General features: G+C 39.7%; 2 protein-coding genes across 6 annotated transcripts; both read left to right on the forward strand.

The window, feature by feature from the left end:
- The first annotated feature begins 2,627 nt into the window (after positions 1-2,627).
- NLRP14 (NLR family pyrin domain containing 14) lies at positions 2,628-78,901 on the forward strand. Of its 5 annotated transcripts, XM_042905998.1 has the most exons (12): positions 2,628-2,762; positions 10,159-10,474; positions 11,250-11,321; positions 21,013-22,606; positions 25,970-26,140; positions 28,568-28,735; positions 38,687-38,857; positions 39,251-39,421; positions 41,209-41,379; positions 43,279-43,449; positions 53,061-53,231; positions 54,398-54,759. In XM_042905998.1, the coding sequence occupies exons 2-12, from the start codon at positions 10,183-10,185 to the stop codon at positions 54,531-54,533; spliced, it is 3,288 nt and encodes a 1,095-aa protein (XP_042761932.1). In that variant the 5' UTR covers positions 2,628-2,762; positions 10,159-10,182; the 3' UTR covers positions 54,534-54,759. The 5 variants fall into 5 exon arrangements, with proteins under 5 accessions (XP_042761932.1, XP_042761934.1, XP_042761933.1 ...); XM_042906000.1 differs by lacking the exons at positions 38,687-38,857; positions 54,398-54,759 and adding an exon at positions 78,505-78,901; XM_042905999.1 differs by lacking the exon at positions 38,687-38,857.
- A 4,218-nt stretch (positions 78,902-83,119) lies between these two features.
- RBMXL2 (RBMX like 2) lies at positions 83,120-86,900 on the forward strand. The gene has a single exon (XM_042906005.1). The coding sequence runs from the start codon at positions 83,272-83,274 to the stop codon at positions 84,454-84,456; it is 1,185 nt and encodes a 394-aa protein (XP_042761939.1). The 5' UTR covers positions 83,120-83,271; the 3' UTR covers positions 84,457-86,900.
- Positions 86,901-144,179: the final 57,279 nt, after the last annotated feature.

The raw sequence follows: 144,179 nt of genomic DNA on the forward strand, positions 1-144,179 counted from the left end.
ATTTCTTATGACTCCCAAGATCACCTTTTGAAAATCACTGTGTGGACCCCCTCTGGCTTACCCATTCAGAGGTTACATGGCACAGAGCTTAAGAGCTTGGGTTTTGCTGTCTAAAAGAACTGACTTTAAACTCCATGGTTTTACCCATTAAGTGATGTTGGGCAAGTTATTTAATCTTTCACCCCCAGTTTTCTCCTGTGTAAGATGAAAATTTTAATAAGATTTTAGTTAAGATCCTGAATGCATAGACATTGACCAGTAAGAGTGAGCACTGAGGTGGGCTGCTCTCCCACACTGCTTCCAACTGGTAGAGTATTAGTCCTGATTGTTAAGGAATAGTGGGATAATCCATGCAATTTGCTTTTCAGCATTCCTGGCACATAAAAACATCAAATGTTAGCTGGCAATGTCACTCTTTATAGTCTCATTTTTAAAATGCACTTTTAGGGGCCCCTGGGTGGCTCAGTTGGTTAAGGGTTTGACTTTGGCTCAGGTCATGATTTCACAATTCGTGGGTTCAAGCCCTGTGTTGGGCTCTGTACTGACAGCTCAGAGCCTGGAGCCTGCTTCAGTTTCTGTATCTCCCTCTCTCCGCCCTTCCCCTGCTCACACTCTGTGTGTGTGTGTGTCTCTCTCAAAAATAAACATTAAACAATTGAAAAAACAAAAGGATTCAGAGTCTGTATCACTCAGGTCCCCTCCATCTGAAGAAACAGTTCAAGAAAGCACTCTAAACAAATAGCAAATAAAGATGGAAATAAATCAGAAAAATTATGGGAAAGGAAACAGAGGAATTCATGATGTAAAATAAATATGAACCTAAAGTAACATATAATGCAATATATTATCAACCCATGTGCTTAAGGTGAATGGACTGAATTTTCTTATATAAAGGGAGAGACAGACTGGGTCAAGCAACAAAATCCAGGCATATGCCGTTTACAATAAACACCTGTGAGGTTGGTCAAAAAGCTACCAGGCAAACAAAAAGCAGAAATTTCAGTATTACAGAAAACTAATTGAAAGTTCAGAATCAAAGAGATGGATCTTATACATTGATAAAAGGCACAATTTATGAGGAAGCATAATAGTATCAAACCTGCTAAATACATAAGGCAAAACTTTATAAATTCTGAGGACTTGATAAATACAATTCTGTGGGAAAATTCAGTACATTTGTGTCAGAATTAGATCTAGGAGAGAAAAGATAAGGTCCTACAGAAATTGAGTAGTATAATTAAAAATCTTGATTTAAGAGGCATATAGAAACTTCTTTCCCTAGTGTCCATAGAAAATTAACAAAAATGAATTATGAGCTTTGTCGTCCTCATCCATAGATGATGCATGTGCTTTTAATTGCCTTTATTATTTTCCCATCTTATTAGTGCAGTTTTACTAAGAATAGTGTCTCTCCTTCCAGCTGCAGGGGCATGAGGAGACATGTTAACATTTTTTCTAAGATGCTTTTTTGCTAGTAGTTATTAAGAAGTTTTGCATTTTCCATTTTATTATTGTGCACTTTAAGACAAAGAAGCCCCAAAAAATTAAACTGTAGCAAAATAGAGAAACAACAAAGCCCAATTGTCTTTAATGATAATGCAATAAAGGCAAGTGATGCTCTTCCTCACAAAGGTGGCTTTTCATGACAAGGCTAAACCAAAAGGGAAAAGAAACAAAAAGGGTTGCACTGAAATGTATGACACTGGGGTGCCTGTGTGGCTCAGTCGGTTAAGCATGGGACTCCTGATTTCACCTCGGGTCATGATCTCATGGTTTGTGAGTTCGAGCCCCAAATGGGTCTCTGCACTGACAGTGCAGAGCCTGCTTGGGATTCTTTCTTTCCCTCTCTCCATGCTCCACCCACCTCTCAAAATAAGTAAATTAACTTTAAAAAAAATCTTTAAAATGTATGTATATTATACTTAAGTGCTTATGTAAAATTAAATACATCAGGTATATGTAAATTAAATGAAAATGGGGGAAAAAAAGTCGAATTCACTTTTACTAAGGCACAGTTTGGGACCCTCAGCTTCTGAAACTTATTTTAACCATCTCAGTTTATTTTCCATGTATAAATGTGTTCTATTTAATGGTTTTATAAGCATGTTGGAAATGGTTTTGGAACCTAAACCTGTAACACTCCTAGCTTCTCCTAAGATGTATGTACTTGCGAACTTTGGATGTTTTATTCCCAGCTAGAAAAGGTCCAGAAAACTGCGAGGCACGAAGTAGGTGCTCAGTAATTATATGGTTTGCTGGATGGGTGAGTAAAGTGATGCTGCCTATTGGGGGTCATCCTGTCTGGGAAAGGTCGTCTGCAGCCAGGGTCCAACTCTCAGACCCACCTGGCGCACGTGTTCTTGGTTAACCGGAAAGGGAAGGAGTCACGCGCCCGCACGGCTGCTGCGCTCAGAGGACCCTAACCGCACACTATCCTCTGGGAGGAGCTGTGCCTGCCAGGCGAGTCTGAGGCTCCTGTGGGGCGTGGGCGCGTGGGCGCAGTGCCCCCTCCGCCAACCAATGGGAAAAGGGGCTCACCGGCCCGGCGAAGAAGTGTCCGCGCCTGGCGCAGCCCTCCACGTGTTTGCTCCAGCGCGCAGCTGCGTAGGGACCTCGCGCATAAAAAGTCCGAGTGAGCTCCCATTTCGCATCAAGCAGCAGGTACCTGTTGAGGCGTTTTTTTCACTTTTTGCCTTCCCTCTTTGGCTCCTGGCTTTCAGCACTGGGATTTAACCCGCTCTTGACCCCCTCTGTGACCCAAGGTATGGAATGACCCTCCTCTTCCCCGAAGGTGTATTGCCCGTTCTAAACTAGCATGTTAGGTCCTGTGAGGGCCTTTTCAGCGCCCATATTCTTAGGGAAGACAGGGAAGGGAATGGAGACCCCGACCCGTGGTCCAGAAGGAGGAACCATCAGACCCCTCGGGTAGAGAACGCGGTGGGCCTATGGACGCGGGCCGGACCACCGAGAGAGACCACTTGCCCCTTGCGAGGCCGCGGTCACCCCAACCCCAGTGGGTACGTGGGTAAGGAGTCCGCTTCGGGTGGGGACCTTGTGTGGTCCTTAACTCGCGTGCAGCACCTGTTTCTTAACAGGTCAGGTGGTAGGATTATGCTCACTTTCGTCATACCTGGTAAATAAAGGCACTCCTCTCACATCCCATCCCGGGAGCAGGTGTTTGGCCTTCAATCTGGAAATAATCTCTCCACCTGAGCTCTGCCGTTTTTCCTCTACTTTGTGCTCACTCTCAGCCCTTCATCCTACTGAAGGTGAAACAGCCAAAAACTTTACAGACCCTGTGCTCCACGCTACCGGTTTCTCTCTCTCCTCCTTACTAGCAAAATTCTAGAAAGAATAGTGCATGCTTGCTCCCTGTACCAGTCACATCTACCCATAGTAGTGAGATTTTAAATAACTCCCAACCCTTGTCCCCTAGCAGTGACTTAAAATTGCCCTCTCTACAGTGGTTACCAGTGAGCTCCCACCTGCCAAGTTCAAGTGCAGTCGATGGGCATTCATTTCTTCATCTCTTTGGGATTTGACAAATTGATGTTGCCTTCCTTTTACCTTTCGGTTTATTTAAGGAATGTATTCTGATTAAAATTGTCACAAATTGTCTTAAACCCAAAACGCAACCATGGTTAATATTTTGGCATATTTTCTTTGTTTTTATGCAGAGGTTTTGTTTGAATTACTTAGATCTAATACTGATTGCCTTACCATATGCTTTTAACCCAGCACGTGTTGCTTGTTGCTGCACAAAGAGGTCATTTTAAGGACTGAAAAATCAAGTGTGTGCCATATTTTTAACGCATTTGTTTCATTAATCATAATTTTAATTTGACAATTATTTACTTTTTTAAAAAATACCTTTATGCATAAAACTTTATTTCTATAATTGGGATTCTTTCCATTGGATAATTTCCCAGAGAGAGGTTACTGATTGAAAACTCATGCAGTGTTTTTAAAGTTCTTCCTAGTTGCGGACATGCAGCTTTCCAAGGGTATAGCTATTAACATACTGACAGATACAGCTGCAATTGATTCTCATCATCATGTTGTTTTGGTTTTTTAAAGTTAAATATTTTTGCCATTTTGATAATTGTGAAATGTCATTGGTATGTATTAGTTTTGATATCTGCTTAAGTTTGAACATTTTCTGAAATACTTGTTAGCTATTTACCTCTTTCCCCCCTGTATGAATAGCCCATTAGCAATAATTTGTTTTTAGTGCTTTTCCTATTTGTATTTGTATTATGTTTTAGTGCATAACCTATTTGTATTATGTCTTTCTGGTAATATTAACCTTTTTATGTAAAGTATTTCTTTTTTAAGTTTGTTTATTTATTTAGAGAAAGTGCACATGTACCTATGAAAGCAGGGTAGGGGCAGAGAGCGAGAATCCCACGCTGTCAGTGCGGAGCCCTATCTGGGGCTCAGACTCACAAACCTGGAGATCATGACCCGAGCGGAAATCAAGAGTCAGATGCTTAACCACCTGAGCTACCCAGGAACCCCTGAACCTTTTAAAAATAACCATATTTTAGTGTGAACTATAGTTCACATGGGAGACAGCATTAAACGTATGTGTGCAGCTTAGTGAGTCATCCATGTAGACCCATAGGAAGCCAAGGAAAAGAACTTACCAGAATCCAAACACCTCGAGGGCATGTCCCTGATCACCAACACCTCCCTAACTGAGGAGGTAGTGTTAGATCTACTTTTATAGGTAGTTACCTCCTTACCCCAGCCCATGTAAAAAGTATGGTTTTAACACCTATACGTGCAACCATAAACAGTACAGTTTTTTTTTTTTTAAGCTTTGATTTTCTATAAATGGAATTACATGGTACTTAATCTTTCTGGGACTGGCTTCATTCACTGATGATATTTGTGAGATTCATCCTAGTGACAGGGAGCTGCATATCATATGTGTTCATTGCTGTATAGGATTTCATGGTATGAATTTACCACAGTTTATTTATTGGTTCTATAGATGGGCTCCTGGATCTTTCTAGTACTTGGGAATTACAATCAATGCTGCTGTGGCTATTCTTAAATATCTCTTAGTGTTTGTGCACCCATGTTTCTGTTGGGTGTATTCTGAGAACAGTAATTATAGGCCATAGGGGATGCAGATCTCCAATTAAAAAAATATAACCATTTTATTTAGAAATAGTTTTAGATTTACAGAAAGAGTTCTTACATACTCCTCACCCAATTTCCCCTATTTTAATGTCTTGTGTTACTATTGTGTATTTGAAACCACTAAGGCAATCAATGAAGACTATCAACTAAGTCACACTGAATTCAGATTTCACTACTGTTTCACAGTACTTTTTCTGTTCTTGGGTCTTTTCCCGGATATTGTATTACATATGGTCATCTTGTCTCCTTTGGTCTGTGACAGTTTCTAAGTCTCCCCACCGCCCCCCCTCGTGCCCATTTTTTTTTTTTTTTTTTTTTTGATAACCTTGACAGTTTTGAGAACTACCGATCAGGTATTTTGTAACATGTCATTTTGGGTTTGTCCGATGTTTGCCTCATGTGTAGACTGGGATTTGGGGTTTAGGGGAGGAATATGACAGTGGTGATGTACCATTTTCTTCACATCATTATCAGTGGTACATACTATTAACAATGACCTATGACTGATTGTATTAACCTTGATCACCAGGCTGAGACAGTGTTTATCAGGTTTCCCCACTTAGCAAATCACTAAGCATAGTCCACACTCCTGGGTAGGAGGGGAACGGGGTTAAGATCTACTTCCAGGAGGAGGGAATATCTACATAAAATATTAAATTTTGAATTCTTTAAGAGATTTGTCTCTTTCCCTTCATTCATTCATTCATTCATTCATTCATGTATAGCCATATGGACTCCTGGATATTTGCTTTCTGCTTTGGGTTATAATAATATAGTATGTTATTTTGGCCAGTGGGAGCTCTTTCCAGTTGGCTTCTATGTCCTTTTGATCTACTCCATCCTTTTTTCCTTTCTGGCACTATGGGCTCTAGGCTTCTTTTATATATTCCCAGCCCGAACCCTAGAACCTGCAGTTTCTTCAAGGAGCCCTGATTCCTTTTATTGAAGAACAGTATTAGAACCAAGATCTGAGTCTGGGTGCATAGCTACAATTTTAATAGTTCATGTCAACAGTTCTGAAGTGGTTTTACTGATTTACACTCCAACTCTATTTGCTGAATTTCCTATAAGGTTTTTGCTGTTGGGGTGCCTGGGTGGTTCAATTGGTTAAGCACGGGACTGGATTTTGGCTCAGGGCATGATCTCACAATCATGAGACAGCCCCGTGTCTGGCTCTGCACTTGGCGTGAAGCCTGCTTGAGATTCTCTCTCTCCCTCTCTCTCTGCCCCTCTCCTGCTTGCACTCTCACTCTCTTTTTTGTTTTTTCATTTGCCATTTGTATTTGAATTCTTATGGACAAGAGGTTTTAACTTCAACATAGTTAACTATATCTCCTAATATTCATGCTGGTTCACAATCATTTCCCTTATTGTGCCCAAGCTGGTAAGTCCCCCTTCTCCTAAGCTATAATGAATATTCTCTATTTTTCCTCCTCTGGTCTGAAGTATTAATGGCTTACTGATTTACTCTAGATTAGTTCTGTGAGGATGCTAATTAATCGTTTCTGAATGGTTTACCAGTTGTCCTAATCTGCACTGGAATGCTTCCCTTTTCAATTATAGTATTCCTTCTATTGTACATTAAAATCTTTTGAGATTGTCTTTTCCTGAGTTATCTACTCTGCTTCTGATTTGTTTATTATGGTAGCATCCTAGAGAAGGACTGATTGAGTTACATACTCAGCAGTAGAGGGTAAGGCTTTGGAAATGGTTTCAGCTGGGGGCAGTTTGCTGCCCTGAGGACCTTTGGCAATGTCTGAAGACACTTTGTCACAACTATGGGAGATTGAAGGTTCTAATAACATCTAGAGTCCTGCAGTGCTGCTAAACATTATATAGTGCACCTAAGTGTCACTCAATGAAGAATTTTCTAGCCAACAATGTTAGTAGTGGTGAGATTGAGAAACTCCATTCCTTATGGCGATTCCATAAGGGCAACCAAGAAAGAAAATCAGGCCAGAGTATATGAAAAGGGTGGGAATATCCTGTTTTCTAGATGAAGTGTCACTTCCCCCAGACCTTCTCATCTCTACCCTTTCTAGAAAAGAATCCCTCCTTCCTTTGTGTTCTAGAGTCCTATTAGAGCTCAGAAGATTGCCATTGCATATTTAGAGGTTCCTCTTCCTGTAGCCCAGTGTTCAGCACAGGATCCAGTATCACAGAATATGGCCACACAGATTGCATTTAACCCTGAATCCCCCATGCCTAGAAAAATAGAGTGAAATTAAAAGGAAGGGGTACCTAGTAGAAGGAGAATGACCTTTGTAGTTTGATTGGCTACTTGTCAACTCTTTAACCTGGGAAAGTTTCTTAATTTCTGAATCCTTGATTCTATAAAATGTGGATAAAAACCAAACCTTCAGGACTATTTTTAAGACTAAAGAACATTTTCATAACCTATACACAATAGATCCTCAATAAATGTCATTGTTAACATGTGAGGAATGAATATTTTGAACAGGCTTTAATTATAAAGAGCAAAAATTTATATCAATAAATTTGCAAATTGAAATCCTCTTAGACCATGGATTCCCACTTTAGTTCAGAACATGTTGGAATTTATGAATGCCTTCACACAAGAGGAGCAACACCAGACAGCATCTGTTTTCCAAACAAAGGAAGACCACAAAACAAGGAAAAAGAACAATTCCTTCAAGAACAGCATAAAACCTTTGGGAAGGAGGCCAAAGTGTATGGTACTTTCTGTCAGAATTGCACATATCTTGTAGGAGTATAAATCCAATAAGATTCAGAACCATCTAGATCTTGGCTCACAGAGACACCTGGAAAGGCAAGAGGAAAAAAAAGTATCAGATTGTGAAAGTTAAGGGGAAAGAGAATACCAAGAAGGTTCTTATTATATGTATGGCACCCTGTAAGTTAGGTGCACGCAGTAACTTCTAATCTTTGCAGAGGTAGGTACTGTCATTTTTCTTCTAGATATGAAAGTTGAATCCAAAAATACCTGTTGGGTTTTGTAGCAAGATGGTAATTGGTAGGAGTTATCTCAGTGGAATTCTGGTGGCAAAAGTGAGATCACAGTGGATGGAGGAGGAATGATAGGTAAAGTATAGAAGACTCTGAAGAAGCTTGAGCGTGAAGATGAAGGGGATGTGGAGTAAAGGGAACATTTGTGTAAGGCTAGACTTGGGCATGTTTAAATGTTAGTGAGAAGAGCTGAGAGGTCAGGGAGACGTTAAGACAGGAGATCACTAATGAATTAAGTCCTTTAACAATTAGAAGCTGATGAGGTTCAGATCACCAGTGGAGCCAAGAGCTTTACAAAAGGAGAAAGAGCCCCTTTGTTACAAAAAGAAAAATATTGGCCCAGGCACAGTGAAATCTGGAAATTTCTAGGCAGGACCCTAGGGTGTGTTCTGTGCCTCATTTCCCCTCCCCTACCATAGCTTTTCTGTCTTGGAGAAATCTCATTTATCCTTTGAAGTTTCCTCAGATTTACTCCTTTTTTTTTTTTTTTTTTTTGCTTCTTTAAAAAAAATTGTTGGAAACTGTTTTGGTACCATCCTAATCTGTAAACTAGAATATTCTCTGCAGTGCAGACACACACACACACACACACAAAAGGCAAGATCCTAAAACAACTGATGGCTCCCTCGTTACTGTAGGATAAAGTCCTGATTTACTATGTAATTTTGAGGTAATTCAATTTTTGCTTAAGAAGTAAAATCCCCTTCTCCATTTTCCCCTATCCTTCTTTTCCAGGCCCATTAGCAAGAATAGGGGTAGGTATTATGGAAGACGGGAAAGATCTAGGTTTTCTGAATTTCTAGGCAATTCTGTCTGTACCACTTACTAGTTCTGACTCTCTAGCCAACTGCTGAAAAGGAGATAAGGCACTTGGAGACCTGGGTTAAGCGATTACCTGCAGGTGCCTGTGCTGAATAAAAAACTGAATAAGGCTCTTAAGTGGCTGATAAATAAGAGGAAAACCGGGCTCAGAAGAGGAGGATTTGATAGTTTTTGAAGAGCTGTCCTAGTGGGAGTGAAAGCATGAAATTGCTCAGTTACCTGGAAGGTATTAGGAGAGAGACTGGGTTATAGGAGCCTGCGGTTTAAGTGTGAGTAGTCTTTGCTGATAAATGCCAGAGTGGAATATGGTCATGGGAGTTGAGGTATGGGAAATGAGAGAGCACTGTTTTGGGTGGGCTTTAACTTGGAACACACCCAGAGTATGTGTGGTGTTGGGAAGTGGGTGGGAACAGACCCTCATTGGCTGTGTATGGATGTGTGACCAGAGATAACATGACCAGAAGAGGGAGGTGGTGGCATATCTCAACTGTATGAGCTTCAGGAATAATGATGCATTGCTGGGGTGCAATAACAGTGTTTCAGGGGCTGAGATCTATGTCGGGTGTTGGTGGGGGAGAGAAGGGATGAGGAGAGTTGCCAGTACTTAGTAGGAGCCTGTTCTGTGCCAGGTGATATATGAACTCTACCTCATTTAATCCATACCATGCTTCTCTGAGGGTGATTCTGATCTTCTCACTTTGCAGGAGAGTAAACTGAGGCTCAGAGAGATGAATTGCCTTTATTTTTTTAACATTTATTCATTTTTGAGAGACAGAGCACATAAGCAGGGGAGGGGCAGAGGGGGAGGGAGACACAGAATCGGAAGCAGGCTCCAGGCTCTGAGCTGTCAGCACAGAGCCCGACATGGGGCTCGAACTCATGAACTGAGTGAGAGATCATGACCTGAGCTGAAATCAGACGCTTAACTGACTGAGCCACCCAGGTGCCCCTATTTCTTAACAGCTCATAGGTGGTGGGACTGGGAGTAACTCTGGGAAGGTGGAAGAAACATACAGTTGTCTGTGTTAAAGGCATGTTTTTATGACAGCAAATGTGTTCCAAGAGGCACTATGTCAGTACTGAGCCTAATACACCGGGCTTCAACATATTTGTTGAATTTGTATTTTTATAGGCATTTTGTTTTTCTAATCTTTTCCATCAGTCCTGTTTATTCACATTCTTTTGTTTCCCCCACTGAAGCCTGAGTATTGATCTGTGGACAAGATGACAGATGGGTCATCGTCTTCCTTCTTTCCTGATTTTGGGCTGCTCTTGTATTTGGAGGAGCTAAACAAAGAGGAATTGAATAAATTCAAGTTACTTCTAAAGAATGAGACCATGGAATCCAGGTGCTGCCAGATACCCTGGGCTGAGGTGAAGAAGGCCAAGCGAGAGGACTTGGCTAATTTGATGAACAAATATTATCCGGGGGAACAAGCCTGGGATGTGGCTCTCAAAATCTTTGGCAAGATGAACCTGAAGGATCTGTATGAGAGAGCAAGAGCAGAGATCAACTGTGAGTGATGCTGGGGACCTATCTGGGGGTGGGAGAAGGATGTGCTTCCTGAGGCCCATTGGGATGATTCTATGAAAGGGACTTGGGGATTGAACCATTGTTGGCTCATTTGAGAAACACTGAAGAGGCAGGAGCATTTTGAGTATTGTTACTCAGCCTGGCTCCTTAATTGGGGGTAATTCATCCATCTTGTACCAATTATGATGATTAAAGGAACTGAGTGATAATAATTGTCCCATCTGGTGTTCCTGTGCCTGAACTGCTGCAGATAGTCAGTCCTAGGTTGCACTAAATTTTAAGTAATTTCAAATATGATTTAAGATCTTTGCTAACATAGGAGGAACGGGCAAAATTTTGTTAAGGGGCATAAGCCAAGCCAATATTTCTGGTCATTCCTAAGTATGAAATATTATAGACGTCAAAACTTCCTTACTCGTATGCTTTACAAGGCTTTACAGCTACAAAGTGTGTATTCATTATTTTCTAGGAACCTCACCATATCCCTGCGAGGTCAGTGTAGACCAGGCTTAGGCTAGACCACTTGCCCTAACTACAGGATGGAGGGCCTCGCAAGAGGTCTCTGCTACAGTGGTGCTGACACATCACTTCTCCCCTGGCTAAGCTGGTGGAGTCGAGGCTCTGTTGGCTCTGCTTTTCTTAAGCCCAGATGTCCTAGAATTGGACCACTGAGGGCCATTCTGGCCCCTGTTATGGCTGTCAGTAAAGCTTTCCTTGTTTTTGGTGAATCTCACAATCCTGTTGGAACCTGTTGCAGGGACAGCCCATTCCCTGGGACCAGAGGATGCCAGGACACAAGAGGAACAAGATGAGCAGGAGGCAGTGCAGGGTGAGCAGATGTTTGGGTTTTTGTTTTGTTGTCAGATTTGGGAGGAGGTTGAGTGTTTGAAATGTGATGGGGGGTTATGCCCCAGGAGACAGTTGTTCACCTCTTCTTAACTTCTAATATACTACCTGTTGATGGTTATTCAAAAAGAGTCAACAAAACTGGCTCTCTGGCTGAGGTCAGAATCTGGGCCGTGTTAATTCAGGTCCTCAGTGAGCATAGTATTTGGAAACGCCTAGTCAGAAGTTCACAGTCTGATGAAGAAAGGTATATTCGCGTCTCATTTACAAGTTAGAGAGTCCCTGAGTTTGGCAGGGACTATTCGGCTTATCACATCTACTTCCTTCCTTTAGAAACGATGCTGTAATTGAGTTCCAAGAGTGGTGACCAGCTAGTCCGTATAGCATGTAGTTTCTAGAACCAGGTCTTCTTAGTCTTCGTTCAATACCATTTCCATCCCTCCTGCTTAGCTTTAAATTCCATGTAGTTGAATTCTAGTTTCTGTAAATGGAATTACAGTAGAAAGAAACTTGATCAAGTAAGAAATCATTCTTAACCCAGCTATGCTGCTTTCTGATGGGCCACGTTATTATTCTTTTTTTTTTTTTTTAATGTTTATTTGAGAGAGAGCAAGCAGGGGGACTGCAGAGAGAGGCAAAGAGAGAATCCCAAGCAGTCTCGATGCTGCCCAATGTGGGGCGCAAACCCATGAACCATGAGATCATGACCTGAGCCGAAACCAAGAATTGGACGTTTAACCAACTGAGCCACCCAGGTGCTCCTGGGCCACATTACTTCACTCAAGAAGTAATTGATACCTGGGGGGTTCCAGAAGATGGCGGCGTAGGAGGACGCGGGGCTCACAGCGCGTCCTGCCGATCACTTAGATTCCACCTACACCTGCCTAAAGAACCCAGAAAACCGCCAGAGGATTAGCAGAAGGGAGTCTCCGGAGTCAAGCGCAGACTAGAGGCCCACGGAAGAGGGTAGGAAGGGCGGCGAGGCGGTGCGCGCTCCACGGACTGGCGGGAGGGAGCCGGGGCGGAGGGGCGGCTCGCCGGCCAAGCAGAGCCCCCGAGTCTGGCTGGCAAAAGCGGAGGGGCCGGACGGACTGTGTTCCGACAGCAAGCGCGACTTAGCGTCTGGGAGGTCAGAAGTTAACAGCTCTGCTCAGAAAGCGGGAAGGCTGGAGGACAAAGGGAGGGAGAGCTGCTGAGCCCCCGGACGGCAGAGCTCAGCTTGGCGGGGAACAAAGGCGCCAGCGCCATCTCCCCCGCCCATCCCCCAGCCAAAATCCCAAAGGGAACCAGTTCCTGCCAGAGAACTTGCTCGCTCCGCGCAAACACCCAACTCTGTGCTTCTGCGGAGCCAAACCTCCAGCAGCGGATCTGACTCCCTCCCGCTGCCACAGGGCTCCTCCTGAAGTGGATCACCTAAGGAGGAGCGAGCTAAGCCTGCCCCTCCAGCCCCCATGCACCTTGCCCACCCACCCCAGCTAATACGCCAGATCCCCAGCACCACAAGCCTGGCAGTGTGCAAGTAGCCCAGACGGGACACGCCACCCCACAGTGAATCCCGCCCCTAGGAGAGGGGAAGAGAAGGCACACACCAGTCTGACTGTGGCCCCAGCAGTGGGCTGGGGGCAGACATCGGGTCGGACTGCGGCCCCGCCCACCAACTCCAGTTATACACCACAGCACAGGGGAAGTGCACTGCAGGTCCTCACCACGCCAGGGAATCTCCAAAATGACCAAACGGAAGAATTCCCCTCAGAAGAATCTCCAGGAAATAACAACAGCTAATGAACTGATCAAAAAGGATTTAAATAATATAACAGAAAGTGAATTTAGAATAATAGTCATAAAATTAATCGCTGGGCTTGAAAACAGTATACAGGACAGCAGAGAATCTCTTGCCACAAAGATCGAGGGACTAAGGAACAGTCACGAGGAGTTGAAAAACGCTTTAAACGAATTGCAAAACAAAATGGAATCCACGATGGCTCGGCTTGAAGAGGCAGAGGAGAGAATAGGTGAACTAGAAGATAAAGTTATGGAGAAAGAGGAAGCTGAAAGAAAGAGAGATAAAAAAATCCAGGAGTATGAGGGGAAAATTAGAGAACTAAGTGATACACTAAAAAAAAATAGTATACGCATAATTGGTATCCCAGAGGAGGAAGAGAGAGGGAAGGGTGCTGAAGGGGTACTTGAACAAATTATAGCTGAGAACTTCCCTGAACTGGGGAAGGAAAAAGGCATTGAAATCCAAGAGGCACAGAGAACTCCCTTCAGACACAACTTGAATCGATCTTCTGCACGACATATCATAGTGAAACTGGCAAAATACAAGGATAAAGAGAAAATTCTGAAAGCAGCAAGGGATAAACGTGCCCTCACATATAAAGGGAGACCTATAAGACTCGTGACTGATCTCTCCTTTGAAACTTGGCAGGCCAGAAAGGCTTGGCACGATATCTACAGTGTGCTAAACAGAAAAAATATGCAGCCGAGAATCCTTTATCCAGCAAGTCTGTCATTTAGAATAGAAGGAGAGATAAAGGTCTTCCCAAACAAACAAAAACTGAAGGAATTTGTCACCACGAAACCAGCCCTACAAGAGATCCTAAGGGGGATCCTGTGAGACAAAGTACCAGAGACATCACTACAAGCATAAAACATACAGACATCACAATGACTCTAAACCCGTATCTTTCTATAATAACACTGACTGTAAATGGATTAAATGCACCAACCAAAAGACATAGGGTATCAGAATGGATAAAAAAACAAGACCCATGTATTTGTTGTCTACAAGAGACTCATCTTAGATCTGAGGACACCTTTAGATTGAGAGTGAGGGGATGGAGAACTATTTATCATGCTACTGGAAGCCAAAAGAAAGCTGGAGTAGCCATACTTATATCAGACAAACTAGACTTTAAATTAAAGGCTGTAACAAGAGATGAAGAAGGGCATCATATAATAATTACAGGGTCTATCCATCAGGAAGAGCTAACAGTTATAAATGTCTATGCGCCGAATACCGGAGCCCCAAAAATATATAAAACAATTACTCATAAACATAAGCAACCTTATTGATAAGAATGTGGTCATTGCAGGGGACTTTAACACTCCACTTACAGAAATGGATAGATCATTTAGACACACGGTCAATAAAGAAACAAGGGCCATGAATGATACATTGGATCAGATGGACTTGACAGATATATTTAGAACTCTGCATCCCAAAGCAACAGAATATACTTTCTTCTCGAGTGCACATGGAACATTCTCCAAGATAGATCATATACTGGGTCACAAAACAGCCCTTCATAAGTTTACAAGAATTGAAATTATACCATGCATACTTTCAGACCACAATGCTATGAAGCTTGAAATCAACCACAGGAAAAAGTCTGGAAAACCTCCAAAAGCATGGAGGTTAAAGAACACCCTACTAAAGAATGAGTGGGTCAACCAGGCAATTAGAGAAGAAATTAAAAAATATATGGAAACAAACGAAAATGAAAATACAACAATCCAGACGCTTTGGGACGCAGCGAAGGCAGTCCTGAGAGGAAAATACATCGCAATCCAGGCCTATCTCAAGAAACAAGAAAAATCCCAAATACAAAATCTAACAGCACACCTAAAGGAAATAGAAGCAGAACAGCAAAGGCAGCCTAAACCCAGCAGCAGAAGAGAAATAATAAAGATCAGAGCAGAAATAAACAATATAGAACCTAAAAAAACGGTAGAGCAGATCAACGAAACCAAGAGTTGGTTTTTTGAAAAAATAAACAAAATTGACAAACCTCTAGCCAGGCTTCTCAAAAAGAAAAGGGAGATGACCCAAATAGATAAAATCATGAATGAAAATGGAATGATTACAACCAATCCCTCAGAGATACAAACAATTATCAGGGAATACTATGAAAAATTATATGCCAACAAATTGGACAACCTGGAAGAAATGGACAAATTTCTAAACACCCACACTCTTCCAAAACTCAATCAGGAGGAAATAGAAAGCTTGAACAGACCCATAACCAGCGAAGAAATTGAATCGGTTATCAAAAATCTCCCAACAAATAAGAGTCCAGGACCAGATGGCTTCCCAGGGGAGTTCTACCAGACATTTAAAGCAGAGATAATACCTATCCTTCTCAAGCTATTCCAAGAAATAGAAAGGGAAGGAAAACTTCCAGACTCATTCTATGAAGCCAGTATTACTTTGATTCCTAAACCAGACAGAGACCCAGTAAAAAAAGAGAACTACAGGCCAATATCCCTGATGAATATGGATGCAAAAATTCTTAATAAGATACTAGCAAATCGAATTCAACAGCATATAAAAAGAATTATTCACCATGATCAAGTGGGATTCATTCCTGGGATGCAGGGCTGGTTCAACATTCGCAAATCGATCAACGTGATACATCACATTAACAAAAAAAAAGAGAAGAACCATATGATCCTGTCAATCGATGCAGAAAAGGCCTTTGACAAAATTCAGTACCCTTCCTTAATAAAAACCCTTGAGAAAGTCGGGATAGAAGGAACATACTTAAAGATCATAAAAGCTATTTATGAAAAGCCCACAGCTAACATCATCCTCAACGGGGAAAAACTGAGAGCTTTTTCCCTGAGATCAGGAACACGACAGGGATGCCCACTGTCACCGCTGCTGTTTAACATAGTGCTGGAAGTTCTAGCATCAGCAATCAGACAACAAAAGGAAATCAAAGGCATCAAAATTGGCAAAGATGAAGTCAAGCTTTCGCTTTTTGCAGATGACATGATATTATACATGGAAAATCCGATAGACTCCACCAAAAGTCTGCTAGAACTGATACATGAATTCAGCAAAGTTGCAGGATACAAAATCAACGTGCAGAAATCAGTTGCATTCTTATACACTAACAATGAAGCAACAGAAAGACAAATGAAAAAACTGATCCCATTCACAATTGCACCAAGAAGCATAAAATACCTAGGAATAAATCTAACCAAAGATGTAAAAGATCTGTATGCTGAAAACTATAGAAAGCTTATGCAGGTAATTGAAGAAGATATAAAGAAATGGAAAGACACTCCCTGCTCATGGATTGGAAGAATAAATATTGTCAAAATGTCAATACTACCCAAAGCTATCTACACATTCAATGCAATCCCAATCAAAATGGCACCAGCATTCTTCTCGAAACTAGAACAAGCAATCCTAAAATTCATATGGAACCACAAAAGGCCCCGAATAGCCAAAGTAATTTTGAAGAAGAAGACCAAAGCAGGAGGCATCACAATCCCAGACTTTAGCCTCTACTACAAAGCTGTCATCATCAAGACAGCATGGTATTGGCATAAAAACAGACACATAGACCAATGGAATAGAATAGAAACCCCAGAACTAGACCCACAAACGTATGGCCAACTCATCTTTGACAAAGCAGGAAAGAACATCCAATGGAAAAAAGACAGTCTCTTTAACAAATGGTGCTGGGAGAACTGGACAGCAACATGCAGAAGGTTGAAACTAGACCACTTTCTCACACCATTCACAAAAATAAACTCAAAATGGATAAAGGACCTGAATGTGAGACAGGAAACCATCAAAACCTTAGAGGAGAAAGCAGGAAAAGACCTCTCTGACCTCAGCCGTAGCAATCTCTTACTCGGCACATCCCCAAAGGCAAGGGAATTAGAAGCAAAAGTGAATTACTGGGACCTTATGAAGATAAAAAGCTTCTGCACAGCAAAGGAAACAACCAACAAAACTAAAAGGCAACCAACGGAATGGGAAAAGATATTTGCAAATGACACATCGGACAAAGGGCTAGTATCCAAAATCTATAAAGAGCTCATCAAACTCCACACCAGAAAAACAAATAACCCAGTGAAGAAATGGGCAGAAAACATGAATAGACACTTCTCTAAAGAAGACATCCGGATGGTCAACAGGCACATGAAAAGATGTTCAACGTCGCTCCTTATCAGGGAAATACAAATCAAAACCACACTCAGACATCACCTCACGCCAGTCAGAGTGGCCAAAATGAAGAAATCAGGAGACTATAGATGCTGGAGAGGGTGTGGAGAAACAGGAACCCTCTTGCACTGTTGGTGGGAATGCAAATTGGTGCAGCCGCTCTGGAAAGCAGTGTGGAGGTTCCTCAGAAAATTAAAAATAGACCTACCCTATGACCCAGCAATAGCACTGCTAGGAATTTATCCAAGGGATACAGGAGTACTGATGCATAGGGGCAATTATACCCCAATGTTTATAGCAGCACTCTCAACAATAGCCAAATTATGGAAAGAGCCTAAATGTCCATCAACTGATGAATGGATAAAGAAATTGTGGTTTATATACACAATGGAATACTATGTGGCAATGAGAAAAAATGAAATATGGCCTTTTGTAGCAACATGGATGGAACTGGAGAGTGTGATGCTAAGTGAAATAAGCCATACAGAGAAAGACAGATACCATATGGTTTCACTCTTATGTGGATCCTGAGAAACATAACAGAAACCCATGGGGGAGGGGAAGGAAAAAAAAAAAAAAAAAAAAAGAGGTTAGAGTGGGAGAGAGCCAAAGCATTAGAGACTGTTAAAAACTGAGAACAAACTGAGGGTTGATGGGGGGTGGGAGGGAGGGCAGGGTGGGTGATGGGTATTGAGGAGGGCACCTTTTGGGATGAGCACTGGGTGTTGTATGGAAACCAATTTGACAGTAAATTTCATATATTAAAAAAAAAAAAAAAAAAAAAAAAAAAAAAAAAAGAAGTAATTGATACCTGCTTTATTCCAAGCACTAATAAATAAAAAATGCTTCCTGTGTTAAGTGATCTTAAAGATAACTTTTTGCTTTGAGCTTAATTTCTGATTCAGTGTAAGGAAGTTTATTCTTATGGTATTTATTACTGACCATAAATTTAGGAAATTAGGATTTCTTCTCGTAGAAATTAACTGTTAGAAAATTTGGAAGATAGATAAAAGTACCATGAAGAAAGTAAGTCATCCTCATAGGTGCACCTGGATGGCCTAGTCAGTTCAGTGTCCAACTTTGGCTCAGGTCATGATCTCGTGGTTTGTGGGTTTGAGCCCCACATTGGGCTCGCTGCTATCAGCATAGAGCCCTCTTTGGATCCTCTGTCCCCCTCTCTCTCTGCCCATCCCCCACTCACACTTTGTCTCTCAAAAATAAATAAACATTAAAAATTAAGAACCAATCATCCTCATAATCCCAATTTTCTTTTAAGTGTTACTCTTTTTATGGTATAATATTTAGTAGAGTGTATCTGCCTTGCAATACCTACCTTCTTCTGGAGGAGATCTAAGCATAATCTCGTAGGACATGAATTGTGTTAGATGTTTGTACTGAATGCCCTGGTAGAATAAAGAAAAGAATTATTTACGTTTAAAAGTAATTGTAGATTGTGAGATGTACTGTGAATGAAAATATAGCATGTTTTGAGAAAAATGAAAGAGAACTATTCTAGCATTGGGGTTCAGAGACAGGTTCTCTGAACAGTGACATTTAAGATCTAAAGAAGGAATTGGACTTAACTAGGTAAGGGTGAAACTATGTTTTCACTTTGCTTGGACACTTCGGAATATATTTTTAATTTTAATTCCAGTATAGTTAACGCACAGTGTTATAGTAGTTTCAGGCATGCAATGTAGTAATTCAACAATTCTGTACATTACTCAAGTGCTCATCATGATAAGTGTACTCTTAATCCCCATCACTTATTTCACCCATCCCCCCACCCACCTCTCCTCTGGTAACCATCGGTTCTCTGTAGTTGAGAATCTAGTTTTTGGTTTGTCTCTTTGTTTTTTTTTTTCCTTTGTCCATTTATTTTGTTTCTTAAATTTCACATATGAGTGAGATCATGTGATGTTTGTCTTTCTCTGACTTATTCTGCTTAGCATTATACTCTCTAGCTCATCCATGTTGTTGCAGATGGCAAGATTTCATTCTTTTTTATGGCTGAGTAATATTCCATCATATGTATATACCACTTTTTATTTATCCATTCATCTATCAGTAAACACTTAGGCTGCTTCCATTTCTTAGCTCTTTTAAGTAATACTGCAATAAACATAGGGGTGGATATATCTTTTTGAATTGGTGTTTTCATATTCTTTGAGTTAATACCCAGTAGTGGGATTACTGGATTGTATAGTAGTTCTATTTTTAATTTTGTGAGGAATCTCCATACTGTTTTCCGTAATGGCTGTACCAGTTTGCATTCCCACCAACAGTGCACAAGGGTTCCTTTTTCTCCACATCTTCTCCAACACTTGTTGTTTCTATTGTTGTTGATTTTAGCCATTCTGACAGGTGTGAGGTGATATCTCATTATGGTTTTGATTTGTATTTCCCTGATGATGAGTGATGATGAAAATCTTGTGTCTGTTGGCCATCTGGGTGTTTTCTTTAGAGAAATGTCTATTCATGTCTTTTGCCCATTTTTAATTGGATTACTTGGGTTTTTTGGCATTGAGTTGTAGAAGTTCTTTAAAAAAATATTTATTGGGGTGCCTGGATGGCTCAGTCAGTTAAGCATCTAACTCTTGATCTTGGCTTAGGTCATGATCTCACGGTTTGTGAGTTTAAGCATCATGTCAGGCTCTGTGCTGATAGTTGGAGCCTGCTGAGGATTCTGTCTCACCTTCTCTCTGCCTATCCCCTGCTTGTGCACACACACACACTCTCTCTCTCTCTCTCTCTCTCTCTCTCAAAATAAATAAATAAACTTAAAAAATTTTTAAAAAGGAATCTCTGCACCCAACATGGGGGTTGAGCTTACAACCCCAAGACCAAGAGTCGCATGTTCTACCAACTGAGCCAGCCAAGCACCCCGGGTTGTAGAAGTTGTTTATATATTTTGAGTACTAACCCTTTATCAGATATATCATTTGCAAATATCTTCTCTCATTCGGTAGGTTGTCTTTTAGTTTTGTTGATTGTTTCCTTTGCTGTGCAGAATATTTTTATTTTGCTGTGCAGCAAACCTATTTTGCTGTTTGCTTTTGTTTCCTTTACCTAAGGAGACACATCTAGAAAAGGGAATATTTTTCTTTTCTTTAAATATTCTTCAGGCTATGTTTCAATGTTCATTATTCTTCATAGTTTACTAAAAGGCAGATTATTTCGATCTATAGATTCAGATATGTCTTCAGGTCTTCCCTGGCTATCACTGTTAATTGACCTGTGTTCTTTTTTCATCTGGATGATGACTGTGCTCTCCGCATAAGGCATCTTTTTTTTCCCTCTATAGAGGAAGAGTACAAGGAGAACATATTTCTCTTTTTTTGTTTTAAGTAGGCTCCATGCCCAATGTGTGGCTTGAATTCACAACCCCAGGATCCAGAGCTGGAAGCTCTACTGACTGAGGCAGCCAGATGCCCCAAAGAGAACACATTTTTAGAGCAAATCTAATTTTTACTTTCCACCATAAATTCATTCTTGTTTTGTCAGTTTCTTATGCATGTTTTAAATCTATAGGAACATGTTTTAGTTTTACTTATATTCTTACCTAAACCAGCTGCACTTTGATTTGAGTGCACATTATTGCTTGTTCTTGACTTCAAGTCCAGTGTTCTTGACACTGCAATTGACAGAATTCGCTTTGATCATGTGTATCTGTGTTTTTTTTTTTCCTGCTCCATTCTCACTAACTTAGGTGATGGAACAGAATACAGAACCCAAATAACAGAAAAATATTGTATCACGTGGGATAAGAAGTGTTTATTTGGAGAACCTGAAGATTTACATCCTGGAGTTGCTCAGAAAGATCAAGAACTGTTGGAACATCTGTTTGACGTGGATGTGAAAACCGGTGAGCAGCCACAGACAGTGGTGCTCCAGGGGCCTGCTGGAGTTGGGAAAACAACCTTGGTGAGAAAAGCAGTGGTAGATTGGGCCCAGGGAAATCTCTACCAGCAGAGGTTTAGCTATGTTTTTTATCTCAATGCAAGAGAAATCAACCAGTTGAGAGAACGAAGTTTTGTTCAAATGATATCAAAGGACTGGCCCAGCACAGAAGGCCCCATTGAAAGGATCATGTCCCAGCCCGGCAGTCTCCTTTTTATTATTGATAGTTTTGATGAGCTGAACTTCGCCTTTGAGGAACCTGAGTCTGTGCTGTGTGAGGACTGGACCCAGGTACACCCAGTGTCCTTCCTTCTCAGTAGTCTGCTGAGGAAAGTGATGCTCCCTGAGTCATCCTTATTGGTGACAACAAGACTCACAGCTTGTAAGAAACTGAAGCCTCTGTTGAAGAATCCGCATTCTGTAGAGTTGCTGGGTATGTCTAAGGGTGCAAGAGAGGAGTATATTTACCAATGTTTTGAAGACCGGAAGAGAGCTTTGCAAGTATTCAATTCACTAAGAAGCAATGAGATGGCTTTTAGCATGTGTAAAGTCCCCCTAGTGTGCTGGCTTCTTTGTACCTGTCTGGAGCAGCAAATAGAGAAGGGTGGTGACATCATGTTAACTTGCAAAACAACAACAGCGCTGTTTATCTGCTATATCTCTAGCTTGTTCCCACCAGTAGATGGAAACAGTGCTAGTCTACCCAGCCAAACCCAAATAAGCAGCCTGTGCCACTTGGCTGCCAAAGGAGTGTGGACCATGACATCTGTATTTTACAGGGAGAATCTCAGAAAGCATGGCTTATCTAAATCGGATGTGTCAATTTTCCTGGACCTCAATATTCTTCAAAAGGACATGGAGTATGAAAATTGCTACATGTTCACCCACCTGCACGTTCAGGAGTTTCTTGCAGCTATGTTCTATATGTTGCAAGACAGCTGGGGAACCAAGAACAGTTCCTTTCAGTCTTTCGAAGACTTGAAGCTGTTGCTTGAAAGCAACAGTTATAAAGACCCCCATCTGACACAGATGAAATGCTTTTTGTTTGGCCTTTTGAATGAAGATCGAGTAAAACAACTGGAGAAAACTTTTAGCTGTAAAATGTCACTAGAGATAAAATGGAAGATACTTCAGTGGCTGGAGATGATGGGAAACAGTGAAGATTTTCCAGCACAGGTGGAATTTCTGGAGTTGTTTTTCTATCTGTATGAGACTCAAGATGAAGCTTATATAAGCCAGGCAATGAGCTATTTCCAAAAGATTGTCATTAATATTTGTGGGAAAATCCATTTGCTTGTATCTTCATTCTGCCTTAAGCACTGCCAATGTTTACGGACCATGAAACTGTCGGTAACCATGGTATTTGAGAAGATGTTAAACTCAAGCCCCCTAGCTGAAATTTGGTAAGCATGGAAGTTCCCTGTCAGGGAGTGAGGGAAATAGATTTCATTGGTGAGAGGGGGGGAATTGTTGAGCTGAGGTGCCAGAGCCAGGATAACCCTTCAGGCTTGTCCTACCTTGAGGCAAGGAGGGGAAGCACTGAAACCCCTTATTGACCAGTAGTGGCTACTGGTGAGGAAAGGACAAAAATATGCCTGAAGTGGCTCTCTTGGCCTGAGGGCAGTATCAAGAAAGGGGCTTGGCTGAGAGCTATCACCTGTCAACACCCTTAACTAGAAATAATCTTCAGGTCACATCCTAGCACAAAGTTGCATCCAGTATGGTACACGTTTAACTTTTAAAAAGAATGCCCTCCAGAAGAACAAGGGAATGGGAATTTCTTGCTGAAGCTCGTTTATATAGGGTATCTATCTGTTCCTCTATAAGCTGCTGACCTAGCTCACCTTCCCTGTAGCCTAGACTTAGGTCAGTCTTTGCTTTGTAGTTCATGAAAGGTCTCAGCCCTTTAACACCTAACTGGAGAGAGTACGATGTGGATAAGAAATAGTAGGGGCTGAATGAGTATTTTGAAATAATGAGTCTTTAGAGTTTTATGCCTATTATTTTATCCTCTTCTCTTCCTTGAATTGCCTTTTCTGACTCCATCTATGCCTGGGGGAAGAATTCAACTATGGGATTAGCTCCAGATTTAACTGAACTTGAGGGCAATGTATGTGGTACATAGTTGTCTAGTGCATGGGAAATTTAATCTCTTACCCAGTTCAATGCTGGTCAAAAGCATATCTCAGTTTATTTTTCAGATTACAAAACTTTGATTCAGAGAAGTTTGCCTGGATAGTAAGTGCACAATTGTCGGTTCAACAAACATCAGGTAATAGCTAGCATCTGCTTGACCATATGCTGACAGTCTTCTAAGTCCCAGCTCATTTAGGCTCTCAACAATCCTAGTAAAAGCCTACTAGTAAAAACCCTGAGGTATCAAAAGATATTAATTTGACTGAGGTCCTACATAGGATTGTGAGTCCTTGGTTTTCCAGCTTAACCCACACTGCCTTGTTGCCATTAGGTACAATCACAGAACCATCTCCCTTGTAAGGACATACATTTCATTTCTCCTTAGCTGTGAGAAAATTCTAGGCTCGGATGCCATGACCTTTACTGTTCTCGGGGTGTTCTAAGTAATCTCATTCAGTCTGTCTTCTCAATTCTGACTTAGTGGTTCTGTTTAAAGATGTGATTGAACCCAGGGTGTTAGAATGTATTTTATGCCCAAGAGTAAACATTAAGAAGACATTCTGGCCATTATATTGCTAGTCCTCAGGCTACCTTCCCTTCATCTGTGTTCTAGTGTTATATAATACTAGAGTTGGCCTTGTTGCTAAAATAAGAGTCTGAGAAACCCAGTGTTCTAAGAGGCACATTATAGGTGGGTCAGTGTCTTCCACAACAAAACAGTGTTGTAAATTTAATAGCATCGCTATCTGTCTTGTTCACTGTTATATCCCATAACATTTCTTTTTTTTTTAATATATATATATATATTTTTTTTTTTTGGACACAGAGCATGCACATGAGTGGGGGAGGGGCAGAAAGAGAGAGGGAGAGAGAGAATCCCAAGCAGGCTCTGCACTGTCAGCACAGAACCTGAATCGGGGCCCAAACTCACAAACTGTGAGATTATGAACTGATCTGAAATCAAGTGTCCTACACTTAACCTACTAAGCCACCCACACACCCCTTCCACAGCATTTCTACGTAGTAGGCACTTAAATGTTTGAATGAATGATGTATTGCCTAGTTTTCTCAAATTTAAGACCTCAGGTGGTAACAGAGGCCAGCACTCTGCAATGTTATTCAATCCAATTTTTAAGTAAGGTATGGGGAAACCAGTATTTATTGGGTAGTGAAGGAGATCAGGATATGCCACCCCAAAATATGCCACTTTTCCATTAGAAGTATTCTGAGCTGAAAGCATTTGAGTTCCTGAAGCTCCTTACCTGCCTACAGGCAGAGCCTCTAAAAAGAACTCAACTGTCATGAATCCCCTCCCTGCAAGCAGTTTCTCTAATTTCTTCTTGGAGGCAAGTTGGCACCACACCCAGGTGGATGTTGTCACAAACTATCCTGTCTCTTCTCTGTTCTCTTAAGGGTCCATTTATCTTTCCAACAAGTCCTTTGTTTTTCCACAAGTGCCTTTTCTCCCTCTGCCTTTCCCCCACTAAATTAGCTATATAAACCCAAATAATGCCTACATCTCTGAGTTACTCATCACTGAATTCCTCCCATGTAGGTCTACAATGCATATGCTAATACAATTTGTATGCTTTTCTCTTGTTAATCTGTCTTTTGCCTGTCCAATTTAGAGGGCCCCGGGGAGAACCTAGGAGGCCACAGGGAAAAAGATGCTTTTTTTTTTCCCTCTCCTATAGCAACTATTTGTATAAGGCAACATGCTAGACTTTTATGTATTTTAATATAAATAAACAGCTATCGATTGTTAGCATTTACAATGGGAAACCTTTGTTAAGCATTTTGTATAGATTCTTACTGAATCTTCACAGTAATCCTAAGAAATAGATACTATTATCTTCATTGTTTAAGATGAAGAAACTGAGGCTCGCCTAGGCTAGTGATGTTGCCAGATCAGCCAGTTTAGTGAAAGGCAGAGTTGGGACTCAGGACTGTTTTGTTGTAGAGCTTTTGCTTATAATTATAAGGATGTCCTCTGCTTTATTCCTTACTAACCTTTGTTTATAATGAGTTTGTCAATAGTATGCCTATTAGTTAAATTATACAACAGTTACAAATTTACAGAGTGCCTTTGTGTATGTACTAAATTTGACTATTAAATCCTCACAGTCCTGTGAAGGGAGATAGAATTTCCATTTCATACATGAAGAGAGCTCAGAGCTCCTAGAACTGATGTGACTTACCTAAAGAGATGTAGCTAGTCAACGGGAGAACTGGAGCTCAAAACCCGGGCTTCTTAGTCTCCACCCTGTCCCCAGATGTCTCCCTATTACTCCTATTCTTACTCTTTGTAGTCTTATTTTTCTTCTTGATACTGGCTCTTTGGGTATTTGAAGACCTCCGGATTGTCCTTCCTAAGTCTCTTCCTCCAAAGTGAAGTCTCTAGTGTAGTTTTGTGTGTTGAAGAAATATGTTGAGGGGGTGAGAGAGTTACTTGGCAAACAAAGCCTTTGGGGTGCCAAGAGGAAGATTTTCGGGTGGACTGCGCCCACAACAGACCTGCACTGATGTACTCACCATTTTCGGGGTATACTTCCTTTCACCCAACACCATCTTCTGACAGGTGCCCTGGTTGAAACAGATAAATCCATCTTTTCTTTTTCTCAATTATCTAGGCGAAGGGATGGTGGTCATATTACTCATTGCTGGCAAGATCTCTGTTCAGTGCTTCATACAAATGAACACTTGAGAGAATTGGACCTGTGTCATAGCAACCTCAATGAATTAGCCATGAAGACTTTTTATCAGGAACTGAGGCATCCAAGCTGTAAACTACAGAAGCTATTGTAAGTTTGGCATCAGAAAATCTAATGGAGTTATTCCACCTTCTTTCCTTGTCCCATTGGCTACTACTTATTAGGGGATCCAATAGTAAACAAATATTTAAAATCCACGGTGTAAACTACTTTAAGAACACCACCAGTGGAAGCCTCTGGGGATGTGGAAGCATACCTAACTTGTTCTGGGAGTGTAGCAGCTATTGACATGTGTTTTTTGAGGCCCGATAAGGAATTTTGTACGTGAGGAAGGACACAGAGCTAAGGCATTCTAGGCAGCTCAACAGCATTTTCAAAGATAGGTTCTGGAGTACACTATTTTTCTTTTTAATTTCTTTCTATTGAGGAATAATTTACATTTAATAAAAGGCACAGATAGTAAGTGTCTAGTCAAGCTTGATGATTGCATATACCTATGTAACCAATACCCAAAACAAGCTAGAGAATAATTCCATCACCGCTGGAAGTTTCCTTCTACCCCCTTCTATTAGTTTTCTTACCCTATCCAGTCTCAAAGGCAACCACTTTCTAAATTTATAACTATAGATTAGCTTTGTCTGTTCTTGTAAATAGTTTTGATTGCTTCATGTAGTATGTACGTGTTGTGTCTGTATTCTTTTGCTCAACGAAATGTTTTAAAAATTTACCTATGTAGTTGTATGTTTTAGTAGCCTGTTTCTTTTTATTGCTGATGGGAGTATTCCATTGTTTGACCTACTGCAGCTCATTCATTCTCTTTTGAATAGACTCCTGTGTTGTTTCCAGTTTTTGGCTATAATGAGTAAGGCTGCTATGACTATTTTTGTACGAATTTTGCATGTGTGTGATATATGTTCTCATCTCTTGGGCTAATATTTAGGAATGGAACTGCCAGTTTACAGATGGATGTTTAACCTGTTAATAAATTGCCAGCCAGCTCTTTAGAGTGATTGTGCCATTTTGTAGTCCTACTGACAATGTATGAAAGTTCCGCCTGCTCCTCATCCTGGCCAACATTTGCTACTTGTCTTTATTATATCCTAATTTGATTCTACAGACCCTATCATTTTTTTACATTTGCTGGTTTACATGGCTTTCTCCCTTTTGTCTACTGGCTCTACTAAGAGCTGGAACTGATGCTATTTAGTACTGTATTCAATGCCCATCCATGTGCTCAAGGCCTAATTAGTGCTCAGTAATATGTATTGAATACTGAACAAACGATTAGCACTGGAGATTGATGTTCTTTTTTTAGGGGAGGGGGACAGGCTTCTCCCTAAATATTTCCCTTGGAATCTCCATGTTTTCAGTGAGATCTGACCTTAGATTTAAAGTACCATATTTGGTCTGGTTTTGCACCATAGATGGTGTAGTCAACTGCATAGATGTCATGATCAAGGGGTTCCTGGAAATCCTTTTCATTCACCCCCAGGCATCTCCCCTACATTTTCCTTTTACTGAAAGTCACCAATCTAAAGCCCTGAAATTGCTACTGCCTTCTCTGGGGTTAAATGGCTCCCTCTTTTACAGTGCAAGGGTCCCTTAGGGGGTGACACCATGAAAGTAGCTGTTAGTCTTTCTCACCTCAATGTGGTCTTACTTCAAGTCCTTTTTCCTTAACACATGAAATCGTACTTCCAATTTATATTTAGTGAGTGCATTAGGCACTTTTACTGGATGATGATGGTTAATGCTGTAAACAGGTAAAAGTTTTATTTTCCTGTGCTTGGCTAGAAGGGGAGTGAGGGTGAAGGTTAGGTGGTGGATGAAAGGGAGGAGAGGTGATGTTACACAGGGATGTTTTGAACAGTTAGTAGCAGTGTAAGCATATTAGGCATTTGGGACTACCAGAGGCACTTACAGAAGAATCAGATATAGCTAACAGTGACTGAATAGCAGATAATAGCTAGGAAGAAAAAGGGGCATACTTAACTTCCTCCCATATTTAGCTTTGGGCTGTCTCTGTACACTTAAAGTCCACAAGATGACAGCGTCTTTTGCAGTGATATGTTTTGTTAATGTTGCACATCAAACAGTTGATATTAATTATGAACTCACCTGGGGTTATTTAAAGGATTCAATGTGAATTAATGCTGTAATGAAGTATTTGGAATATCCCCCATTATTTCTGGTAGTCATTCCTAGGGTTAAGAGTTCAAAACCTCCTCTTCTGCTTTTCCTGATGTTATTACCTTCTTTTCCTTCAAGGTCAAAAAAAAGTTGAGGATATCAGTTGTCAGGATGTAATGGCTATCTAAGTAGTAACCCAATTATTTTTCTAAGCAACATCCTGAAACTCAGATTTCTGAGAAATTGTGAAATCTGAGAAATCCACAGTAAAATAAGAAACGGCAGGAATATTTAGTTATCTAAGAGTTGGTTTTGAAAAGAAAGTGAGTGCTATAACCAGGATATGAATAATTTTGTAATCCCCCCCTGCCTATTTTTATTCTGAAGGATGAGATTTCTTTCTTTCCCTGATGGTTGTCGGGATATTGCTAGTTCCTTGACTCACAACCAGAATCTGATGCATCTTGACCTGAAAGGGAGTGATGTAGGGGACAATGGAGTAAAGTCCTTGTGTGAAGCCTTGAAAAACCCAGAGTGTAAACTACAGAATCTGAGGTAAGTTGTGAGGTTTTTTTGTTATAACTGAGACTTTTGTCTGTCCAAACAGACTTTACAGCCTGGATTTACTATTCATAGGGCCAGCTTAAATCTATTTTCATGATATAGAATGGCAGGAATCCCCAGATTCAGGGTAATTTTCTCCTGACAGGACTTTTAATTGCTTCCATCCCCCCACTAAAGACCCCTCGTTGTATGGTTCCATGTCAACATTTCCTAAATTAAAAAAAAAACCAGACCCAGAATTTAAAATTATTTATATTTAAGTGCAGCCATATGTGTATTTATTGTATCTTTGAACGCTTACAGAAAAGAATGTACTAATGCTAACTGGGGCCAGTGTTAAGCAAGCTCAGTTTTACTTAAGTTTTGATAACAAATCACCCTCCCCTTATAATTGCAACTCGGTGACCAGTACAGAAAGCCGAGGAGGAAGAGCACAGTGACTGTCAACTGTCAAGGTGTTTGTTCATTCTCACACACTGTGGATCCTAGTGCTGGGTCTGATTTTCTCTGAAAGTGAGAGGGTTGGCAATCCTACTAGGTCCCCACATTTGTGTGACTGGTTACAAGGGAGATATTATTTTCCAGTGAAGGGTTTTTAATTCAGTTTTTGACAAAATAAAACCAAACCAAAGCAAAATAAAAAATCATTGCAATAAATTTTACCTTAGAAGTTTTTATCCCTGGACTCATTTGAGGGGTGGGGTGGGGTGGGGGAGTAAGGCAGAACCTTGATGCATGAAAGGCCAGGATAGGTCTGTATTTGTTAGAAGCAAATTATAATCTATATGTAGAAATCACAAGTAAAATGTGGAACAAGACCTTCTTTTTGACCATAGGCAGGTGAACTGTATTAACATTGGGAATTCTTAAGTCTCCCCAGTTTTTGTAGGATGAAATTTACTTACAGCATATCCAGAAAGTTGTTGGATGCTTCTTGAACATGGGTTGAGTTCAATTGTCGGCAGGCCAGGTTGGGGGGTATTAGTATTACCATCTGTGAAGTAGTTTTAGGACATGGTGAGGAATTTTCAGTAACCTGCAGCTTCTAGTATGGAACCCAAGTGAGAAGTAGGTCATTGGTTCTTCTGTCTACAAGTGAAACATGTTAGTAGCAAAAAACTGTTAAATGGAAGGAAAGATGTTTTCTTACAGTGGGAGCCATGGGCCCAAGACAAAAATGCCTTGGCACTTGACAGAGCAGCAGGACTGGGGTAAGATCTTTTTCATCAGCTGAGATTTGAACAATGTTTTCCACTGATAGGCCTTAAGGTAGACCCAGTTACTAGGCTTTCAAATAGGAAACCATCTGTCTGTGTCAACCAGTGGGGCTCCTTATATCAGTAAATAAAATTTTTTGGTGACAGAAGTCACCAGAGCTTTGTAATAATTGAGCACTGCCTTACGTAGGATTGGATGCTCTCCCATTGTGAGTAACTCCTGGAAGTAATCGATAGTCTTATAGACTTCGTATTAACGCTCTGGAGAAAGTTTCAATTTTACGTTTACTTTAGACCTCATGTCCTAACAGCTGTGGACAGTTGACTGGCCACAGTAGTCTGGTTTAAGCATAGTTCATGCTGAGCTTAACATTGTCAAATTGCATTTTGCTGTTTTACTATTCCCACTGATTCTAGTTGATGTGAGCAGCGAAAGCATTGATAAATCAGTAGACCTCTGCCAGGCTGCCTCACAGAAGATCCCCAATTACTGTAGGAACTTTGCAAATATAAAGTATTTAAGAAAACTTTAAATTGCTGAGAGACTCCTATCAGCCCTTATACGTGAGTGTACTGGAAAGGTACATACAATCACTAATTTCATGTGAAGATTTCACTCTACTATGTACTAAAGGTTCCCCTCCAGAAGGGGGAGAAGTATCTACTCTCCTTGTCCTGATAATTTTTTCCACCTTGTGAGCCTGATGATAGGGTAGTTCGTAAAGTATGTTGAGCAAATAAGGGGAAAAACAAAAACCTTGGGCAAACTAATAATGCCTCATTGTGCCCAGAATCCTTTCTTATTTTGCCTGTGCTCTGCAATTGGGGGTTAATAGCAAGGTGAGGGAGCAGTTGATTCCACCAAACAGCCACGTGAAGAGTACCGAAACAGTATTAACGTAAAACACTCCCTACATCTTCAAAGATTTTGAATTAGAGAATATTCCAGAAGGGTACTGTCTAAAATAGTTGCAAGAACAAACTGATTAGTTGATCAAGATAAGAGGAAGATGGGGCACCCAGGTGGCTCAGTCAGTTAAGCGTGTGACTCTTGACTTCAGCTCAGGTCAAGTTTGTGAGTATGAGCCCCACATCGGGATTGGGATTCTGTCTCCCGCTCTCTGTCCCTCCCCTGCTTGTTCTCTCTCTCTCTCTCAAATTAAAAAACAACAACAACAACAAAAAACTTTAAAACAAAACAGATAAGAGGAAGGTGCCTGGGAATAACAACCACAGCCTTGACTGTATTATTAACTAGAATAAAATAGTTTATAAGATGTAGATAGCATATGGACCAGTGGAAAATTTTTGCTTTTCCAGGAGTTTAGAATCGTTCTAGTGTGTTATAATTGTTGACAACCATAAAGAGTTCAAAAGTATAATGGGTCCTCGTAAATATGAAAAGACTTTGGAAAAGTGAGAGTGTATATACTTTGAAATCAGAATTTCTGCCACCTGCACAGATGACCCAGCAGGCAGAGACTTGAGTTGGAACCTGAACTACTATTCCTGTTTTCTCTATTACAAAAACGTCTGTTTTAGTCATTAACTTTCATAAACCCTGATATATATCCACAGCTTCATAATCATACCAAACAAGTGTTTTTTTTTTTTTTTTAAGTTTATTTTTGAGAGAGAGAGAGAGCATGCTGAAGGGGCAGAAAGAGAATCACAAGCAGGCTCTGTACCATCAGCACAGAGCCTGATGCAGGGCTCAAAGTCATGAACCATGAGATCATGACCTGGCCAAAATGGAGAGTTGAATGTTTAACTGAATGAGCTACCCGGGCACCCCCCAAACAGGGTTTTAAATGAAATGTAATTTAAAGATTTAAGCCCTAAGTTCAAACATAAATAGGAATATAAGACAACAATTGCTTTTGCCATCTTAATTTGAATAATATGAAGAATAAACTGTAACAAATTGGTAAGAAAGTAATTTATGTTCTTGTTTTGAAGTTTAGCATTTTTAGAAATTTTTAGATTAATAGAATATTTTAAAAATTAGTTATTTATCTAAGTTTCCAAAATCAATAAATTTGGAAACTATATTTAAGTCAACATTAAAGATAGTATAACCACTGCTAAGAATATTGCAACACAGTACACCTCAAAAGTTGATTCAAAAAGCGTAATATTTGCAATATTGTCTGATTCCAAGATTTGTAAGATTCCAGTTTATAAATATGTTGGTCATTTATGCAACTCATTTTAATTATGTACTGAGATTTATATTTATATGCTTTTAAATGTTAATATAAATAATACTTAACCTACAGGGGAAATGTGAGAGATTTAGAAAGTTCTTTAAGATTTTTTTGTTGTTGTTAGGGGCGCCTGGGTGGCTTATTTGCTTAAGTGTCCAACTCTTGATTTCAGCTCAGGTCATGTACTCATGGTCCATGGGTTCGAGCCCCATATCCGGGCTCTGTACTGACATATCCGGGCTCTGTACTGAAGCGGAGCCTGCTTCGGATTCTGTCTATCCTCTCTGTCCCACTCCTGTTTGTGCTATCTCAAAATAAATAAATTAACTTAAAAAAATTAGTAAATAATAAAGATTTTTTTGTTAAAGAAATACAAAGCCATATGTGATCTTAAAATCTCTGTTTGCATTTTTATTTCTCACTGTGGTAAATTCAGGAATGAGTCCCAAAACCATCTTTTAAGTTTCAAGTTACAGAACAAATTAACTTAATCTAATGATTTAGCTTTATTTGTAATAGGTCCATGAAGCCTATCTTGTTCATCCAAAGACCTTCTCCTGCAGTGAACAATTTCTGCAACCATATCCCTTTAGAAACAACTCTTCTGCTGTTTCTCAATTTCTCATGCCTGTCAGAAAAATAGGGGTGCTTGGGTGGCTCAGTTGGTTAAGCATCCAAATCTTGATTTTTGGCTCAGGTCAGGTTTTTGGTTAGTGAGATGAAGCCCCGTGTGGGGCTCCATGCTTTCAGCGCAGAGATTGGGATATTGGCTTCTCCCTCTCTCTCTGCCCCTCCCCCGCTCAGACAGGGAGCTTGTGCACATGCCTGCCCGCTCTTAAATACAGTAAAAAATAAAAAAAAAGAAAAGAAAAATAATCTCGCATTCAAATAAAAAGTTACAAAATTCTCGGGCAACCTAGAGACCACATAGCAGACATTTTCACAAAAGAACATTCACACAGCTGTTCTGAGGTCCTGGAGTGTTCATCCTCCAGGGCAGCAGACCCTTCTAACTGAGGAAGGGCCACTTTCTCTTGAGCAATGCCTCTTGAGTGGCAATTTTCTAATCCTGTGCTGCCAGAAGCATAAAAGAGCTTATTCCGCTGAGCCTCAGCTCCTAGAGAAAACTGGCATCATGCATCAGATAAAGTCCTACCCTGACTGTGTCTCACACCAGGAGATGCTTATTCTTGACACATGGATTCCTTCTGAGTGAGCTGCATCAAGGACCACCTAATGGACCTGTACCCAGTCACAGCTGGTCAGAGCCACAGACTGCAATCAATGAGAACAAAAACAATGAGAACAAATTTATAATTTGCTTGCTTTTTAAAATTTATATCCAAACTGGTTAACATATATTGTAATAATGATTTTAGGAGTAGAATTTAGTGATTCATCACTTACATGTAACATCCAGTGCTCATTACAAGTGCCCTCCTTAATGCCATCACCCATTTAGCCCATCCCCCACCCAGCACCTCTCCAGCAACCCTCATTTTCTTTGTGCTTAAGAGTCTCTGCTTCCCTTCCCCTGTGTTCATCTGTTTCTTAAATCCTACATATAAGTGAAATCATATAATATTTGTCTTTCTCTGACTTATTTTGCTTAGCATAATGCACTCTAGTTCCATCCACGTTGTTGCATATGGCAAGATTTCATTCTTTTTGATCACCAAGTAATACTCCATTGTATATACATACCACATCTTATTTATCCATTCAGTCAGTGGATATTTGGGCTCTTTCCATATTGTGGCTATTGTTGATAGTACTTCTATAAACATTGGGGTGCGGGTGCCCCTGTGAGTCAACATTTTTGTATCCTTTGGATAAATACCTAGTAGTGCTATTACTGGGTCATAGGGTAGTTCTATTTTTAATTTTTTGAGGAACCTCCATGCTGTTTTCCAGAGTGGCTGTACCAGTTTACATTCCCACCAGCAGTGCAAAAGAGTTTCTCTGCATCCTCACCAGCATCTATTGTTGCCTGAGTTGTTAATGTTAGCCATTCTGACTGGTATGAGGTAGTATCTCATTGTGGTTTTGATTTGTATTTCCCTGATGATGAGTGATGTTAAGCATGTTTTCATGTGTCTGTTAGCTATCTAGATGTCTTCTTTGGAAAAGTGTCTATTCATGTCTTTTGCCCATTTCTTCACTGGATTATTTGTTTTTTGGGTGTGGAGTTTGATAAGTTCTTTATAGATTTTGGATACTAACGCTTTATCTGATATGGCATTTGCAAATATCTTCTCCCATTCTGTTGGTTGCCTTTTAGTTTTGCTGATGGTTTCCTTTGCTGTGCAGAAACTTTTTATCTTGATGAGGTCCCAATAGTTCGTTTTTGCTTTTGTTTACCTTGCTTCCAGAGACACATCAAGTAATAAGTTGCTGCAGCTGAAATCAAAGAGGTTATTGCCTGTTTTCTCCTCTAGGATTTTGATGGCTTCCTATCTTATGTTTAGGTCTTTCATCCATTTTGAGTTTATTTTTGTGTATGGTGTAAGAAAGCGGCTCAGGTTCATTCTTCTGCATGTTGCTGTCCAGTTTTCCCGGTACCAATGTCTGAAGAGACTTTTTTTTTCCATTGGATATTCTTTCCTGCTTTGTCAAAAATTAGCTGGCCATACATTTGTGGGTCCATTTCTGGATTCTCTGTTCTGTTCCTTTGATATAAGTATCTGTTTTTGTGCCAGTACCATACTGCCTTGATGATTACAGATTTGTAACAAATATTAAAAATTATAATTTGCTTGGAAATTTTCAGTCAAGGGCCTCCTTGTAGGGGCACTATAGAGAGAGAGAGAGTTGGGGTCAGTTCCCCACCAGAACCCAAATGCAAGTTAATGTGTCTCCTCTGTTTCACTGGCCCATATGTAGGGGTTAGCTTAGAGCCACCGTCATCAACTCAACTTTTGATTGAATTACTGGTGATTGATGTTTTGTATTAACATAACTGAGACAAGACCTTCAAACTCTCAGAAAACAAGAGACCAGAGTTACATTTTTTTATTTCCTTATGCACGTGAGAGGAGAGGAGAGCTTGATGATCTTTCTGATTTGACACAATCTGTTCCATATTTGTAACATTTAGAAATTCAGAAGTAGCAATTTGAGTATTACAGGAGTGACACATTATTAAATAAGACACTTGGTCAAAATTATAGACTTACTAGAACTTAAGGGTTGTTTTCACAAGACACAGTAGCAATTTCTAAAGTCCACATGTCTTCTTATAAGACTTCTTTTTTACAATAAAATATTTTCAGACTTGTAATACCATCTGCTTTTCTTTGTAGCTATAAGGGAAAGAGGGAACATTTTCTTATGAGGCTGAGATTTCATTTGTCAGGAATTAGGAAGTCCATAGCTGAAATTCTGTTAGCACTAAGGGAAAAGAAGAAAGCTTGAGAAGCTCAAACTTGTAATATGGAAAGGATAAGAGCGAAACAGATCATGAACAAAAGAACGTGAGCCATGTAATATTTACATCCCGAGCTGAAAACCTTTTTTTAGTGTTTACCGTTTCTGTTCTTTGCTTCCTGGATGCATTACATTGTGTTTCATTTTTGATCTATGTGTATGTGTGTCTGGAAATTTGCAAGTAGGATATTGCCTGTTTTTATTGGATTATTATCACCCTTCAGGGTTTTTCCCTCCAAATGTGTGTTTGAATTACCAAATTTAAAAGGATTAAAGCATTTAAAATACCCTTATGTAAGGCATTGCATTTAATGTACCTCTGTCATACAATTTCCAGCATGTTAATTTAATCAGGATTATGGGGGCTACACATTTTACATTTTGAACTCTTTCAGAACTTTTCTGACTTTTTGTCATGGTGATGCACATGAATACAACAATTATTCAAATTTAATTTTATATACTTTTTATCAATGTATATGTGTATTTTTTGTTAAACTTTCATTTATTACTGTATAAAATCTTACATTTCATTCATTGCATTATTGGCCGTATAATTTTAAATTACCATTTTCATGAAATGTATATGAATGATATATTTTAGGACTTCATTTATATCCCTCAATTGCCCTCACAGATGATTAACTTCTTGTTTATTTATAGTTTATTTATTTTGAGAGAGAGAGAGAGAGCAGGATAGGGGCAGAGAGAGAAAGAGAGAAAGAGAATCCCAAGCATGTTCCACACTGTCAGTGCACAGCCCGATGTGGGGTGGAACTCACAAACCATGAGATCATGATCTGAGCTGAAATCAGACACTTAACCAACTGAGCCACCCTGCAATCCTGATGATTGACCTCTTACCTGGGTCTGAGGGCTCTATTTTCCTTCTTAGCACTTTGACTTTGGTACATTGCTCTGCAGCATTTGGTGTTCTAAAGTCCGAGGATAACCTGACCCTTGAACCCCTCACCTTCCTGCCCACCTTCCTGGTTCATACGTGTTAGTTTTCTCTCATTGGTGTTGTCCAGGTAGTTTTCCTTACTTTGGCATGAAAGTACCTTTTGATCTGCTAGCAACCTTTTTTTCTGCCCAGAAATTCTTTCTTTCAATTGGATTTTTAAAAATGGGTTTGTTTCTCTTGCTCTCTTTCTTCAAGAGCATCTCATAGTCATTGGTTGTAGCTCCTTTCCTATATAACTCTTACTTACTTTATGTCACTTTAATCTTTTTTCATCCTTCCTCCTTGAGGAGTTTCTCACATATTTTCACTGCTTTTGTTCTTTATTGCTTCAAATATGGATTCCAGTTCTCTCCTGTTTTTAAACTCATTGGACTCTTTATCTTAAACCTGCTCCCTTTCTCAGTGTTACCTCTTCTTAGGATGTGCTCTTGTTCAGAGAATGTGCACCTTATACATTTAAGATGTAAAGCAAGCTTTTCTAAACATTTTCTTCTGTTTCCCCATTTTCTGTTTTTCATACATGTACATATTTTCTGTCCTTTAGTTAAACTTTAACATTTTATCCACAGGCCCCATAATATTGGAATCTTCCTCTGCTAGAAGAGCTGGAACCCAGTGTATGACGCTTCCCTTGTTTCTCTAACTGCCTGCTTGGCTGTTGCTGTAATACCCTTTTGTATCACCCTGTTCAGCCGTAACAAATACCACAGACTGGGTGGTTTAAACAAAGGAAATTTATTTGTCACAGTTTTGGAGCCTGGAAGTTGAAGATCAGGGTGCTGGCAGGGTATGTTTCTGATGAGGCTTCGCTCCTAGGCTTGTAGACAGCCACCTTCTCCTGGTGCCTTCATGTGCCTCTTTCATGTGTGTGCAGTCCTGGTACCTCTTCCCTTCTTACAAGGGCACTGGTCCTTTCGGATTCAGGGTCCCCTCTTAAGACCTCATATAACCTTAATTACTTCCTTAAAGGCCTTGTCCCCAAATATAGTCACATTGCAGACATGAACTTCAACATCTGAATTTTGGGGAACACAGTTCAGTCCATAACACCTTTTCAGGGCAAGTTGAGGTTTCCAGCCTTAGGTGATCCACTGAGGTCTAATTCTGAATTGAGGAGGGAGCTTCTCTTGTTCTTACCTATATATACCCTTATTCTGATGAAGACAAACAATTCCTGAGGGACTGGGTTAAGTGCTTGATTCAAAGGAGTAACTAGAGTGACTCCCAAGTTCCCAGAACACTGGTGTCACCTTCCTCGTCTTACGAAGAGCTGGTACCAGGCCCAGCCTTCTCCAAGCACAAGCTGTCTCTAAATAGGAGTCTCTACAAATACGGTCTCTTCATGTACTTCTTCCTTTCTTCTTTGGGTTCCCTTCTTCTTTTGCTTTATTTTTAGAGACTTTTATTTCTGATTTACTTTTTATTTAAAAAAAATTTTTTTTTAATCTTCATTTATTTTTGAGAGACAGAGTGAGAGTGGGGCGGGACAGAGAGAGACACTGAATCTGAAGCAGGCTCCAGGCTCCAAGCTGTCAGCACGGAACCTGACTCAGGACTTGAACTCATGAACTGTGAGATCATGACCTGAGCCGAAGTCAGACTCTTAACCAACTGAGCCACCCAGGCGCCCCTATTTCTGATTTACTCCTAGTTTTTACTCTTAAGGACTGGGTTCCTCAGAAAACATGGATTGACTCCCATGAATAGGTGAGTTCTTGGTAGACAGCTGTGGGAATCACAGCTTTTCATCCTGACTTCCTGCCCCATGTTTTTCAGAAGTCAGAGTGCAAGGACTCCACACCCTTCAGTCCACCTTCTTCCATGTTGTAGTTGGAGGAAATTCCTCCTAGAGAAAAAAAAAAGTATCATATAAAAATACTTCTTTAGGACTTCCATACATATTTTCATAGGGAATTGGGGAGATAGGGATGGAAAAGACAAGCTTTCTGCTCTCCCCTAGCTCCCTATCAGATCCTTGTGCTTTAGCTAAATAACTCATTGCAAGTAGGGAAGCTGGTTTTCAGAAGGGGTCACAAAGTCTGGGAGCCCACACCATCTGGCTGGGTGAGTGGTGGTCATAACTCTTCTCTGAGGAGGGTCATCTCTGGTTTCCTGTGTTGTTTTTCAGCTTGGAATCCTGCGATCTAACTACAGTTTGTTGTCTAAATATCTCTAAGGCTCTCCTTAGAAGCCGGAGCCTGGTATTTCTGAATCTGTCGACCAATCACCTATTAGATGACGGAGTCAAGCTGTTGTGTGAGGCCTTAGGACATCCCAAGTGTCACCTAGAGAGACTGTCGTGAGTCTTGCTGGTTTGTTTTCCCTGCAGTCCTTTTGGGCAGTCTTGTGTGACTTAGTTAAGAGCTGTATGGGCAAACTGTTTGGGTCTGGACACCACTTGGCTCATTTGTCAATCCTGGATGAGCTCTACATGAAGTCCTCTTTTGCTTTCTCTCTCATTAGACTTTTAAATGCTGCTTTTCTTCATGAATGCTTATTTTTATTACTATTTTCCTCCTCCTCTCCCTTGTATGTAGCTGCAAGGGCATTTGTAATTTTAGTAGGTTTGAAAGGTTGATTCTATAGTAGAGATATAAGGACTGTAAGTATCAGCTAGTGTCCCTGAGAAGAGGATGAGAAACATGAACTTTGGGATTTGACTGATCCCTTCCCAACTGTGTTTCTCCTTCAGCTTAGAAAGCTGTGGCCTCACAGTAGCTGGTTGTGAGGATCTTTCTTTGGCTCTCATCAGCAACAAAAGGTTGACACATTTGTGCTTGGCAGACAACATCTTGGGAGATGATGGAGTAAAGCTTGTGAGCGATGCCTTGAAACATCCACAGTGCAATCTCCAGAGCCTTGTGTAAGTGAGCACTAGTTTTCATCCTGCTGATGTATACATTTTGAAATATATTTTAAAAGGGACAGTGTTATAAATATAATCTGTCCCTTGCATTTTCCCTACTGTTATCAATAATGATAATGCAGATGATGAGGATGATGGTATTAATGATTGCCATTTGTTGTGTCCTTACTCTGTGCTGGGCCCTGTGCTAAATTTGTTTAATCTGCACAAATGTACCTGTTGGTGTCAAATTGGCCACTGAGTTCTCAGCCCCAGGTGAGAAATGGGAGGCTTAGAAAGATTATATAGCTTGCCTCATGCTCATGAGAACATGGTGGATTCAGGACTAAAGTCTGCCTGTCCAACTCCATATTCTGGGTCTAGAACAGGTAAATGTATATGAACACCACTAAACAGGAATGTAGCATCCCATGGTAGGGCTGGATCACAGTGTGATTATTCTGTTCATTGCCCTTAGATGAATTCCCAGATGTGGAATTGATGAGCCAAAATTTTTACTTTGTCAGACGTGGTTACATTTTCTCCAATAGATTGTTCATAATTCCTTGGCAGTCTAGAAGTCTGCATTTTAACATCCTCATCGAGTATCTACTGGTTGTTTTTTTTATCAGTATTGATTAGATAATTGAAAGTAACTTTAAAAATGATTTGATGTTGAGGGGCGCCTGGCTGCCTCAGCTGGTAGAGCATGTGACTCTTGATCTTGGGGTCATGAGTTCAAGCCCGACCTTGGGCATGGAGCCTTCTTAAAAAAATAATAAAATAAATAAATAAAAATAATTTAACGTTGAGCATCTTTTCAAATGTTTTTGGCCTTTAATATTCTAGGAATTGCCTCTTCATAGGCTCCATTTTCCTCTGTATGTTTTCTGTTGTATATGTTATGGTTATTAATATCACATACATTATAGCCATTATTTTTTCTGTTTTGCAAATAATTTACCTAGCATGTTTCTGTGTGTTTTCTCGTGGCCATTTTTAGAATACAGAAGTTTAAAATTCTTGTGAAGTCACATTATCTTCCTCCTCATGACTTTTAGAAGTTTTGTCATAATTGGAAATACCTTTATTTAAAAAACCCTACTTATGTCTATTCTTTATGGTTTAATTTTTAACATGTAAGTGTTAAATTATTCCTACTTTGTTATAAGGCTTAAAACTTATTTTCTCCCATATGTCAGGTCTGCTTTCCCAAATGACTTATAGTATAATAGATCTTTTCCCTACTGATTGGAAATGCCACTTTTATTATATAAAAAAGTACTTTTTTATGATTACTCCCATTCTATTCCATATGCCTACTCCTCTCCATATAGCTACTTTTGCAATTAGGTACTGTATTTATGCACAGTGTGAAGAGGTTAACATTTCATTTATAGTAAAGAAGAATTATGGGGGCATCTGGGTGGCTCAGTCAGTTGGGCATCTGAGTTGGTTTCAGCTCAGGTCATGATCTCACAGTTCATGAGGTTGAGCCCTGTATCGGGCTCTGCACTGACAGCACGGAGCCTGCTTAAGATTCTCTCTCTCTCTTTCAAAATAAATTTTAAAATCTAGCATTTGAAAAGAAAAATTCTGAAGAACATGGATATCTCAAGTGAATATTCTGAAGGATATTCTGAAGAATATCCCAAGTGAGACAGGCAAAGAGGTAATGAGGGAGAGGGTATTTGTTCTGAGATGAGTGTTGGCAAGTAGGTGAGGGAGCACAGGATGAAACCTTTGCAAAATCTCTGGGCAGTAAAGCAGTGATTCCATGTGTCCTCACACTGTCCTTCCTATAGGCTGAGGCGTTGCCACTTCACCTCACTGAGCGGTCAACATCTCTCCTCTTCTCTCCTACGCAACAAGAGCCTGACACATCTGGATCTGGGGTCCAACTGGCTACAAGATGATGGAGTAAAGCTTCTGTGCGATGTCTTTCGGCATCCCAGCTGTAACCTTCAGGACCTGGGGTAGGTTTTCTGTGACCTGACCTTCCATGTTTTAACAGATGAGTGAAGAAGGGCTGAGCTGAGTATCTGTCAGAGAAAAGAATACACAGCTGATTCTCTCTCTCTCCTCCTGCTGGAGACAAGCTGAGGAAGTATGTTCATCAGATTTTTCTTAAATAGTTACTACAGTAATTGTAATCAACCTGTTTGTACCTCACTGAATCTACTGTGTGTCCTCTGCTCTACATCCCTGAAGCAGAAACTGTGCTCTACTAGTTTTTCTTTCTTCAATTCATGTTTATAATTAGGTCAACTTTTAAACTGGGAAGGGAATTTTAAAAAATATCCAATAATCCAGTCATTCTGTTGTTGTTTATTTAAATGTTTTTATTTATTTTGAAAGCAAGACAGTGAGAGCAGGGGAGGGGCGGGGGGGGGTGGGGAGGGTGAATCTCAAGCAGGCTCCACACTGTCAGCACAGAGCGCGACACGAGGCTCAATCCCATGACCCTAGGATCGTGACCTGAGCTGAAATCAAGAGTCAGACACTCAACTGACTGAGCCACCCTGGTGCCCCATATCTCTACCTTCTTTAGGAAAATATATATGATCTAATTCTCTGAAGTTTCCTTGACTATTATTCAACTAGAAGGCAAAATTTTACTTCATGGAAATTATGTTTAAACCCAATACCTTTTATTTCAGCCACAATTTCTATAATTTCTAAGTGACCTACATACACAAGATGTTTGGTTAGTCCACTTGCTCTCCTTACCTTTGCTATAAACAGACAAATTTGTGCTTTCGTAGCTACCTTCATAGCTTCTATGCAGGCCATGCCAGTTCTCTCCACCAAAATTTACAACAAATATAAAATACATTCTGAGGGCATTAAAGATTATTACTAAGGTGATGCTCTTGCCTCTGGTAACTTACAAAATGCTGATGGCAGGGAAATGAATATACAGCCAATCATAATATATCCCATTTGTCATAAAGATATGACAGGGATGCCTGGGTGGCTCAGTCAGTTAAGCATCTTGACTCTTGATCTTGGCTCAGGTCATGATCTCCTGGTTCGTGAGTTCAAGCCCTGTGTCAGGCTACACACGGTCAGTGCAGAGCCTGCTTGGGATTCTCTCTCTCTCCCTCTCTCTGTCCTTCCTCTGCTAGCTTGCTCTCTCTCTCAAAATAAATACATTGAAAAAAAAAAAAGATATGACAAAAGTCCCAAGGAGCAAGGAGTGGGACAGAGGAGATTGAGTTACCTTAGCCTTGAAAGACGAAGAGGATTTTGTTGTGTGCAGATATCCTTGGCAGAAGGTAGGAAGAGCGAAAAGAAGGGGAATGAAGATAGGTGTGGTAAATTTGGAAAAAAACAAAATAAAAAACAGAAACACAGAGGTGTATGGTTGGCAAATAGGTTAGGGACAAAGTATGGAAAGAGAATGTTTGAGGCCAGGTTGTGAATGCTCTTGAATGCCCTACAAAAGACTGAAAGACATATCTTTTTATATGTAGGCTGCTTCCTCTTAGAATGTAACACCTTAACATTTTTTTAAAGTATTTTTATTTCAAAATTCTATTGGAAACTGAAAGCACAGAAATCTTTGGGTTCCTTGGGTAAACTTATATCCATTTTTTAGTATTGATAGAAATGTGTTTATACCCTTGATTTGGGAAGCTTGGTGGATAACAGCCTGTTTGTGGGAGAAAGCAGTTTTACCCAATGGGGTTTTTTTTTCTCATTAAGAAACCCCATTGGTTTCTACTGATAATGTTAGATGTTCCTATGTGCATCTTGGATTGTGGATAGAAAAGAGTCAGGAAAAGGGTTTAGATACCTGGGCTTCTCTCCTAGGAATAAACTAATTAAGCCTCACAACTGAAGGTCTCACTTGTCTCTTATATTTCTTGCAGATTGATGGGCTGTGCACTCACTAGTATGTGTTGTCTGGATTTGGCTTCTGCTATTCTGAACAACCCACACCTGCAGAGCCTGGACCTTGGGAACAATGACCTGCAGGATGATGGAGTCAAAATTCTGTACGAAGCTTTGAGACATCCAAACTGCAATATTCAGAGGCTTGGGTGAGTTCAGTTTTCCATCAGGAAAGTGATACCTATTTGGTAGCTAATGTGGCCAGAAGAAATTTAGTACATGAGAGAGGATGAAAAATAAATGGGGCTCGAAGGTAAGTTACTCTCAGAAATGAGAATCTGAATTTCAAATATATGCATCAGTGTATTATGTGTTGTTAGTATTAAAGCTATAGTTCACATTTCTTTCTGTTCCCTTTAGTGCCTTAGATGGGGTATGTATGAAGTAAAAGGTCCTTGCTTTAAGGTCTTTCATGTTCTGTCATCCTTCAGATATTCTGTCTTTGAATTAATTTTTCTTATTAAATTGAAGATTTTGCTAATTGTCTTCTCTCAAAAAATGCTATCTAGGCTCTTAAGGAGCCTGCAATCTAATACGGTCTTATCCTGTGTTCTGAGTACTTTTTATGTTTAATCATGTGTTGTTTAGGTGTTTATTTTCTTTTTGAATCTTGAACTGATATTGGCTAGTACATTCTTACATAGCATGAATTATTGACCTTTGGGTCAAAAATTTTGCTCTATGTGTGGGAAACCCAAATACTATGATATGTTTCCCTGACTCTTCCAGGAAAGTGCTATTTTACCTATGTTTCCGTTAACTATTCATATATTTTTATGACAACAATGATGATATTGTAATGATTGGATCTGAAATTTAATTTTATCCTGCTTATAACCTAATAAGTTAGCCTATCACTGTTTCATGGATGCTGGCAGGAAACCCAGAGTCCCATTGGAGACAGAGGACTTTATTACTCCTAGCATAGCAGCATATGCACTAGTGTATGTGTGTCAGTTTTCTTTGTCCCCCAAGTCCCACAGGGTGGATATGGATAGCCCAGATGGACACCTGCACATGGAGTGGGTTGCATCCCATGGAGCTTGGGGGACTCACCACTTTATAGCAAGCACTAAGCAAGCCTGCTCTTTGCCCCAGAGGAAGACATCCCTCAAGGCTGCTCACTGCACACACCCCCTAGGAAGTGGCCATGTAGGGTTGTCAGGGTCTTAAATTTTTGTCAATAAATAGGAGAGCAAAAGACTCACAGAAGAATGTCTCCCAGAAATATCTGCCCCCTTTTTCTGCACAATAAAGTCTTGGTTAATTTTCACATGGATATGCCATGCTCACTAATCTCACCAACAGAGGCTGAGGCCAAATCTGCTCAATTTGTCTCCTACGCCATTTAATTAAGGCCACCATAATTAGGACTCCAAGCATGGGAGGAGGTCAGATTGCAGTATTGATTTCAACTATGTCCTCAGCATCCTGGACCGGCCAACTGAATGAGACCAAGGGAGGACCAAGAAGTCTTGTTATTCATTATAACTCGTGAAAGGGAGTTTAGGTTGACCTGCTGATCTTGGTATCATTGGCAATAAATATAGGGAACAAAATCTGGCCAAAAGTAGTCCCATCCCCAATAAAGAGATATTCAGTGGTCCACACCTTCACACATAAAAAACATATAACCTGAAGGAACACAATTCATTTCATTGTGGGATGTTTTCTATTGATCTGGGTCACCATTACAGTGGTTTGGTTATGTGTCACTGAGTAGTTACAGTGTTAGACATAAATCGCATAACTCAAGGCTGCACTGGCATCAAGAGAAGCTAATGAATTTGTAACAGACTGAAACAAGGTTTGTACCGGTTGTGTTTGTACACCCGTGACAGAGGTCCAGATCTGGGGGGCTGCCGCTGATGACATCAGGTGCAGCAGAACAGTTAGGACCTGCCGTATCCACGTGGAATTTTCTGTTTCCACGGCATGTGGACAGACTGGGCAGTGGGTCACTTTGCCAGCCATAGCTGCTACTTCAGCAGACCACATAATTTTTCCAGGCAGCTGTGTTGGGTCTAGGGAAGGAAAAGAAATAATGAATTGTTCTTCCCACTCCCAGCATCTCACAGGTTCTGAGATGTTACTTCCCCAGGTATTGGTGTGGCTGTTCTTCCCCACAGTCCTGAAATCATTGTGTCCCATCTTAGTGCCTGTAACTTTGCTTTTTCTCCAATCATCCCCTGCTCGTACCCAGGCTTTCAGTCCAGAGGGATCTGGCAGGAGAAAAATAAAGCATTTTTTGTAATATTTCTATAAACCCATTCTATTCTACATCTTTGCTTGTAGGGGGACTTCTCAAGCAGTATACTCAACCAAATGGTCATTATCCTCATGATCCAAAGGTGACTCCAGGTGTCTGAAGCCAAATTAAGTTTGAACCCCACAGGTCCTTTGTGGCTGGCCTGTCACCTGGAGGGTACACCAGTTAGGCTGGCCTGGAGTTGCTGTTATGGAAAGAAAAGTATCATGAAATTTCAAAGGTTTTATATGACTTTCTGTCCCTTTCATCGTAATCATTACTCAGGAAGTGGCCAGACAGAGATGAACCATTTCAGGGGATAGCCATATTTAGTGACCAAATGCCCCACTATACTATGTTGACCAGGAGGTGGTGAGGGAGGTAGGGTCACAGATCTTTGTAATTTCGAAAGATCATTCCAGAGCTCAGTAATACCAGATGCCTGTGGATGGTAGGGACCATGGAATGTTCATTGAATACCTTGACTATTGGCTCATTGTTTCTTCAAAATGAGAGATCTAAGTACTATTATCCTTGACTTTTTGTATATCTGGAAATGTCTCAGTTTTCTATGACATTGAGTGGCAGCTTGGTTGTGTTCATATTTTGGTCATCCTTCCTCTGAGAGTTTTACAGAAAGTCCACTGCCTGCTAGCATTGAATCTAGTTAGAGAAAAGTCTGAAGCCAACTGATTCTTCCCTTTTAGTGTCCTTACTGGTTAAACATACTTTTTTTTTTTTTTTTTTTTGGCTTGAATGTCCGTAGAATTGCTCTTTAGGAACAATAATTTGTCCTGTGTAGAATTTTCCTCATTAATATTTTCCTGAGGAAATGGTCTGCCATTTCAACATGTAGATTGTATTTTTTTATAGGGTTTCCTGTGTTTTAATTTCTGCTTATCTAATTTGTTTTCAGGGTCACTAATTACACTTAGGTTGGATCTCTTTTGTCTGTCTTTATAATTTTTTTCTAATCTTTTAAAACTCATTTTCCTTTCACTTTTCTCTAACCCATAATTTTAAGTTCATTTTCAGCAGTGATGACCCCCTTTCTGCTTCTTCCAGTGTCATCTACAGTCCATAATTTTTATTTTTCTCTTCTGATATTTTAAAGATCTGCCTATATTCATATGTTTTGTTTCTTAAATTTCACATATGAGTGAAATCATATGGTATCTGTCTTTCTCTGACTGACTTATTTTGCTTGGCATATTCTGTAGCTCCATCCACATTGTTGCAAATGGCAAGATTTTATTCTTTTTTATGGCTGAGTAATATTCCATTGTGTGTTTACACCACATCTTCTTTATCCATTCATCAGTCAGTGGACATCTGGGCTCTTTCCATACTTGGCTATTGTAGGTAATGCTGCTATAAACATCAGGGTGCATATATTTCTTTGAACCCGTATATTTGTGTCCTTTGAGTAAATACCTAGTACGTAGTAAAATTGCTGGATCATTGGAAAAAAAAGAAAACCATAAAACAGATTCTTAACTATAGAAAACAAACTGGGGGTTGCTGGAGGGGAGGTAGGTGGGGGGGTAGGTTAAATGGGTAATGGTGTTAAGGAGGACACTTGTGATGAACACTGGGTGTTGTATGTAAGTGATGAATCGCTAAATTCTACACCTGAAACAAATATTACACTGTATGTTAACTAACTGGAATTTGAACAAAAACTTGGGGGAAGAAAAGGAATGTTTATACACAGAAAAAAAAAAGATCTACCAAGTCATATTTTAAACATTTTCACTATGAAATATAAAATACATAGAAATAAGTCAATAAAACTATTTAAAAGTTAGGGATTGCCTGGGTGGCTCAGTTGGTTAAGCATCAACTTGATACCAACTTTCATGGTTTGATGAATTCAAGCCCCTCATCAGGCTTTGTGCTGGCAGCACTGAGCATGCTTGAGATTCTTCCTCTCTCTCTGCCCCTCCCCTGCATTTATTTATTTTTTACTTAATTTGTTATTTATTTTTGAGAAAATAAGTTAAAAAATAAATGCATGAATGAATGAATAAATAAATAAATAAATGTCAAATGTGTGTAATCTCACCCGGGTCAGAAATTGAATTTTCCCAGGAAATTAAATTCCCCTACTCCTCCTTTATAAATCTCTTCCCTCCTCCCTAAGAAGTAAAACTATTATCCTGAATTTTGTGGTCATCATTTATTTATCTGTAGAGTGTGAGTGTATATAGTCCTAAGCAATGTATTGTTAAATTTTGCTAGGTTTTGAACCTTATATATAGTCATACTCAGTATATTCTTTTGTATTATGATTTTTTTTGCTCATTGTTAGGAATTTGTCATCCAGTCATTTCATGTAGTTGTAGTTAGTTCATTTTTACCACAGTAAAGTATTCTAGTGAATGACAATATCACAAACTATGTAACCATTCTATTGTAGATGGACGTTTTTCATTTATTTTATGACTAATGCTGCTGATGAATATTTTACTACATGAATTGAGGCACATATGTATATATTTAGGAAAAATAGCGATTTATTACATCATTGGGAATGGGTCTTCAAATTTATTAGATAATGTCAAAAAGATTGTGCTGGGGTGCCTGGGTGGCTCAGTCGGTTAAGCGTCTGACTCTGAGTTTCGGTTCAGGTCATGATCTCACATTTCATGAGTTTGAGCTCTGCATTGGGCTCTGCACTGCCAATGCAGAGCCTGCCTGGGATTCTCTTCCTCTCCCTTTGCCCTTCCCCAGCTCTCTATCTCTCTCTCAAAATAAATAAATAAACTTAAAAAAAAAAAAAAAAAAAAGATTGTACTAATTGATTCTGCCCCTAGTAGTGTGTGATAGTTCCTGTTCTCTATTCTTGTCAATTTTGTCTGACTTAATTTTTAAAGTTTTAGTGAATCAGGTGTGTGTTTTGGCATCTCTTTGTGGTTTTAATTTAGAATTGTCTGGTTAAAGAGAGGTTCAACACCTTTTGAGATGATTAATAGCCATTCGGATTTCCTATTTTGTAAAGTTGCTTTTTCACTTATTTTGTTCATTTTTCCATTGGGTGAGCCATTTTCCCCTTTTTGATTTGTGGGGTTTTTTTTTCCTCCAATATATTCTGGTTATTAGCCATTGTGACTTAGATATGTGACAAAAACTTGGGCTTTTCTTTTCACTCTTTATGATGTCTTTTATAGAACCAAAGAACTTAATTGTAACATCAGATTATTCCTTTATTAGTCCTTTTTGTAATTGGTTAGGAAAATTTTTCCCAACTCTGGGATTATGAAGACATTCTACTATTATTTTCTAAATGTAAAAGGCAGCTTATGAAGCATTTGAGACTTTAATATAAAAATATGGTTAGTAGGGTGCCTGGGTGGCTCAGTTGAGCATCTGATGCTTGATTTTGGCTCAGGTCATAATCTCATGGTGGTGAGACTGAGCTCTGTGCTGGGAGTGGAACCTGCTTGAGATATTCTCTCTCTCTCTCTCTCTCTCTCTCTCTCTCTCTCTCTCCCTCTCTCTCTCTCCCTCTCTCTCTCTCCCTCTCTCTCCCTCTCTCTCTCTCCCTCTCTCTCCCTCTCTCCCTCTCTCCCCCCATTGGACCCTCCCCAAATTGTGTGCATGCACGTTCTCTCCCCCCCCCCCCCCAAATATATGGTTTGAGGTCAATCCAATTTAATATATTTCCTATGTGGATACTCCTCCTTTCCAGCAAAACTTATTGACTGTTTTTCTTTCCCCACTGTCTGGCAGGGCCATCTTTGTTATAAATCAAGTCTTCATTGGTGCATGGGTCTATTACTGGGTTCTTCCTTGGTGTTTCCAAACAAAATTTTAAACATCAGCTTATCAAGTTAACACACACATGCATGTGCATCTCCCTATATTCCCATGCCTACCCATGTGTTGGCATTTTGATTAGAATTGCATTGAATCTATCAATTATGATAGATCTCCTTAGCTTAGCTCTATCAATAAAGCTTAGTAATTTTTCCTGTGGTAGCCCTTTATTTTGCTGTTTGACTTTATTCCTAAGTACTTGCTATATTGCAATACTATTGTAAATGGGTATTCTTGTTACTTTTCATTTTGTTTATTCTTTATACATAGAAACACAGTTGGGTTTTGTGTGTTAACTTCACACCCAGTAGCTTGGCACATCCTCTGGTTGATTAGAATTGCTTTATCACTTGGATTTTCTAGGTACACAGTCCTCTCTCTTGGGAATGATAGTTGTCTTTCCCTTTTCTGTTTCTTTCTTTTTTCTTTTTATTGCCTTAGTAACTTATAAGATGTGCGATAGAATGTTAATATGTCTTGAGATAGTGGGCTTCCCTATGTTATTTTCATTGTCAAAAGCAATATTTCAGTGTTTGTCTCATTTATTAATTTAAAAGGTTCCTATCTTTAGTTTGCTAAGAATTTTTCTTCTTTTTAGATTATGAATATATGTTGAACTTCTATGAAATGTGCCGAATGTGGTCAATAACATGGATTTTATTATATATATTATATCTATTACTATATCAACCTTACTTTTTTGGGCTCAAAACCAACTTGGTCATGATATGTCTTATATACATTGTGCGCTTTATTTTGTTGATATGTAAATATTTTAATATCTTTGTTTATAATGGAGATTAGGTTATAATCTTCTTGTATAATCCCAATTAAGTTTTGGCATCCACATTACAGTATTTTAATAAAATGAGTTCAGGAGTGATCCTTCTTTGTTTCCTGGGGAGATTTGTGTAAGATTAGAATTATTTCTTCCTTGAACTTTGTAGAAATTTCTGGTGAAGCTGTATGATCTGGAATTTGCTTTCTGTGAAGATTTGACTTCTGATTCATTTTTAAGATAATTATACATTTATGTATGTTTTATTGAGTAATTTTTGGTAAGATTACTCCTATGATTTTATCCATTTCATCTAAATTTTAAAATTTATTGGCAAGTGTCTAATTTATTATCTGCTCAGCTTCTAATCATCTCCAGTGATGTAGACATCTGTTAATGTCTCCTTTCTTTTCCTGATATTGGCAATTTGAGCTTTTTCTCATTTTACTTTTTAAAGAACACAACAATGATCTAATTTTTCATCTTCTACTTTTGTTGAGTTTATTTGATTGTTCTTAAATTTTTTTCTTTTTTTAAGTTTATTCATTTATTTTTGTGAAAGCATGCAAGCAGGGGAGGTGCTGAGAGAGAGGGAGAGAGAGAGAATCTCAGGCAGGCTCCGTGCTGCTAGCACAAAGCCCAGTGCTGGGCTTGGACTTATGAAACCATGAGGTCATGACCTGAGCTGAAACCAAGAGTTGGACACTTAACCAACTGAGCCACCCAAGTACCCCCTTGTCTTCTTTTTAATACCATTCTTAAATACTTGAGTTGAATGTGTAGCTCATAAATATTTCCTCCTTTTCCAACACTTGATTTTTCCTTGAAATCATTGCATTAACTTCATTCTATAATATTATATGCAGCATTTGTTATTTTTGAGTCTAAAATAAATTTAAGTTCCTTATGCTTTTTTCTTCATGGATTATTTTAAACTGTGTTCCTTAATTTTCTTTTTTTTTTATTTATTTATTTATTTTGAGAGAGACAGAGTGAGTGGGGAAGGGGCAGAGAGAGAGGGAGAGAGAAAATCCCAAGCAGGTTCTGCACTGCCAGCACAAAGCCCAACATGGGGCTAGAACTCATGAAACATGAGCTCATGACCTGAGCCAAAACCAAGAGTTGGATGCTTAACCAACTTAGCCACCCAGGCACCCCAGTATTTCTTAATTTTGAAACATATAAGAGGAGTTTCTTATCTTTTTATATTTAATCTCTAGCATTGTGGTCTGAGAACATACTGTGTGTGATTGCATTTCTTTGAAATTTGTTGACATGTGCCCTAGTATATAGTCAGTTTTTATATGTCTACCATGGTGTGCTTAAAAAGATGAAGAATTGTTGGCTGCAGTATTGTAAATGACTTTCATTAAGGTCATTAATTCTGTTATTCAAATCATCTATATTTTTAGTGATTTTTTTCCAGATACTTCAATCACTTGCTGTGAAAAGTATGTTAAAATCTCCATTATAATTGTAGATTTGTGTCTTTCACTTTGTAGTTCTGTTAGTTTTAGTTTTCTCTCTATATATTTTTAAGATTTAAAAATTTTTTTCTTTAGAGAGAGTGTGTGAGTTGGGGAGGGAGGGAGAGAGATAGAGAGAGAGAGAGAGAGAGAGAGAGAGAGAAAGAGAGAGAGAGAATCTTAAGGAGGTTCCATGCTCAGCACAGAGCCTGATGCAGGGCTCAGTCCCATGACCCTGAGATCATGACCTGAGCCAAAATCAAGAGTCAGATGCTCAACCAACTGAGCCACCCAGGCACCCCTCTAGATTTTGAGACTATTATTAAGGACTAAAAACAGGATGATTGTTTCCTGATTAATTCTTGATAACCTTTGTCTCCTAGTGTTTTTACCCTACAGTGTATTTTGTATTAGGTTTATTTACTTTGTGTCATAAATAATGGGACTGTTGCTCCATCACATTAATGCCAGTTTCATGTGGGCAGTAACTTAAAATTTTTTTAAGTTTGTTTATTTTGAGAGATAGAGTACAAGTTGGGGAGGGAAAAAGGGAGGGGAAGAGAGAGAATCCCAAGCAGGCTCTGTACCCAGTGCTGAGCGCGACCCAGGGCTCAGTCTCCTGACCGTGAGATCATGACTTGAACTGAAATCAAGAGTTGGACACTTAACCAACTGAGCCACCTAGGCGCCCCTAAATGTTTCTATATGCTCAGCACCTATGTAAGCACTCAATTGTGGAATGGCTAGGTAAACATAGGTGAAAATTACAATTGGTTGGGAGCATCATCAGGTGTAGAAAGTTAAGTTTAACATACTACTTCAGTTCATGGTATTATCATTGGTTTATGCAAGGGCCCTCTACTGACTTTGGTTGGTTAGTTGGTTAATTTATCTTTTAATCATTCTTCCCCTATATAGGCAGCTGGCCTAGTGTGTTTGAAATATGCCATGGAGTTGTGAGTATCCTTGTAAAAGATGTAATGTTGACTTTTGGTGTATGCACTTTTATTTGCATAAAGGCATGGTGTTAGAGACCTTATTATATACCTTGCTTTTAAAATAGTCAATACCATATTTCAAAAGTTCACTTATGTGTCTATATTTTTAATGATGATCAAAGATTCAACTGCTTTGACTTTCCTTGGTGAGCTTACCTGTTTTGTTTATTCCCTGGACTATAATTTTGAACTTGTAATTTATGATTTAGGAAGAGATAAATTCAGTCAATAAATATCTAGTAATGATGATTATTATAAGTACTTACATTCTTTGAATCTTCCCTAATTGTGCTTGCCTTTTTGTTTGTTTTTTGTTTCTTGTTTGTTTTTTTTTTGTTTTTTTTTTTAAGCTCCTGGAGCCCTCCTGCACTCTCAGCTCACAGATCTCTTACATGCTTGCTCTCTGTCCCAGGGTTAAATGAATTTTATCATTAGTCTCTCTTCCCTGCAGGTTGGAATATTGTGGTTTGACCTCCCTGTGTTGTCAGGATCTCTCCTGTACTCTTAGAAGCAACCAAAACCTGATAAAAATAAACCTGACACAGAACACTTTAGGGTATGAAGGAATTATGAAATTATGTGAAGTCCTGAGATCTCCTGAATGTAAACTGAAAGTTCTGGGGTAAGTCTTCGTTGGCTTCTCAGGGCGGAAGTTTACTGGAACAAGGGATTTGGGAAGCTACTTGTTCACTGCAGGCCTAAGAATCAACCTGATTGTGGATCTGTGCGTATTCTTGAGGCCCTTCTTTTCTTCCCATAGGACACTGAATTTTAAGAGACATACTGTAGCATACTGTTTAACAGCTGAGAACTCTAAAGCCAGACTACCTGAGTATGAAATGTAGCCCTGGAACTTACTAGATATTTGAACTTGCAGTAGTCTCCAGTCTCTGTGTTTTGATTTCTTTGTCTATAAATGGGTGAAATAATATGTACTCATGGTTTATTATGAGGACTGATCAACTGAGTCAGTATAGGCAGTACAGGTGTCCCTCTGCTATCTGAAGGTAGAGTGTTCCCGTGAAAGCTTTCATAAGCCAAAATGGTGTAAAGCAAAGAAGCAATTACCATTATTTATATGGAAAAAATTTTGAGCATTCCTGGGCCCCCAAAAACATCCTCTCTTTTAGGCTTTTCTGATACCTTAGGACACATCTTGTTAACACATGCACAAAATAAATGGTTATGAGGCCCAGATGCTCATAGACACAGTTCAGAGCTGTAGCAGCTGGGTGCTGAGGTGCAGCGCAGGCCCTGGGGAAGGAGCTGGGCAGGGCTGCTCTTGCTGCCTGGGTTCATGCTGCCTCCATAATGGCTCACTGCATCCCAAATGCTGAACACTGTTTTCGCTTTTTAACTTTTTTGTGTGGTAAAAGCAAAATCTTTGGACTTCTTTCAGTTATCAAAAACACGTACTAATGTCGGTCTCTCAAAAAGGTGAAGTGGTACAGCCATGACCTTTGGAAAAGCAAAGGATACCTGTACTTAGAACTGCCTAGTATATAACACCTAACTGTTTTCTATGTTAGCGGTTGTCATCATTAGAAGTAGTATTTTGCTTGAGTAGAAAAAGGCTCTCGGAGGATCCTCTTCAATTTTAATCTTTTTTTATTTCTACTCTGTGTTCCATTTTCCTTCCTCTGCCACACTCCCTGAGTCTATACCTCACATTCCCCTTGCCCCACTCCCCAGCCATGTTCACTTCTGTCTCTAACAGTTTTTCTCTGAGAAATGAATTCTTCAGTGGGAAAACTGAGTGTGAGAAGAGGTCTTCCCTTATTTTCTCAGGGTGTGCAAAGAGGCGTTTGATGAGGAAGCCCAGAAACTGCTGGAAGCTGTGCGAGTTAGCAATCCACAGCTCATCATTGAGCGGGATTGTAATGATCACAGTGATGAAGATGTTTCCTGGTGGCGGTGTCCCTGATTTGAAGAACCTGATGTACTTTTCAAAAGTAAAATGCCTCAGTGTGATGAGGGAATCTTAGCTTTAGATGCTTTATGCCCAGACGTACTGTGTTTGATGTCTGTTAGATGTAGGTGAGTCACTTCTCTGTGAAAGCTCTGTTCTACTTCACATGGGGGTTGAGAAGCTAAAATAAAACGAAAAACCTAAACCTCGGTGAAAGGTATGACATGTTTTTAATTGAATGCAGAGCTCAAGAATTCTGATGTGAGAAGCCTAGAAATGAAAGTGGAGGACGAGCCTAGGAAAGATTATGTTAGAGCACCTGTTTCCCTTTCTCTCCCTCCCACAAATGGCTTACTTCACAGCCTCACCATCTCCGGCTTGCTTTACTGAATGCTTCTCCATGCATGTTCTTGGGACAACTGGCGTCTAAATCACTTGGGTGTTTCTTAAAATGCGGTTTCCTAGAGCCCATATCGGACTTACTGAATCAGAATTATCTAAAGGTCCTAGGAACTGGTATTTTAAATAATTTCCCAGGCAACTTATAGGTATGTTACTATGTGAGAATTGATGGTCTCAGTCAAAATGGGAGTCCACTTCCTCCATGAACATTTTCTGCAGCCTGTTGTAAAGATGTAAATAGATCTAAGATTATTGGGATTAGAGCTAAAAACATCTTCCTCCGTTTGACAGAAATCCGACACAGTAACATTTTCTGTGAAAGACTTTTAATTATCTATTGCTATGTGAAAAAACATCCCCAAATTTATTGGCTTAAAGGAGTGACTACTATGTTCTGTCTCATGACTTGGTAGATTAGAATTCAGAAAGGGCTCAGCTAAGCATTTCTTATGCTCCACACATCACTTGGAATCCCTTGGTGGTATTCAGCTGGTAGCCAGGTTGTACTGGGGGCTCCAAGGTGACTTCACTCACATGCCTGGTGCCTGGGCAAGGATGGCTGGAAGGTTAGGTTTGACTGGGCACCTCTTCTCTCTAGTCTTAAGGACTTTCCACATGATCTTTCCAGCAGGGAAGATGGAGTTCTCTCATGGGGCTTTAGGGCTTGAAGGGCCAAGTGGAAGCTGCCTGTTTTCTTGAAAGTTAGGCCCAGCACTGACATGAAGTCACTTCTGTCATACTCCATTGGTTGGAACAGTCCAGTTCAGCCCAGATGCAAGGGTAGTCACTTCTTGATGGGCATAGTGTCAGAGAATTTGTAGCCTTCCTTAGTCTACCACAGACCATCAATTTTTTTCCCTGTCTGTAGGAGATAAGAAAGACTTTTAGGTGGTACAATAGCCCCTTGAGTCAATGTGGCAGAGCTGGAGGTAAGAGTGAACCATGGCAGTTAGAAGGGGGCAAGTGGCAGTCATGGGAAGATTCGCAGGTAGTGTTACTGGGGATGGTATGTACACCTATGATGCCTAGAGGGAGGTCACTGCTGAGGCTGATTCTCAGTGTTGACAGTCATGCTGGCTAGAGAGAGCTCGCCTGGGGCCATCATAACAAACAAAAGAAAGTCTGCAGCGAACAAGTGGCACTCCCATCACAAGGCAGTCTTGGGCTGCAGTGAGCATCTTATCCTTCGTAGAAAATAAGATTTGAAAGATTCCCAAGTAAAACTCTAACAAAGGAGTTAATGAATGCTTCTTATCAAGGTGATTTCTAGCAAACTTTCAGGCAAAGGAAAATTCCTGTGTTTTTAAAACCATTTCAGAGCATCATTGAGGAGGGTAACTTTACCATTTTCTTTCTTAAGCTACAAAGCTTTGATAGGAGAGCCTCAAAAAAGATAACACCAGAAGGAAATTCACAGTTGGATGTTACGAATACATATGCAAAGACTAAATATAAATATTTGAAAATTCCAAAAATCACCTTAAAGATAAAATGAATGGGGCTCCTGGCTGGCTCATTTGGTAGAGCATGTGACCCGTGATCTCCAGCTCATGAGTTTGAGCCCCACATTGGGTGTAGAGATTATTTAAAAGTAAAAGCTTTAAAAATATATATATATATACCACGAATATTATGATTTACAACAGAAGTGCAAGAGAGGACAAATATTAGGAGGAATGTTGTAATTTATGATATCAGTTGGTTGATGGAGAAAGACCAAATAATCACTTTAGTATATGTTGATAAGGCATTTAATAACATTCAGTCTTGTGTTGTCAGGTACTTTCATAATATGATAAGGAAATTTTACCCTGAACTATAACCGTATATTTTTTTTTTTTGGCATTTTATTTACTTATTTATTTTTTTTCAATATATGAAATTTATTGTCAAATTGGTTTCTTTTTTTTTTTATATATATATGAAGTTTATTGTCAAATTAGTTTCCATACTACACCCAGTGCTCATCCCAAAAGGTGCCCTCCTCAATACCCATCACCCACCCTCCCCTCCCTCCCACCCCCCATCAACCCTCAGTTTGTTCTCAGTTTTTAACAGTCTCTTATGCTTTGGCTCTCTCCCACTCTAACCTCTTTTTTTTTTTTTTCCTTCCCCTCCCCCATGGGTTTCTGTTAAGTTTCTCAGGATCCACATAAGAGTGAAAACATATGGTATCTGTCTTTCTCTGTATGGCTTATTTCACTTAGCATCACACTCTCTAGTTCCATCCACGTTGCTACAAAGGGCCATATTTCATTCTTTCTCATTGCCCTGTAGTACTCCATTGTGTATATAAACCACAATTTCTTTATCCATTCATCAGTTGATGGACATTTAGGCTCTTTCCATAATTTGGCTATTGTTGAGAGTGCTGCTATAAACATTGGGGTATAATTGCCCCTATGCATCAGTACTCCTGTATCCCTTGGGTAAATTCCTAGCAGTGCTACTGCTGGGTCATAGGGTAGGTCTATTTTTAATTTTCTGAGGAACCTCCACACTGTTTTCCAGAATGGCTGCACCAATTTGCATTCCCACCAACAGTGCAAGAGGGTTCCTATTTCTCCACATCCTCTCCAGCATCTATAGTCTCCTGATTTGTTCATTTTGGCCACTCTGACTGGCGTGAGGTGATATCTGAGTGTGGTTTTGATTTGTATTTCCCTGATGAGGAGCGACGTTGAGCATCTTTTCATGTGCCTGTTGGCCATCCGGATGTCTTCTTTAGAGAAGTGTCTATTCATGTTTTCTGCCCATTTCTTCACTGGGTTATTTGTTTTTCGGGTGTGGAGTTTGGTGAGCTCTTTATAGATTTTGGATACTAGCCCATTGTCCGATATGTCATTTGCAAATATCTTTTCCCATTCCGTTGGTTACCTTTTAGTTTTGTTGGTTGTTTCCTTTGCTGTGCAGAAGCTTTTTATCTTCATAAGGTCCCAGTAATTCATTTTTGCTTTTAATTCCCTTGCCTTTGGGGATGTGTCGAGTAAGAGATTGCTACGGCTGAGGTCAGAGAGGTCTTTTCCTGCTTTCTCCTCTAGGGTTTTGATGGTTTCCTGTCTCACATTCAGGTCCTTTATCCATTTTGAGTTTATTTTTGTGAATGGTGTGAGAAAGTGGTCTAGTTTCAACCTTCTGCATGTTGCTGTCCAGTTCTCCCAGCACCATTTGTTAAAGAGACTGTCTTTTTTCCATTGGATGTTCTTTCCTGCTTTGTCAAAGATGAGTTGGCCATACGTTTGTGGGTCTAGTTCTGAGGTTTCTATTCTATTCCATTCGTCTATGTGTCTGTTTTTGTGCCAATACCATGCTGTCTTGATGATGACAGCTTTGTAGTAGAGGCTAAAGTCTGGGATTGTGATGCCTCCTGCTTTGGTCTTCTTCTTCAAAATTAATTTGGCTACTCGGGGCCTTTTGTGGTTCCATATGAATTTCAGAATTGCTTGTTCTAGTTTTGAGAAGAATGCTGATGCAATTTTGATTGGGATTGCATTGAATGTGTAGATAGCTTTGGGTAGTATTGACATTTTACCAATATGTATTCTTCCAATCCATGTGCACGGAATGTCTTTCCATTTCTTTATATCTTCTTCAATTACCTTCATAAGCTTTCTATAGTTTTCAGCATACAGATCTTTTACGTCTTTGGTTAGATTTATTCCTAGGTATTTTATGCTTCTTGGTGCAATTGTGAATGGGATCAGTTTCTTTATTTGTCTTTCTGTTGCTTCATTGTTAGTGTATAAGAATGCAACTGATTTCTGTACATTGATTTTGTATCCTGCAACTTTGCTGAATTCATGTATCAGTTCTAGCAGACTTTTGGTGGAGTCCATCAGATTTTCCATGGATAGTATCATGTCATCTGCAAAAAGTGAAAGCTTGACTTCATCTTTGCCAATTTTGATGCCTTTGATTTCCTTTTGTTGTCTGATTGCTGATGCTAGAACTTCCAGCACTATGTTAAACAACAGCGGTGAGAGTGGGCATTCCTGTCGTGTTCCTGATCTCAGGGAAAAAGCTCTCAGTTTTTCCCCATTGAGGATGATGTTAGCTGTGGGCTTTTCATAAATGGCTCTTAGGATGTTTAAGTATGTTCCTTCTATCCCGACTTTCTCAAGGGTTTTTATTAAGGAAGGGTACTGAATTTTGTCAAAGGCCTTTTCTGCATCGATTGACAGGATCATATGGTTCTTTTCTTTTATTAATGTGGTGTATCACATTGATTGATTTGTGAATGTTGAACCAGCCCTGCATCGATTGACAGGATCATATGGTTCTTTTCTTTTATTAATGTGGTGTATCACATTGATTGATTTGTGAATGTTGAACCAGTCCTGCATCCCAGGAATGAGTCCCACTTGATCATGGTGAATAATTCTTTTTATATGCTGTTGAATTTGATTTGCTAGTATCTTATTGAGAATTTTTGCATCCATATTCATCAGGGATATTGGCCCGTAGTTCTCTTTTTTTACTGGGTCTCTGTCTGGTTTAGGAATCAAAGTAATACTGGCTTCATAGAATGAGTCTGGAAGTTTTCCTTCCCTTTCTATTTCTTGGAATAGCTTGAGAAGGATAGGTATTATCTCTGCTTTAAACGTCTGTTAGAACTCCCCTGGGAAGCCATCTGGCCCTGGACTCTTATTTGTTGGGAGATTTTTGATAACCGATTCAATTTCTTCACTGGTTATGGGTCTGTTCAAGCTTTCTATTTCCTCCTGATTGAGTTTTGGAAGAGTGTGGGTGTTTAGGAATTTGTCCATTTCTTCCAGGTTGTCCAATTTGTTGGCATATAATTTTTCATAGTATTCCCTGATAATTGTATCTCTGAGGGATTGGTTGTAATAAGTCCATTTTCATTCATGATTGTATCTATTTGGGTCATCTCCCTTTTCTTTTTGAGAAGCCTGGCTAGAGGTTTGTCAATTTTGTTTATTTTTTCAAAAAACCAACTCTTGGTTTCGTTGATCTGCTCTACAGTTTTTTTAGATTCTATATTGTTTATTTCTGCTCTGATCTTTATTATTTCTCTTCTGCTGCTGGGTTTAGGCTGCCTTTGCTGTTCTGCTATTTCCTTTAGGTGTGCTGTTAGATTTTGTATTTGGGATTTTTCTTGTTTCTTGAGATACGCCTGGATTGCAATGTATATTCCTCTCAGGACTGCCTTCGCTGCATCCCAAAGCATCTGGATTGTTGTATTTTCATTTTCGTTTGTTTCCATATATTTTTTAATTTCTTCTCTAATTGCCTGGTTGACCCACTCATTCATTAGTAGGGTGTTCTTTAACCTCCATGCTTTTGGAGGTTTTCCAGACTTTTTTCCTGTGGTTGATTTCAAGCTTCATAGCATTGTGGTCTGAAAGTATGCATGGTATAATTTCAATTCTTGTAAACTTATGAAGGGCTATTTTGTGACCCAGTATATGATCTATCTTGGAGAATGTTCCATGTGCACTCGGGAAGAAAGTATATTCTGTTGCTTTGGGATGCAGAGTTCTAAATATATCTGTCAAGTCCATCTGATCCAATGTATCATTCAGGGCCCTTGTGTGTCTAGATGATCTATCCATTTCTGTAAGTGGAGTGTTAAAGTCCCCTGCAATGACCACATTCTTATCAATAAGGTTGCTTATGTTTATGAGTAATTGTTTTATATATTTGGGGGCTCCCGTATTCGGCGCATAGACATTTATAACTGTTAGCTCTTCCTGATGGATAGACCCTGTAATTATTATATAATGCCCTTCTTCATCTCTTGTCACAGCCTTTAATTTAAAGTCTAGTTTGTCTGATATAAGTATGGCTACTCCAGCTTTCTTTTGGCTTCCAGTAGCATGATAAATAGTTCTCCATCCCCTCACTCTCAATCTAAAGGTGTCCTCAGATCTAAAATGAGTCTCTTGTAGACAACAAATACATGGGTCTTGATTTTTTATCCATTCTGATACCCTATGTCTTTTGGTTGGCGCATTTAGTCCATTTACATTCAGTGTTATTATAGAAAGATATGGGTTTAGAGTCATTGTGATGTCTGTATGTTTTATGCTTGTAGTGATGTCTCTGGTACTTTGTCTCACAGGATCCCCCTTAGGATCTCTTGTAGGGCTGGTTTCGTGGTGACAAATTCCTTCAGTTTTTGTTTGTTTGGGAAGACCTTTATCTCTCCTTCTATTCTAAATGACAGACTTGCTGCATAAAGGATTCTCGGCTGCATATTTTTTCTGTTCATCACACTGAAGATCTCCTGCCATGCCTTTGTGGCCTGCCAAGTTTCAAAAGAGAGATCAGTCACGAGTCTTATAGGTCTCCCTTTATATGTGAGGGCACGTTTATCCCTTGCTGCTTTCAGAATTTTCTCTTTATCCTTGTATTTTGCCAGTTTCACTATGCTATGTCGTGCAGAAGATCGATTCAAGTTACGTCTGAAGGGAGTTCTCTGTGCCTCTTGGATTTCAATGCCTTTTTCCTTCTCCAGTTCAGGAAAGTTCTCAGCTATTAATTCTTCAAGTACACCTTCAGCACCTTTCCCTCTCTCTTCCTCCTCTGGAATACCAATTATGCGTATATTATTTCTTTTTAGTGTATCACTTAGTTCTCTAATTTTCCCCTCATACTCCTGGATTTTTTTATCTCTTTTTCTCAGCTTCCTCTTTTTCCATAATTTTATCTTCTAGTTCACCTATTCTCTCCTCTGCCTCTTCAGTCCGAGCCGTGGACGTTTCCATTTTATTTTGCATCTCATTTAAAGCGTTTTTCAGCTCCTCCTTGACTGTTCCTTAGTGCCTTGATCTCTGCAGTAAGAGATTCTCTGCTGTCCTCTATACTGTTTTCAAGCCCAGCAATTAATTTTATGACTATTATTCTAAATTCACTTTCTGTTATATTATTTAAATCCTTTTTGATCAGTTCATTAGCTGTTGTTATTTCCTGGAGATTCTTTTGAGGGGAATTCTTCCGTTTGGTCATTTTGGATAGTCCCTGGAGTGGTGGGGACCTGCAAGGCACTTCCCCTGTGCTGTGGTGTATAACAGGAGTTGGTGGGCGGGGCCGCAGTCAGACCTGATGTCTGCCCCCAGGCCACTGCTGGGGCCACAGTCAGACTGGTGTGTGCCTTCTCTTTCCCTCTCCTAGGGGCGGGATTCCCTGTGGGGTGGCATGGCCCGTGTGGGCTACTTGCACACTGCCAGGCTTGTGGTACTGGGGATCTGGCGTATTAGCTGGGGTGGTTAGGCAAGGTGCATGAGGCAGGAGGGGCAGGCTTAGCTCACTTCTCCTTAGGTTATCCACTTCAGGAGGGGCCCTGTGGCAGCGGGAGGGAGTCAGACCCGCTGCCGGAGGGGTGGCTCCGTAGAAGCACAGCGTTGGGTGTTTGCATGGAGCAAGCAAGTTCCCTGGCGGGAACTGGTTCCCTTTGGGATTCTGGCTGGGGGATGGGCGAGGGAGATGGCGCTGGCTAGCGCCTTTGTTCCCCGCCAAACTGAGCTCTGTCGTCTGGGGGCTCAGCAACTCTCCCTCCCTTTGTCCTCCAGCCTTCCCGCTTTCTGAGCAGAGCTGTTAACTTATGACCTCCCAGATGCTAAATCCCGCTTGCTGTCAGAACACACTCCATCCGGCCCCTCCGCTTTTGCAAGCCAGACTCAGGGCTCTGCTTGGCCGGCGGGCCGCCCCTCCGCCCCGGCTCTCTCCCACCAGTCCGTGGAGCGCACACCGCCTCGCCGCCCTTCCTACCCTCTTCCGTGGGCCTCTCGTCTACGCTTGGCTCCGGAGACTCCGTTCTGCTAATCCTCTGGTGGTTTTCTGGGTTATTTAGGCAGATGTAGGTGGAATCTAAGTGATCAGCAGGACGTGCGGTGAGCCCAGCATCCTCCTATGCCGCCATCTTCCCTGTTCCACGCCAGCAGTTTGGCATTTTAAAAAGATCACTCTTCATTCCATTCTCACACTGTAGGAGGGAAGCAGGGAGACCACTCAGGAATCTCTTTTAGGTGAGAAAGTGTAACCGTATATTAGAAGCACTGTCATAACTAAATTTTGGAAACACAGATTGTGTGTCACTGCTATCAGATAACCCGTCAGTCAGGATTAGGGTGATGGGAGTGAGGCACTTACTGGAGGGTGGAGGGGACTAGGATGGGTGTAGTACAAGTGCAGGGTCAGACAGTCTCTAAATTTTTGGTATTTGGTTATCATGGGTATTTTGTGTTAATTTTGATTTACAGAATATTCCACTAATTTTTTTTTTTTTTTTTTGAGAGAGGGCTCGAGTGAGTGAGGGGCAGAGAGAGAGAGAAGTGGGGCTCACTTGGGGCTTGTGTTTTTACCCGAAGTGGGTTTGAGCTGACCTAAGACAGGGATGTGGGACTTGAACTCACGAACTGTGAGACCATGACCTGAGCGAAAGTCAGATACTTAACAACTGAGTCACCCAGGCGCCTTTCCACTAAAATGTTTACCTTGATTGAATTTTTCCATATCTCCTTAAATTTTGTGTATCACCCAAGTCACTGCCCTCATCCTAAATCAAGCCCTGGAGAAGGAAGGGCTTGAAATTTCAAATAATATAGTTAAGGAGTCAAAAAGGATAGTCCAAGAATCAAATAGGGTGACCAAAACAAACTTTAGCTTTGTTGGTTCTTTATTTTTTATACTTTAACATTTTTGTATTTTTATTTTTTTTTTAAGTTTATTTACTATGAGAAAACACATGCACACAAGCAGGGGAGGGGCAGAGAGGAGTTGGGATCCCAAGCAGGCTGCAAGCTGTTAGCACAGAGACTGACACAGGGCTCCACCTCATGAACTGTGAGATCATGGCCTGAGCCCAAATCAGGAGTCAGATGCTTAACCCACTGAGCTGCTGAGCATCTGGCTCGGGTTTTACTGATCTTTTATACATAATGTGCTTCCGGGTTGGGCGGGACTAGCATAGTCAAACTACTGGCTGCCGGCTGATACAAGAGGCAAGCAAGATTGCAGAAGCTAAAAGCATGCCAAGGGAGTATCGAACCTTGGACATCTGGCTGGCCCTTTTTATCTGCATTTACCAGCTTTCCTTCTCAATAGAAGTGTGATTATAATTTCTAGACTTAAGGGATTTTAAAGTTATCTTTTTGTTATTTTTAACCTAATTGAGTTATGATCAGTGTGTTCTGTTTGAAAATATTTTTTTGAAATTAGTTAAAATAGATTTTATAGCCTATTCTATAATCAGTTTTCTATGTGTGCTTGAAAAGAATGTACACCTTCCCATAACTGAGTGCCTGTACACACACACACACACACACACACACACATATATGTATATATACACACACACACATACATCCATTAATCTTTTCATTTTGCAGTTCAAATCTTCCTATACTAATCTTTGCTGTTCAATCTATCAATTATTAAGAATATTTTCTTCTAGAGGCCTCTGGGTAGTTCCGTCGGTTGAGCGTCTGACTCTTGATTTCAGCTCGGGTCATGATCCCAGGGTCATGGGATCAAGCCCTGCGTTGGGCACCATGCTGAGGATGGAGCCTGCTTACCCTCTGCCCCTCTCCCCTGCTGGTGTGCTCGCTTGTTCTCTCAAATTAAAAAATTTAAAAAATATATTTTTTCCTAATATTAGAAGAATAAGTATTCTAATATGATGGAATTTTCTCCCCCCCCCCCCCCCACCATAGCTTAAACTTTTTGCTTTAGATATTTTGCAGCCGTGGTTATGGGGTAAATGTGATAGAACTATGTCACAGGGAGATTTGAACTCCCCTATTGTCAGCTTAGCAACCAATGAAAAAAGAGTTCTTGTATTCCACTGCTTTGGTTTAAAAAGTCTTCCAAAGACTAATTGGTCCAGCATGTATCCAGTGATGCAATAAAATATCATTTTCAAGAATTTAAAATCATGGTTCTTACCTAAATGCAGAATGAGTACTTGTCCAAAGATTCATCAATGCGGTAGTAAGAGAACCAGTGAGGTGTTGATTTAAAAAGCATTTAAGGGGGGCGCCTGGGTGGCTCAGTCGGTTAAGCGGCCGACTTCGGCTCAGGTCATGATCTCGCAGTCCGTGAGTTCAAGCCCCGCGTCAGGCTCTGTGCTGACAGCTCAGAGCCTGGAGCCTGTTTCAGATTCTGTGTCTCCCTCTCTCTGACCCTCCCCTGTTCATACTCTGTCTCTGTCTCAAAAATAAGTAAACGTAAAAAAAAAAAAAAAAAAAAAAAAAAAAAAAAATTAAAAAAAAAAATAAATAAAAAGCATTTAAGGAACAAAGGTTTATATATCCACCAGAAATAGCATTTTTTTAAAAAGTTAGAATAACATTTCAAGGGAAATATAAAACTGGTTAATGTCCAACAAGGTAATAAATAACCTTTGGGGTTATCTTTTCAATCTTACAGCAATCATTTGCATTGCTAGCTGACAAGAATTATTTGCATTGCTGTCAGGTTTCTGCATAGAATCTGTACCCTTAGTTGTGAATCTCTTCATCAAATAGCTAATTGAGAGTCAAAGAAATGAGGCATATTAAAACATTTAAGAGTTTGAGGGGAAATTAATTTGAACTGTGCAGCACCAGACTGGAAGTGGCAAGAAGGGCTCCAGAAGACAGCCAGGAGAAAGTCTTTTAATGGGAGAAATGTGAGAGCAATACAAAGAAATTATTTGGGTACAGTGGAAGTATTACATTCCTTATTTGGAAAAGCCTTGGTTAGGCTATTTGAGGTTGGTTGTCCTTAGGTTTCCATTTAACCTTGAGGCTGTTACAGGCTTATATTTTGATTTGCTTGGATAGGTGTCATGACACCACAGTGTCAGTTGTATTCAATCATAAAGTTAACATAATTATGAAGCAGGTTCAGAATTCCAAACTCCATGACCTTTCACTCTGTGATTAATTGGGCTTCTTACACAGCACACAAAGCAATGCACAAAACAAGTTCTAGAGCAAACAAGATAGACCAGAGGGTAGGAAGTTAACCAAATGCAAAGCCAGTGCATACTTATGTCCTCAGCCCCATGGAAGTCAGCTCTCAGCACTTACTGCTTATTATGTTCAAGCAATGAAGGATCTCTGTTCTCTTCAGAGATAAGTCAGGGAGAACCTTCAGCAGCAGCTGCCTTTTTGAAATGACCAGACATGAGGAGGTCAGTGTTTGGAGAGTCTGACAGTTTGCTGCAAAAATCCTACCTTTTTAAAGGTGTTTAGTCAGTCTTGGGCCCCTGCAAACTTCCTCTGTTTCTGCTGGTTATAAGTTCTGAATGTGTCATCAGCCGGTGCTGGTCTTGGCAATATCTGGTCTCAACTGAAATGCCCTAACTGCTTGGGTCATTGCTTGACACAGGCCATTGCTTGATAAGAGAGATGCCATCTTGCTCTCCCTAACCTGCTGCTAACATATTAGAACCACCTCAGTCTAATGGCACTGATGTGAGAAACAAAGGCAGAAGGAAATAGCAGATAAAATTAAATTTCCTTACAACCTGCAGCCCATTGACAAATACTTGAGGCCGGCAGAGTATAACATTTCTCCAGGAACTCCCTACTGTCTTAATGTTAATGCTCTGCTAGAGGGAATAAACAACCTTAGATTGACAATAGCTAGGCCTTCAGTATCCTGGGACTCTTCTTTAGCAGAAGAAAATCCCTTTAGAAATTTCCCCTTCACTTTACCTCCCCCAACTCCCATACATAATCAGTCACTCCTTACAACCCTAGTGCAACTTTTTTCTGTCCATGGGTCCTGTCTCAGTGCTTTCATAAAATCACCTTTTTGCACCAAAGATGTCTCAAGAATTCTTTCTTGGCCATTGGCTCTGGACCCCTACCACCACGCCAAAACTCCCCTTAGCCACCTTGTTTAATGTAACAGAAATACACAGCCCTAGAAAATCAGATAATTCCCAGCCTGGTAGACCATGCCTAGCACTGCAATGAAAGGATACCCAGTAATCCCTTTTGCCTACTTTAAGATTTTGGATAATTTTTCTTTATAAATTTTTTTATTATGTTTATTTTGAGAGAGCAAGCGAGAGAGACAGAGTGCCAGTGGAGGAGGGACTGAGAGGGAGACACAGAATCTGAAGCAAGGCAGCAAGGCTTCAGGCTCTGAGCTGTCAGCACAGAGTCCTACGCAGGGCAAACCCCTGAGTGTGAGATCATGACCTGAGTCGAAGTCGAACGCTCAACTGACTGAGCCACCCAGGTGCCCCTTGGATAAGTTTTCTTAGTGCTCACCTCTAATAACAGTGGATCTCATGGTCCATGAGTTCGAGCCCCATGTTGAGCTCTGTGCTGACAGCTCAGAGCCTGGAGCCTGCTTTGGATTCTTTGTCTCCCTCTCTGCCCTCCCCTGCTCATGCTCTGTCTCTCTCCCTCAAGAATAAATGAACATTAAAAAAAAAAAAAATAGTGGATCTCAACTGTGATGATTTGGCTACCAACGAGTGATTTTTGGTGGTTTTAACTGAGGGTTGCCACTGATATCAAGTGGTTTTCCAAATGTCAAGTGATCCTGGGATCAAAAGATTTTAGTCCTGTTACTACCAGTTGCAAGCTCTGTAATGTTGGCAGATACTTACTATTTTCATACTTTGAGTTATCTGTAAAATGGAGGCTAAAAATATTGGTCTAATGACCTTGAATATTAGCCTACGAGAGAATGAACTTTAAGGTGAGGGAAGTAGGAGAAGGCAGGACAACTGTCTTTACCCAACTGTGCTGTGATTTATGATAAATACATTCTTGTCTTCAAGTTTCCTGGCTCACAGCTCCCAAAACACTTGGAATTTCCTAAACCAGAAGAGCAATGGGAACATCTTTTGTTATAATATTTGGTCTTTTGTCCTCAGTTCCTGAAATTGCCTCAGAGCCAAAAGGTGAAACAGGTGTCTTTTATCCAACTACAAGAATTTATGTTAATAAGGTAATCTCTGGAAATCTCCTGAGGATGATGGGCTGGTTGCCAGGGGAACCAATCAGGATTTGAGGGTTGGAGTTTTCAGTAATAGCTCAACTGCATGGGGGAGTGTTGGAGGTTGAATCACCAATAGCGAAATAGCCAGTGATTCCATGAGTCATGCCTATGTAATGGAGTGTCCATAAAAACCCAAGAGAATGTTTGAAGAACTTCCAGGATGGTGAACCCAAATGTGTCAACCTCCTAGTCCCCAAACTTCATGGGACCAGAAGCTCCTGCTCTTAGGGACCTTGCTCCCTAAGAGCAGACTCCATTGGGCTGTTCATATACCACTTGTATTGTAATAGACCAGTAATGGTAAGTGTGATGTTTAAATGGGGTGTCTCTTGTTTGAATGGAGGCCCCCAAATGTGGGATGACAATCTATAGAAGCTGGTGGTGCAGGAGGTGAAAGAATTAACCTGAGGCAGAACAAAGATTTACTCAATACACCGCAAGGGATAGGTGGGCAGGGACAGCAAAGGAAAAGCCCTCTGCAAGAAGGCAGTGGGTAGGGGCTGTTTTTAAAGGGGGGAGATGAGATATGGAGATGTATGGAATCTTCCCTTTTTTTGGTAGCTGCCTAGTTTTAAGTAGACCATTGGTTTAATTAGGGCCTTTGGATATTTTTGAGGTTGGTTGCCTGATGAGACTGTCTGTATTCAGCCAGGTGGTCTCTTTGGGCCCTTTCTGCACACCATCACTCTAGCCTGTTTGCCTAAAAGTGACCTATATGATAAGTATACTGGTTTCCTGAGTCTATGAGCCACTCTAGCGAGTTAATCGAACCCAAGGAGGGGCCTTGGTATTACCAAAGATCTGTCACAGCCACTTGCTCGGGAAAGAATGGGTGAGCCCTGGCATGCTGCCATGGCCAACTCCTCCCTTCCAGGGAATCCCAAGGGGGCTGCACAAATGGAAAGCAGAGCTTATGGCTGGGTGTGCCAACACTGTTGCCAAACAAATTCTGATAAAAGTCATAAGAGAAGCCAATAACTCAAGAGACAGGAGAGCTTTATTTTGGGTGACAGCAGATGGGAGCTCAAGCCTTAACAACTGACCTCTCCAACAGCAAGATGGACACTTAGAGCTTTGTTGAGAGAGGTTTGGGTGGGGGGTTATGTGCAAGAGACCGGGCAGAGGACATGTGATCACAAGTGGGGGTCGGTATATGTTCAGCCCATGATCATGGGCAGGGAAGGGGTATGTTTTTTTCAGGTATTCAGTTACTATCCAGGCTCTTCTGGTCTGGCTGTTGGCATGTTCCAGTTATCATCCATGCCTCAGGAAAATGCAATAAGAAATAACCATTGGAGGTCTATAGTTGAGCAAGAGGGTCATTGACAGACTGATTTATCTATAGCCAGTCTGATGCACAGGTTAACAACCTGGACTTTCAATTAGCATCTGATGTGGGGGTAGTCTTGTGGGACTCCATCCTTAACTGATGGGATCTGATGCTATCTCTAGGTAGTGTCTGTATTGAGTGAATTTGTAGTATATCCAGTCAGTGTCTGAGGAGAATTATTTGGTGGTGTGGGGAAAAACACATGGTACCTTATGAAGTGGAGAACAAAGGCAAAAGAAGAAAAAGTTCCTTACAACTTACAACCCATTGACAAGTTCTTGAGACAGGCAGAGTGACCCTCCTTTAGGAATTCAACCTCCTCGCTGTTAATACCCTTAGCTTAACGTTATCCTGACCCCTCCAGGATCCTGTAAGTCTACTTTAACATGTAAAAATTCCTTTGGAGGGGCACCTGGTTGGGTTAGTCTGGTAGGCGTTGACGCTTGATTTCCACTCAGGTCATGCATGATCTTAAGGTTTGTGGGTTCTGGCCCCAAGTTGGGCTGCACTAACAGTGAGGAGCCTGCTTGGTATGCCCCGTCTCCCTCTTTCTCTGCCCCTCCCTTGCTCACGCTGTCTCTCAAAAATAAAAAATTCCTTTGGAAACTTGTTTTATCTCTACCCCCCAAGGTATATGTTAGCAATCATCCTTCAAGCATATAGTTCACTGATACACTTGTGAAGGGTCTCATGTCTAAGGTTTTACTAGATAGGAATAAATGACCTTTTCCTAATAACAGCACTTCAAGTTCCTGGAAACCTTGCTTCCAAATTCCTTAGAGACTTGTGCTGTCCCTTGAAGTTATATAGGTATATAATCAGTTATCCATCACAACCCCTGTGCAGCTGTTTCTGCCCACAGGTCCTGTCTTTGTGCTTTAATGGGACCACCTTTTTTGTACTGAAGCCCTCTCAAGAATTCTTTTTTGACCGTTCACTCCCAAAACCCAACTTTTTCGTATCACCTTATGTTGTCAATACACTTCTTTAAGAGTGAAAGAGAAAAATTATAAGAAAACCAGGTTAAAAATATTTCTTCTTTCTAGTCTTAGTACAGTTTATTTTAGGTCATCATTTCCTGTTTTGTCTCCTGGCTTGTGTTCTCCTCTGTTCTCTGCACCACTCTCAAAGTAGTTCTCTTTAAAAGCAAAACAGAAAACTATATTCAAGTCTTTTCCCTCTTCTTCTGCCTCTGATAGTTTACATTCGGCTTTATCTCTTGACCTCCAAACACAGTGTAAACCACTGACAATTAACATTACTTTCAAACGTAATACTGTGTTCGGCTTATCATTTTGTCTCTTTTTTTGCACATAATGTTCTAATTTTTTCCTCTTCACTCTTCAGTCTTCACTCCTTTATTTTTTGATCATAGATACTCTCCCAGAAGATAAGTTACCTTTAAGAGCAGATTAAAGGGTGGAAATTAGCAGATTCCTTTATAGAAATAGAAGGAAGAAAGACTATGAATTCACATATTGTTAATAATTTTTGTCTTTCAAATGTAATTAGTTGTTTAATTAAACATCCCTCTTTCCTATTTGTCTTCACCTCAGAATCTCCAACACCCAGTACAGTGCCTGCATGATAGTGGGTGCCCAATAAATATTTGTTGAATGAATGAATGAGTAAGTGAATTATGTGAGAGTTGGGCCAAATTATCCTTATTTAAAAGGCAGCATAATTTGGTTCCTCTTTCCTCTCACTAAAGAACCTAGTGATTTCTTCTCAATTCTTTGTCCCAAGTTTTTCACCACTGGTCCTTTGCATTGGTGATCCTGTCTGTCCACTGTGCTCTTCCACTCTTCAACGCACCTAACTCTGGACCATCCTTTACACTGAAATTTATTATTGTTTTTTTAAATTTAAATCCAAGTTAGTTAACGTAGTGTAATAATGATTTCAGGGATATTTAGTGATTCATCATTTACATATAACATCCAGTGCTCATCCCAGCAAGTGCCCTCCTTAATACCCATCACCCATTTAGCCCATACCCCCACCCATCACCCTGTCATCAACCCTGTTGTCTGTATTTAAGAGTCTCTTATGGTTTGTCTCCCTCTTCATCTTATTTTTGCTTCTCTTCTCCTATGTTCATCTGTTTTCTTAAATTCCACATATGAGTGAAAACATGTGATATTTGTCTTTCTCTGACTGACTTATTTCACTTAGCATAATACCCTATAGTTCAATCCACGTTGTTGCAAATGGCAAGATTTCATTCTTTCTAATCTCTGAGTAATGTTCCATTGTATATATACACACACCACATCTTCTTTATCCATTCATCAGTCGATGGACATTTGGGCTCTTTCCATACTTTGGCTATTGTTGATAGTGCTGCTATAAACATTGGGAAGCATGCGTCCCTTTGAAACAGCATACCTGTATCCCTTGGATAAATACCAAGTAGTGAAGTTGCTGGGTTGTAGGGTAGTTCTATTTTTAATTTTTTGAGGAATCTCCATACTGTTTTTCATTTACACTGCAGTTTAAATATCACTTGTCAGAAAGGTTGAGCACTATAATCGGAAGTACCACTGCTTGCCCCCCTTTTCTAACAAAGCATTGATGTTTCTTTATTTCCTAAGACTTCACAAAGATTTCCTTATTGTCTCTTTTTATCAACACAGTGTAATTTCAGTGAGGGCAGGACCACAGCTCTTTACTGTTCTATTTCCAGCCCACAGCGCGGTGTCTTGGCAGTGTGGGCTATTAATGAATGAAAGCAAAAATATCCCACTCCTCCTGAGGACATCTGTATTACTATCCAACTTACTAGCAACCCCGTGAAGTTGGTGATACTGTTATCCTGGGAAAAACCGCAGACTCTCACAGCTTGGGAACGCCCTGCTCTTAGGAAACCCCTGAATTTGCATTCTCCCCATTGCGTGGTAGTCCCTGGATTCCAACCCTGGTGGAGAGGAGAGTGCTTCGTTTCCAGTTGGCTTTTGTGAATTATTAAGTTTGGCGAATCTGCCCTCAGGTCCTGGGAGGAAGCCTGGAAGGGAGACGGAGTCGGAAGATTTGTGTGGGGTGTCCGAGGTTGTGGCTAGGTAGGAGGGGGGAAGGCGAGCTCAGCAGGTTGGGGAGGCCAGGGTAGGGTGCACAGGTGCGCGGGGGTGGGGTGGGGGTGGGGTAGGGGGGTGGGCGCTGCGGTGCTGGCAAGCCTAAGCTTTTGACCCGTCGGGTCGCGGGCCGTTCTGACCAGGCTTGCGGGGAGTGGGAGTCGCGGGTCGGGTAGTCCGCTCCCTAAGCTTGTGTCCCTGAGCCAAGCACCCTCAGATTTCGGCTTGGGGCGCCGTTAGCGTCGTGGACGTGCTTGGTAAGGAGGCAAACCCAACCCTGGTCTGCATAGGCAGAGAAAGCAGGACCCTGGACAGCGCTCAGAGGCCTAAGTGGCTTGCGTTACTTTTTTAGTTCCCAGATCTTTTCCGCTTAGGCAATTTGACCACTCATAATAAAGCTGAGTTCTCAATATGTGAAGCCACTTTCCTAAAGTTGGGCAGAAATGGATTTCCCAAAATTGGATACCTGCTATCACTCACCAAATGAATTCAACTCAATTCTGACACTATCCACCTGGAGATAGTCTCAGACCCCACACGTTGAAAGCTCAGTCCTGCATCACTGCCCCACACCCCTGCTCTTTAAGATACCAGTCACAAGTCCGGATTGTACCTGTGCTTCTGACTCACCAGCTATGAAGCAGGGTTCCCAGGACCCCCTCTTGAGGTTTGACTAATTTGCTAGAGTGTCTCAAAACTGAGGAAAACATTTTACTTATTAGATTACCAGTTTGTTACAAAATCTTCCTGAGTTCAGGAACAACCAGATGGAAGATAAGCTAAGGGCAAGGTATGGGGAAAGGATGCATTGCTTCCACACTCTCCCTGAGCAAGAGTGCCTGGGAGCTCTCCAAACCCACTGCTTTTGGTTTTTTGTGGAGGCTTCATTACATGTGTGATTGAGTTCCATCACCTTAGCCAATGAATTAATCAAACTCCAGTCCCTCTCCCCTCCAGAGAGGTTGGGGTTGGGGTAGGGCTGGAAATTCCAGCCCTCTAATCCTTTGGTTGGTTCCCTTGGCAACCAGACTCCATCCTAAAATCCTTTCAAAAGTTATCTCATTAACATGATAAACTTAGGTGTGGTTGAAAGGGGCTTGTTATGAATAACAAGACACTCTCTTCACCTTTATGGTCCTGAAGCTATTTCAAGAATCTGTGACAAAAGACTAAATATTAAAAGATGGTCCTATTGCTCTTGATCCTCAGGAAATGCCAAGGGTTTTAGGAGCATGAGCAGGAAACTATGGACCAAGACAAAAATATATAATAAACCACAACATCACAACTACTGAACTGTATACCTAAAAATGGTTAAGATGGCAAATTTTATGTTAGGTGTATTTTACCACAATAAAAAAATTTAAAATTTAAGAAAGGCAGTGCCCAAGCTGCAGAGTGGCCAGGAAGCTCCCTCTTCACTGTCAAGGAGCTTGTGGCATAGTATAGAGTTACGAGATCACTCCATGTGTCTGGATGGTTGGACCAAAATTCAGTTCCTGAAAATACTGGAAAGGAATTTAGGGTTTCAGGCCATAGGTATTGGTGCTGTTTCCAGAGATACTCCCCTGACCTTCCTCTTAGGAAGGATGGGGATCTCATTCAGTTGACTCTATTTCTGCCCTGAGAAATAGACCTTCATGGCAGTTCCTTTGTATTCCAACTCTTCCTCCTCAAGGCATAGCCCTTTGCATAGATGATTATTATTATTGGAGGGAGGTGATTATTCTTTTTCTCAAAATGTCATCTATATTCCCTGACAGTGGATAGATTTCTTTTTTTCATCTTGGAGCTTCTCTACCCACATCTAGGGTTCCCATCTAGGGTTCCCTGGTCCAGTTACTCTCGTGGAGGATACTGTAGCCAGTGAGATACTCCATAGGGAATCCCCTTGCACTCCCTTGCCTGGCTCTCCTTTCTTTAATGTACCCTTCCTGTAAAGGTGGCTTTTAGGCAAACAGGCCTGAGCAATGGACTGTAGAAAGGGCCCACAATGACCTCCCGGCTGAATACAGACAGGCCCATCAGGCAACCCACCTCAAAAATATCCATAGGCCCTAACTGACCAATGGGCTATTTACAACTAGGCACAGTTACCAAAAAGGAGAATTCCGAACATCGACATACCTCCCCTCACCTTCCCCCTTTAAAAACCATCCCCACCCACTGCCTCCTGGCAGATAGCCTCTCCCCTCCGGTCCTGCCCACCTATCCCTTGCAGTGTGTTCCACACCCACTGCCTCAGGCAGATAGCCTCTTCTCTATTGTTCTGCCTGATGTTCCCCTGCTTTGTATTGTGTAAACTTAGGTTTCCTTTGCTCTGCCTCAGGTGAACTCTTCCACCTACCAGGCCACAGGCTTCCACCTGATTGTTGCCCCACATTTGGGGGCCCCCTATCTGATCAAGAGACACCCCATTTAAACACTACACTTCTCTGTCCACTAGTATTCACATCTTCATTAACTATTCAGATCTACTACCGTTTGCTGCCAGTAGCTGTAAAAGGAGTGAAAAATAGTATTAGCATTCTTTTTCACGTATACATGGGGGACAGATGTAAACACATAAAATACTCATCTACTTAATGTTGCAGTTTCAGGAATTTTAATTATTAAAATATTTAATTTTTCAGGCATCTGGTCTAACTGAGCTAAGAGAAAATATCATCTCTTGCTTTGAGCCTCTTTTGACGTGTTAATGTAGTTTTGAATTTCCCTCATTATAGAACGCATTTATTTATTTATTTTCGCTCCATTTATTCCCAACGTTTTCCACCTTTGGAAGGGACGTTAGGTTCACACACTGTGCGGCTGTAGATTGCAGACAGCAATATTAGTCTAGCAAGTACCTCCTCCTCAGTCCACTCCCATTTATTTAGAGTAAGGTTACATAGGTACAGAATTATTGGGTATTTTTTTACCATTAGACATAGCTGCATACAGTGCTAATCATGGTTTTCCCAAATAGGGTAAAGGTATACCCCATCAGATCCTTAGGAATTCTGACATAAGGTTTAAAATTTAGTTACAGGGTCACCTGGGTGGCTCAGCCGGTTAAGTGTCCAGACTCTTGATCTCAGGTCATGATCTTGCAGTTGGTGAAATTGAGCCCTGCATTGGGCTCTGTGCTGACAGTATGGGACTTGCTTGGCAATCAATCAATCAATCAATCAATCTCTCTCTCTTCCCCCCCGCCCCCACTCTGCCTCTTTCTCTCTCTCAAAATTAATAAATAAAATATTTTTAAAAATAAAATATAATTTCTTAGGAATCATCCTTGCTTCTGGAACTTACAGCTGAAGACCTGCTCCTGTACCCATTAAGTAAGAGAAAGAAAGTTGAGGTGATAAGAAGAAGAAGGAAAAAATTACAGTAATTAGTCATCTTCCCCTGGGAAGATGCATGGTCATTCTACCATCCTCTTCCAATCCTCATCCCCAGATCCACCACACACACACACACACACACACACGAGTATTTAGTGAGGACAGTTCCTTAGCCCTCCTTATGTTGAGTGTGAGCACATACTCATGAGCCCTTCATGCCTTTATCTCCCTGTTTCAGATGACCAATGTTTTAATTGCCCATTCCAATTCTCTGTCAAACTATTACTGAGGAAGTTACCCCTCTACTCATTGTTGGACATTATGGGCTGTAAGTATGCTCCTAGGTCTGAAGAAATATGACTTGGTGATCCAAATTGGTGCAATATCTTCTGTTATGGTTTTTTTATAGTATTCTAAACATTTGCATCTACCACTGGATAAGCAAAGTTGGTCCCATACCTCCTAGGGACATCTCTTTCTTTACCAAAAAAAAAAACAAAAACAAAACAAAAAAAACCCCCCTTTTATTTATTAAATAATATCTATGCGCAATGTGGAGCTCAAAATCATGACCCCAAGATCAAGAGTCACATGCTCTACTCACTGAGCCAGCTAGGTACCCCAGGGGCAGCTCTTTAATTGGCCAGTTTTCCACTGCTCTTCTGCCTGACCATATGGCCAGGCCATTGGACGCCACCCCTGAGTCAGTAAAAGCTCAAACCTAGGGGCTTTTACCATTGTTCAGTTCTTCAGTCACTGCTAAGAAAACCGCATGTGATTCAGTCTCCCAAGTAGATTTATTTTTACCTTCCTCCAACACAGTTTTTAGCCTTTCAAATAAGATGCTGTCTGTTCACCTTGGAATTGCTATCCATTAACCAAGCAGCTTTTTGTTGGTCAATCGGGAAACTGTTTATAGGGCACTATCTGTAGAATAAAATCTGGGAGCTCCTCATGTGGTCCCAAAGTCAGTCCAAGGGGAAAAGTCTAGTTGCTTGCTTGTGAATCCACTGGGTAACTTTCTGCATTCTTCTGGTAGCATATTCCTGTAAAAACCATCTCCATTTTATTATGGAACACTTCTGGGCACTGCTCTCCCCATTGGCATGTTTCTCTGACCAAACCCAAGATATCACTGATATTTCGGGTTTTAAGGTCATTATTTTTTATTTAAACATCTTTAATTATGGTTAAATACATATGACATGAAGTTTAGCATCATAACCATTTTTAAGTGTACAGTTTAGTAGTAGTAAGTATATTTACATTGTTGTGCAAAACCAATCCCTGGAACTTTTCCATCTTGCAAAATGGAAGTTCTATATCAATTACACAACAGCTCATTTCTCCTCCCTCCAACTCCTAGCAGCCACTGCTCTACTTTCTCTTCCTATGAACTTGACCACTCTAGATACCCCATACAAGTGGAACCATCATTCAGTATTTGTCTTTTTGTTACTGGCATGTTTCACTTGGCATAATGTCCTCAAGGTTTATCCATGTTGTAGCAGGTGTCAGGATTTCTTTCCTTTTTCAGGCTAATGTTAAATTGTATGTAAATGCTACATTTTGTTTATCCATTCATCTGTGCATTCATCTGAAGCAACTTGAGTTGTTTCCATCTCTTGGCTATTGTGAATAATGTTGCTGTGAACATGGGTTTATAAATATCTGAGACCCTGTTTTCAAGTCTTTGGATATATACCCAGATATATGTATACACCCAGAGATTGCTGGATCATATGGTAATTCTACTTTGATTTTTTGGAAGAAACACCATACTGTTTCCCATAGTGGCAGCACCATTTTACATTCCTACCAGCAGTATACAAGCATTTCAGTTTTTCTGCATCCTTGCCAACATCTGTTATTTTGTGGGGTTTTGTTTGTTTTGGTTCTTTGATAGTAACCATCCTAATGGGTGTGAGGTGATGTGATTATATATAACCTTCAGTCATAGAGGCAATTCAATTAATGTCCAATAGCAAGCTAGTAACTGCCTCTCAAATGGAAATTCTCTATCCCAAAATCTCAGTAGTCATCACTGTGGGGCATTCATAGGCTTTTGCCATAACCCCGGTTTACACACCACACAGGTCTCTCATACAGAGAATTGTCCCACACCAGCACTCCAGTTTTTATTTTACACTGTGTGGGTTTGGGCAGTCTTATTTGTCCTCATTTAGCATGTCTAACTAATATTCCTTGAAGGGTGGATTGGCATGCCTTGTATTTTACAATGCTAGGTAGGGGAAATATTCCCCTACCAGACACAATATCCATCCATTTAATACATTCAGCTGAAAGAGACACAGAGACCCAATCACTTTCTGTAAAAATTCCAGTTTTCACCCAAACTTCCATTTCAACTCTATCAACCCTTAACATTTCTTTATTCTTTCATTCTGATTACAGCTCCTGTTAGGGATGCACCAGTGGGTTTTGATACCCCAGTGCATGAGGTTCCCTTGTCTATGAGTCCCAGAAACTACTCCACTCCTGACCATTTATCCACTCATAAGACTTTGTGCTCCCAGCACGTGTCCAGCTCAGGGACCTAGGCCATTTGTCAATCTTTATCTTAATTGATCTGGATGACCGTTAATTCAGGAGATTCCAATTCAGTTTCTCATTGTAATCTTTACTTTCAGGCTTTTAAAATGCTCCTAAACTGGGGGTAAATAGAGCAGATTTATTTGAGGCTCTTTGATGTTGAAGGACTAGCAGGAGGTCCCATTGGTCTACACAGCCTTGGATAGTGCTGCATTAAGACTTTTGTTAACCTTATCAATGTCCATTCTATTTATGTCACTTCTTAATAACCATGGGACAAGTCCCCTAACTCTTTCTGCCTTTCTCCATTTTATTGCTAGTATTTTTTTTTTTTTTAGCACCTACAAGACCCATGAGGGGAAGCTGAGATTACAAATTCTATGAGGCTTTTCAGACTGCCCCTCTATTTTGTAACATGAGATGCCTATGCAAAAGGGCCCCCTAACCACAACATTTACCATGACCTGGGTAACCAGCATATTCAGTGGGTGAGTATCTTGATTATCCTAAAGCCAGTCCCACATGGCTTACATGTGAAGCATATCAGATGCTTCACGTGGGGTGTTCCACTTAGCATTTATGGGGGGAGCTGAACTGTCCTGCTTCTCAGACTTTACAATATTAACCAATCCACCAGGCTGGCTGTTTTCTTGAGAATAACTTGGTATGTTTTCACCATACCAGTAGTGATTGTTCAGTAGTGAGGTGTGGGTCCTGTATCAGTCCAAACATGTGCTTCCGCTCTGCAGCATTCAAAACCAAAGATACCACCCTAAATTAGTCACTCTGTGAACTAGGAAGTCCCATGCAGCACAAAGGACTTGTCCAAACACTGTGCTAAGAGACTCGATGTAAGTCTAGCCTAGTTTCCACCTGTGTTGGGACATGTCTTTAAAGGTGACTCCAGCCCCCATGCTGAGTCTTTGTCTAAGAAAGCACAATGTTCCCACACTGCAAAATGTATATTGTCCCAACCCACATTTCCAAACCATTTTCAGTAATTTTCCACAACCCTCTCTGTAATTTTTCCATTCCCCCATAGCCCGTTAGTCCCACATTTTTTACTTCTCCATCACCCCTTTTTGTTCCCTCTCTTCTCCCTTTAAAAACGTCTCCTTTGAGTTGGAGCTGAGCTCAGTTTATACAGTTTAAGTTATACTTAAGTCTGTCTTGTCATCTTTAACAATTGTCTGGTGCTGTTTCTGACCCTTCTATGATGTGCCTACTCAGACCTGAATCGGAGCCACCAAAGGACCCTGGGACAGGACAACTGGACTGACTTAGCAAGCATCGAGACATTTTATCTCCAGTATGCTTGCTTGTTTAGGTATCTGGTGAGTCTTGACTCCTGATCCAGTGCTCTGGAAGCACAGTGAAGAAATATTTTGATTGTTAAGATTCTGGGTATACCCTTGAGGTTGAGATAAAGCTCCAGGACTCTTTGTAACATACCATTAGTTAAGGGTACGGGAACTTGCCAGTTCACTGAGCACCCTTCCCCTCCAACCCCTGCAGACTTTATGCTTTGCAGCTATGGCCCTAATACTGTTTACTTTCTTTCTCCCTGACAAAACTTTCCCAAAGACAGTATTGAATTGTAGTGGCCTCTTTGGGCTCCTGGGACATCACCAAAGTAGTTTGAGAGGAGCCCTGGAACAAAAGGAAACAAAAATTTCAGACACACGATGGTCCCTTACTTTGGAAAGAAAGATTTAAAAAACATCTCCAGCCTCTCACTCTTTCCTGGTGTGTGTGTGTGTGTGTGTGTGTGTGTGTGTGTGTGTGTGTGTGTGTGTAGAGGGGACCTCAAAGTTCTAACCCTGTAATCACAGGTTCCTTAGGCTACCAGTTCCCATCCTGAAACTATCTAGGACCCCCAGTAGGAGTAACCTTACTAGCATAAATTCAGGTGTGGTCAAAAGGGGCTTTGATGAATAACAAAAGAAAATCTATCCTTCAGGAAATCCCAAAGGTTTTAGGAGCTCTGTGCCAGGAAGTGGGGACAAAAACCAAATGTATATGTACATGTATGTAAATGGGTATATATATTGTTCCTCAGGTGGTGATAATTTGTATGAAGGTAGTAGAGGTGCAGAAGTAGTTAAGTGAGTGTAGTCTGGATGCATTTTGGGACTGGGGACTGATTGGATAGGGGGGCAGTGCTGGGAGAACTGGAGGAAACAAGAATCACCCCCACCCCAACAAGCCCCTATCCATCAACAGGAAAATGAAAAAATAAATTGTAGTATAGTCATACAGTGAATACTAGAAAATCAAAAAGAGCAGACCACTGGTGCATGCAATACATGGATGAATCACAGAAATAACATAGTGAGTGAAATAAGCCAGATACATAACAGTTTATTTTACATGACTCCATTTATATAAAGTTTAAGGGAAGGCAAAACTAAGTTATGGTTGATATAAGTCACCATAAGTTATGGTTACCTCTGGGAGGAAGGTATTGTTTTGAAAGGGACACGAGGGAAATATTTGGGGTGACGGAAATGCTATAGATCTTGATATGGGTCATGGTTACATGGATATGTGCATATGTAAAAATCAGGCAGTAAATTTAAGATTCTATAAATAAACTTACAAGTTAGCCCTAAATAAAAACATTTAGGTAAACATTTAAAGAATAGAAATAGAAGGCAAAGCTTCTATATTAGTAGAGGAAAAAGAGGAATAAAGAATTCATTTGGTACAAGAGAATGCAAGAAGGATGGGAAAAAAAGGCAAGAAGGGCATTGTTACCATCACACAGTAAGCTGACAGAAAGAGATATGAAAAACACTGAGCTATGTAAGTATTAGACAAAACAGATTAAAATAAAAATGTTACGGATTATGAGGATCAATTACATAATAAAGGCAGTTATCAGAAATACATAGCAATTCTCAATTTTTATATATATCCAACAATATAATCTTAAGTTACATGAAGCAAAAATGTGCATAAAAATAAAGAGAAATGGACAAATCCACAATTATGGGAAAGGTAAAAACCATTCTTGGTGATCGACAATTCTATCAAATAAAAATAGGATAAGGTAGATTTAAACAGCACAATATAAAGAAAGAATTCTACCCCACTATTTAGAGAATATAGACTTTCCTCTCAGGCATATATAGAACATTACACAGACAGGCAGACACACACACACACACACACACACACACACACACACACGCACTCACTGACAGCAGGTCACAAAACAATTCTCAACAAAAACAAAAGAATAGAAATCATACAAAACATGTTAAGAAATAATAACTCCCAAAATCTGTGTTTTTGAAAGTTTGAAAACATACTTCTTTATAATTCATGAATCAAGAAAGAAATGAAAATGAGAAAATGGTAGGAACTGAACAACTGAAAATACCATGTATCACAGCTCAGGACATACTGTTAAGTAATATAGAGAGAAGTAGTTTTAAACTTAAATACAGCAATTAGAGGAAACTTTTTTTTTAATGTTTATTTATTTTTGAGAGAGAGAGACCGAGCACAAGCCGGGAAGGGTCAGAGAGGGAGGGAGACAGAATCGAAATCAGGCTCCAGGCTCTGAACAGCACAGAGCCCAATGCGGGTCTCAAACTTGTGAACCAGAAATGTAAAATTTCTAAGTAAAGTATGAGCAAACAAAAATAAATGTATTTAAAAATAAATACATCCCAAACAGGTAGACTTACCTTAGAAATACAATAATGATTTAATAAAATCTGTTACTGCAACTTATCACATGAACTGATGTGATGCATTTAACTTCCATTTGTGCATATTAAAAAAATCTTAAAACCTTAAAAACATAAAGTCAGAAAAATCCCCGTAAAGTCAGAAAAATCATAAAAATGCCTGCTTTCACAACCTCTTTCAATACTGTGTAGCTACTGCAGTAGTAAACCGACATAACACATATGTGCACATGTATATGTACACATATTACATACACAAACATTGACATCTCATGACTATTCAGTTAACTTTTCATAAAGCAGCCTTTGAAAAATCTAAAGTATTTTTGTAAAAAGCCCCCAAACATACTATAGTTTGTTTTTTTTTTTTAGAAAGTGGTTTTAGGTGTCAAATCTCAAGCAAAGCTATGTTCACCAAGTTACTCCATTCAGAGAATATCATATGGAACAAACTTGAATGGTGTACTTTTCTTTGAACCCAAATGTTCTGTTTCATTGCGATGTACCTCCTCTTGAGAGGAAGAGGCAAAGGCTTCAGCTTGTTATGCTTGCTAAGGTGCTACTCTGATGAATGTCCAAGAGCTCTCATGTTTTCTCTTTATTTTTCCTAAAGGTGGCTTTCTGTGAAATACCTTTTTATTAAAGGGCAGTACTACATAAAACTCTGAGCCCTCTGAAGGCTGACAAATTGAAGAAAATGGTGCAGAAGGGAAAAATTATGCATCCAAAGAGTGACTCTCTCTTTTTCCTATTCCCACAACCAATCCCCCACTATCAAGTCTTCTCATTCCCATTGACAAGTGAAAAAATTCTTGTTCTTAATACCTTTCACGTACAAACTGCATTTTTCGACGTTTATTTCATTTTTCAGTTGGGTTTTTTCGTTTGAAAATGGTTTGGGTAAATTGGATTAGAATGCACTGTAATTCCTGTCATTAAGACCCATAGGGAATGAATACACACACACATACATGTATACACACACACACACACATACATGTATACACACACACACACACACACACACACACACACACACACACACACACATTTAACGGCTTTTCATTTTGCAGCTGAGCTTTCAGGGGTGAATTAAAAGCTGTAAGCCAGGGGCAGGTTATGAAGCCAAAGTTTAAAGGCTGGAAGTAAAGTCACAAAGCTTCCCTGCCCTTCCCGACGGCGACCCCGGGCCACCAGCCAATCACGACCAGAAAGAGCCCTCCTGGCTGCGCACCCAGACCCAAAGGCATACACCCCAGCGTTCCACCGGCGCAGCCGGGACGCCGACCGCGTTTACGCGACGACGCTCCACCCGACCGGTAGGAGCCGCCATCAGCTAGCGGTTCCCGGGCCACAACGGGCGTTGCCCCTTGCCTTACCCCTCCACCGAGCCCACCACTGGCCGACATGGTTGAGGCGGATCGCCCCGGGAAGCTCTTCATTGGCGGGCTCAACCCCGAAACCGACGAGAAAGGCCTCGAGGCCGCGTTTGGCAAGTATGGCCGCATCAGTGAGGTGCTCTTGATGAAAGATCGAGAAACCAGCAAGTCCAGGGGCTTCGCGTTCGTCACCTTCGAAAGCCCGGCAGACGCCAAGGCTGCCTCCAGAGATATGAACGGCAAGACCCTGGATGGTAAAGCCATCAAGGTGGCCCAGGCCACCAAGCCGGCGTTTGAGAGCGGCCGGCGGGGCGCCCCGCCGCCGTCCCGCAGCCGCGGTCGCTCGAGGGGCCTGCGCGGGACCCGCGGGGGCGGCGTTGGCCCGCGGCGACCCCCATCCCGGGGCGGGCCGGCGGACGACAGCAGCTACGCGGGGGATTTCGACCCGCGGTCCTCCAGGGCCTCGCTGCCAATGAAGCGCGGGCCGCCGCCACGCAGGGCCGGGCCGCCCCCCAAGAGGGCCGCGCCGTCGGGCCTGGCTCGCAGCAGCGGCGGTGGAATGCGCGGGCGGGCCGCGGCCGCACGGGGGCGAGACGGCTATGCAGGCCCACCGCGCCGGGAGCCGCCACCCCCGCGCCGGGACCCCTACCTGAGTCCCCGGGAGGAGGGCTGCTCGCCCAGAGACAACTACTTGAGCCGAGACTACCCTAGCGCCCGCGACCCCCGCGAGTTTGCTCCCTCGCCTCGAGAGTACACCTACCGCGATTACGGCCACTCCAATGCCCGGGATAACTGTCCGTCGAGAGGCTATGGCGACCGAGACGGCTACGGGGGGCGCGACCGCGACTTCTCGGACCATCCGAGCGGAGGCTTCTACCGAGACCTATTCGAGAGCTACGGGGACCCGCGCAGCGCCGCCGCGATGCGGGGGCCTCCGCTGTCGTACGGCGGGGGAGGCCGCTACGACGAGTACCGGGGCTGCTCGCCCGACGCCTATGGCGGCGGCCGCGACAGTTACGGCGGCGGCCGTAGCGACCGCTACTCGAGGGGCCGCGACCGGGTAGGCAGAGCCGACCGCGGGCTCTCCCCGTCCTTGGAAAGGGGGTGCCCTCCCCCGCGCGATTCTTACAGCCGCTCTGGCCGCAGGGTCCCCAGGGGCGGAGGCCGCCTGGGAAGCCGCTCGGAGAGAGGGGGAGCCCGGAGCAGATACTAAGTACCAACAGACTTGGGAGTTGAGAATTCCGTTTTCAAAGAAACTAACGAAAAGAAGAGTCAGTTGTATGCTAACTACCCAAGGATTAGTACAAGGAAGAGTTGTTTTTTACCTTTTAAAAAATTTTAAAATTTCCTGTTCACTTCCTCTCCATATTTTTTGTGCTTTTTGGGAGGAAAAAGTTAAAACTCGTTTAATTGCGTTTTGGAATTGTTAACGTTTCTTTCAACAAGCTCATGTTAAAAGTATGACTTGAACCTGCGTACTAGTCTTCTTATATTTCCAAGTAAAAATTCTTCTAAAGGCTTCCTCTCTTCTAAGTTTTCCTGATAAATGAGACAGTCTCTGCCCACCAAAAATGGAAAAATGGATCAGTCTGTTAATTGAAAGCAACAAGATTTGGGGGGGGGGGCAGGGAATGGAAGGGCACTGGTATATGCTACTCTTAAGATTTCAGGGTATTTTTCAGACTGAGACTCAGTGTTCCCAGTATTTAAAAAAAATGACCAGCAACAACAACAAAAATCATTTAGATGCCTATTTAAAAAAAGCTCTGTTCACTCTTAAGTCTAAAAAAAGCAAGTGGATAATGCTGGGCATATGTTGTCTTTTTGCCTTTACTTTGAGAATCTGCAGAATCTCCTGTTCCCTTGCTCCCCAAAATACTATTCATATATGTTGAACAAGGATGGAATACTAAATTACAGAGTTGGCCAACCAACCACAGAGCTGCAGAAATCCCAGACAAACATCAATTAATCGCATTTATTTTCACCACCAACAAATTATTAAGAGCCAAGTAGAAAATACACCAATGGTGAATTTGGGGATCATAATGGCTTCTGTACCCTAACTCCACGCTACTTGCCCTTGGCTCTAGAGCCAGCTAGCTGGCTCCTATGGAGAGAATTAGTCTTCTGCCCTTGGGGGTGGAGGAACCAAATGTGAAGCAGCATCAGAGCTCAGAAGCTCAGAGAATTCTTGAGAGAGCTTGGCATTTCAACGTCTGAGGAACTCATCCTGGTGTGAGGGACCTGGGGATGGGTTGAGTGTTCTGCACTGTTAAGCTGGGGAGAAGGGCTTGAACAGATAAAGATCAGAGAGGCTTCCCCCAGGGTGCCTCAGGAGGGATGTAACAGTCTCCACTTTCTACCCCAACCTCAGGGCAAGAAACACCTTTTTCCAGTCAGCACCTGTGGAATTTTCCTGTTTATCTGAGAGAGAGGTAATTGCACAGTCAAGGAGCTCTAGTCGCCAGAGAAAGAAGGATCAGGTTAAAATAGTAGGACTCATGTTTTGCATAGTAATTGCTGGAGGAAACAGATGAGCACCTGCACAACAAAAAAAATACTTAAAGAGATCTGAATGTAACACACTCACATACACAACTCCAAAAACATGACTTTTTGACAAAATAATAAAGTAGGTGAATTATAGGAAAGGCTGCATTACTGGCCCAGAAGATCAAATGCAAGAAATAGCTAAAAAAAAAAAAAAAAAAAAAAAAAAAAAATCCAGAATCACTCAGGCAAAATGTGTAATACCTTTATGGAAAACTTATTAACGTTTATTGAAGGACCTATAAAAAGACTAAATAAATGGAGGTTTGTATCATGTCATGGTTGGGAACACTTTTTATCATAACTATTCTTAACCTCACCAAATTAATTTGGAAAATCAGTACAACTTCAAGTGAAGTTACAACATGATTTTTCCACACAGCTCCCTTCTCTTTCCCAGTAATACCCATTTATTTGTGTGATCTACGATGGAATACTGAATAAAAGATTTGGCTAACCAGCCACAAAACTAAAAAAAAAAGAAAAATAAAAAGAAAATGACTTCATTCACCACAAATTTTTAAGAAACAGGTAAGAAAAAGACACTAATGGGAGATTTATCTAAAGCTTCATATGGTGGAATAAAGAGCAAGAAGAGCCAAAGTGATTCTGAAAAAAAACAATAATTAGAAAGGACTCACCCTACCAGATAATCAAAACTTGTTATAAAGCTATAGTAACTTCAGCTGTGTGATATCAACAGACAAGGGTAGACAGACCAACAGAGCCAAGACAGTGAGCCCATAAATAGGCCCACTTGCATACAAAAACATGATATATGACAGAGGTAGCTTTAAAAGTCATTGATGAAAGGATGGACTTTTTTTTTTTGTTTTTAATGGCTATCTCTTTGTAAAAAGATAAAACGAGATCCCCTAACTGAGCATACACAAAAAATACATTCTAGATGGTTTGAAGATATAAACCTGAAGAGGAAATTTTTAAAAAATATTTAGAAGAAAATAAAGAAAAACTGTATCATCCTGGGGCAGAGAACTTTTGACATAAACACAAACCTCGAAGGAAATCATGTTGCTAGAATTTTCCATATTCTTAAGATATTTTTTAATGATAGGACATTTAATAAAGTGAAATGTAAAACCATAAATTCGAAGAACGTATTTGCATTGAAATAATCCCAAGAGTGCTTAGAAACCATTAAGAAAGAAAACACCAAGGGAAAAATAAGGGGGCAAAAGGACTGATACCTTTCTGATAGAGGTAGAAATTGACATAATCACTTTGGAAATAATTTTGGCAATGCCTAGTAAAGTTGGAGGGTGCATACCTTACAACTCAGAAAGTCCAAGGAGAGGACCTAGAGAAACTCGCACATGTACACCAGGAGTTAACCACAAGATCACTGCCCTCTGAATGTTAAAAGAGTAGAAACAGCCTGCCTGGAGTGGATTAACTGAGACTTATTATAATAAAGTTCAATGTAGAAGCTAATGTGAATCAACCAGATCCACATGTATCAACATAGGTAAATATCAAAGTATTTGTTGGGTGGAAAGGCAAATTGCATAAATACAAGTGTAATGAAAAAACCTATGATTGGAGTGATACATGAAAAGTCAAGTTCAGTGTGAGGAAAGGAATGTGGGATGGATGAGGAGTGGGTCTTAGCCGAATATGCATTGTTTTATTTCTTTAACAGGTGGACTTTAAGCAAAAATGACAATGTTGACATCTTAAATTTCTGTGGTGTGTACATTAGCATATCTTTGATATTCCATAATTTTGATATATATATAAATATAAGTAAATACAAACTTTAATATGAAAAATAGAGCTTAGCACAGCACCAGCATGTAATGGCTACTCAAAAATGTTAACTATTGTCCTGAACCTGCCTTTCAGTTGCAACACTCTTGACAATGACTCTCCCTCTTGACTTTGTTTATGGGTGATGCCTTATTCTGTTTGACTCTTTATAGAAGCTCCTGTCCCAGACTGGGCTCATAGCTAGCTCACCATAACCTCAGGGGTAGAATTTGCATGTCTGAGAACCAGATCTTAGAGGAGAGTGTAGTTTTCCCCTTTGACATTCTTTCTGAAGTATAATAATGATGAAAACCTTTTTCCAATTAACAAAATGCCAATTTCTGAAGCCTAATCTCCTGAATATTAAAACTATTAATAGCTTTTTAAAAAGTGATGTAAACATTTGGAAATAAAGACTCCTGCAGAGCTTAGATGAGTTCAAGACAGCATACAGAGGCTATGGATTTCTCATGTATGTGTGCAATAGAGCAGCCCCAATTCTTCTTTACTGGAAATTACTGTATAAAGCTATTTTTGTAGGAGAGTATATAAGAGATCTAGCGATTGAAAACTCTTGCTTGTAATTTCTTTCATGATGATGAGCGAGGGAGAGCAAACCAGGTGTTTCACAGGACTTACCCACTGGATGTAATTTAAAGAATGTGCATCTCCTAGCCAAAACCTTTGTGTTCTCTATCTTGTGCTTGACTCAGACTACTCCTGAGACCCTATCTCCACATTCCTTCTGTCCAAAATAGGGTTCCAGGAGGATCGAAAGTGTCCATGTGGCAACCAACAACATCACTGAGTGTTCCCCACCAGGTGAGGCCTGAACATCTTCCATCTCTGATTGCAGCCTGAATCCTGTTTTGGGTCCCGGGACTCTCCTAGAGTGCTGGAGGCAGACCTCCTTTCTAAAGCACAGTAGCTCCCTTTCTTCCCTTGCCTCAGGCCAAGTAAAATGGGGAAGAATTTTCTGCTTGTATTCCTTCTACCTGGGGCCTCTAATATGTCTCAGCCATTAGATTATGTGAGGTTCATGCTGCTACCCTTTTAGTCTTTATATTAAAAAAGGTGATGTGATTTTTCCTTCTCTTGCACAGCAATTTCCTTTGTGGGGACAGTTACTCTGTTCTTGACTCTTTTGAGCATATTTAAGAACTCACCAAGCAGAATCAGATTGTGTGAACCCAATGGTAGTCGGTATTCCTTTCAGAATTCATGTATTGTTTGTGGTGACGTAGTTTCTGAATATAATTTCTCTTATAGCACATCTAACAACTCTTTAAAAATTATTCTGAGTATAAATATTTTGAGGGTAACATTTAATATGGGTATCAAGTGCAAAAAATAAACTATAGCAACTACAGAGCATTGAGGAGTGTGGAATGCACTACTGATCAGATTTACTAAAGTGCTTAAGGAGAATGAGCAAATCTGAGGATGTATTATGAAATTTTTAGGGACAGCATTAGGAAAAAATAGCGAAGCTTCCCTGTAATGTTTGGATGCTGCTCATTATAGTCGAAGGGTAATCTTTTGGTTGTATAAAAGAGTCTTCATTCTGTTTACTTATGTGGCTTGGGCAGTTTTATTACAAGTTTTGACCTTCAGTTTTTTTCATGTGCGAATGGTGATGATATCTCATAACAATTGTGAAAGTTTAAAATAAGATAATGCATGTAAAGCCTGCAGCACAGTGACTGGAATTGCAGTGGGTTCACTAAACAGTTGTACAGGGCACTGTGCAAATAGCAGTAGCTCAGACTTTCCTTTGGTATTTATCCTTTCCATTGACCAGTAAAATTGCTTATGTACTAGAAGTCTCCAGAAAGTTCAACTTGAGAGTTTTGTTGTATTTATATTCAAGGTGTTCTCACCCAGCTTGAAATCTTGGAGAGATATTTGACTCTTCACAGCCCCCACTCTGCCTCTGCCTTCTATATTTCTTGACAGCTAGGGTGAGCCAAAACTTCTGCCAGCAGACTCTGTGTCCCATTCCTAACCAGTCAGAAGTGAGGCAGATAGATGTTATCAAGACCTTTTTTCCTTCAAATCTAGCAGGGTTTAGAATTCTTACTCTCTGGCTTAATTGGCGTAGACTTCATTGTACCTTATAAGTAAAATAGCCAGTACAGTGCCAGGATTTTAAAAAGCTTGGCTATTGTTGTTATTTACAATTGACCCAGGGCCCAGTGTACCTCAGGAAATCCCTGAGTTGTAGTAAAGTGTAGTGATCTGGATTAAGTAGCATGGAATCTGGTAGACCTGAATCCAAATCCCGTATCCACCACTTACTAACTGTGATCTTGGTCAGGCTACTTTATAACTCCCTGCTTTGCTCCCCTTACCTATGAAACTGCAGAAGACAGAGGTAGTAGAAAATAAACGGTACTATAATATAATGGCTGTGAAGGCATTACTCCGCATAACCCCTCTTCTGAGATGTTGGGAAAATGGGGCCAAAGTCTTGCAATTGAAGCTGAATGACATAGTAAACTAGCAGCAGGATTTGCTACATCAGCATTCATGATTGGGAAAGGATTAGTCCTATATTTGTTTATTTGGGGAGGGGGGTGGAGAGAGAAAAAGAGAGAGAGGGAGAGAGAGGGAGAGAGAGAGAGAGGGAATGAATGAATCAATCAATCCCAAGCAGGCTCCACGATCAGTTCAGAGCCCCACATGGGGCTTGATCCCATGACTGTGAGATCATGACCTGAGCTGAAATCAAGCGTCAGATGTTCAACCAGCTGAGCCACCAGGATTAGCCCTTTTCTAACACCATAGCTGTAGGGGCTACTATGGTCCAAGCTGTGCAGCTGACCATGATTGATTACCTTGAAAACTAGGTCTTAACCAGTTTCCACTGATACTTCACATAAGGCCAATCTCTTTCTGGGAGACCAATCTGCTGGGGATTTGTTTGGGATAAATTAATCCTCATCTTTTAGCTAAGCAATGTAGACACTGTGGTGAACAAAAGTAGACATCATTAATCCTCCAAGGGATTAATGTTCAAAAGAGATAGTCTTTGGTTAAAAAAAGGCAAAATTGTAAGTGTGATAAGCATTATGAAAGAGCTGCCTAGTGCTGTGAGATACTATAGTATAGTAACAAAGGTCTGGTGTAGTACGGGATGTTGGAGAATGCATCCTTAAGGAAGTGATGATTGAATTCAGATGTGAAGGATGAGTGAAAGCTACATCACTAGGAAAATTAAATGAGACAATATATTAAAGCATGTAGCACATAGGAAGCTCTCATTAAATAGAGGCTGTGGTTTTCTTGTTGCTATTCTTTTTTGACATCAAGATATTTTTTGCTGGAAGTTTGAGCTATATGGATAAGGGTGAAGGAACACAGATAAATCACTAACATATTAATTTAAGAAGGCATACCTTGAGGCTGATAACCAAGAGAGCACAAAAGGGGAACGCCAAGTGAATCAACAAAGGCAGAAAATAGATCAGTTTGAGGTCAAAGTAATAAGAAAACATTAACAGGGAAAATGTAGAAACTGGGAAGCAGGCATGGACTGTTGGGATTAATGAGGTGGAATGAACTGCATTTGTAGTGTCAACATTTTGAAGTCTGAGTCACCTTCCTTGAGAAAGTCACTCATCTTAAAGGTGTCAGGGCTGTTTGAATCTGAGATGAACCAGATCCTGTCTTTATCCTTAAGACACTCACAGTGTAGTGCGGTTGGCAGATTGTTCTGCATCAAATTACCTACAGTGCAAATCAGAGAGAGATTAAGTGCTATGAGATAGGTGTGGGCAATGTACTAAGGGAGAAAAGGAATTCTGATTACAGGAATGCTTTCCAGAGGATGTGAATTTCTAGGTTGTCCCTGAAACAGAGAAGCTCCTACTCAATGTGTGTATATAGTACATTTTAGAGAAAATTTGGTCCATTTTTTTCTACTTATATTTAATTTTAGGATTGTTCTCATCTTTGCTGGTTTTATTTCCCTCTCTGATAATTTACATCTACTTTATTCTATTGCCAATTGAAACTTCTGAAGACAGGAGTGGTGATGTGAGCTGCACTTGACTGTTATATCCCCGGCATCTGAAGGATGGACCACAGAGAAAGTTTGGAGGCAGAGGGCCATCCTGTACATGATAAGGCTTACATTTTTAATATTTAAAATTGCCCTCGTGGATTAAAAAATTATGTAGAGAAAGTGTTTCCAGACTCTGAACAGAGGTTAACCATGAAAACAGTCCACAAGATGGCACCAAAAGCTTAAGGATTGTGGCTTTATGGTTCCCCCTTCTCATATCTGCCACCTAGAACTTGACCTCCAGGGCCACAACTGTACGGCTGAGTGATGCTTGTACCTTCCTTCTGGGGTAATGAAATTAAATGGGGGCAACTGGAAATCTTCACTGAATCAGATACTGAGCATTGGGTAGAGTTGGAAAGACCAGAAATATATTCAAGTGTATACAAGTATTCAAACTGGTAGGGAAAGACAAATAATAATGCAGTGAGTAATGCTGATTTAATTGGCTAAGTACTTTGGGAAAAAAAAAAAAATGTGTGTACACACACACACACACACACACACACACACACACACTTTTATGCTCCAAAATAAGTTCCAGGTAGATTAACTTTTTTTAGGTAAGGTTTTTCTCTAAAAAAAAAAAAAAAAATTATCTCCAGTTTTATTGAGATATAATTGACACATATCACTGTATAAGTTTAAGGTGTACAGTGTGTTTTGACTTACATGTTGTGAAATGCTCACTGAAGTAAGTTTGGTTAGCATCCATCATCTTATCTGGATAAAATAAAAAGCAAAGCAGTTTTTTCCTTGTGATGAGAACTCTTCAAATGTCCCCTCTTAGCAACTTTCCTGTAGGTCATACAGTGGTGTTGGCTCTGGTCATCATGTCATACTTTACATCCCTAGTGCTTACTTGTAACTGGAAATTTATACCTTTTGACAACTTTCCTTCAATTTCCCCTCCTCCCATCCCCCACCTTTGGTAACCACAAATCTGATACCTTTTTCTACAGGCTTAAAATAATTTTAATTGTGGTAAAATACACATACAAGTTACCGTCTTAACCATTTTTAAGTGTAAAGCTCAGTGGCATGAAGTACATTCACACTCTTGTGCTGCCATCCCTGCCACCCATCCACAGAACTCCTTTCATCTTATAAAATGGTAAAAGATAAGCTTAGAAGATATAGGTGTGCAGCTCCTCTCTCTCTCTCTCTCTCTCCACATATATGTGTATATATATATATATGTATATATATATGTGTGTGTATATATATATATGTATATATATATGTGTGTGTATATATATATATATATATGTATATATATATGTGTGTATATATATATATATGTATATATATACACACGACCTTGAGTTGGGGAAGATAAGTTCAACAGCAGACGTATCAAAAGTTACATATTGAGGGGCGCCTGGGTGGCTCAGTCGGTTGAGCGGTCGACTTCGGCTCAGGTCACCATCTCGCAGTCCGTGAGTTCAAGCCCCGCGTCGGGCTCTGTGCTGACAGCTCAGAGCCTGGAGCCTGTTTCGGATTCTGTGTCTCCCTCTCTCTGACCCTCCCCCATTCATGCTCTGTCTCTCTCTGTCTCAAAAATAAATAAATGTTAAAAAAAAATTTAAAAAAAAGTTACATATTGATACATTTAATTGCATAAAGATTAAAAGTGTTTCCAAATAAACCTCAAAATTTATTGATTTATCATATATATTTATTCTGTTGGCAGAATTCATCTTCATGTGGTTAGAGGACTATAAGACTGAGGTTTCTTGCTAGCTGTCAGCCAGGTGCTGCTCTCAGCAACTAGAGGCTACTACCCCCCCCCCCCAGTTCCTTGCCATGTGACCCTCTCGCAGGCCCTTTCAGAACATGGCAGCTTATATCTTCAAAGCCTGCAACAGAGTCTCTCCAGTCTGCTAATGTAGGCTCTTGTATAACAACAGAACAGAACATTAATCTTATATAACATCTGCATAGCATCTCCAGAATCACAGTGGTGGCATCCTACCTCCTTTGCCATGTAATGTGACCTAATCAAGCGAGTTCCCGCCCCCCCCCCCCCCCCCCCCCCCCCCCCGCCGCCACATGTGTGTTTATCCCAGGGAGAAAACATGAAATATGAGATTGTTTTTTTTTTAATTTTTTTTAACGTTTATTTATTTTTGAGACAGAGACAGAGCATGAACGGGGGAGGGGCAGAGAGAGAGGGAGACACAGAATCAGAACCAGGGTCCAGGCTCTGAGCCATCAGCCCAGAGCCCGACGCGGGGCTTGAACTCACGGACCGCAAGATGGTGACCTGAGTTGAAGTCGGACGCTTAACCGACTGAGCCACCCAGGCGCCCCATGAAATATGAGTTTTAAGAAGATATTAAAAAATTGAATAAGAATAGAGGTTTTGTGGGGCTTTAAGTAATGTATAGATTACAATTTTATTTTTAACAAATTTAAAGTTTAAATTCATATTAGAACTTACTGCTCTAAAGAAACCATACAGTTGGGGGGGGGCGCTGGATGGCTCAGTCATTTAAGTGTCTAACTCTTGATTTTAGCTCAGGTCATGATCTCATGGTTTGTGGGTTCGAGCCCCACATTGGGCTCTGCACTGATAGCACAGAGCCTGCTTAGAGCCTGCTTGAGATCCTGTCTCTCCCTCTCTCTGCCCCTCCTCTGCTTCTGCTCTCTTTCTCTCAAAATAAATAAACTTAAAAAAAAAAAAAAGAAACCATACAGTTAAAGAAAAGAGGGTTATATATTTAGGATAAATATCAGAATATTAATGGAAATTATGCAATCATTTAATCTGTTTAGCCTAACATTTTTCAAATTCAAAAGTAAGAAATGGAGAGTTGTGAAGATAATGTTGACCTACACGATCTCCAAGTTTTCTTGTTGGTTCTAATGATAGTAACACAAATAAATATTTTTGAGTGATTCCTCTGAACAGGCACTGGGAGAATTTACCTCATTTATTCTTCACAACTCTAGGAAGTAGATTCCTTTTTTTTTTTTTTAATATGAAACTTACTGTCAAATTGGTTTCCATACAACACCCAGTGCTCATCCCAACAGGTGCCCTCCTCAATACACATCACCCACCCTCCCCTCCCTCCCACCCGCCATGAACCCTCAGTCTGTTCTCAGTTTTTAAGAGTCTCTTATTTTTTGGCTCCCTCCCTCTCTAACCTCTTTTTTCTTTTTTTCTTCCCCTCCCCCATGGACTTCTGTTAAGTTTCTCAGGATCCACATAAGAGTAAAAACATATGGTATCTGTCTTTCTCTGTATGACTTATTTCACTTAGCATCACACTCTCCAGTTCCATCCACGTTGCTACAAAAGGCCATATTTCATTCTTTCTCATTGCCACGTAGTATTCCATTTTGTATATAAACCACAATTTCTAGCACTTTCAACAATAGATAGCTTTTTTAATATCCATATTACAGATGAGAAGACTGAGGCCTAGAAGTGGTTCAGTTCTCAGCTTGAAGTTGTAGGAAAAATTATTAAATGGGGAATATTCTTTTCCTATTTAATAGGCATTCATATTTCACAATTATAGAAAACATTTAATCAGAAGAAATATATTAAAAATTAGCATGTAGGTTGCTTAATAGAGATAAAGCTCCACCAATCCCTGGTTTCACCCAATGTGTTAGTATCTTTTTATAACTCACACTTCACACTTCCTCCAAGGACAAGATGATAAGGATAGAGCAGGAACACATCTTGGGTGGCTGCTGTGGCTCTCTGCTGGCTACTGGCTATTCTTATCATTAATTTCTCTACAATTAGCATCTTATCCCTCAATCATGACCGCTGTTTTGAACTAAGAAATCTCACAATGAATCTTGAATTGTAATTTATAATGTATGTTTTTAAAAATCCTGTAGTGATTTTTGGTATCGAATCCGGAGAAGCTCAACTTTGTCAGAATCTCGGGACACACACTACCTTCATATTGACCACTTTGTGCTGGCAGTTGTCTGGATGTAATTTGAAATAACTCCTTTCAGTGTTCGATTCTCTATCATGTTTAAGTTCAATCATATTCTCACCTGGATCTTCCAGTTACCTCACAGGCAGCAACTCATTGACTCCTGTCTGGTTGGAGATTGTAAACTCATAGATGTCCTCATTTGCCCATTATATTGTGATACCATCTGCTTTTATTTTTCCAATAACATTGAGATACATAATAAGATTCTATACCCAGACTTGAATTTGTGCTGGAGAACTCAATCATTACAACACGCTTATTTTCACTTGTTTTTATTTCATTATTGGGGCCACATGTAGCAGTGTATGGGTTTTAGCCTTTGTTTTAATCTGGACATTTAATTGTTATAAGCCTTTTTCTCCAGACCTCATTCTGGTTTGGGGCGAGATTCTAAACTTTCTAAAGTTGATACTGTGATGGGTGTTTCTGCCAAAATTAGAGACCTGGAAAAAGGAACCATTTGTATATTTAATTAGGGAGAAATGTTCCTGGGGTAGTAATCAGTCTGGGCATTTAGATAAGCTGGACATACAATTCCACTTTTCAGATGCTCAGTGGTTTCCAAGAAACTGTCCAACCCACTGGTGAGGAATGAAGGGGCACAGAACATGTTAAAAGGAACCTCCTCATGGCTTGCTATTGTCCTCAGCTTTCTATTCATTCATTTAGTAAAGATTAATTCAACACTTGCTACTGGCTGAACATGGTTCTGAAAGGTGGGAATGCAGATAGGTGACACAATTATGGTCTCTTCCTTTCAATATTTATCTTTCAGTCCAGTGGGGAAGAAAACACAAACTAACAATTTCAACCCAACTCCTGTGTAAGAGTACAAATGAAAACATTTCACATCAGGAGGAGAAAACAGACTTTTGCTTTAGAACAGAAGGAAAACTGAAGACCAGAAATGAAGCTAAATAAAAGGCTGAAGTGAAGTAGGGTCTGGATAAAACTATTGTTTGTTTCCTCTTTTATGTCAAGTGAAGTATTTTTGACACTAGAACTCCAAAAATACGTAACAATAGTGAATTGAAAAATTGCTTTCTAGAAGCTTTGAGGAAACATCATTACTCTGATATAAGGAAATCATAAATATTATGGACATTTTGATATACCAAAATAGCAAACTAAGAAGATTAGTTTTTGCCAAATGGATTTTATGGCCTCAATAACAACACTGCTTCATTTATTTTCATTATTTCCAGTGGAGTAAACACTTCACATGTAACTAATATATTTGGATTAACTCCTTTGAGCTTCCTTTTTTTCTGCGAAGGATTAGCAACAAAGCTAGATTTATGAACCTTGGGGGAGGGGTGTACCGTATTGAACTGCTCATCTGATTTTATACGTGTTTCTAAACAACCATGTTCACAAGCCTCAAATGGTGCCCAGGAGAGTTGAAATTAACCAGGCCTCAGCTCCTTAAGGATGTGAGCACAGGCTAACCTGGACAACTACATAATTAGGGGTCGCCATGGAGTAGTACTCAGTCTAGGGCTGAGCCACTGCTGTGGCAAAAAAACCCCACTATTCCTGGCCTGGCGTAAGGGCCAGGTACTGTTCCTTCCTAATCCTTTTGGATTGTGCTTTCTCAGTCTCAGATTGTTTACTCAGACACGTGCACTGATCCACACTTGGCTGGATCCCCAAGTGGACCCTCTGCAGATGTCCAGAGTTCTGTCGTTGTGTTGCATGGCTCTCAGGTCCTCTGGCCTATGTGTGGTGAAGGACTTGTTCCCCTGTGGACTCTTGTCTCTGGATCCTCAACTCAGGGCTTTTTAGTTAAGGCCAGGCTCTGCCTGGGTTCTCTCCCTACTCTCAGTAAAAATGGGCATTTAATAGAAAAATATAAATTGTAGAAATAGATCCAAGAATACCTAGAATATACAAATAGGATAATAATCATGGAAGTAATCTAAAATGTGAAAGATTTCTCTAAAACCACACTTGTTTTGTTCAGATTTTAAAGACAGAATTCCCCATGCTACATAAGTTATTGAAGAATATTTATTTTCTTTTATTATTATTTTTTATTAAATTTTTTTGACATTTTAATTTTATTTCTGAGAGAGACAGAGCATGAGTGGGCAGAGAGAGAGGGAGACACAGAATCCAAAGCAGGCTCCAGGCTCCAACCTGTCAGCACAGAGCCTGATGTGGGGCTTGAAGCCATGAACTGCAAGATTATGACCTGAACCGAAGTCAGATGCTCAACTGACTGAGCCACCCAGATGCCCCTTCTTTTATTATTTTTTCGAGAGGACATGATAAGGGAAAAGGGGCAGAGGGAGAGAGAGAGAATGTTAAGCAGGCTCCGTGCTGGGCATGGAGCCTGACACAGGGCTTAATCCCACAACTCTGGGATCATGACCTGAGCTGAAATCAAGAATTGGACGCTCAATCAGCTGAGCTGCCCAGGCACCCCTTGAAAAGTGTTTTAAACAATAGTGTCTAAGTTCATTTTACAAGACAGTATAAACTTGCTACCAAAACCTGACAAAAATATGAAAATTACAGGCACTTTTCACCTGTAAATATAGATAAAAATATATCCTCAATAATATCATAGTAATGAGTTCACATAACATGTAAAGAATAATGTACCATGAATAAATAGGAATGTAGTTTTATAAAATCTACTAATATAATATTTTATACAGTAGACCAAAATTTAAAAAGTCACAGTTATCTCCATACACTCTAATGAAGCATTAATAAAAATTCAGTATCCATTCTTGTTAGAGACTCTTCCTACGCCAAAAATATAACAGGATAAAATGTATCCATTTTGCAATATCAGCTGATAGCATTCTTAATACTAAAGCAGAAGGAATCTGATTGAAGTAAAAAATAAGGCAGAGATATTGCCATCATAATTATTTTGTATTGTTTATGGTGTCAGCATATGAAAAAAAGCAAAAGGAATTAAATAAGGAGATGAAATATAATGATGTGCTGATAACATGATCATTTACATTTAACTGCTCATAAATGAGGAAGGAGCTATGCTTTCAATGTCAAGAATGAAACAGTAGGGGCGCCTGGGTGTCTCAGTCAGTTAAGCATCCAACTTTGGCTCAGGTCATGATCTCACAGTCTGTGAGTTCGAGCCCCGCATCCGGCTCTGTGCTCACAGCTTGGAGCCTGCTTCAGATTCTGTGTCTCCCTGTCTCTGACCCTCCCCCGTTCATGCTCTGTATTTCTCTGTCTCAAAAATAAATAAACATTAAAAAAAAAAAGTTAAAAAGAATGAAACAGTAGTTTCCACCTCCCTCATTTTTCAAAATGAGAAAATTAGAAAATTTCTAATTAGAAAAATTAGAAAATTCATTTTTCAAAAAGAGAAAATTAGAATGTTTCTCCACCCTAGTTTCCTCCCATTGCCCTTTGCAGTTTTGAATCATTGGGATTTTAGATGCTTATTGTTTTATGTAGCCCCTCTGGCAAAAATAACTAGTGACCTGAAACTAATATAACACTATATGTTAATTATATTTCAATTAAAAAAGAAAAAAAAAAAACTAGTGACAATGGTATTTAATTCCATTAGGGTATTTTAAAATTATGTAGTATAAATTTTGTTGGTTTTCAATACTTACCGCCGATTTTTTGTACTATCTTCCCTTTTACTATGTTTTTAAAAACTTTAGTTATTTTATGGTCGGTGGTTGTCAGATTTTGACTTCTTATATGGTTGGGAATGTTTTTCAGTGGATTCTCAAATGAATGCTTGCAAGACCAGATAGAAAATGTTTGTGTGTCTGTCATTTTAAAGATTCTGTAGTTAACACTAAACTGTTTTCTGGCTTTTATTATTGTAGAGCAGACATCTGAGGCAAACAGGACTCTTTGTGGTTCATCTTTTCTTTTTACTTGAATGCTGGTTTGCATTTATTTGTTCATCCTTAGAATTACAAGGTTTATGAGATTACAGCTTCCCCACCCCCCACCCCCCCATTACATTTGCTGTGAACGAAGTGAAACGCTTCAACCTGAAAATTCAGGTGTTTTTTTAGTCCAAGATGCATTTTTCTTTCACTTAATTGATTTTGAACCACACAACATATTTAAAGAATAACACACCATGAACAAATAGGAATGTGGTTTTTTAAAAATCTATTAATATAATCTTTTATATCAGTAGACCAAAAGAAACAAGAACACACAATCATATCTGTAGATCCCAAATGAAGCATTCATGAAAATTCAATATCCCTTTTGATACAAGCTTTTAGGAAACCAAATAGAGAATGCATTTCTATTTCTCTTTTAAGAATGCTTCTTATATGTGTGTTTCATGTGCTAGATTTGTCTTCCATGCCTCTAGTATTTCTCCTGTCAGGAGAAACCTGTCCACACAGGATCCTTTATTTTGAGGTTTAAGAGTTTTTCCTGAACATGTATTTACTTTGTTACCTCAGTTTTTTGTCATAGCAAACCTCCATTTGAGAAATTTAACAATCATGTTTTTCAAACCCTAAAAAAAAAGATCTCCTAATTTCGTATGGTGTTTTTCTTATAATTTTGTATTCTATTTTCATAAATCATAATGCACCACAAAATCGTGGTAAGTCGGTGAATGGTATATTTTCTAATGATTAAAAAAATTGTTTTTAATGTTTATTTATTTTTGAGAGAGAAAGAGAGCGAGCTGGGGAGGGGCAGAGAAAAAGGGAGACAACGGAAACTGAAGCAGGCTCCAGGCTCTGAGCTGTCAGCACAGAGCTCTATGCAGGGCTTGAACTCATGAACCATGAAATCATGACCTGAACTGAAGTTGGATGCTTTACCTACTGAGCCACCTAGGTGCCCCTCTAGTGATTTTTTTTTAAGTTTGTTTATTTATTTTGAGAGAGAGAGAGAAAAAGCGTGAGTGGGGGAGGGGCAGAGAGAGAGAGAGAGAGAGAGAGAGAGAAAGAATCCCAAGCAGGCTCCACACTGTCAACGCAGAGCCCAATGTGGGGCTCAAACCCATGAACTGTGAGATCATGACGTGAGCCCAAGTTGGATGCTTAACCGACTGATCCACCCAGGCACCCCTAATGATTTTTCTTTTTAGGGCAAGCAGTCTGTTTACTTGGGGTGGCCAGGGGGTGGGACATGCTCAGATTTGTCAGCTTAGTCTCTCTTTTTCCCTGTTGAATATTTTCATAGTCTAATTATCTTTGCTCTTTTTCATTTTATCTGCTGAGGGAAGTCTCTATTTTAGCAGAGGGGAAGCAAGGTGGCCTTAGTCAGAGACCCTTTTGGTCCCTTTCAAATACTTGAAGCACCAACATATACAAGGAGTCATTCTAGATTTTGTCAGGTTTTACTTTGCCATTGTAAAGTTCCAAAAGCCTGTAAGGAAAATTAGAACTGTAGAGCTAGGAGTAGTCAAAGCAAGGAGCATTGTCTTGGTGCTGAAAAGATAGGTTTCCATGTTTGTTGTGAAGACCCAAATTAGAGAACAATGTGTTTTCATTTTTCTTCCTTTTCTTCCTGCTCCTCTGCTCCCATTCTCCTCCTCTTAGTTTTATCTATTTTTGTCTTGGTTTCCTTTTTAATGCTTATTGAAAAATATATCATACATGCAGAAAAGAATGGAAATTTACTTATACGGTTTAGAGAAAAATTGTAAAGTGAACGCATATGTAATCACTACCGGTCCAGCCAGCACACAAGAAGTCACTCCCCTACTGCCACTCCCCAGTGTAACTAATTTCTCTCCCTCCCCTGGAGGTAAAGACTTTCCTGACTTTTGTATGCTCGCGTTCTTGTTTTCTTTATACTTTAATAACCTAGCTGTGTTCTTAAATAATGTGATCTAGTTATGCTGGGTTTTATTTTATATGAAAGGAATTATACTGTATTTTTTCTTTGGTGACTTTATTCTTTCACTCAATATTTGTGGTATTTATCCATGTTCTTGAATGAAGTAGAAGTTTGTTAATTTTCATTGCAGTGCTAATTTTCATTACATTGTGTAAGTATACCATCATTTATTTGCCCATTTTGTGGTTGTAAATATCAGCATAATTTCCAGTTTGGGACAGTTTTGAACAATGTCCCTCTCAGTATCTCTGGGCCTAGAATATTTACTAAATAATGCGAAGCTGCTTTTCAAGTACTGTGGCCTCAACATATAGTTCACCTACTCATGTTTGTGAATACCTCACAAACTCACTTCCTTCCAACTCTTAATGTCAGCACACATTCACTTACTAGTCAGTGTGATGGGTGCTCAGCTCAGTACCAAAGCAATCCCCTGGGTATTTGGGGTAGAGGAGGCAGCTTTTTGTCTGTCTTTGTATGACCCTGAGGGTACAGCTCTTTGGAGGGAGGCTCTCCTTCTAGAATCCTTGCCGAAATGCACCCTGGATTTGGTCTTCTGTCCTAGGCTAAAGAAAGCTTTGGAAACTACTGTTAAAGGAGATTTGGTAGTGTCCTCCTAGCAAAAGTTTCTTTACTTACATTTTCGCCTGATCATTTTTTACTATTTGGGCAGATCTTTGATGCATTCAAGATTTATTTTTGTTCTATATATTTTGTCCAAAAGTTTAGTTTTTAAGTTCTTTTAATCTCTCCAGAGCAGGTCAGGTTGGTTCAAATAGCCTTAAGTCTACACTCTTTTTCTTTTATAATTGGCACGATTGCCTGTTTTAGATATCACCACAGCAGGGCGCTCACCTTCATTAGCTGGTAATCTGCTGTGGGGCTGGATTCTTTCTTTGGACAGTGTCATTTTCCCTTAGGTGTCAGTAGGAATTAAATAGGCCTCCTTTCCTTCAAGGTCTCAAGTTTGCCCTCCTTTCAGCACCAAATGAAGGTGCAGTGAAGGTGACTAGGGAACTAGCTCTGATTAATTAGGAATTGCGTTGGCATTACTTTCCACTTATTCCCAGATAGGCTTTTCAGTCTCTTGCAGGAAATTATAGTATTCTTTTTTCCAATCTTATATCCTTATATCTTTAAATATATTTCTAATGTAACTGACAGGCAAAATATAACCTTCCATAGTCCCCTCACTGATTGACTTTCCCCCCCTTCAGTATTTCCTTTTAGAATTTGGAAGGGATTGGAGATAGAAGTTTAGCTAATATGTTCATGATGCTACCCTGACCAATAGTTCTGTCTTGTATATTCAGAAACAGTGTTATTTAGTGTGTAAGTCTTCATGCTGTTATGGATTTGGGGAATGTATCCTACTCCTCAGCTATTTAGGAAACTTGTGCTACTATTTTTTTTCAATTTCAACTTCTCCCCCTCTATTGGTTTTCCTCCATCAGGATATTTTAAAGTTTATTTATTTATTTTAAAAGAGAGTGAGCACATGCACACATGCATGCGGGAAGGGGGAGGGACCGAGAGAGAGAATCCCAAGCAGGCTCACTGTCAGCATGAAGCCTGATGTGGAGCTTAGTCTGATGACTTTGGGATCATGATCTGAGCCGAAATTAAGAGTCAGATGCTTAACCAACTGAGCCACCCAGGTCCCCCTCTCCATCAGCATTTAAATGTGCTCAAGTCTGTGAAAAAACCCTTCTTGATCACCAGACTCTCTCTAGCTATTACCCTATGATTCTCCTTCCCTTTGTAGCCACATTTGTCTCTGTTTTCTTATCTTCAGTCTTGTGGGGTTCTTCCCTGAATGAGAAACTTGGAAATCAACCTGCTAAGTTCCTTACAATTTTATTTTATATTTTAACTGGGAATACATCAAAATTGTAGATAAATTTTGTGTGAATTAACATTTTTAAAATATTGAGTTTTCTCATTCAAGAATACAGTTCATTTTTTTCTATTTGATAAAATGTCCTTCATACCTGTAGGTAAAATGGAGTCATTTTCTTTGTATAGATTTTATTAGCTTCATTTCAATGTAACACTTTTTCTTCATACAGTGAATGCTTTTCTTAAGTCTGTTCTGATTATTACTGCTGGTTGGTATAGGAGGCTATTGGTCTCTGTAGACTTCTCCCATGTAGAACCAACTTACTCAACACTGATAACTTTTGATAGTTATTTAGTTGATTCTATTGTATATTCTGAGGAGGCAATCACATAGTTTGCAAAATAGCATTTTTTATCTCTTTTTTCCTAATATTTATATCTTTATATTTTTCTTGTCTTACTAAAATGGATACAACTCTCAATAAAAAATTTTTCAGTAGCAGTGATAATGAGAATCATCATTAACTGTGTTTTGTGGGATTCCTTCTAGTATTTAACATAAGGCATGGTATTTGCTGTGGGGGTGTGTTGAGAGACTTTTACTTTTTCCTATTTGCTACAAGTAGAGAGGTTTTGGTTTGTTTGTTTTAAACTAAGAATAGTTGGGGTGCCTGGCTGGCTCAGTCAGTAGAGTGTGTGACTCTTGATCTTGGAGTTGTGAGTTTGAGCCCCATGTTGGGTGTAGAGATTACTCAAAAATAAAATCAAACAAACAAAAACAAAGAATAGTTGTTTAGCATTAACACCTGCTTATGTCATATCTATCAAACAGGTCATATGTTTTCCTTTATACTGATAATGTAGAACTATCTTCAGATGAACCCTACATAGACATGATGTATCATTTTTAATGCACTGCTGGATTCAGTTTTCTAATATTGATTTATAACTTTTTCTTCTACTAGGTGAGTCTACTCTGTAGTTTGTGTTTGTTTGTTTTTCTTTTCTAGTTTAGGTATTAGGGTTAGGTTGGCCTGATACAATTCTATTCTACTGTGAGTCTGTGTATTACTTGCAGGTAATATGGTGATGTCCATACAATACTCCAAAGAATCAATAGATGAACTGTTAGAACTAATAAGCGAGTAAGCAAGATTGCTGGGTATCAACTTATAAAAATAGGTACCATTCTTCTACATGGGCAGTTATTATTTCTAGCAAACAGAAAATAAGCTAACATTATAGTCATGGCAAAAAAGCATAAATTGTATGGAAGTTAACCTACCAAAGTCTTCGAAAGACCTTTAAGTAGAAAAATATGAAAGCTGTAGGAGAACCTAGGGGCACCTGGGTGGCACGGTCGATTAGGTGTCCGACTTTGGCTCAGGTCATGATCTCGTGGTTTGTGGGTTTGAGCCTTGCATCCAGCTCCACACTCACAGTGCAGAGCCTGCTTGGGATTCTCTCTCTCTCCCTCTCTATGCCCCTCCCCCACTTGCATGCATGCTTTCTCTCTCTCTCTCTCTCTCTAAATAAATAAATAAAAACAAAGAAAAGCTGTATGAGAACCTTTAAAGAAAACTTAATGTCCCATGTTTTTAAGGCAGATTGACAGCATTGTGGAGGCTAAAATTCTTTACATGTTAACATATAGATAAAATAAGATTTGAACAAATATTCTAGATTTTTCCTCAAAAAACATAGTTTACATATATTACATATATTAATCTTTTCTCAATTTTAGATATAAATATCTTCTTCCAGATGATAATTCATCTGTTACCTGTTACCTTTGTCTGTGGTAAACTTGACCAAAAAAGAATCCTTTTTTTTCTTTGAGATAGAGAAAGAGAGTGGTGGGGGGGAAAGGGGAAAGAGAGAGTAGGAGAGAGAATCTTAAGCAGGCTCCCTGCCCAGTGAGGGGCCCAACATAAGGCTCAGTTGAGATTGAGATCATGACCTGAGCCAAAATCAAGAGTCTGATGCTTAACTGACTGAGCCACCCAGGTTCCCCTGGAGAATCCTTATTTTTGATGTAGACAGAGCCATCAATGCTATTTTTTTTTTTTTGTCTGTTTAAAAAAGTATTTTTCCACCTCAAAGTTACAAGATATTCTCCCACCTCTTTTTCTTCACTTCTTTTTTCCTAGAGAAAGAGGCATTTATTCTGCCCTGTAAGCACACCTCTCCCACATCTTTTTCTCTTAGAAAATAAAATGTTCATTAATTAAAAAATAAACAAGATAAAAAAGATTCACAACTAGTGAAGAAATTTTTGAAAAAGAACAAAAGAAGAGACTTACCCTAGCAGAATTTAAGACTTATTACATAGTAAGGTGGGAATGGCAAAAGAACAATGGAACAGAATAGAAAGCCCAGAAATAGTTATAGGTTTTATGTATAGATCATATACATATATATGTATATTATATAAATGTAAGACTCCATATATAGTATAGTGTAGTTATATATTATATATATGTAAGACTCCATATATAGTAGAGGTAACAGTGAGGATAAGGATTATTCACTAGGTGTTGTTGGGGAAAATGGGTTCATTCCATTGAGAAAAATAGGAGGTCACTGCCTTACATCATATACATGGATAAATTTAAGATCAGATAAATTAAGACTAACATGTAAATACTAAAGTTGTAGACCTAGTGGGCAAGGGATCAATATCTTTAAAATATAGAATTCAATGTATGTCAGACTAAATAGAAAAATGGGCAAAGGAGAACAATTTACAGAAGGGGAGTGTTGAATGGATAACATGTATGTGAAGAGCTGTTTGATTTCACTAGTAGTTAGGGAAATGAAAATTAGAACCATGAGATACCACCTTATACTCATCAGACTCAACAAAAATTGGAAATTGAATGTGAGAGAAGAGGAACATTTATGCTTTGCTGGTGAGTGTATAAAATAGTACAGTCATTCTGGAGAGAAATGTAGCAGTATTAGCGGAAATTAAAAAGGCTTATGCTATATGATTGAATAATTCTGACCCTGGGAATTAACTAAAGAACTCCCTCCCAACTACCCCACCCAGCCCAGGGTCTAATAAGGAGGCATGTATATGAATATACATTGCTGCTTTGGGTGGGGCATGAAATTGCAAGCCCATTGTCCGACCTTGAATCTAGTCATTGCCTTTGAATGCACTCTCTCCATAATCTCAGTTCCTACTTCTTGCTCTCAGAAGATAATCCACTGCCTTATATTTTACTCTTTTGGATCTGATGATTCTTTATCATTGCCACAACCAGAAGTATGTTTGAACACACCATATTTTCATAAAACTTTATATCCTCATTTCCTTCCTTACCCAGCTTATAGTCCATGGTCCAACACTTCATTACTCCCTTAGTCCCCTTGTCCTTCTTTTGCTCTGACATTCTTATGTGGCAAATCCCAATTCTGTTAGATCTAGCTCTCCTCATACTCCACAGCTGTGCCAAGGGAGCTGAATATGACTGGAGAAAAACTCATTCCGGCCCCCTTCGCCCCCCTGCCCCTGGCTAGTATCACTTTAAGTGTATGGTCATACATATCAAGTGGAGTCAATGCTTCCAGTGTCACCAATCGATTCATCCCCTCACTCTTCTAATAACTTTTTTACATCTTCTCTCTTCTCACACCACCAGCATATATGGCCTCCTCCTTACTCATAACTGTTGATCTTCTTATTTCACCAAGAAAATAGAAGCTCCATGAAAACAGGACTTGATTTTGTTTTGTTCATTGGGCCTAGAACATCTGGCACATAGTAGGCACTCAATGTGTAAATGTATGCTGAATAAATGAGTGATGGGTGCATGTGATGGAATACTAGGTAGCAGTCAGAATCAATAAGTGTGTTGTACACAGAGCAGCCTGGATAGATAATTAAAACAATGATGATTTCAAAATAAGCAAGAGTGAGGTTAACAATAAGATATCCTTTAAGTAAATTTAAAACACGTATTGCAAAACAGCACTAAAGTTACATATAAGATAGTTCTATTTTTCAGGAATGCATACATGTTCAAGACTATATGGAATACATTTGACTGGGTGCCCATGAAGGAAAATGCCATGAAAATTCCATGAAGGAATAGCAGAGTGGATAGGAAACTAGGAGGAAAAAAACCAAAAACAAATAAACTATAACAAGGGAATGGCCTTGCACAAACTGATAATGACTTGTGGAGCATCATCAATTCAATTCCCTGCACCTGGGGTTTAACTTTTTATATTAATAAAAGGAAAAAATAAATGATCTGTTCAGGAAGAGAAAGGGCAGCTAGTGTGGTCTGGCACTTCAGAATAAAATCCTCTGTATCCTAGTGTGTAAGGATGCTCAACAGAAAGTTCAGCCTCTAGCTTACTCGCTCTCAACGAGATTTCTTCAGTTCCATTGTCAGTAGGAACCAGATGGGTCACATATACACACATATACACACATGGTAGCATGAGCTGCAAGCAGAATAGCCACTGACTCTTAGCCAACTGGCATTTGAGAATGTGAGCCTCCTGTTGCCAGCTATTCTCTATTTTTCTTCTTTTTTAAGGCTTTATTTATTTTGAGAGACAGAGAGAGAGAGAGGGAGAGAGAATGAGTGAGGGAGGGGCAGAGAGAATTGAGAATCTGAAGCAGGCTTCCCATTGGCAGCTCAGAGCCTGACGGGGGACTCTATCTCATGAACCGAGAGGTCATGACCTGAGCCAAAATCAGAAGTTGGACACTTAACTGATTGAGCCACCCAGATGCCATCTCTATTTTTCAAAAGAAGGCAGAAATACAACTTTTATGTGAAAACTCCCACATTTAAATTATTTTCAATTTAATTTATAAAGTTAAAATTACTATGTGAGTCCTGATTTGGCTCATGGACTAATGACTTAATATATATGAACAGATGTAAAAGCCTTCCAGTTGCTAATTTCTACCCCATATACAGAACTTCCAGTCAGTCTTATTCCCTTATTATTAAAGATGAATGGACAACTATGAATCACCAGATATTTAAGGAATGCCTACAGCAAAACCAAGGTATACATACTGAAAACTGATCTCTTGGGGAACAGAGATAATTCTGGAAACAGAAGACAAGTTTAACTGTATCATATGTAGTAATCTCCTTCACAAGTCCAATAACTATTTTTGAACTGTAAGTTCTGTAGGGTCAGAAATTAGTGTCCTTATTGGCTTGTTGTGCTTATGGGCAATTTGATACCTATTCTAGAATGTTATCCACATTGCAAAATCCTGCTGTGTTATTGGATTCGTCACCTCTGACTCTTTCTCCACACTATTTGCAGAATAAGAGAAATGTCCTCACGTTACCACAGAGTGCCCAGGTTGCTGACAGAACGATGACAAATTTAACTCTGGTGAGAAACACCACCATGTCAGTACTGTGCATCGTTCTTGAGATGCATTAGGCTCCATAGGCCTAGGACAGGATTTGATGACAGGACTTTCTTTGTGGCTTTTGCATTATGTTATTCTAGGATATTTTTAGAACTATGTAAAAAGAAAGTGTCAATTCTTTCATATCTTCTTCCATTTCTTTTTCTAGAGTAATGAGACAGAATAAGGCCACGAGCAAATATTTTAGTCTAATAGGCTATATGCTTTTAAGGAATAATTAGAGCAAATCACAGACTTCCTTAGTTTGAATTCCAGTTTTACCAGGGATTTGTGCTTTAAGGTTGGTGAATTCTGAGCTTTTAATGGAAAAGTTGAACAGAAGAATTTGAATATCTTTACCATTTATTCCTTAAATAAAATTCTGTGCTTTTAATGATTCTGTTAGTGACTGTATTTGACTCTCCATTCAAAGGTATTTGCCTCTTACTACAGAGTTCTTATTCTCTTTTTTGTTTAACTAAAATATACCGACCAACTACCAAAGCCTAAAGCTGGGGTGTGGTGGGGAGGGATGCGAAGATAAATCAGCTGTAAGCTCTGCTCTCAAGATTGTCATGCTCACCATGCTGAAAGTCATTGTTTGTTTGCATTAGGTCCAGAAAGAGTGCCATGTTATACTTTTCCAGAAATAGAATAATATAGTGGCTCTGGAGTCAGGCTGCCTGAATTCAAATCAGCTCTGCAATTTAACAGCTATGTGACCTTGGGTAAATCACTAAACCGTTCAGTATCTCTGTTTTCACAACTGTAAAGTTGTAGTAAGAAATAGTACCACATAGATTGCTGTGAAGATTTAATATAATACTATTTGTAAAGGCTTGGGGAGCTGTGTCCTAGAACAAAATCTGTGAACTATTATCTCCATAATGCTCACTCCCTCTTTATGAATGGCTGGGATTTTTAAGTCTCGGGCCCCAGAAAGTGTTTAGAGAATGGGAAGTTTGAAATAGCAACACCTTCCTATTTCAGAGAAAGTTCTGGGGTTTTGGAAGAGTATATTCTTGTATCTTTTATCCCACAGACTTGGTCTTGCACAGTGATGCCAGCTGATATGATTTAAGGAAAATCTCCCTGAACTAAACCTTTTTCTTGAGAGATTGGATGAACAAACACTCCCAGAGAGACATAAATTGGCTTTCAGAAACTAACACTCTTGTGTGCTTTGATTTAATCAGCTTGCTTTCCTGATGCTAAATTGAACCCAAAAGAAGGAACAAATAGAAATTTTACTGGGATAAGAATAAAGTGAGGAAGATAATGACATTATTGGATGTCAGCATAAAAGTAATGATGCCTAGTGGGTCAGAGAAAAGGAGGAGATAACATAGTGAGGTTGAAAGAGGCAGCAATAGGGAAATAAAAGTGATAGAGATTGAGGAAGGGTGTATAGGGAGGTGTGTTATATATAGTTGGAGATAGGAGAGAAGGCAGAGTACTCTAAACCCTTGCTACTCAAAGTGTGGTCTTCAGGTCAGTTGCAGCATGTCACCTGGGAGCTTGTTAGAAATGTAGCATCTCGGACTCCATCTACAAATAAAATCTGCACTTGAGAAAGATCCCCAAAGGACTTGAATGCACATTAAACTTTGAGAAGGGAGCATAAAAGACACAAGTCCCTATTGTCTACTGTGATGAGAGAAGCATGTAGGGTGTATAGTGGAAGGGGGCAGCCTAATGGATGAGGTGGAGATGGATATGTGGATCCAAAAATCTTCCAGGAGAAAAGCAGTTATAGAGTAGTTAAGCTGACTGTGAATTATATTTTAGTCTCCACCCTGGCTATCAGAGCCTCAGTGTTATGAAACAAAGCCTGGAAGTTTTTAAGTATTAAAGTTACTGGAGGTTCCTAAAATATTCTGATATTATTAGGTATTGGTTTTCATTTTCAGCATTTGGTGCTGAATGTACATTTTTGTTCTTTTTATTGAGTTACTGGGTTGGGGAGGCTGTATTATGGGGAGTTATGCAGAGGTAATTTTAGGCAGGAAGTCATTCCCATCAGCTTCCAAATGTTCTTGTCTCATATTCCTTCAAGGGGCCTTTTGCCGATCTTACCTCTTTTTTTTTTAAATATTTATTTATTTACTTATTTATTTTTGAGAGAGAAGGAGAGAGTGGGAGAGGGGCAGAGTGAGAGGGAGACAGAGAATCCAAAGCACGCTCTGCACTGTCAGTGCAGAGCCTGACGTGGAACTTGAACCCATGAGCCACAAGATCATGACCTGAGCCGAAGTCAGACGCTCAATCAACTGAGCCACCCAGGTGGCCCTGCAAGTCTTATTTCTGAGCATCTTTTGGAAGTTTTTGTTTTCATGTTGTGTCATTGGCCATCTCTTCTTTCACTTCGCACAACAAACTTCTATAGGTTGTGTCATTTATTCTTGTGAGTTCTACCACGAACAAATTGCTGTCTGAGATTTATATTCAGTCTTGTTCAGTTTTCAGAGCCCTAGACCTACTGCTCAGTATCTTACTAAATATTCAGTAGGCAACTCAGACTCAACAGATCACAAACTAAATTCATCTTCTCTTTGAAATGCTTTCTCTTTTCTCTATTCTCAATGAATGCCACTAACATGAACTCATTCCTGTGTGCCTGAGGTTGGGGCATCAAAAGTATAAGATGAGCCCAAAATATCTTGATTTGAAGCAAGGATTTGATAAAAATTTATGAGGGTTTGTCAAAAAGACACAGTAGCCAGAATGAAGAACAACTGGGACGATTTGAGCATCAAAATAAGTAATGACTGTAACAGATTATAACCTGTGGATTAAAATAAGGATTAATTAGTCTAAATGAATGGACAAATAAGTGAATATAGGAAAAGTAAAAGCTCTTTCTTATAGTACAGTATCAACAAGTAAGCATAGAAGAAATGATAGAGTTACAAAGTCATTATTAGCAAACATCACAGTAATTATTTAGTCAAGAACCATCAATAGAGTCTAAAAAAACTTTTGAGTAAAAGTTTGAAGATGAATAGGATAGCAATGTAATTTCAAAGGATCTCCCTATAAAGTCCTTCTTAATTACCAAGGGAAAACTGTAATTTTATAGAGAAGAATTTTGATGGGCACCACCTTCATCCAGTGATGAGAGTTAACCTCACTAGGAATGGTACATATCAATATTGTGTTCTTGCTAAAATACCCTGAGAAGAACACGGCATTACTTCTGTGACATTCCTGCCAAAAATACATAACCTGAATCTAATACTGGGGAGATGTGAGTAACATCAAATTGAGGGGAACTTTACAAAATAACTACCTTGTACTGTTCAAAAATGTCAACATCAGGAACCAGGGAAGACTGAGACTGTTCCAGACAAAAAGAATAAAAAGCAGTAACGGTGAAAGAAATGTAACACTAGATCCTCAGATGGATCTTGAACCAGAAGATCCTTGTACTTTTCTTTGCTATGAAATGCATTACTGGGGTAATTTGTGAAATTTGAATGGAGTTTATGGATTTTATGGTCTCAGTGTTAGATTTCTCAATTTTATGGTTGTATAGGAGAGTGTCGTTTCCTCTAGGAAACAGCAGTAATGGGTTATCATGCCTGCAACCTATTCTCCACTAACTTAGAAAAGAATGTGTGTCGTGGTGGGGGTGAGGCACAAGAGAAAGAGAAAGATAGAGAAGGAATGATGAACATGTGTCAAATGTTAACACTTGGGAAACCTGGCTGAAGGCATGCAAGAGTTCTTTTTGCTGTTCTTGCAACCTTTCTGTAACTTTGGTAATTACTAAAAGATAAAAAAGTTTTGGAAAAAAATCACTGTTTCTCTGACCTTTTTTATTTCCTAACTGCAGCTTCCTTCTAATGATTCCCAGAGCACATGGGAGCAAATTAGTGAACTATAGGATGAGGAAGTATAAAACATGATGGTTAAGCTTCTGGGCTCTTTGTCAGACTGCCTGAGTTCAAATCCCATCCCTGTGTGATTTTGAGACAAGCCTCTTAAGCCCTCCATGTCCCTTTCCTCATCTGTAGAATGAGAATAATACAAATGCTTATTTCATGATGGTTTGGAGAGGATTAAATCATTTAATGGTTACATGTAAAACACTTAGTACAGTGCCCAGCATATGGCAAATAACTAAATTAATATCTATTCAGTTTTTTTTCAAAGGACTTATTGAGAGAGATTACCACTAAAGAATAGCTGGTTTGTGTGGCATTTTGTTTACTGGAATCTATATTGTGTGGCTTGTGTGGCTGACAATCCTATGCAACCTCCCACATCCACATAATACTGAATTAATTCAATGTCTCCAAGCCATGAAAATGCAAGTATTACATTACTTCTGTGTTACAGAAGTATTACAATACTTCAAGTATTACAGGCTGAGGAATCACCCCTACATGAGGTTGTTGATTAATTATAATAATGAGTGGTTTGGGTGTTGTTGTTGTTGTTGTTGTTGTTGTTGTTAATGTAACTTATAAACCACTTGCCACCACTGCCCAGAACCATCAGAGAATAGGGAGGATGGAGGGAAGAATGAGGCAGCTACTTTTAGTGAGAGATTCAGAAGAACAGAACAAACGCAGTGCTGCAGGCAATGCCTAAGACTGATTCCATGAGCTATTTAGAAGCTTATTTTAAGAAATATTGGATTTTATCAGGTCAGTCAGTGAGGCAGAAAGAGCTCAGCTTGCTTGTGGTGCTTCTGGAATACAAGAAATGTATCTGTACTAGAGCTTAGAGGAGAAGTGTAGGAAAGGAGATAATAAGGAAAAAGAACTGGATGAGGGACAAACAATTAAAATCTCATGCTTCTGGCTCTCAGTCCAAAATAAAATCCTGCCCAAGTGATACTCAACATAGAGTGTCTTTGAAGGGTATGATGGTGGTTAAGAGCACCAGTTATAGAGCCAGACAAGTCTGCAGGTGAATCTTGACTCTGTTACCTAATAACCCAACAGTGTGATCTCATATAAGTTACTTAACTTCTCTAAGCCTTAGACAAATATAAAATGGGGATGATATTATTTGCTTTACAGTGTTATGTAAGCATCATATGAAGTATTATTAGAATGCCTGTCACATAATGTATTCAATAAATATTGGCTCCTATTCTGATAAGAATCATAAAGCAATGACAAAATAAAGGCAAAATTTGGAAGAAAAAAATCTAGTCATCTTTGAAGATGAAGTTAACATTGTTTCAATTTTTTAACTTTTTATTTTGAGATAAGTATAGATTCATATTAAGTTGTGAGAAATAATACAGACAGATCCCAGTTTACCTTACCTCTACTCAGTTTACTCAGAGTACCCTTTCCTTGACTTCTGCATGACACTAGACAGTTAATGCACTTCTATAATTTGGTAATTTTAGGAATCTTATATAAATGGAATCATACAGCATAGAACCTTTTGCAGTTGGCTTTTTGTTTACACATCATAATTTTGTGGGCATTCATCCAGGTTTTTGTGTGTATCAATAGTTCGTTTCTCTTTATTGCTGAGTAGTATGTCAAGATATGAACGTATCACAGTTAAACTAACTGTTCACCCACTGAAGGATTTGGGGGGTGTTTTGGCTATTATGAATGAAGCAGCTGTAGACATTTGTTCACGGGTTTTTGTGTGAATCTGGGATAAATGCCCAGGAGGACAGTTGTTAGATCATATGGTAGTTGCATGTTAGTTTTTAAAAATACTGCCAAACTGTTTTCCATAGGGGTGTACCGTTTTACATTTACACTAGCAATGTATGAGGGATTCAATTTCTGTGCAACTTTGGTGTCTGTTTTTAATTTTAGCCATTCTGATACGTGTGTAATGACATCTCATTTGTTGTTTTAATTTGAATTTCCAAAATGGCTAATGATGTTGAACATCTTTTCATGTGCTTATTTGCCATTTACTTATTCTTTTTGGTAAAATGTCTTTTTATGCCCTTTTTCTGTTTTTTAATTGGATTGTTTTATTGCTGATAAGTTTTGAGAACTCTTTATATATTATATATAATACTTATTTGTCAAATAGATGGTTTTGCAAATATTTTCTTCTACTCTCATAGCTTGCCTTTTCATCCTCTTAACAGCTTCTATAGAGAAAATGATTTAATTTGATCAAGGTCCAACTTATTAATTTTTAGTTTTATAGATCATGGTGACAGGTCTAAGAAATATTTGCTTAGCTATGGTTCCCAACGATTTTCTTCTAGATTTTTATAAAATACTATAGTTTTACATTTACATTTAAGTCTATGATCCATTTTAAGTTAATATTGTATAAAATGTGAAACTTAGGTCAAGGTTTTTGCCTATGGATGTCCAATTGGTTCAGCACCATTTGTTGAATTACCTATATTACCTGTGAATCTTTTTAACAATCTATCAGGCATATCCATTTGGGTTCCAAGGCATTGGGTTCCCAGACATTTCTGGGTTCTCTGTTGTTTTCCATTGTTCTGTTTGCCAATAAAACATGGTCTTGATTACTGTAGCTATATAAAAAGTCTTAAAACTGAGTAGACTGTTTGCTCCTAATTCTTGTTTTTCAAAATTATCCTAGTTCCTTTGCCTTTCCATATAAATTTTAAAATAGTCTCATCTCATCTGGATCTACAAACATTCTTTCTGGGACTTTGGTAGAAGTCGTATTAAACCAGCATATCAATTCGAAGGACAATTGACATCTTTACTGTGTTGAGTCTTAGAATCCATGAACCCAATATGTCTCTCCATTTATTTTAATCTTTGATTTCTTTCATCAGCATTTTGTAATTTTCAACATGCAAATCCTATATATGTTTTGTTAGATTTATACTTCTGTGTGTCATTTTTCTAGTGATTGTATATGGTATTATATTTTAAATTTCATTCATGTAATCATTATTAGCATAATAATATTTGTATATTTATCTTGTATCCAGTTACCTTGCTGAACCTATTTACTAGTTCTAAGATAATTTTGTAGATTCCTTGATATTTTCTGTCTAGAAAATCATGTCATCTGCATGTAGGATTTTATTTTTGCCTTTTCTATCTATATGCCTTTTATTTCTTCTTCTTGCATTATTGCATTGGCTGGAACTTCCAGCACTATGTTGAATAGAAGTGGTGAATACTTTGTCCCAGTTGTTTGGAAAAGTATTTAGTCTTTTTCCATTAACTGTAATGTTATCATAGGGGTTTTTATAGATGCTTTATCAAGTTGAAGAAGCTCTCTTCTATTTCTATATTGCTAAGAATTTTTACCATGAATGGATGATGAATTTTGCCTAATTCCTTTTCTGTATTAATTGTTAGATTCATTTGATTTTTTTCCTTTAATCTGTTAATATGGTAGATTATATTGATTGATTTTTGAATATTAAATCAGCCTTGTGTCTCTGAAATAGTCCCAACATGGTTGTGGTTTATATAATTCTTGTTATAGATTGTTAATTGTAAATATTTCATTAAGGATTTTTTCATCTGTGTTCATGAGGTATATTGATCTTTAGCTTTATATTTAAAATATACTCTCTCTGTTTTGGTCAGAGAATAGTAGTTTCATAAAATAAATTGGGAAGTGATCCCTCATCTTCTATTTTCCAGAAGAGATTATGTAGAATTGATGCTAATTATTCTTTAAATATTTGGTAGAATTCTGTGGCTAAACCATCTGAGCCTGGAGATTTCTTTTTGGGAGTTTTAAAAATTATGAATTCAATTTCCTTAATAGTTACAGAGTTACTAGAATTATCTTTCATATTAAATGAGTTGTAGTAGTTTATATTTTTTGAGGAATGGCTTATATCATCTAAGTTGACAAATTTATGGGTGCAGAGTTATTCATACTATTCCTTTATTAACTTTTTGAAGTCTGCAGGATCTGATTGATATCCCTTGTTCATTCCTGATATTGGTAATTTGTGTCTTCTCCTTTTTTTTTCTTTTGCAGTATTGCTAAAGTTTTGTGAATTTTATTGATTTTTCCATCTTGTTTCATTATTTTTATTCTTTTTCTGCTTTCATTTTCACGATTTTTGTTCTATCTTTGTTATTTTTTCCCCCTTCTTGCTTTGGTTTTATTTTGCTTTTCTTTTTTTAAGTTTCTGAGAGGATATCTTAGATTATTGATTTGAGACATTCCCTCTTTTCTAATATATAAACGGCCAAGGATATATTTATGAATATTGTATTTATCCACATTTTTCATTTTTGCCTACCATCTGCTTTCTTCTTTCCTAATGTTCCTTTTTTTATTATTTCCTTTCTTTTTAGAGAACTTCTTTTAGCCATTGTTTTAGAGTGGATCCTTTGACAACAAGTTCTTCATTTTCCTTCATCTGAGAATGTCTTGATTTCTTCTTCATATCTGAAGGATATTTTCACTGGGTCTAGGATTCTGGGTTGACAGTTCTTCTGGCACTTGAACAATATTGTGCAACTTCCTTTTGACCTCAGTGGTTTCTAGTGAGAAATCTGTCATCTGAAGTGACTTTTCCTGTATAGGCTGCTTTCAAGATTTTTCCTTTATCTTTAGATTTTGGAAGTCTAGTTAATTTACGTTTGGGTAGATTTCTTTGGGTTTATCCTTTTTTGGAATTAGGTCAGCTTCTTAACTCATATTAATGTCTTTTGCTAAATTTGGGAAGATCTCATCCATTACTTTTTGAATACTTTTTCAGTCCCTTTCTCCTCTTTTCCTGGGACTCTAGGTTTTGTTTTTTTGTTTTGTTTTGTTTTAACCTATTTTTCCTCTGTAGTTTACTATTGCTCTTTTTTCATTACTAATTCTTTCCTCTGTCTTCTCCATTAGGGAGGGGGAGAAGCAACTCGTTAGTGTCAGGTGGGGATAGAAGTTGAGGATCTCCACGTGAATTATTGCCATTTTAATGTAAAATCACTTAGAGAAAAGTCTAGCATCTTCTTTGGAAGTTGGCTGGCCATCCAGACAGATCCCTTCATGTTGGCATTTCCTGGACAAATTCATGACAGGCCTGATTATGGCTGAGTCCCAGGAAGAGAGGAGAAAGGGAATGAAAAAGTATTCAAAAAGTAATGGATGAGATCTTCCCAAATTTAACAAAAGACATTAATATAAGAGTTAAGAAGCCATCAGTTTGAAACATAATTATCAATATGATAAGAACTAGATCTGTTTCTCAGAGTGGGCTCACATTAAGCAAGTTCATGAAGGCCAATGACTAAAACCTACAGTGTCAATTAATTTAAAATAAGAAGCTTAGCCATTATATGGGCTTAAAATAAATGCTTTCTCTGGAGAAAAATGAAAACAGAAAACTTAATTAATACAAGGCTGCTTAGTGAGCCTGCAACTAGAAAAAGAGCAGTTAGTTGGAGATTTCAATGCCTGTGTCATGAAGCACTGAAGATTGCTGAGTGTACCTCTGCCAGAGGGTCATACCTGCCACATCCCCTGGTTGGTCATCATGCTGGGCTAGCAAACTCTCTTCTCACTGTGAAGTAAATATCAATGTTTGACGTTCCCTTTTCTTAACTTCCTTTCCTGACTAAATCTCTTAAAGACTGTAATGTTCCTACACTGTTTGTGTTTGTACACTTAATGAAGTTTTGTTCAAGTCTTGGCCAGAGCTCATTGCAACTTTACATTATCTCTAATTAAAACCATCATTTAAAAAAATTGTTTAAAACTCAATCTGCAGCTTTTTTCTAAGTTCTTGAAGGGAATCTGTCCCTGCGAACCCCACTAAAATTGGAGACATTAATTGACAACAAAGACTAAATGTTATTCCTTTCCACCCCCCCCCCCCCCCGCAAACCTTCTTATTCTTAAGGGAGTAAGAGCTGACAAGAGTATGTCTCCTCTATAATTTCAACTTTAAGGAATAGAAAGAAAGAAAGATTAGAGATCTTGGAAGGTGGTACAGAGCAAGTTCGGTTCCATGCCATATGTCTGATTTCCTGGGCTTTGGAAGAAAACTGTGTGGAGGAGGCAGATGTTGGGGCATGAGGTATAACCTCATCCCCCACACAGACATTCTCCACCAGCTGCTGTCTTTGGAAAATGGTGGAGTGCCTTTTCAGGACCTGGAAGGTTTCCTGTAGTGCATGCTGGATGAATTGGTTCCTCTGGTCAGATAATTATCATGTTTAGCTAGAATACAACAAATGATTTCTTATTATATAATAATTTAGCTCCAATTTAAGAGACTTAAGGAAAGAAACTTTTCTCATGTTTAAGGAGGAAGTTCAAATTCTCTACTGTTTAATAACTTGTTCAGTTGTTCAATAACAAGTTGAATAACAACTTGTTGAGCTGATGATTAATCTGATAACTATAAGTCAGTTTCTGTTGTAAAAAGCAAGACTTCCAGTAAAATTTTAAAATCATCTTGAATATACTTCATTGCCCATAGAAAACTGCTTGATTTTAGGATCAAATTCAAATTCCCTAGCCTAACATGTAAGTCTTTACAGTATAGCCCTTGCTTAACTTCCAAGCCTCATCTCCCCCAATTCTCTCTGCTCCCCATAGAGTTTCTGACCATGGAGCATGTGTCTAATGTGGATAATAGACATTAGTCAAACAATAATACAAATAGAAGAAATACCACAACTGGAACAAGTGTTATGAAGGACAAGAGCATGTTACTATAAGAACATAAAATAAAGGGTGCCTGGGTGGTGTAGTCAGTTAAGCGTCTGACTCTTGATCTCGGATCAGGTCGTGATTTCACGGTTTGTGAGTTCGAGGCCCACATTAGGCTCTGTGTTGATGGCATAGAGTCTGCTTGGGTTTCTGTCTCTTCTTCTCTCAGCCCCTCACCTACTTGTGCTCTCTCTCTCCAAATAAATGAATTTTTAAAAAATGAAAAAAAAGAACATAAAATAAGATTATTTTTTTTTAACGTTTATTCATTTTTTGAGAAAGAGAGACAGACAGAGCATGAGCACGGGAGGGGCAGAGAGAGAGGAAGACACAGAATCCAAAGCAGGCTCCAGACTCTGAGCTGTTAGCACAGAGCCCAATGCAAGGCTAGAACTCATGAACTGTGAGATCATGACCTGAGCTGAAGTCAGACGCCCAACTGACTGAGCCACCCAGGTACCCCTAAAATAAGATAATTTAAATGTTACCAAGGACATAAGGCAGGTCAGGAAAGACTGCTCCAAGGAAATGAAGATTGAGTTGAGATTTGAAGAAAGAGATGGAGTTAAAAAGGCAAAGAGAGGAAGGGAAAATATTGAAGTCAGGAGGAAATTATATTTTCAAAAACCTGCAGCCAGAATGCAGACTGTAGTACACAAAAGACCAGTGCAGCTTGAGTTAAATGAGTGATGGAGGAGCATGTTGAATTCAGATCTTCCTGTAAAGATAGGTACAGGATGAATCATGTTAAGGAATTTATCTTTATTATATATATATATATATATATATATATATATATATATATATATATATATATAATGGAATGTTATTCAGCCATAAAACAGAATGAAATCTTGCCATTTGCAATGACATGGATGGTACTAGAGAGTATAATGCTAAACGAAATAAGTCAGAGAAAGACAAATACCATATGATCACACTCATGTGGAACCTAAGAAACAAAAAAAATGAACAAAAGAAAAAAAAAGACAAATAAAAACAGGCTTTTAACTATAGAGACTAAATTGATGGTCACCGGAGAGGAGGTGCGGGGTGGGGTGATGGGTGAAGTAGGTGAAGGGGGTTAAGAGTACACTTATGATGAGCACTTGAGTAATGTAGAAAATTGTTGAATCACTATATTGTACACCTGAAACTAATGTAATACTGTATGTTAACTATATTAGAATTGAAATTAAAATAAAATTTAAAGAAAAGCAATGGGAAGCCACTGACATGTATATTTTATTTATTGATTTATTTATGTATTTAAAGCTTTTTAATATTTTATTTTTTGAGAGAGAGAGACAGAGCACAAGCAGAAGAAGGACAGAGAGAGAGACACACACACACAGAATTCAAAGCAGGCTTCAGGCTCTGAGCTGTCAGCACAGAGCCTGACGCGGGGCTTGAACCCACGAATGAGAGATAATGACCTGAGCTGAAGTCGGACACTCAACCCACTGCACCGCCCAGGCGCCCCTATTTATTTTTTAAATATTTATTTATTTTTGGGAGAGTGCAAACAGGGGAGGGGGAAAGACAGAAGGGGACACAGGATCAGAAATGGGCTCCATGCTGACAGGCTGATAGCACAGAGCCCAATGTGAGGCTCAAACTCAAGAACTGCAAGGTCATGACCTGAGAGCTCAAACAACTGAGCCACTCAGGTGCCCCCACTAGCATATTTTAAACAGAGAAGTGACATGATAAAATACGTGTTTTCAAAATAACACCCTGGCTGCTATGTGGAAAACACAGTGCAAAAGGACAAAAGTAGATTCAGGAAGATATTTATTTATCAGACTATTGTAATAATTTAAGCAGTTGATGATGTAGGGGAAGCAGAAATTTCCTTCTTTTCCCCAGGTTCTTCTAGCTGGCTTAGGAATTAAATTGATATGAAACAGATTAACAGGAGGAACAAACCAAAGTTTTATTTACCCGTGCAAGAAAATCCAATAATGAAATTAATGCCCAAAGAAATGACCTAGGCAGGCAGATTTTATACATTTTAGACATAGACAATAAATTTGTGAGTAATTGACAGGATAAAGAAAACAGGTGTTTGGGAGCTTTAATTAGTAAGGAATTCTAAGCAGAATTTAGGCTGAGGTAGTAGATGAGAAAAAGAAAAATAACAAGGTTTGTTTCTAGAACTTTCTCAACTTTAAAGTCCCTATCTCTGGGGCACCTGGGTGGCTCAGTTGGTTGGGCGTCTGACTTCAGGTCAGGTCATGATCTCACAGCTCGTGAGTTTGAGCCCCACATCAGGCTCTGTGCCGACAACTCAGAGCCTGGAGCCTACTTCAGATTCTGTGTCTCCCTCTCTCTCTGCCCCTCCCCTGCTCATGCTCTGTCTCTCTCTGTCTCAAAAATAAATAAAAACATTAAAAAAAATTTTTTTTAAATAAATAAATAAAGTTCCTATCTCTGGTGATAAGGACATCTTTGTACTTCTTAGTACAGGGAGGGTACCTTTCCTATGGGAGATCTATTTCCTGCTCTCAGTGGGGGACAGAGGAGGGTCTGAGTGACCTTGCACTGGCTGTTTCCCAAGTAACTTCAAAATAATATGTCCTTGTGGTATATTTTGGGGCAGCCTGCCCTGGGCCCCTACAGTGACAGTAGGTTGGCCTAGTCACACAGTGTGGTAGGAATGAAGTTGGGATAGATCTTAGACATATTTAGGAAGCAAATTCAAGTAGAGAGTGAGGTGGGAGGCGGGAAACCCTTCTTGACTACATATTCCCAAGGACTGGGCCAGGAGCTCCTTCTTTATATGTTTATAACTCCCTGTACTTGCCACCTTCAAAGGCTTTTTAATAAAGTAGTGAAAATTGCCTACCTACGCTGTATAAGCTCCATGTCTTCCTCATTAATATATCTGCAGCACCTAGTGCCACGCCTAGTACACGTTAGTTTCCAGAATTCGTGCAAAGAAAGAGTAGAAACAGACTTTGAAGTGGAGTTCAAATGATGGTAATCGATTTTCAGAAAAAGCAGTAGCAGCTTTAAATGTGAAAAGCAGTAAGTTATCCTCAGCATTTAACTCTCGGTTGCGTAATACATATTTACAAGTTCAGAAATGGAGCAAGCATACTTTTGTACTCCAATAATACCCATATCCAATGAAAGCAAAACAAGTAGCACTTTTAATTGAAGTTTTACAGGACCTCCTGGAGCTTAGGACAAACACCCTCAGACACAGACACTAATTCTAAGACCCAAGAAAATGCAGCATCTCTTACACTGCCTCCCAGCAGTTATGCTTATAGCCCAAGTCAATTCTTAGAGCTGGGTCAGTGGTGCCCTACTCTCCATGCCACCTTGAAATAGAAAAGAGCACCTGTACATCATCTAATGCAATGCTGTTTTCAAAATCCTCTTCTTTTGCACCACCCCCCATCCTCTTTTGGCCCATCACCCCTTCTTGCTGCTTGTAAAATATATCTAAGGATACCGATCCATGATCCTAACAACTTGTTTCTTTTGCTTTGTTTTTACATGTTCTTTCCTATACCTTCATGAGCTTATCTGGAATCACATTTTACATTTTATTACCCTGGATTTTCTTCTTTCATGCCCAGGTTTTCTCCACATATCCAGTAATCCTTTTTTTGCCTACTGTGGGCAGCCACGCTTCAAGACAGTCTCCAATGGTGTCACTTTCTGATTTCTTGTGTTGTTCCCTCTCCCACTGTATCAAGTTTGGTCTGTGTGACCAGTATATATGACTGACATGATGGTATACAATTCTACAGGTTGGGGCTTAGAAGGCACTGTTACTTACTGCTCCCTGTTTCGCCCTTTCTCTTGCTATACTCCTTCTAGAGGAAGCTAACTACTATAACATGAGGAGAGGTCTGTGTAGCAAGAAACCGAGGCATCCTGGTAACAGCCACACTAGCGAGCTTGAGAGTGGATCTTTCTGTCTGCATCAAGCCTTCAGATAACTATAGCCCCAGCCAAAATCTGGACTGGGGTCTCACGAGAGACCCTGAACCAGAAAACCCAGATAAGCCATATCTGAATTCCTGACCCTCAGAAACTGTGTGAGATAAAATGTTAGTCATGTTAAGCTACCACATACTGGAATAATTTGTAACACAGCAGTAGATAACTTAAAAACTACTCATATTTAAGAATGGAGGGAATAGAATGTGCCAAGTAGGAGTTATACGCGTGTGGTGGGCTGATTTTCCTTAAACTGAATTCTCGGACGGAAAACTTTGTGAAAAATAGGGCCTAACTTTTGCATGACAGCAGTCCCATTAGGCACCTCAGTTCTCCCTTAGTAGTTCAATTAATTTCAGAAATTTTTTCAGGTGACAAATTCTGGGCTGCCTAAACTCTTCCTGAGGCAGTGAGGCAGGAATAGTCTGTTGTGCACACGGATCTTCAATTGATCTTTTTGTTTGCAACCTCACTTTTGACCTTCACCTTTTTAAAAGTAATTAATTAATTGCTACTTTTATTTTAATTCCAGTATAGTGAACATACGGTTATATTAGTTTCAGGTGTACAACATACTCACTAAGTGTGTTCTTAATTCCCATTATCTGACCAAAGCTCACACACTGCCCTTTGGTAACCATCTGTTTGGTTTCTATAGTTAAGAGTCTGTTTTTTTGGTTTGGCTCTTTTTTCCTTGTTTGTTTTGATTCTTTTAAAAAATGTTTTTTAATGTTTATTTATTTTTGAGAGAGAGAGAGAGAGAGAGAGAGAGAGAGAGAGAACGAGCACAAGCGGGGGAGGGGCAAAGAGGGAGGGATACAAAGAATCCGAAGCAGGCTCCAGGCTCTGAGCTGTCAGCACAGAGCCCAATGCGGGGCTGGAACTCATGAACTGCAAGATCATGACCTGAGCTGAAGTTGGACTCTCAACCAAACTGAGCCACCCAGGCACCCCTGTTTGTTTTGATTATTAAATTTCACACATGAGTGAAATCATATATTTGTCTTTCTGTGACTGACTTATTTCACTTAGTCTTATAGCCTCAAGATCCATCCAAGTTGTTGCAAATGGCAAGATTTTATTCTTTTTTATGGCTGAATAATATTTCATTGTATATACATACATATATATATATATATATATATATATATATATATAAAACATACCACTTCTTAATCTATATCTATATATATATATATATACATATATATACACATATATATGTGTGTGTATATATGTACATATATATGTGTATATATATACCATATACAGAAGCAATATACCAATTATAGAAGCAGCTCAGGTGTCCATCAACTGATGAATGGATAAAGAAGATGTGGTTTATATATACAATGGATACTACTTGACAATGAGAAAGAAGGAAATCATGCCATTTGCAGCAACATGGATAGAACTGGAAGGTATTATGCTAAGTGAAATAAGTCAGTCAGAGAAAGACAGATATCATATGTTTTCACTCATATGTGGAACTTGAGAAACTAAACAGAAGACCATGGGGGAAGGGAAGGGGAAAAAATAGTTACAAACAGAGAGGGAGGGCGGCAAACCATAAGAGACTCTTAAATACAGAGACCAAACTGAGGGTTTATGGGGGAGGGGGGAGAGGGAAAAATGGGTGATGGGCATTGAGGAGGGCAGTTGTTGGGATGAGCACTGGGTGTTGTAAGCGATGAATCACAGGGATCTACCCCCAAAACCAAGAGCACACTGTATACACTATATAGTAGCCAAATTGACAATAAATTATATTTAAAAAAATAATATTTGTTCTTCCAGAGATTCCATAAGCATAGAATCTCTTTCCATTTGTTTTATGTTGTCTTCAAATTTTATCATCATAGTTTTCTAATTTTGAGAGTAGGTCTTTCACCTCTTTGGTTAAGTTTATTGCTAGTTATTTTATTCTTTTTCGTGAAATTATAAATAGGATTGTTTTCTTAATTTCTCTATCTGCAACTTCATTATTAATGCATAGAAATGCAATGGATTCCTGTGTATTGATTTTGCATTCAGCAACCTTACTAAATTCATTTATCAGGTCTAGTAGTTTTTTGGTGGAGTATTTAGAGTTTTCTATATATAGTATCATGTCATCTGCAAATAATGAGTTTTACTTCTTCCTTACTGATTTGGATGACTTTTATTTCTTTTCCTTGTCTGATTGCTGTCATTAGAACTTCCAGTACTATGTTGAATAAAAGTGATGAGAGTGGGTATCTTTGTCTTGTTCCTGATCTTAGGAGAAAAACTATCAGCTTTCACCACTGAGTATGACATTCACTGTAGGTTTTTCATAAATGGCCTTTATTATGTTGAGGTATGTTCCCTCTAAACCTGCTTTGTTGAGGATTTTTATCATGAATGGATGTTGTACTTTGTCAAATGCTTTTTCTGCATCTGTTTAATGATCATATGGTTCTTATCCTTTCTCTTGTTGATATAATGTAACTTGTTGATTGATTTGCAAATATTGAACCACCCTTGCAACCCAGGAATACATCCTTGATCTTGGTGAATGATTTTTTAGTGTATTGTTGGATTCAGTTTGCTAATATTTAGTTGAGGATTTTTGCATCTAATTCATCAGAGGTATTGGCCCATAGTTTCTCTCTCTCTCTCTCTCTCTCTCTCTCTGTAGTATCTTTATCTGATTTTGATATCAGATTAATCAAATTACCCTGAGGTCAGGGTAATTCTGACCTCATAGAATGAATTTGGGAGTATCCTTCCTGTTCTATTTTTTGTTACAGTTTGAAAGAATAGATATTAACTCTCCTTTAAATGTTTGGTAGAACAGATTATGAAGCCATCTGTCCTGGACTTTTGTTTCTTGGGAGTTTTTTATTACTGATTTAATTTCACTGCTGGTAATAAGTCTGTTTAAATTTTCTATTTCTTCCTGATTCAGTTTTGGAAGGTTATATGTTTCTAGGAATTTATCCATTTCTTCTAGGTTGTCCAATATGTTGGCATATAATTTTTCAGAATATTCTCTTACAATTGTTTGTATTTCTGTGGTGTCAGTTATTATTTCTCTCTTTCATTTCTGATTTTGTTTATTTGAGTCCCCAACCCTTTTTCTTGATAAGTCTTGCTAAAGGTTGATCAATTTTGTTGATCTGTTCAAAGAACCAGCTCCTGCTTTCATTGGTCTGTTCTATTTTTGTAGTTTATTTTTTATTTATTTCTACTCTAATCTTTATTATTTCTTTCCTTGTACTGGTTTGGCATTTTGTTTGTCCCTTTTTTTTCTAGCTCCTTTAGGTGTAAGGTTAAGTTGTTTGAGACTTTTCTTGTTTATTAATGTAGGCCTATATTGCTATAAACTTCCCTCTTAGAACAGCTTTTACTGCATCCCAAAGATTTTGGACCTTTATGTTTTCATTTTCATTTGCATTCATGTATTTTTTTATTTCTTCTTTGATTTTTTGGTTGACCCATTCATTGTTTAGTAGCATGTCATTTAACCTCCATGTATTTGTGTTCTTACCGGAGTTTTTCTTGTGGTTGATTTTTAGTTTCATATTGTTGTGGTCAGAAAAAATGCATGGTATGAATTCAGTGTTTCTGAATTTGTTGATACTTGTTTTGTGGTCTAAGATATGATCTATTCTGGAGAATGTTCCATGTACACTGGAAAAGAATGTGTATTCTTCTGTTTGAGGATGAAGTGTTCCGAATATATTTGTTAGATCTACCTGGTCCATTGTGTCATTCAAAGCCACTGTTTTTTTATTGATTTTCTGTTTGGATAATCCATTCATTGTTGTAAGTTGGGTGTTAAAATCCCTTACTATTTTTGTATTAATATTGATTACTCCTTTTATGTTTGTTATTAGCTGCTTTATGTGTTTGGGTGCTCCCATGTTGCTTGCATAAATATTTAAAATTGTTACAAGTTCTTGTTGGATTGTTCCCTTTTGGTTATATTGTGTCCTTCTTGGTCTCTTGTTACAGTCGTTGTTTTAAAATCTATTTTGTCTGGGGGCATCTGTGTGGCTCAGTTGTTTGAGTGTCTGACTTTGGCTTAGGTCATGATCTCAGGTCTGAGTTTGGCCTCTGAGTTCAGCCCCATATCAGGTTCACTGCTGTTAGCACAGAGCTCACTTTGGATCTCCTGTCCTCCTCTCTCTCTGCTTTTCTCCAGCTTGTGCTATCTCTCAAAAAACATTTAAAACAATTGTCTAAAATCTATTTTGTCTGATATAAGCATTGCTACCCTTATCTAGTATTCTTGGTTGCATTCCTTTGACTTCCATTTGCATGGTAAAGCCTTTTCCATCCCTTTACTTTCAATCTGCAGGTGTGTAGGTCTGAAATGAATTTCTTAGAGGCCGTATATAGATGGGTCCTGCTCTTTTATCCATTTTGTCACCTAGCCTTTTGATTGAAGCATTTAATCCACTTGCTTTCAAAGTAATTGTTTATTTTAATGTTTATTTATTTTTGGGAGATAGAGTATGAGCGGGTGAGGGGCAGAGAGAGAGAGGGAGACAGAAGATCCAAAGCAGGCTCCATGCTCATAGCAGAGAGCCTGATGCAGGGCTCAAACCCACAAACTGTGAGATCATAACCTGAGCTGAAGTCGGATGCTTAACAGACTGAGCCATCAAGGCATCCCTCAAAGTAATTATTGATAGGTATGTACTTACTACCGTTTTAATACTTGTTTTCTGGTTGTTTCTGAAGATTTTCTCTGATCCTTTCCTCTCTTGCTCTCTTGCTCTCTTTCATGTTTGTTGACTTTCTTTAGTGGTGTACTTGGATTCTTTTCTCTTTATTCTTTGCATATCTATTACTGTTTTTGATTTGTGGTTACAATTTTGTTTGTATATAACATTATATATATATATATATATATATATATATATATATATATATATGTATATATTTATGACATATAGTGTCACGGTTTATGTCCTTTATTTCGTGTATCCTTTGACTGATTTTTATAGACATACTTAACTTTGCTGCATTCATGCTTCCTAATTTTCTTAGTCTTAGATATGGTCTTTGCTTTCCACTCAAAAAGTCCAATTTATCATTTCTTTTAGGGGTGGTTTAGTGGTGATGAATCCCTTTAACTTGTGTTTGTCGGGAAACTCTTTATCTCCCCTTCCATTCTGAATGATAGCCTTGCTGGATAGAGTATTCTTGGTTTCAGATTTTTTCCTTTCAGTACTTTAAATATGTCTTGCCACTGCCTTTTGGCCTGCAAAATTTTTGCTGACAAATCAACTCATAACCCTATGGGGTTCCACCTTGTAATTGTTTTCTTTTCTCTTCCTGCTTTTAAAATGCTCTCTTTATCACTACTTTTTGCTATTTTAATTGCTATGTGTCTTGGTACGGACCAGCTTGGGTTTGTCTGTTGTGGCTTTCTCTGCCTTCTGGATCTGGATTTATTTCTTTCTCCAGATTTGAGAAGTTTTCAGCTATTATTTCTTCAAATAAATTTTCTGCCCCCTTTACTTTCTCTTCTCCTTCTGGGATCTCTAGAGTGCTAAGGTCACTGTGTTTGATGATATTGTGGAATTCCCTAAGTCTATTATCATTTTGTATTATTTTTTTCCTCTCTCCTTTCACTTTGATTGCCTTCCATTACTCTGTACTCCAAGTTGCTGGTCCATTCTGCTTCCTATAGTCTATTATTTATGCCATTGAGTATATTTTTAATTTCAGTTATTGAGTTCTTCATCTCTGATTCATTCTTTTTAATTTTTCTATCTCTTTCTTATCTCTTTGTTGAGGGTCTCACTGAAGTCTTCCACTCTTTTCTCAAGTCCATTGAGTATCTTTTTGACCATTACTTTAAATTCTCTATCAGGAATATTATTTATCTCCATTTCATTTAGGTCTCTTGCTGTGATTTTGTCCTGTTCTTTCATTTGGGACATATTTCTCTGTCCGCAGGTTTTATCTAAGTCCCTGTGTCTGTTTCTGTGTTTTAAAAAGGGCAGCTACTTCTGCTTTTCAATGTAATGGCTGGATGAGAAGAGGTTCTGTATGCTCTGCAGGTGGTATCCCTGTTTGCCAGAATCTGGCGCTTCTGGAGTGTCTCCTGTGTGTGTTGGGTGCTCCCTGCTGTTGTGACTAAGCTGCTTTTGCCTTCAATCCAGTCATCTGCAATGTCTCTCTCTGCCTGTTGTGGGCAGGATTTGGTCCCTGTGTTGTTAGTGGGCCACTTTGGCGTCACCTCCTGCTTGATTTGAATCAGACCAGGCATTTGCCAGAGTTTCAGTAGCGTGGAACTGTAAGGTGCTTTCCCTGTGCCCCCTGAGAAGTTTTGTTGGTGGGTTGGGCCTGCAATCAGACCAGATTGCTGGGGCCACAGTTAGACTGGTGTGTGTGTGCTTATCTTCCCCTCTCCCCAGGGCAGGAGTCACTTTGGAATGGTGCTAGCCCCTGTCAGGGCTGCTTGCATCTTATCAGGCTGTGGTACCACTTCAGATGGGCTCGGCCAAGGGTGTATTGGAGGGGCCAGGTATGCAGAAGAGTGAGGGTAGGGATGAGGGGGGTAAGGCATGTGGTGTTAGTGAGGTTTACCTGGGTCTTCTGTGGGAGGGGACCTAGAGCCCTGGCCTGACTGGAGAATGATGGGCTAGGGCACACTTTTAGCAAGTTAAGTGGAGAGGGTTGGCTGCTGCACTGGTTCCTACAGGTATCTGTGTGTCTAGATTGGGGGATGGGGAGGGAAATGGTGCCTGTTATCTCCTTTGTTCCTGGAGACGTCCTGTAAAGATCCCTACTCCTCCAGCAAACACTCTGAGATCAGTAAGTAGATCTCCTTCCCATATACCTCAGGCAGTTTCAAACTGATGCTTCTATGCTGTATCTCTGCGGGGTTGTTTGTTATGCTGCCTCTAAGGATAGGGACTCAGTTTCCTATCGCCCGCTCAGCTCTTCTAGAGCTGAGCACGCTGATTTTTTAAATTCTGGGTTTTGAGTACTGCTGATTGTAAGAACTCACAAAATTTAGCCCCTCTGGTTTTCAAAGTCAAGTGTTATGGGGATTTGTCTTCACCATGCAGGTTCCCTGTGCCTGGATATCTGTTGTGGAAGTCTGGTGCTCTCCCCTCTCTGTGCCTGTGGCGTCCCTCTCTCCTGTGACAGTCCCACAGGTCCACTTAGCTCTTAACTGTGTATCTGCCCTTCCTACCCTATTCAGTGTGCCCTTTTCTCTACATTTAGCTGTGGAGAGTCTGTTCTGCCAATCCATGGGTCGTTTTCTGGGTTATTTGTGGGTGTTACCTAGTTGTGTCTGTGGGACAAGGTGAGTTTAGGATCTTCCCTAGAACGTCCTTCACCTCCTGATTATAGGATTTTGCCAAGCATACGGTTTCCTTTTCCCTGTGCTACCTTATTCAGGCTATGACTTCTTCCAGTTTATTGCATTTGTCAGCACTCTCCAATCTGCTTCCAGAAATATGCGGAAATATTTTTGTCTGCTGAGACTGCATCCTCACACTTCCCCTCTACTGTCTTTGCTGTTATTTGCTTATACTATTTAAAAACTGGTTTTGTTGTTGTTGTTATTATTATTTTAGTGGGATTTAGGGATCGGGGAAGGCTCAGTCTGCCATCTTGAACCAGAAGTCCTCTGTGTGGCTTCCTGTATTACATTCACTCATTATACAACACTTCGCTTCTAAAGATCTAAAGCTGGTTACTGTTATTATGTGTTCTTTTCCAAGAGGTCTCTGGAACCATTGTACCCCCTTCATTTACTCTTTGTCTGGCCCTGCCAGTTTTCTCTCTAGGTTCTCTCCATTCTGTGCAACCTTTCCTCTCACCCTGCAAAACAATCACAGGTATTTTATGAATCCCAATCTTATGAACAAATTATCCTCTCTTGTCTGGTATAGACCAGTGGGAAAGTCCTGGTTGGTAATGACCAGGTGACACACACCTCTTGTTAGCTCTACCAAATGGGGCTGTGGAGAACAGTCTCTGCTAAGGTTAGCAGAGAAAGTGAGTATGACAAAGGATGAAGACTCCATTCACATTTCTCCTGCTGGAAGTGTCCACAATCTTCCTGGGCCACAGGATAGTCCTTCCCATAGATGATTATATCACAAGAAACCCTGGAGTATAGAAAAAGAAAGCATAGTTCTTGGAATAAAAGAACCCCCCTGCTCCTACCTTCCTAAACCACAGAGAAAGGCAGTTCTGGAAAAGAGGGTCCTGATAGCTGTCCAAGTTCCCAAAGTAGCTCTGTATATTTGTTTCATGTCAAGGTTTAGAAAATAATTGCCACTTCGGTATTTTGAATTTCTTTTTTTTTTTAAGTTTATTTATTTCAGCAATATCTACACCTAATGTGGGGCTTGAGCTCAAGACCACAAGATCAAGAGCCACACACTCCACCAACTGAGCCAGTCAGGTGCCCTGATATTTTGAATTTCTGACAGTGGTGCTGTCCAGGTGTGAATCATGTGCGATTCCTCTTTTCCACATGTAAAATACTGATAAACAACAGAGTCAATTTAAAAATTTGAGTCTGTGTCTTTAATTATTACAATATTGACCAAAAAAACGTGTATTTCATGGGAACAACCAGGGCAAATCCAAGAAAGTGGTGCATCTTCACATGTAGACAAAGCATAGTGGAGAAGAATACAATGTAAATGGTATTTGGAGGTATCTTGGCATGTTTTCAATACTTGGAAGGTCCAGTCACAGAGGCAGGGTCTCAGTCTGGGGATTCATTTAGAGAATTAACTCCAAAATGGAGCTTATCAAGAATGTTACAGAGCCTCAGTTCCAGAAAGGGAATGGAGGGTGAGGCAGGTCACAGGTCAGAAACCCAAGAACTGAAGGGCTTCAATTTCACCAGAGACCTGGGGAAAATGCCAAAATAAGGTCATGTGAAACATGTAATGCTATGCTTTTCTTTCCATTTGAACTAAGTTTTAAAGAATTTAACCTCATTAAATAGAACAAAATCCAGACTTTGTATGGTTTATCTCTGGAAGAGGAATTGCTAGGAATGTACGGGTTGCTTAAACATAGTATTGACCCTGTGCCCTGAGGTTCATCCACTCTTTGGAAGCTCTCTCATTCATCCAGCTTCACCAGAGCCCACTGCTGTGGGCCTGGGGATCACCAGGCCTTTGCTCTTAGCAGGTCTAACACAGATGGAAAATCCCAAAGCTTTTGTTCGTATGAAGGAAAAGCATAGGAAAATAATCAGGAAATAGATGGAATGTCAAAACACTTCATTCAACAAAATCCAGGGATCCAGTCCCATCGAATCTACTTTGTTAATATTTCTTTATTTGACCCTACTTCATTTAAATCTGTGTCCCCTCCTTCCTAGTTTCTGGCCAGTCTCTATGTATCAGTTTTAATTTTGGCTACCTTGTTCCCACTGCTCACTGATGAACGCCACAAAAATCTTGTCACTTTCAGTGCAGTCTAAAAGAGAGACTTTGCATATCTGTTGTTTACTTTTTCAATTTTGATTTTTAGTTGAGAAAATGGGCTTATTTCTCATGTGATTGACACCAGGAATGACTTTCAGGTGACACTTTGACCCAGCTCCCTATCTACAGACCCATGACTTTATATTGCAGGATGCAATATATGCAAATGACATGCAAATGAAATGCTTCTCATGCAAATGGCAAACACACTATCCTTACACCTGGGTTACCCACAAACAGTGATAGGTGAGTTGTTCTCTCATATAAGGGCCAGTTTATTTATATATATCAAAATGGTCATTCTGTTTCATGGAAGTAAAGGGGTTTAAGAAAGTCTCTCCTCTCTTATTTATAGGGAAGAGGAAGAGTTCTCCAGAGAGAATGGAGGAAATATGATAAATAGTAAATCTGAAAGTATGGGATTCTAATGACCTCAGGAAGAATTAAAGCCTAATCAAGAGTTAGGAGTGTGGACAAAGGTGCCTAGAGGTGATAATGATGCAGAAAAAACTATGAACAACAGAAGATACACAATCAGGATGATCCCCATGGAGAGGAAGACAGATTCTGGGGGAGAACGCTCAGAATAAGGAATGTATCCTTGTCAGAAAAAAAATGGTGACATTTGGTGAACTATAGATACTACTATTTTCAGGGGACCTAGGAATCATTGAATTTCAGCACACCAGATGATGGCTACACATTCCCACAAAAAATCTGCCTACAAGGAATAATGACAAAATAGGAAGCAGAATAGTCTTATTTCCTAGGCTTGGGCCTTAAGCCCTAACATTGAGAACTTTCATAAGTGGTGCTGGAGAAAACGGTTTAAGGGCCCTCTATTTCACACTCCTTCTTAGAAGCCCAAAGCCTCAACCTCAGAATTGTCCTCATACCAGAATAGAGTGGCCCTAAGGCCATTCACCTGTTTTGCTGAAGAAATGGAAAAGAGAGGAGAGAGAACCAATATATGGGCAATCTCTAAACCTATAGCGACCCTCTATCACTATTAATCATGGCTCCAACTAATCAAAATAATGTTCCTCTTGTGCAGAAGAATTAGGAAAAGCAGAAGTAGCATGAGAGAAGTTTTGAAAATTTTATAATTGTCTTTAAGGTTCTATTCCCAGTTTAGCAAGAGGCATAGATAAAAAGAATGTTCTGGTGAATGCTTGTTTTTTACAATCTCACTCTAAACCACATCATTATTCTGTTGATAATACTTCACTTAACTGTGCACCAATTTCTCCTTGCTGCCTATACAACTGTTTCTTTGTTTCTGCCTCTTCTATTATTACTGATTTTTTTCTCTGCTTAATCTATTGTCTTAATAGAGTTAACTCTCCCTTGTGATAGTGGGCTTGTTGATTTTCCTTATAGTTTCAATAAATTTTGCTTCATATATTTTAAAGCCATGTCATTAAGTACCTACAATTAAAAATTTTTAAAACAATTTAAAATGTCTTCCCAGTGCATTGAAACTTTTATTAATTAACAGATCCAAGTCACAATGAAAGTGAAAAATCTATAGTTACATGCATCTACATGGATAAATGTCAGAGACAATGCTGAGAAGAACATGGAACTTGTAGACAGATACAGACATACTTTCTCCATGCACATAAAATTCAAAACCCTGAAAGACTGAACCGTGTGTTGTTTAGACATATATGATATAGGTGGTAAAAATCTATAAGAAAATCCAAGCAGGAGTAATTTAGGGGGAAGGGAAAGGGTTATTATTAGGGAAGATTAGATGGGAGGGCTTCAAAGTTTCCTAATCTGTATCTTACATTGGCTGGTGGCTATCTAGGTGTATATTTTATTATTCTTATTTAGTGTATACATATGCTATATATTCTTCAGTATATGATATATTTCATAATGAAAACAACCAAATAACTGATAGGGAAAGAGATTAAATACAATTTCAAGATTGACCTGCATGAATCCCCGAGATGAGGCAGTTTCCTCCTGCCCTGAGATTCTGAGACATCTGCTCATGAGGTTGGGCTTGTTTATAAGGCCATGTGCTCAGTTCAGCAAGCCCTGCCAGGCCTCGGCCAAGTGTACCAGGGTGATTTTTTCACTCCCACATTTATGACCATGTTGATCAATCTCCTATTCTGATTCAATCATTCTTTACTAAAGTTTCAAACTTGAGGAACACTTTCAACTCTGACCTCCACTTACTTCCTATAATTAATCTTCTGCATTAGTCCCTGTTTAGAAAATCTATAAAACAACAACAGCTAAATTGGAATGCTTAGTTTGTGCTCAGCTTTATGAATCCTAATTTACATATATTCATTTAAACTTCACTACAATCTTGTTAGCTTTTCCACTTCACAATTGAAAAGACCAAGGTAAAGAGAGATTAAATAATTTGCCCAAGATTTTTCAGCTCCAAAGTGTGTATAAAATGAGACATTCTGGCTTCAGAGTCTGTGCTCTGAACCACCCAGGTTAGGCCTTGCTCTTGCCAGCTCTCTTTCCAGAAGCTTTGGTCTTTTTCCTGAGCTTCACTGCAGCCAAACCAAACATGAGTGACTATCTTGGTTGCGGGCAGCCTCTCTGCAGTCTTCAGGTTTCTGCCCACTGGAGACTCTCCATCACTGACTCCACCTCATGCTGTTCTGGCAACCTCTTCGGTGCTGTCCTTTTTGCCCAAAAGTCAGTAGTGCTCAGATACCATTAATTGTGGACATGGCTTGACAACCACTGTGAGCCAGGAGGGTAATTCAGTATCTCTCTGCCCTGTTCAGGTGGGTGAGTCTATTGCCAGGTTGTGACTTCTTTCCCCACCTACATTTATCTTGCTGTGAGTCAGCCACTAGCTTTGCCTATGAATTATAAGCCATAATAGATGTGCAAAATAGGAAAGGAAGGAAGGAAGGAAGGAAGGAAGGAAGGAAGGAAGGAAGGAAAAAGAAGGAAAAGAAAGAAAGAAAGAAAGAAAGAAAGAAAGAAAGAAAGAAAGAACAAAGCTGACATGAAGTGGGAAAAAAATACTGCATATATATGAAGAAGATATGTGCCTGTAGAAAACACAGAGATTGAGCATGGACGCTGTCTACAGAGCATGTGGGCAAAGCCAGCAAGAAAAAGGAACTGAAGTGAAATAATCATGGACACCCCTAGGCCAGTGGGTGAGATGAAATGAGTACATGATCCTGGCACAGTGCTTGGTGCATAATAGGTGATCAGTACAAAATGTTTCCTTTGGAATAAGTGACCGAATGATATATACTTCCCGCAAAGCATGAACCTGGCAGAGACAGGACATTGTCATGAAAGGGAAAAAGAATCAGCTATTTATCTGGAGGAAAACTCTGGTTGAAAGCAGTCTGAAAAGACCTTGATTCCTCTCTGAAATTTTATTTTCTCGAAGTAGAGAAAGAACTAGGGGGCCTGGCAATTAATGGCCCATGATGGTTAATTTTATGTGTCAACTTCTCTGGGCCACAGATGCTCAGATATTTGGTCAAACGTTATTCTGGGTGTGTCTGTGAGGCTGTTTTGGATGAGATTAACATTTGAATCACTAGACCTAATAACATTTTTTTTTTTTATTTTTTAATATATGAAATTTACTGTCAAATTGGTTTCCATACAACACCCAGTGCTCATCCCAAAAGGTGCCCTCCTCAATACCCATCACCCACCCTGCCCTCCCTCCCACCCCCCATCAACCCTCAGTTTGTTCTCAGTTTTTAACAGTCTCTAATGCTTTGGCTCTCTCCCACTCTAACCTCTTTTTTTTTTTTTTTTTTCCTTCCCCTCCCCCATGGGTTTCTGTTATGTTTCTCAGGATCCACATAAGAGTGAAACCATATGGTATCTGTCTTTCTCTGTATGGCTTATTTCACTTAGCATCACACTCTCCAGTTCCATCCATGTTGCTACAAAAGGCCATATTTCATTTTTTCTCATTGCCATGTAGTATTCCATTGTGTATATAAACCACAATTTCTTTATCCATTCATCAGTTGATGGACATTTAGGCTCTTTCCATAATTTGGCTATTGTTGAGAGTGCCGCTATAAACATTGGGGTACAGGTGCCCCTATGCATCAGTACTCCTGTATCCCTTGGATAAATTCCTAGCAGTGCTATTGCTGGGTCATAGGGTAGGTCTATTTTTAATTTTCTGAGGAACCTCCACACTGCTTTCCAGAGTGGCTGCACCAATTTGCATTCCCACCAACAGTGCAAGAGGGTTCCTGTTTCTCCACATCCTCTCCAGCATCTATAGTCTCCTGATTTCTTCATTTTGGCCACTCTGACTGGCGTGAGGTGGTATCTGAGTGTGGTTTTGATTTGTATTTCCCTGATAAGGAGCGACGTTGAACATCTTTTCATGTGCCTGTTGGCCATCCGGATGTCTTCTTTAGAGAAGTGTCTATTCATGTTTTCTGCCCATTTCTTCACTGGGTTATTTGTTTTTCGGGTGTGGAGTTTGATGAGCTCTTTATAGATTTTGGATACTAGCCCTTTGTCCGATGTGTCATTTGCAAATATCTTTTCCCATTCCGTTGGTTGCCTTTTAGTTTTGTTGGTTGTTTCCTTTGCTGTGCAGAAGCTTTTTATCTTCATAAGGTCCCAGTAATTCACTTTTGCTTTTAATTCCCTTGCCTTTGGGGATGTGCCGAGTAAGAGATTGCTACGGCTGAGGTCAGAGAGGTCTTTTCCTGCTTTCTCCTCTAAGGTTTTGATGGTTTCCTGTCTCACATTCAGGTCCTTTATCCATTTTGAGTTTATTTTTGTGAATGGTGTGAGAAAGTGGTCTAGTTTCAACCTTCTGCATGTTGCTGTCCAGTTCTCCCAGCACCATTTGTTAAAGAGACTGTCTTTTTTCCATTGGATGTTCTTTCCTGCTTTGTCAAAGATGAGTTGGCCATACGTTTGTGGGTCTAGTTCTGGGGTTTCTATTCTATTCCATTGGTCTATGTGTCTGTTTTTATGCCAATACCATGCTGTCTTTATGATGACAGCTTTGTAGTAGAGGCTAAAGTCTGGGATTGTGATGCCTCCTGCTTTGGTCTTCTTCAAAATTACTTTGGCTATTCGGGGTCTTTTGTGGTTCCATATGAATTTTAGGATTGCTTGTTCTAGTTTCGAGAAGAATGCTGGTGCAATTTTGATTGGGATTGCATTGAATGTGTAGATAGCTTTGGGTAGTATTGACATTTTGACAATATTTATTCTTCCAATCCATGAGCAGGGAATGTCTTTCCATTTCTTTATATCTTCTTCAATTACCTGCATAAGCTTTCTATAGTTTTCAGCATACAGATCTTTTACATCTTTGGTTAGATTTATTCCTAGGTATTTTATGCTTCTTGGTGCAATTGTGAATGGGATCAGTTTCTTCATTTGTATTTCTGTTGCTTCATTGTTAGTGTATAAGAATGCAACTGATTTCTGCACATTGATTTTGTATCCTGCAACTTTGCTGAATTCATGTATCAGTTCTAGCAGACTTTTGGTGGAGTCTATCGGATTTTCCCTGTATAATATCATGTCATCTGCAAAAAGCGAAAGCTTGACTTCATCTTTGCCAATTTTGATGCCTTTGATTTCCTTTTGTTGTCTGATTGCTGATGCTAGAACTTCCAGCACTATATTAAACAGCAGCGGTGACAGTGGGCATCCCTGTCGTGTTCCTGATCTCAGGGAAAAAGCTCTCAGTTTTTCCCCATTGAGGATGATGTTAGCTGTGGGCTTTTCATAAATGGCCTTTATGATCTTTAAGTATGTTCCTTCTATCCCGACTTTCTCAAGGGTTTTTATTAAGAAAGGGTGCTGGATTTTGTCAAAGGCCTTTTCTGCATCGATTGACAGGATCATATGGTTCTTCTCTTTTTTTTTTGTTAATGTGATGTATCACGTTGATCGATTTGCGAATGTTGAACCAGCCCTGCATCCCAGGAATGAATCCCACTTGATCATGGTGAATAATTCTTTTTATATGCTGTTGAATTCGATTTGCTAGTATCTTATTAAGAATTTTTGCATCCATATTCATCAGGGATATTGGCCTGTAGTTCTCTTTTTTTACTGGGTCTCTGTCTGGTTTAGGAATCAAAGTAATACTGGCTTCATAGAATGAGTCTGGAAGTTTTCCTTCCCTTTCTATTTCTTGGAATAGCTTGAGAAGGATAGGTATTATCTCTGCTTTAAATGTCTGGTAGAACTCCCCTGGGAAGCCATCTGGTCCTGGACTCTTATTTGTTGGGAGATTTTTGATAACCGATTCAATTTCTTCGCTGGTTATGGGTCTGTTCAAGCTTTCTATTTCCTCCTGATTGAGTTTTGGAAGAGTGTGGGTGTTTAGAAATTTGTCCATTTCTTCCAGGTTGTCCAATTTGCTGGCATATAATTTTTCATAGTATTCCCTGATAATTGTTTGTATCTCTGAGGGATTGGTTGTAATCATTCCATTTTCATTCATGATTTTATCTATTTGGGTCATCTCCCTTTTCTTTTTGAGAAGCCTGGCTAGAGGTTTGTCAATTTTGTTTATTTTTTCAAAAAACCAACTCTTGGTTTCGTTGATCTGCTCTACAGTTTTTTTAGATTCTATATTGTTTATTTCTGCTCTGATCTTTATGATTTCTCTTCTTCTGCTGGGTTTAGGCTGCCTTTGCTGTTCTGCTTCTATTTCCTTTAGGTGTGCTGTTAGATTTTGTATTTGGGATTTTTCTTGTTTCTTGAGATAGGCCTGGATTGCAATGTATTTTCCTCTCAGGACTGCCTTCGCTGCATCCCAAAGCGTTTGGATTGTTGTATTTTCATTTTCGTTTGTTTCCATATATGTTTTAATTTCTTCTCTAATTGCCTGGTTGACCCACTCATTCGTTAGTAGGGTGTTCTTTAACCTCCATGCTTTTGGAGGTTTTCCAGACTTTTTCCTGTGGTTGATTTCAAGCTTCATAGCATTGTGGTCTGAAAGTATGCATGGTATAATTTCAATTCTTGTAAACTTATGAAGGGCTGTTTTGTGACCCAGTATATGATCTATCTTGGAGAATGTTCCATGTGCACTCGAGAAGAAAGTATATTCTGTTGCTTTGGGATGCAGAGTTCTAAATATATCTGTCAAGTCCATCTGATCCAATGTATCATTCAGGGCCCTTGTTTCTTTATTGACTGTGTGTCTAGATGATCTATCCATTTCTGTAAGTGGGGTGTTAAAGTCCCCTGCAATGACCACATTCTTATCAATAAGGTTGCTTATGTTTATGAGTAATTGTTTTATATATCTGGGGGGCTCGGGTATTTGGCGCATAGACATTTATAATAGTTAGCTCTTCCTGGTGGATAGACCCTGTGATTATTATATAATGCCCTTCTTCATCTCTTGTTACAGCTTTTAATTTAAAGTCTAGTTTGTCTGATATAAGTATGGCTACTCCAGCTTTCTTTTGGCTTCCAGGAGCATGATAAATAGTTCTCCATCCCCTCACTCTCAATCTAAAGGTGTCCTCAGATCTAAAATGAGTCTCTTGTAGACAGCAAATAGATGGGTCTTGTTTTTTTATCCATTCTGATACCCTATGTCTTTTAGTTGGCGCATTTAATCCATTTACATTCAGTGTTATTATAGAAAGATATGGGTTTACCAGTGAAGAAATGGGCAGAAAACATGAATAGACACTTCTCTAAAGAAGACATCCGGATGGCCAACAGGCACATGAAAAGATGTTCAACGTCGCTCCTTATCAGGGAAATACAAATCAAAACCACACTCAGATACCACCTCACGCCAGTCAGAGTGGCCAAAATGAAGAAATCAGGAGACTATAGATGCTGGAGAGGATGTGGAGAAACAGGAACCCTCTTGCACTGTTGGTGGGAATGCAAATTGGTGCAGCCGCTCTGGAAAGCAGTGTGGAGGTTCCTCAGAAAATTAAAAATAGACCTACCCTATGACCCAGCAATAGCACTGCTAGGAATTTACCCAAGGGATACAGGAGTACTGATGCATAGGGGCACCTGTACCCCAATGTTTATAGCGGCACTCTCAACAATAGCCAAATTATGGAAAGAGCCTAAATGTCCATCAACTGATGAATGGATAAAGAAATTGTGGTTTATATACACAATGGAATACTACGTGGCAATGAGAAAAAATGAAATATGGCCTTTTGTAGCAACGTGGATGGAACTGGAGAGTGTGATGCTAAGTGAAATAAGCCATACAGAGAAAGACAGATACCATATGGTTTCACTCTTATGTGGATCCTGAGAAACATAACAGAAACCCATGGGGGAGGGGAAGGAAAAAAAAAAAAAAAAAAAGAGGTTAGAGTGGGAGAGAGCCAAAGCATAAGAGACTGTTAAAAACTGAGAACAAACTGAGGGTTGATGGGGGGTGGGAGGGAGGGCAGGGTGGGTGATGGGTATTGAGGAGGGCACCTTTTGGGATGAGCACTGGGTGTTGTATGGAAACCAATTTGACAGTAAATTTCATATATTAAAAAATAAAAAAATAAAAAAAATAAAAAAACACAAATAAATGAAAAAAAAAAAAAAAAAAAAAAAAAAAGAAAGATATGGGTTTAGAGTCATTGTGATGTCTGTATGTTTTATGCTTGTAGTGATGTCTCTGGTACTTTGTCTCACAGGATCCCCCTTAGGATCTCTTGTAGGGCTGGTTTCGTGGTGACAAATTCCTTCAGTTTTTGTTTGTTTGGGAAGACCTTTATCTCTCCTTCTATTCTAAATGACAGACTTGCTGGATAAAGGATTCTCGGCTGCATATTTTTTCTGTTTAGCACACTGTAGATATCGTGCCAAGCCTTTCTGGCCTGCCAAGTTTCAAAGGAGAGATCAGTCACGAGTCTTATAGGTCTCCCTTTATATGTGAGGGCACGTTTATCCCTTGCTGCTTTCAGAATTTTCTCTTTATCCTTGTATTTTGCCAGTTTCACTATGATATGTCGTGCAGAAGATCGATTCAAGTTACGTCTGAAGGGAGTTCTCTGTGCCTCTTGGATTTCAATGCCTTTTTCCTTCCCCAGTTCAGGGAAGTTCTCAGCTATAATTTGTTCAAGTACCCCTTCAGCACCCTTCCCTCTCTCTTCCTCCTCTGGGATACCAATTATGCATATATTATTTTTTTTTAGTGTATCACTTAGTTCTCTAATTTTCCCCTCATACTCCTGGATTTTTTTATCTCTCTTTCTTTCAGCTTCCTCTTTCTCCATAACTTTATCTTCTAGTTCACCTATTCTCTCCTCTGCCTCTTCAAGCCGAGCCATCGTGGATTCCATTTTGTTTTGCAATTCGTTTAAAGCGTTTTTCAACTCCTCGTGACTGTTCCTTAGTCCCTCGATCTTTGTGGCAAGAGATTCTCTGCTGTCCTGTATACTGTTTTCAAGCCCAGCGATTAATTTTATGACTATTATTCTAAATTCACTTTCTGTTATATTATTTAAATCCTTTTTGATCAGTTCATTAGCTGTTGTTATTTCCTGGAGATTCTTCTGAGGGGAATTCTTCCGTTTGGTCATTTTGGAGAGTCCCTGGTGTGGTGAGGACCTGCAGTGCACTTCCCCTGTGCTGTGGTGTATAACTGGAGTTAGTGGGCGGGGCCGCAGTCCGACCCGATGTCTGCCCCCAGCCCACTGCTGGGGCCACAGTCAGACTGGTGTGTGCCTTCTCTTCCCCTCTCCTAGGGGCGGGATTCACTGTGGGGTGGCGTGTCCCGTCTGGGCTACTTGCACACTGCCAGGCTTGTGTTGCTGGGGATCTGGCGTATTAGCTGGGGTGGGTGGGCAAGGTGCATGGGGGCTGGAGGGGCAGGCTTAGCTCACTTCTCCTTAGGTGATCCACTTCAGGAGGAGCCCTGTGGCAGCGGGAGGGAGTCAGATCCGCTGCCGGAGGTTTGGCTCCGCAGAAGCACAGAGTTGGGTGTTTGCGCGGAGCGAGCAAGTTCCCTGGCAGGAACTGGTTCCCTTTGGGATTTTGGCTGGGGGATGGGCGGGGGAGATGGCGCTGGCGCCTTTGTTCCCCGCCAAGCTGAGCTCTGCCGTCCGGGGGCTCAGCAGCTCTCCCTCCCTTTGTCCTCCAGCCTTCCCGCTTTCCGAGCAGAGCTGTTAACTTATGACCTCCCAGACGCTAAGTCGCGCTTGCTGTCGGAACACAGTCCGTCCGGCCCCTCCGCTTTTGCCAGCCAGACTCGGGGGCTCTGCTTGGCCGGCGAGCCGCCCCTCCGCCCCGACTCCCTCCCGCCAGTCCGTGGAGCGCGCACCGCCTCGCCGCCCTTCCTACCCTCTTCCGTGGGCCTCTAGTCTGCGCTTGACTCCGGAGACTCCCTTCTGCTAATCCTCTGGCGGTTTTCTGGGTTCTTTAGGCAGGTGTAGGTGGAATCTAAGTGATCGGCAGGACGCGCTGTGAGCCCCGCGTCCTCCTACGCCGCCATCTTCCGGACTTTTCTCTAGACCTAATAACATTTGAATCACTAGACCTAGTAAAGCAGATGGCCTTCCTTACTGTGGGTGGGCCTCATCCAATCAGTTGATGGCCTGAATAGACTAAAGAGCCTGACCCTCCCCTGAGTGAAAGGGAACTCCTCCTGCCTGACTGCTTGAGCTAGAACATTGTTCTTTTTCTTCAGATTCCAATGGAAACATCAGCTCCCCTTGGCTTTTGGACTGGAACTATACCTCACTTCTCCTGGATCTCCAGCTTGCTGATAGCAGATCTTGGAATGTTTCAGTTTCCATAATCATGTGAGTCAATTTCTTATCATAAATCAATCTCTTCCTCTCTCACTATCAAATATGTATATATTTATTCCAAAAATAAAAATATTTATTATTTTTATAATATATAAAATTTAGATGGCAAATGTTATATTTATTATTTTTATATTTATAAAGAATTTATGAATAACAATAATTAGAATATATGTTTATAAAGAATAATAAATAATAAATTATATATATATAAATTTATATTATTTATATATATAAATAATATATATAATATAAATATATAAATATATATTTTATATATATTTTATATATATATATATATTTTATATACATAATATATATAATATATATTATATATATATATATAATATATATATATCCCATTTCTCTGGAGAATCCTGACAAATACAGGGCCTAATTGTAACCAATAAAGAGGAATTTGTCAGTGATGTAAACATTGAGAAAAAGAGAAAAGGTAGTATTAGATTTGAAAGTGGTATAGGCATTCTAAAGGTAAGAAGAAAAGAAGATTGTAGTCTTGCAACAGGAGATTTTAAATGGAATTTGGGCGTTAAGAGAATTGGATAATTCTCACTTAAAAAAATATAAAATACACTAGCAAAGAAAAGGAGGAGGCACAGGAAGATGCCATGCAGACTGTAGAGGGAGCTGTCTCCTCAGCTCAGATACCCAAGGCTGATTCCGAGAGGAGAGAAGAACACTAGACCAAAGACTGCCTTGTGGGCACTATTCACGGACGAGTAACTTAACATTTGTGTGAATAAGATTGAAACGAAGGACA

The sequence above is a fragment of the Panthera leo genome, chromosome D1 (genome assembly GCF_018350215.1).
Source record: "Panthera leo isolate Ple1 chromosome D1, P.leo_Ple1_pat1.1, whole genome shotgun sequence".
Taxonomy (NCBI): Eukaryota; Metazoa; Chordata; class Mammalia; order Carnivora; family Felidae; genus Panthera; species Panthera leo.

Bases quoted from the DNA above. Each gene is read 5' to 3' on its own strand.
- RBMXL2 (XM_042906005.1), top strand. From the start codon at position 83,272: ATGGTTGAGGCGGATCGCCCCGGGAAGCTCTTCATTGGCGGGCTCAAC.
- NLRP14 (XM_042905998.1), top strand. From the start codon at position 10,183: ATGACAGATGGGTCATCGTCTTCCTTCTTTCCTGATTTTGGGCTGCTC. The intron at 11,322-21,012 runs GTGAGCAGATGT...TCACTAACTTAG, and splicing joins TGAGCAGGAGGCAGTGCAGG to GTGATGGAACAGAATACAGA. The intron at 43,450-53,060 runs GTGAGTTCAGTT...TCTTCCCTGCAG, and splicing joins TGCAATATTCAGAGGCTTGG to GTTGGAATATTGTGGTTTGA.